Source organism: Heloderma suspectum, chromosome W (assembly GCF_057233095.1).
Source record: "Heloderma suspectum isolate Gila_16-S chromosome W, 16-S_ref, whole genome shotgun sequence".
Classification (NCBI taxonomy): domain Eukaryota; kingdom Metazoa; phylum Chordata; class Lepidosauria; order Squamata; family Helodermatidae; genus Heloderma; species Heloderma suspectum.
Window position 1 is genome coordinate 36,005,165 of NC_139475.1, and position 144,179 is coordinate 36,149,343.

The window sequence follows — 144,179 nt, forward strand, 5'->3', positions numbered from 1 at the left end:
TTTTTATAGCTTGCCCCCAAGCCTCCATTGGCAGCTACTAGTTCATCTGCCATTATTTCAACTACAGCTTGAAGCCTTCTAACATATCTTCTTAGACAAGTAATGATGATACCAGGTAGGAGCTCTGCAATGGGGCATTTGATTAAGGCACCCTTCATCAGAGGGTTCGGAACATTCTCTAGGGTTTTTCCTGCCTGATAAAGATCTCAGCGGTTACTAAGTTTGCCAGGGGGTAATTTCTATAAATCACATCTCAGGAACCAGCCAGGCCACATAACATGTACTCTACTAAGGGAGGGTTTTTATATGCTTTGGTACTGCATACAAAATAATGGCCCTCCAATGCAGTCCAATTACCTGTACTCTGAAATACAATGTCTATGTAATGTCCTGCAAATGGGGGATAGTGGTCCCTGCACAACTTGATTGACTGGTGTATATTAGACTTGGAAAACAGTCTCTCTCAGATAGGTTAAATGTACATTTCTACACCACTTGCCCATCTTCTACATTCCCATACAGCCAGCACTCAAATGCTTGTGACCCTGAGCCAGTGACATTTCTCTTAAAGAGCCAAGTGCAAAACTCTGCACACTTTTTTTTTCTATGGTCATATTGTAACGCTTGGAATCCTGAGAGTCATTGAGATCAAAATCACCTTCTGCCCAGATGGTTCTTTTGCACTTACTGAAGCTCAAGAACAGATTTCTGGGCTTCAGCTTATACCTATCTCCATCAGAAGGGTCTCCCCACAAACTTACTGTATTTGCAGGATTTCCTGGACTTCTATTGGAAACTACACCTTGCAACAAACAAAAGGTAAATTATTAAGAAAGACAAGTCATAAAATCAGAGCTGCAAAGGGATTAAACAGGCTGAAATACTCTGGAAGGTTTAATCTCCTGCTCTGTGGTGGTGAAATACCAAATTTAAAACAGTACCTTTGTTATTAACCAGGCATATATGAACATCAGAATTATCAGCCACTCAATGTCCACACTCTTTGACCTTTTCCATACTTAGGTTTCAACTAATAAAGTAAGAGCACAGTACCAGTACTTACAGCAGCAGTATTGGGGGGTTGTTTGTTTTGCTCTTCAAGGTTTCGTTGCCTAGCACTTCTCTTGGCAGGGCTTCACAGGGGAGAGGTGCTAGCACTATCACCCTGCAGGTCAGGCTTGTTATTATGAAGCCTTTCAATCAGGGATGGATCTGTCTTGGGAAGAGCAGTCTACTTCAGCAGTCGTCTGTCCTGGGCTGGACAATCTGCAGGGCTTTCTCATGGCTCTCGGGGCACGACTGCCCTCTTGCAGGTGAGCAACGTGGATCCAGGTGTGGTTGCCCTTCACCTTAACTGCTGTCGGGGTCACCAGTTGCACCTCATGCGGGCCGGTCCACCTGGGCTGCAGGGCATTCTTCCGCTGGAAGGCCTTGACCTACATCTGGTCTCCTGGTAGCAACGAGTGGTTTGGGGCCGTCAGGAGCAGGATGGCTCAAACCTGCTTTAGCCCATGGAATCAAATGCTGAAAACTTTTGATTAGAGCCTTGCAATACTCTTGCATCTGGTTATCAAGGTGGTCTAGATGGCATGCCACTGGGGGTGACACCCCTGTTCTCATTGGTCTCCCTATCAGAATTTCATGTCGGCTCAGTTCATTTCTTCCTGGGGTGGCCCTCATACTGCTTAAGGCCAAGGGCTGCGCCTCTGGCCAAGGTAACTTATTTTGCTCACAGATTTTTGCTATTTTATTCTTCAAAACGCCATTCTGCCTTTCTCCTGACTGAGAAAGGAGATAAGGGATACATGATGCCCCATCCCTGTCGCCATTGCAAGGATGTCTATGTTGTCACCCAACAACTGTTTTAAGAATGGCCACTGTTAAGATAATTATCACTGTCGGTGCTTTCTGCATTTCCATTCCCTCTGATCCCACCATGTACAATTCCCACCAGTTTCTATACACCGGTAACTCGGGATAACACTTCACATATCTCACAAAGTGGATTGTAATCCACATGGGTGTCCAATGGGATGGAAGAAACCACTTGAATCCTCCAGTGCTATCCCAGAATGCATCATGCCAAGCACCAAGCAGGCAAGACAGAAAGCCACACCCTCTAGACCAGCCATTCACAAACTGTGGCCCAGCCAACGGGATGCATAGGTGCCACAAGAGAACCGTCAGTGCATCAGGAAAAACAAATGAAATAATTACGGGCTCCCTGGGAGCTTAAAATGGTTAATCTCAGAGGAGGCTGCCCATTGTATCTCTGTATGATGTACTGTTCTATCCAGTCTCCATGCATCTCTGCACATGCATTGGAAAGGCATGCATAATCTTGAACCAGGGGTTCTGGCAGCAAGGATCGGTACACTGTAGGGTGACCATGTGTCCTCTTTTACAACATTGCTACATAAATTATAATAGTTATCTCTACATTTGTATTGACACATATAAATTAGCACAAATCCTCTTTTTTCAAGGGGGTGGGGTGTGATGCATTTCTTCTTTTTCGGCAATTTATAAATAGCCACCTTAGCTCAGGACCACTGTAAGAGTTTGCTGGCCTGATCTCAGCTGTGCTGCAGTGCCCCCACGCACAGATGGCCAGAGGATGGTATTGCAGTTTTCAACCCAGCAGGAGATCAGGTGACAGGAGGAGTCGATAGGGCCTATAAAGTCACTGGCTTCTTATTCCAAGCAATGTTGTTGAGGGGTTTAAAGGCCCCATCTCTGTGTGACTGCTTGTAGAATGCCCAGCCATTGGAGTCTGCCTGCTGTTTCTCTGCATGACTCACTGCTCTGATGCCATGTCCTTCTGATACATTTCCGCCGTGGGGCAGTTCTTTCCACTGTCTCTGCGTTGAGCGTGGTTGAATCTTTCCATGGCTTTCGATGCAAAGTGGCAGCAGAATTGTTGTTGTTCAGTTGTTAAGTCGTGTCAGACTCTTTGTGACCCCATGGACCATTACCCACCCATGAAAAAGGACGTTTCCGCACTGTGTTTCCAAGTGAGTCACTCCTCTGGGAAGTCTTCCTTCAAATCAGGAACCTGGACTCACACGGAAGCACAGCAACTCTGTGGGTGGGCAATTCTAACCTAGGCAGGGCTGAAGGTGGATTGGGATTGATTGCTAGACCTCTGGGTGATTTGCATGAGATTGAGAAAGACTTCGAATTTCCAATTGGTTAATGATAGCAAATGCTAAAATGCTCCCCTTCCCCAGATACAAAGCAGGGCATTGAAATGAAATAAGCTTAAAGGGAAAACCAGGAGTGGATTGCTGACTGGGAGTTCAGTTGTGGGGACTGGAAAGAAACTCCAAGGCTGAGCCTGCGCTCAGAGCCACCTCGGTCTTTAATTCTATGTGTATGTCCAGACATGCACCAAGGCACTATTTTTTACCTGCCTCTGAGTGGCAGACCTCAAGGATTCCACGTTTTTAAAAACTAAGAACAAATACTAATTAGAGCCTGCGACCCTGATGTCTGCCCACCCTTGCACTGAAATGAAAAGTTCGGGGCCTGTAAGAGTGAATTATAACTCAAAAAGAATGGATGCTGCAGCTATTGCTGTAGCTCTCTGCTGCAAACTCTCCAACCTGTGGGTTGAATCTAACCTAAATGGGGTCCCAAACCAGCTATCTGGATTTCCCCAGAGAGCACCCCCTTCCCCTGCCCCCCCTGCCCCCCAGCCGTTTGGAGGTTTCTTGTCTTTTGTGTGGTTCCCCCTACCCCATTCCAAAAGGTTGAAATGCCTCTCCTAGGGTGGAGTTACTGGCTGGAAGTGCTTTAAAGTAAATTATGCTTAGTATTTTGACCTCACCCTTCTGCCTTTGGCCCCATCCCTTTTCTTTTGGCTCTACCTGCCACTGGAATGCGCCCCTGAGAGCTTATCTGAAATAGAATTTGGACCTTGGGCTGAAAGGCCAGTCTTTGGGCCAGTCCCAGACTCTCAGCCCGACCCACCTCACAGGGTTGTTGTTGTGAGGATAAAATGGAGAGGAGGAGGATTATGTACGCTGCCTTGGGCTCCTTAAAGAGGGGGGAAGCGTGGGATATAAATGTAATAAATAAATATAAATAAATAAATAAATAATAAAAGAGGTTCAGCGGCCCTGATCCGGCCCACCATCAGCTGGTTTAAGAGGGCCTTTTGCACAGCACCCTTTGTGCCACCCCTCCCACATCAGGGAACTTGTGTGGTGGCTGTGGCAAAAAGCAGCAGCAGAGTCCTCTGATAACACTGCGATTTTAATTCCCCACAATGCCTTGGAGTAATACTACATTGGGGGCATTCTGGGAAGTTTAAATGGTGGCTCCCAGGCCTCACTTGGGGCCACCTCTTAAGTTTCCCACAATGCTGTGAAGCAACACATTGTGGGAAATTTACATGGCAGCTTCTAGGCCCAGCTACCTGAGTGAAAATTTGTTTGAGGGCAGGCATCAGCAAAGGGTCCTGCTGCTGAGGGCCCACAGGGGCCCAGTCAGCTGCCTGTGGGTGCCATATGTGGGCGCCAATCCATGGATTACAATTTGAGTTGACGAGATCTTGCGTGGGCAATTTTGGCATGCCGCATGCCCTCAACAAAGTGGTTGCACCACTGGTCTGTTTCTCTTATTTATTCCATCTGTGAGTCACTGTATTGCTGAAGCTGTCATGGCAACATACCTAATAAAAGTAAGTGATGCATTAAGGGCACAATCCTATGTACATTTAGACAGAAACAAGTCCTACAACTTGCAGCATGCCGTAGCCGGCATGGCTGGCTGGGGCATGCTGAGAGTTGTAGGACTTGTTTCTATCTAAACATGCACAGGACTGCACCCTAAAATAATTTTTTAACATGTTTTCAAAGCAGCAACAATAATTTAAAATAATTTTAAACGGAGAGATCAATATCCAAGCAACTAAAACAAGGGTGTTGAACTTCAGATGTTGTTGACCTTCAATTCCCATCAGCCCTAGTCAGGATAACCAACAGTGAGGGATGATGGGAGCTGCAGTCCAATAACATCTGGAGGGCCACAAGTTGCCCAACCCTGAGCTAAAACATGGGAAAAGATCCACCCAGGACCAGCTCTGCTATGTAGAAGCATGTGTTGGCAGCCTCAGGCATCAAACTTGGATGCGATTAAAGGGTGGCAGATTGATAGCTCTTTCAACTCCATTATAATTAGGGCTGTCAACAAGGGATGAAAGAATGTGGAGCCTGAATCTGAAATTTGGCATGTGTGGTGCAGATTTCCACATTTATTTATTTTTTACCATTTGGGACATTTAAAGAAGAAGTTCCTCATCCCTCCCCCCCCCCCATCTCATGAGATGGAATTCAGACAATGAAGCCAGGTGCACTCTTGTCTGGGGTAGGCATGGTTGGGCATGTGACAAGGTCCCACACCCCAGCAGGGGCCCAATGAAAAGGGCTCCCCGGAGTTGCTCCTCCTCTTCCTCTTCCCCCTGGCAACCTGCTTGTTCCCCTGCCTCTTGCTCTGGCCCAGACAATGGTGGTGGTGAGAAGGAGGAGCAGGAGACACCATGGCCTCCTTGCTTCCTGGCTGTCTGCCTGGCAAGGTGGCAAGTGATAAGAAAGAGGAAGAGAAGCCAGAGCAGCTGGTCAGAAGGTAGACTCACTGAGGGAGGGGGCTTAAAAGCTTATTGAGTGTGGGATGTCATTGAACCGTGGGTTGTTGTTGAAACATGGGTTATTGTGTTCTCTGAACCCAGCCAGGATAACAAACCATGGTTTATTAACCATGAGCAGCCCATGAAGAGAACCCATGGTTTGTTGTTGGGTTGAGAACTGTGGATTGTTCATGGTTAACAAACCATGGTTTGTTATCACGGCTGGGTTCAGACGACACGATAATCCACGTTTCAACAACAAACCACAGTTCAAGAACAAACCACACTCAACCCATATTCAACCCTTGAGTGTGGGTTATCATGTTGTCTCAACCCAGCCACTGACTGGCAGCCACGGCGGCTCTGCAGGGTTTCAGGCAGGGGTCTTTCCTGCTCTACCTGGAGATGCTGGGGATCAAGCCTGGGATCTTCTGCATGCAAAGCGGGGGCTCTACCCATTTGGCCCTTCATGCAGGGCACAGAAGCAACAGCTCTCTCTCATTGCTTGTGCCTCAAGCAACTGATATTCAGAGGTAGACTGGCTCTGAACACAGAGGTTTCACATAGTAAGCATGGTTAATAGCCATTGATGGACTTTTCCTCCACCATGAATTTGTCCAATCCTCTTTTTTATCCCAAAGTGAGAAGCTGCCACGTCTTGTGGTGGCAGGTTCTGTAAGTTGATCATGCGTGGTACCAAGTCAAGGGGAATTCTCACACACACCCATCCACTTCTCCCAACAGGAGGCATCTGCTGGCTGCAGCAAGGCCAGGAGGCCAAGTGAATCTGACCGAACACAGGTAAGAGCCCACTATCAAGCCTACTCTGTGGCGGTGAGGGTGGCAAAGAGGCAGTTCTTTTCCACCAGCATTGCATCTTCTCAGTGTCGTCCAGCGGAGCTTTTCCGAGTGGTTCGCGGCCTGTTACATTCTGGGCCAGGGAGAGAGACGGTGGAACCCTCGGTAGCACACTGTGACAAGTTTGCACGGCACTTTGAGGATAAAGTCGCTCAGATTCGTCATGAATTGGACACCACCATTAATGCAGTTCCGTTGGCAGAGGCGTTCAGAGCACCGTCTGGTCCAGTTTTATTGGATGAGTTTCAGTTACTGAGGCCTGAGGATGCGGACAAGGTGCTTGGCCAAGTCCGATCGACCACTTGTGTGCTTGACCCTTGCCCTTCATGGCTTCTTACATCAAACAAGGAGGGGATGTCTGGCTGGGTCCAGGAGGTTGTAAATTCCTCCTTGAGAGAGGGAGTGGTGCCTGCCGCTTTAAAAGAGGCGGTAGTCAGGCCACTCCTGAAAAAGCCTAACCTGGACCCAGAGGATGTTAGCAATTATAGGCCAGTGGCCAACATCCCCTTCCTGGGCAAGGTGCTTGAGCGGGTGGTTGCGGGACAGCTCCAGGCACTCTTGAATGAAACGGATTATCTAGATCCATTTCAATTGGGCTTCAGGCCTGGCTTTGGAACGGAAACTGCCTTGGTCGCCCTGTGGGATGACCTCTGCCGGGAGAGGGACAGGGGGAGTGCGACCCTGCTGATTCTCCTGGACCTCTCAGCGGCTTTCGATACCATCGACCATGGTATCCTTCTGGATAGGCTGTCTGGGCTGGGAGTTGGAGGCACTGCACTACAGTGGTTCTGCTCCTACTTGGATGGCCGATTCCAGAAGGTGGTGCTGGGGGATTATTGCTCTGTGCCATGGCAATTGTGCCATGGGGTTCCACAGGGCTCTATTTTATCCCCCATGCTGTTTAACATCTACATGAAACTGCTGGGGGAGGTTATCCGGAGGTGTGGGCTGAGGTGCCATCAATATGCAGATGATGCCCAGCTCTACCGCTCTTTCCCATTGAACCCAGGTGAGGCAGTGGCTGTTCTGAATCAGTGCCTGGGCACGGTAATGGACTGGATGAGGGCCAATAAACTGAAACTCAAGCCAGACAAGATGGAGGTACTGTTAGTGGGTGGTTCGTCTGCCCGGCTAGGTGATATTCAACCTGTTCTGGAGGGGGTTGCACCCCCCCTAAAGGATCAGGTTCGTAGTTTGGGGGTGCTGTTGGATCCAGAACTGTCACTTGAGGCACAGGTGAACTCAGTGGCATGGAGCACTTTTTATCAGCTTAGGCTGGTATACCAATTGGCAGAGATATCCTAGCTACAGTTATCCATGCTCCGATAACCTCTCGTCTGGATTACTGCAATGCGTTATACGTGGGGCTGCCTTTGAAAACGGTCCGGAAACTTCAGCTGGTCTGAACTAGGGCGGTGACATTCTTAACAGGGACTGGTTGATACGAATATATTATGCCATGGCTTTCTGCTCTGCTCTGGCTATCGGTCCATGTCTAGGCTTGTTATAGAAATTTGTTATGATACTATTGATGATGGTTTGTGCCTTTAAGTGTGTAGTCCACTGCTGAACCAAGGAGAGGTATGGGATTTAAGAAAAGCCTTTTGAGGGGGGAGAATAGAACTGAAATAGAAATTTCAGTTGTAGTATGTCTGTTATCCCATGATTTTATAAGCTAGGCTATGTCTATTTTACCTCAGTGTGAGACTGCCATGCTAAACAAAGACACAGCGCCTTATCAGGGACTCAGGAATGCCAAGAATGTGTTTACTAGAGTACAAGGCTAGCTCTCTGCGCATGCCTAGATATGTCAAAGGTGCTGCCTGTTTTCTTGTTTTCCTCTCAGCTAGACAAAGATTAGTACAGCGCAAGCATAAGACAGGGTTGCCTTATTCTGCAGAATAAAATCGTGTTGGACCAGATCTCTGCCTCCTCTCGTTTTTGGTAAACAAATTGGAAAGTCTACCAGGGAAAAGAACACAATTTTTGTAACAGGCTCAATTCAAAGTACTGGCATTAACTTCTAAAGCCCTGAACGGTTTGGGGCCAGGTTAACTGAAGGATTGTTTCCTTCCAAATATTCCTGCCCGGATGCTAAAATAACCTTCAGAGGCCCTCCTCTGTCTTCCATCGCTGAGAGAGGCGAGGTTGGTGGCTACTGAGACGAAGGCCTTTTTGGTGGTGGCATCCGGGTTCTGAAAGGCTCACCTAATGTCTGCGTTGTCAACTTCTTGAGGCTAGCTGAAGTCTTCTTTATTCTCCCAGGGTTTTCAGTCCTTTGGGGGGGGGGGTTCACTGTGTTAGGGAGCAATCCTATGCATGTTTTGACAGATAAAGGTCCTACAACAGAATAAAGTCCTACAATTCCCAGCATTGAAGGGATGAGTAGAGAACTCAATATGTGGAATATGTGGGGAGGAGAAGCATGCCGTCACTGCTCCCTTTGCTTTTCTAAGTGTGTTAAATCTTTATATTGTCACACAGAGAGAGAGAGAGAGAGAGAGAGAGTCAGGGCCCAGCTTCAGCACTGCAGTGGGCTTTTTATGTGATAGCCTGGATTTGATGAGAAGTAGCCTGGAAGGGCTTGGGCCTATTCAGCCTCTGGAATGTCAGAATCTGTGTGAGCTTTTCTTTTCTCCGTCAGTGTTCCCAGAGCAGAGCCAGGGGGAGTCACCCGACTCCCTGTCCACCTGCTGGTCTGGCCTTGGCAGGCAGTGAGGCCGGAAGCTGTCCGTGAGAGCCTGACAGAGGTCCGGCTGGGTTTGCAGAAGAGTCACCCAGGTTGAAGCGTCACTGCTGGAGGGCTGAGCGGTGCCACCCTGTTTCGACAGGGGCCTTGCTGAAAGGCTAAAGGCCCTCGTCTGTCAAGGGAGCCGGAGGGGGTGTCTTACAGTCACACCTTCCCTTTTAAGCTGATGCCAAGGCAAGGAGCCTTTGCTAGGAACATCTCGTCTTCATTGCCCGAAGCCTTCTCTGTTTGGATCCATCATCATCTGGGCTTTTGGACGCACTGTGCACACAGACTCTCCTGTAATTGGAACTTTGGATTGCTAAAGATTTGCCATGAAAAGTATTGTGAGGTTTTTCATAGACTTGAACTTTCGTTTGCTGTGGATTGTGTGTCTGTGTTTGTCGTCAGCTCAGCGTACCGGCAGGCTGGGTTCGATCTACAAGTTTTGGACCTTCCTCTGCCTGGACTCATGCAGCATGGAGTTACCATTGCGAAAGCAGTGGCATAGAATTCCTTGCGTGCGTGGGTTTGCCCTTCCCTTGGTCTTGATATGCCTCGCTCATGTAGCCTGGAGTTATCAACAGAAGATTCAAAGTTGGACTAACTCTCTATGGGTGTGGTTTTGTTTAGGCCTTTCAAGAATTTACCCCTTGGTTGCCTGAGGGATCATTCCAGGAATCATTCCCATTCCTTGTCCGGGGTTTGGAACCCCATGTATGGATTGCCTGGGTTAGATACGGCAGGAATCCCAAGTCCCTTCCCTTGTGTTCAGAGCTGTGGAGATGGCAATGGACAAACCACGTTGATGAGGATCTCAGTCACGGTAGTAGTGTTTAGCTTTGGACTGTTCTGGAATTACAGAAAGCATATAGTGACTGACCCTGACCATCAGCTTATATGATCTCTGAAGAGTGTAACCATGAAGCTTTTGCCATGGGATTTCCTGCAATAAAGAAATCTCACTGATCTAGGTGTCTGGTGTCAGATTGCTTGAGCATGTGCGCTGGGGCGATCAGGAAACCTGACAGACAGGCAGGCCGATAGAGATCAAGAAGCATAAGAACGTACAGCAGGAGCCTTGAAGTTCCCTATCCACAGGTAATAGCACCTGGACAGGTAACTAAGCAGGCACACAGCTCACCTGGTCACAGTCTTTTCCATTAGGGCGAGAGGTATTTTATTTCCATTTAGATTGCAGTCATTGTTTCTACATTTTCATGTAGGGATGTTGGACAAATCCACAATGGATTCAAATTAATTCGGATTCTGCAAACATGTGGAACAGTTTTTTTGGGGGGGGTTGCACAAATCCACACTTGCACTAATTCACATTAATGCAAGTGCGCATTAACGCTGTTGTGCACTTATGCTAATGCGCACCTGCAGAAGCAAAACAAGAGTTTTGTACATCCATTACAAAAAATCCTATTCCATCAATGAGCGGACGACAAAATGAAAGACACCTGACAATCTGCGAAACATAAGGAATGGATTTAACAAAATCCATACATCCCTGTTTGCATCTATGCCTAAAAATTAGCATATGCCAATTTATGTAAATCTGTGTCATCTTTTCACTTCTTTTTTTGGGCAATGCATTCCCCCCTTTTGGGGTGCGGGGGGACAGTGCACTATTATACAGGCAAGAGTACAATTTCCCTACTGTATGACATTTTCTCTCTTCTTTCTGGTACATTCCAGGCTTCTTCTTTTAGTGTCAAGCAGGTTTTCCCCCATTCCAGGAGTTTGTTCAGAGCTGTGTTGTGCTCGTCTTATATTCCAGTTCAAACTAAGAGTATTTCTTAATTCAGAATGCTGTAGCATCAGTGGTTTAGTGGAGCCAGGCCTTGCAGGGACACAGAGCTGGCATTTTTTTATTAGCAGGGACACTGATGTCATTTATTTATTTCTTACATTTAGATCCTGCCTTTCCTCTGAGGACCCCAAGGCAGCATATGTAATCGTCCTTCTCTCCATTTTATCTTCCCAACAACCCTGTGAGGTGGGCTGGGCTGAGAGTCTGTGACTGGCCCAAAGTCACCCAGTGAGCTTCCATGGCCGAGTGGGGACTAGAACCTGGATCTCCTGAGTCCCAGTCCAACACTCTTGCCACTACACCACACTGGCTCCCAATAATTCTCTATTCCCTCTGAGCTTAGCTGCAATCCTCACAGTAGCAGGGAAGAAATGAATTTTCCCAGCAACAATATATTGTTTCCTGTTATAATGCAAATTACAGTCAGGGCCAGAATATTGGAGCAAGGATAACTGTTTTGGCAGTTGGCCTCTGTGCACCACCACATTGAAGGTGAAAGGAAACACACCCGGATGGGAGCGAAGTCAGGACTTCCAGCTGTAATTCAAGGGGCGTGACAAAAGTGGGGCACTGACCATTCAGGAAGGACAGCCAGCGGCATGCACACACCCCCCCCATCGTTGGGGGCTCCTAAGTAATGGAACGAATGGCTGGCAAGCAGCTGCATGGCCAGGTGTAGCCTGTTTCCTGGCTGCCCCATGACCCACCAAGCAGAGAAAAGGCCTGGAGGCGGTTCTGAGTGTCACATTTGCATTTGGCGGCTGTTCCCTGGAACTCCCAACATGAGGTCCAAAGAGGTGCCCATGCGAGTGAAGGAGGCCATCCTGAGGCTGAGGAAACAACATAAACCCATCAGAGAGATAGCAAAAACAGCGGGGGTGGCCAACACAACAGTTTGGGACATCCTGAAAAAGACAGAATTAACTGGCAAGCTCAGCAATGGCAAAAGGCCTGGAAGGCCACGGGAGACAACTAAAGTGGATGACCGCAGAATTCTGCTCATGGCGAAGAGGAGCCCTTTCACAGCATCTAGCCAGGCCAAGAACGCTCTTGCGGAGGTAGGCATGTCATTGTCAGCATCTACAGTTGAGAGATGGCTTTATGAATGTGAATACAGAGGCTTCACAACAAGGCGCAAACCACTGGTAATGCTCAAGAACTGAAAGGCCAGATTAGCCTTTGCCAGCAAACACCTAAAAAGGCCTGCCCAGTTCTAGAATATGATTCTTTGGACTGATGAAACCAAGATTAACTTGTACCAGAATGATGGGAAGAGAAAAGTATGGAGAAGGAAAGGAACAGCGCATACCACATCTCCGGTCAAACATGGTGGAGGCAGTGTCATGGCCTGGGCATGTATGGCTGCCAATGGAACCGGGTCACTGGTGTTTATTGATGACCTGACTGCTGATAAAAGCAGCAGGACGAATTCTGAAGTGTATGGGGCTATACTTTCTGCTCAGATGCAGCCAAATGCTGCCAAACTGATAGGATGCCGCTTCATATTGCAGATGGATAATGACCCAAAGCATACAGCAAAAGCTACCCAAGAGTTTCTTGAGGCAAAGAAGTGGGATGTTCTTCAATGGCCCAGTCAGTCACCTGGTCTCCACCCAATAGAGCATGCTTTTCACCTACTGAAGACAAGACTGAAGGCAGAAGGACCCACAAACAAGCAGCAGCTGAAGGCAGCTGCAGTGAAGGCCTGGCAAAGCGTCTCGAGGGAGGAAACACGGCATTGGGTCATGTCCATGGGTTCCAGACTTCAGGCAGTCATTGACTGCAAAGGATTTCCATCCAGGTGTTAAAGGCGATCCTTAAGTTTGAAACGATGTTGGTTTGTTCCATTACTAATGAGCCCCCAACGATGGGGGGGGGGGTGTATGCCACTGGCTGTCCTTCCTGAATGGTCAGTGCCCCACTTTTGTCCAACCCCTTGAATTACAGCTGGAAGTCCTGACTTCGCTCCCATCTGGGTGTGTTTCCTTTCACCTTCAATGTGGTGGTGCACAGAGGCCAACTGCCAGAACAGTTATCCTTGCTCCAGTATTTCTGGCCCTGACTGTGTCTTGGTGTCGCTTAGTCTGGAATGGGCAATTAAGAGCTATTAGCTTTGAAAAAAACTGCTCCTTTTGGAAATGAAAGCTGCTAGAGCTGGATTGTTGATATGGATCAACTGAATTTGGCTCTGAACTGATATGGATCAACTGCCTGAATTTTTGGACTCTCCTTGGAGACCTGACGATGGGGACTGAAGCCTGAACTTCAAAATTCACCACTACACCCACTGTGTAGCTGCATCCTGCATTGCAGAGCCTGCATTAAACAGGGGGTTAGACTAGGTGATCTCCATGGTCCCTTCCAACTGTATGATTCTAAAATTAGGTCTGGAATTGGAGGGGGGCATTGTTTGCTTGGTTTCCAGAGAATTTTGTACTCATTTGTGCTTCCCAGACTAATACACAGATCGGAACACAGCTGTCCTTGGGCTGGTCTGCTTCTTTTGCAAAGCAGTTGTAGGCTCAAAAAGTACATGCAAAAATAATGCCTAGAGGAGGGAAAGATGTGTACAAAACACATATGTTAAGGGATGGTTGCGTAGGAAAATACATGCAAATTTTTGAGTATAAAAAAAGAAAAATCTGCAGGCTGAGGTGGAAATTGGAGAGGACGGACTTACGACTGAATATCTGTAAAACTGAACCAAACTGGGAACAGACTAATTTGTCTGTCCCTGATGTGCTTGGGTGCATTGATAAAACATGGCCTGCAGCCCCCCAAAAGGTACATCATTTTGTGATTGCAGCAATACTTTTATCAAGATTTTCTTTCTTTCCTTCCTTCTTTTTTTGGAGCATGGGTTTTATACCATATCAAACACAGGGGAACATTTTCAAACACTGTTGCACAAATTGCTAGTGTCGCCCCCTGGAGGCTAGTCCAATTTGCCCCGAAGAGGAGAGTCCACTTCAGGCTGGGTCCAACTCGATTTTACTGTTTGCAAACAGTTCGACAGAGGAGCTCACGCTCAAAGCAGAGTTGACCCTGGGCAGCTCCCGCGCCACAGTTTTATCACTTAGCTTGCATTCCTCAGCCAGCGTGTCACTTTGATTGGTTGCCAGCGGTTTGCCTGGCTGCCTTATCGAGGGTTACTGCTCACTCATTCCAGGCATGCGCGGCTCTCACAATGCTACGCCTGCTTAAGGCACATGCAATGGCGTTGAGGTTGCATTTTTACTACAATTCCCCCCCTCAAAAGGCTTTTCTCAAATTTACACTCTCTTTGGTCCAGCGGTGGACTACGCACTTAAAGGCGCAAACTATTATTGCTGTGGCATTGATGGTTTTCTCTAAACAGCAAGTGAGGCCTGGGACGCCTTTGTTCTAGCTACTAGAATGTTGACAACAAAAAACACATTTTGGGTGTAAGTCTGGAATTTGAACCTTTGGAACTCAGTTTTGTTCAGTTCATCAGGAACCCTTGAAACGAGTGTGCCCTCTTTCTGTAGAGCTACCTGTGGTTTTCTAATTAAGGCGGGCAACAAAGTAAAGTTTCTGACAGTTGATGGGTGTTGGTAATAGAGAGCAAAATTATCTCTATTCTGCTTAAACATAAGCTCAACATGCCTCTTAAACTAATGTTTGTTGTTGTTTTTTACTTGAGTGGGGAGTGTTGAGGCAACTAAACTAGAAGGAGAGAATAATGCGCATGAGTAAGCGTTAGGGGAAAGTTCTGTCTTGAACAAATACTTGAGTCCCTCTAGGGGTTCATTATTCCAACTGCTGCCTTCAGGTGGGTCAGCTTCCGGTGTGACCCTCTCTGGTGCAGGTGATGCCTTTATTCAGTGTGATGAATCCATTTCTTTTCTTTGGCGACTTTTATAGCAGTGGGAGTGGTAAGCAGGATCTGAAACGGACTCTTCTGCTTCTTGGTAGGTGGTTCACCTTTCTAGGACTGGATTAGCACCCAATCACCGGGATTGAGATTATGCACTGGCAATCATTCTCCCGGCAATCTTAATTCCAACCTGTGATCCATCCAACCCAGCGTTTCTCATGATGTACTCTGCATATAAGTTAAATAAGCAGGGCGACAATATACAGCCTTGTCGTACTCCTTTCCCAATTTGGAACCAATCGGTTGTTCCATGTCCGGTTCTTACTGTTGCTTCTTGACCCTCGTACAGGTTTCTCAGGAGACAGGTAAGGTGGCCTGGTACTCCCATCTCTTTAAGAATTTGCCACAGTTTGTGATCCATACAATCAAAGGCTTTAGCGTAGTCAATGAAGCAGAAATAGACGTTTTTCTGGAATTCTCCTGAATCACCTTGCTGGCATGTGAAATGAGCGCAACTGTGCGGTAGAATCATAGAATCATAGAATAGTAGGGTTGGAAGGGGCCTACAAGGCCATCGAGTCCAACCCCCTGCTCAATGCAGGAATCCAAGTCAGAGCATCCCGGACAAATGGCTGTCCAGCCTCGTCTTGAAGGCCTCCAGTGTAGGAGAGCCCACCACCTCCCCAGGTAATTCGTTCCATTGTCGTATTGCTCTGACAGTCAGGAAGTTTTTCCTGATGTTCAGCCGGAATCTGGCTTCCTGTAACTTGAGCCCATTATTCCGTGTCCTGCACTCTGGGATGATCGAGAAGAGATCCTGGCCTTCTTCTCTGTGACAACCTTTCAAGTACTTGAAGAGTGCTATCATATTTCCCCTCAGTCTTCTCTTCTCAAGGCTAAACATGCCCAGTTCTTTCAGTCTCTCTTCATAGGGCTTTGTTTCCAGTCCCCTGATCATCTTTGTTGCCCTCCTCTGAACCCTCTCCAGTTTGTCTGCATCCTTCTTCAAGTGTGGTGCCCAGAACTGGACACAGTACTCCATATGAGGCCTAACCAGTGCTGAGTAGAGGGGAACTAGTATTTCCCGGGATTTGGAAGCGATGCTTCTATGAATGCAGCCCAAAAGAGCATTTGCCTTTTTTGCAGCCACATCACATTGTTGGCTCATATTCAGCTTGTGATCGACAACAATTCCAAGATCCTTCTCGCTCGTAGTGTGGTTGAGCCATGTATCCCCCATCTTGTAACTGTGCATTTGGTTTCTTTTTCCTAGGTGCAGAACTTGGCATTTGTCCCTATTAAATGCCATTCTGTTGTTTTCTGCCCAGCGCTCCAGTCTATCCAGATCACTTTGAATTTTGTTTCTGTCTGCCAAAGTATTAGCCACCCCGCCCAATTTGGTGTCATCTGCAAATTTGATCAGCATTCCCTGCACCTCCTCCTCCAAGTCATTAATAAAAATGTTGAAGAGCACTGGGCCCAGGACTGAGCCCTGCGGTACCCCACTCGTTACCTCTCCCCAGCTTGAGAAGGTCCCATTGATAAGCACACTTTGAGTCCGATTCTGTAGCCAACTGTGGATCCACCGGATCGTTGTTTCATCTAGCCCACTTCGAGCTAGTTTGCTCATCAGGATATCATGGGGCACTTTGTCCAAAGCTTTGCTGAAGTCGAGGTATGTGATGTCCACAGCATTCCCACGGTCCACAAGGGAGGTGACTTGATCAAAAAATGAGATCAGATTTGTCTGGCAGGACTTGTTTTTGACAAATCCATGTTGGCTTCGAGTAATCACGGCGTTGTTGTCAAGGTGCTTCCAGATGGATTGCTTTATGATCTGCTCCAGAATTTTCCCAGGGATTGATGTCAGACTGACTGGTCTGTAGTTCCCAGGTTCCTCCTTTTTACCCTTTTTGAAGATAGGGACAACGTTAGCCCTCCTCCAGTCATCTGGCACTTCCCCGGTCCTCCATGATTTCTCAAAGAGAATAGACAGCGGTTCTGAGAGTTCTTCTGCCAGTTCCTTTATGACTCTAGGATGCAGTTCATCTGGCCCTGGAGATTTGAACTCATTCAAAGTAATGAGGTGTTCCTTGACCATATGCCTGTCGATCTCTGCAATCCTGCAGAGCTGCAATCCTGCCCCTTCAACCTGTACTTCGCCTTTGCCAGGGGGGGAGTTTGAACACTCTTTGGCGTTGCCCTTCTTTGGAACTGGAATGTAAACTGACCTTTTCCAGTCTTGTGGCCACTGTTGAGTGTTCCAAATTTGTTGGCATATTGAGTGCAGCACTTTAACAGCATCATCTTTTAGGATCTTAAATAGCTCAGCTGGAATACTGTCATCTCCGCTAGCTTTGTTGTTAGTAATGCTTCCTAAGGCCCACTTGACTTCACTCTCAAGGATGTCCAGCTCAAGTTCAGTGAGCGCACTATCATGGCTATCAGGGACATTAAGCTCTTTCCTGTATAGTTCTTCTGTGTATTCTTTCCACCTCTTCTTAATCTCATCTGCTTCTGTTAGGTCCCTGCCTTCTTTGTCCTTTATCATGCCCGTCTTTGCACAAAACGTTCCCTTGAGATCTCCAATTTTCTTGAAGAGATCTCTAGTCTTTCCCATTCTGTTGTTTTCCTCGATTTCTTTGCGTTGTTCATTTAAGAAGGCCTTCTTGTCTCTCCTTGCTATTCTCTGGAACTCTGCATTCAGTTGGATATATCTTTCCCTTTCTCCCTTGCTTTTCGCTTCCCTTCTTTCCTCAGCTACTTGTAAAGCCTCATCAGACAGCCACTTGGCTTTCTTGCATTTCTTTTTCTTTGGGATAGATTTCGTTGCTGCCTCCTGAACAGTGTTACGGACCTCCGTCCATAGTTCCTCAGGCACTCTGTCTATCAGGTCTAATGCCTGAAATCTATTCCTCACCTCCACTGTATATTCATAAGGGATATGATTTAGGTAATACCAGAATGGTTTAGTGGTTTTCCCTCCGTTCTTCAATTTAAGCTGAAATTTTGCAACAAGAAGCTCATGATCTGAGCCACAGTCAGCTCCAGGTCTTATTTTCACTGACTGTATAGAGCTTCTCCATCTTTGGCTGCAAAGTATATAATCAATCTGATTTCGATATTGACCATCTGGTGATGTCCATGTGTAGAGTCGCCTCTTGTGCTGTTGGAGAAGAGTGTTTGCTATGATCAGCGTGTTCTCTTGGCAGAACTCGATTAGCCTTTGTCCTGCTTCATTTTGTACACCTAGGCCATGCTTGCCTGATGTCAGGGTGGACACTGAGCCCATAGAATCCCAGAGTAGTTCTGATTCGGAGGAAGAGCAGTCGCTCCTGGGAGAGGAGCGCGCCCCTTTTTCCCAGGGCCCGCAGCTGACAGAGATTCCTCCCACCCACATTCCTAGATTAGAAAGCAGTCCAGGGAGTGACCCAGCACCGATAGCAGACTGGTTGGATGCGCGGCGCAGACGCAGAGAGCGGCGCCAAATGGAGAGCGCGGAAAGGAGGCGTAGCGCCCAGTTGGAGCTCCAAGAACGGTTGCGCCCAGAGGATCCAAGGGAAAAGGGGAGGGATTCTCCCTAGTCCTTATATACAGGGGTCTGCCAGTAATTGCCTTTCAAACGGGGACCAACTGTTCCAACTTAGGGCATAGGGATGCTGCTGCTCAGATCAAGTTGCTACCTGTAGAGTTGTAAGTTGTAAAAGAAGAATAAAGCTTTGAAAAGAATCCCTTTGTCTGCGTCTGGACTTGGCTACTGGATTAGACTGAGAGAGCCCTCCAAGGAGCCCTTGACACCTGTTATCCCGGTGATTTCTTGACTTCCTCCTTTAGCATTCCAATCCCCTATGATGAAGAAGACGTCTTTTTTTGGTTTTAGTTCTAGAAGGTGTTGTAGGTCTTCATAGAACCGATCAACCTCAGCTTCTTCGGCCTTAGTGGTTGGGGCATAGACTTGAATTACTGTGATGTTGAATGGTTTGCCTTGGATTCGTAATGAGATCATTCTATCGTTTTTGAGATTGTGCCCCAGTACGGCTTTTCCCACCCTTTTGTTGACTATGAGTGCTGCTCCATTTCTTCTAAGGGATTCTTGCCCACAGTAGTAGATATGATGGTCACCTGAATTAAATTTGCCCATGCTTGTCCATTTTCGTTTGCTGATTCCCAAGATGTCGATGTTCAATCTTGCCATCTCATGTTTGACCACCTCCAGCTTACCTTGATTCATTGATCTGACATTCCAGGTTCCTAAACAATATTGTTCTTTACAGTATCGGACTTTCTTTTCACCACCAGACACATCCACAGCTGAGTGTCCTTTTGGCTTTGGCCCAGCTGCTTCACTCTTTCTGGCGCTACTTGGAAATTCCCTCTGCTCTTCCCCAGGAGTATATTGGACACCTTCCGACCTGAGGGGCTCATCTTCTGGCGTCATCTTTTAGCCTTGTGATACGTTCCATGGGGTTTTCTTGGCAGGAAAACTGGAGTGGGTTGCCATTTCCTTCTCCAGTGGACCACATTTTGTCAGAACACTCCGCCATGACCTGTCCGTCTTGGGTGGCCCTGCACGGCATAGCTTATGGCTTCACTGAGTTACGCAAGCCCCTTCGCCACAACAAGGCAGTGATCCATGAAGGGGGATCCCTTTATTAGCTAACCATAATTTTTTGAGCAGCTTCAAGACTGCATGGGTGGCTTTCTTCAGAGGATACTGCCTCACGCACACAGGGCTCCCGTTTTAAAGAAGATTTTAATGTATGGCTGTGAGAGCTGGACTATAAGGAAGGCTGAACGCCGAAGAATTGATGCTTTCGAACTGTGGTGCTGGAGAAGATTCTTACGAGTCCCCTGGACTGCAAGGAGGTCAAATCAGTCCATCCTAAAGGAAATCAGCCCTGACTGCTCATTGGAAGGACAGAGACTGAAGCTGAAGCTCAAATATTTTGGCCACCTAATGCGAAGAGAAAAGTCCCTGGAAAAGACCCTGAAGCTGGGAAAGACTGAAGGCAAAAGGAGAAGGGGACGGCAGAGGATGAGATGGCTAGACAGCATCACCAATGCAATGAATATGGACTTGAGCACGCTCCGGGAGACAGCGCAGGACAGGAAGGCCTGGCGTGCTGTGGTCCACGGGGTCACGAAGAGTCGGACACGACTGAACGACTGAACAACAACAATGCATTTGCTCGGGCAGGGGTTCTGTCTGCCCACACATTCATGGATCAATAAAGCCCTGCTTTATTGGCAGCTGTACTACAATCTGATTATCACGGAAGAAGATTTTAGCTTACAGTTTTGTTAACAAGTCCCGCCCCAAGAGGGCAACCGGGCATACAGATGAAACTACAAAGGCATGTTCCAGTATGTTATTTCCAATCTTTGTGAGGAGGGGCTTACACACGGGCAATTTAGTTTTTTTCCCTTCAATTCCTTCTACAGCTACATGCTTTCCACTTTCTCTCGCCGGGGGGCTTCACAGGGATCATAGAAAATGTGGCTCCAGTATCTACTAGGGCCTCACAGTCCCTGCCAACAACCCTTACTTTTACCTTGGGATTCTCCCGAGCGTTTGTTCGTAGGGTGGTGGCCCTTCAGTTAGACTCCCCGCCCCTCCCCCCGGAGGACCCTGCCCACGTTTGGCAGCCTTCAGGGTGAGTCTCTTTTCTCTCCTCTTTCAACTCTTGACAATCTTTCTTCCAATGTCTCTTCTCTTGGCAATACGCACATTTATTGAGCCCTGGTTGGCCCTTTCCTTTTCCACCCGCCCCCGTGGTCGCTTCTGTGCTCTCAAGCCACAGTTTATATTTCCGCCCATGGTGGCTGCCAGCATTGCCTTTTCCTTTTTTCAGGAATGGCACTCTTTTCACATGCTCTCACGTGCACCATAGCTACTTCTTTTGGCTTCATCAAAGCATCTAAAAATGTCATGATCTGGGGTCTGATAAGGCTGAAGCAGGCGGTGATATTAAGGCTTGCTTCAATTTAAGAAAAGCCTTTTTAAATTTTCATTGTCCACTTCTGGTGGGTAATATTTTTGTCAAAGCTTCATACGGGGGCTTCGCCCCTTTTTATGGCTACTATACCCCCCTCTTGTAACAGGCACACTTATCTTTTGGCTTGCCTGTTCTGCAGATCATGTTTCAAACTCTCTGTACCATGCACCGGCTTAACTCTTCTCTGCAAGTTAGGCGGTTTGCCATTGCTTCGACAGAGACTCACTCGCTTAGACCTTCTTACTAATCTGAACAACACACATTTGGGATAAGCTCTCTTTCTTTTTTTAGCCTTTTTGTCTGCTGCTTTCTTCTGCCTTCTTTTATACCTTTTTCATATCATTAAAATCTAACACCATGACTGGAAAACATTTGTTTTGTATAGTAGGGCATGGTGGAGCAGGTCTAACAATTGTACTGCTCCTCTGACTGCATGGTCAGGGCCCATCAAGATCAAGGGAAGGGCATTCTCCTACATGCAAAGAGTTCCAAGCCACCATTTTTGCATCGGCAACTCCACGCTGCATGAGTTTTGGCAGAGTGTCAGGTTTGCCTCTGAGCAAATGGAATGTCAGAACAGTTCAGATTTTGAGAAAGAGCTGGAGCACGTGGGGCAGGAACTTTCTCAGGCTTCAGAAGCACAGCTGGGCTTAGAGGTATCACGGGAGGGGGGGACTTTCCCTCTCACCTCTTAAGTTAAGAGGATTTGCTGCCCCTTTTTCTTCTAAACGGAAACTCATGTTGCAGTTTCTCTTTGAACTTCTTGAAGGCTGTTTCCTTTGTAGTCTGTGAATCTCTAGCAATTTGCATCTTTATGCTTCATTAGGGTAAATGAAACCAAAGCCTTGGAAATCATAGAATCATAGAATAGTAGGGTTGGAAGGGGCCTACAAGGCCATCAAGCTCAATGTGTTATAGAAATTTCAGTTGTAGTATGTCTGTTATCCCATGATTTTATAAGCTAGGCTATGTCTATTTTACCTCAGTGTGAGACTGCCATGCTAAACAAAGACACAGCGCCTTATCAGGGACTCAGGAATGCCAAGAATGTGTTTACTAGAGTACAAGGCTAGCTCTCTGCGCATGCCTAGATATGTCAAAGGTGCTGCCTGTCTTCTGTTTCCCTCTCAGCTAGACAAAGAGATTAGTACAGCGCAAGCGTAAGACAGCCCCAAAGGTCTTGCCTATATAAACTTTTGAATCACATCACTTGATTGTAACCTTTGTTGGAGCGTTAGCCCCAAGGGTTGCCTTATTCTGCAGAATAAAATCGTGTTGGACCAGATCTTTGCCTCCTCTCATTCTTGGTAAACTAACTGGAAAGTCTACCAGGGAAAAGAACACAATTTTTGTAACAAATTTGGCGACTCCTTCGGGACGCCCTGTGTGACCTGCGAGTTAGGCAAACGCTGGATCAACCCAAGCGGAGGGCGCCCTGGACCTTGTTTGGTTCACCGTGAGGTTTGAGGCAGCTGTTGCCTGGCAACCCAGCTAGCAAAGGACTCCTGAAGAGACGAGGCGAGTGGCGGTCTTTGGAGGACAGGACGAAACGCTATCTGACTCTGGGGTCGTTTGGAGGCTGAGCTACGAGGTAAGTTGGATCACACTGTCTGGGCCGTCTGGGGAGTGCAAATCTCCCATTCTTGTCTAACTGAGCCTTGCTTAAGCAGCAGTTGGGAAAGAAAAAATAAAAAAAAATTGGCCGACAGGATAGGATCGAAACTTTCGTAGGAGAAAATAGCCAAGACCCACTGGGATGCATGCTTAAGAATTTTAAGTTGTTTAAGTTAGATTATGGTGTCAAGATGACAAAAGATGAGCTCATAAAGTTTTGTAATGGGGAATGGGTGATATTTAGTGTTGGCTGGCCAACTGGGGGAAGCTGAAAAAATGTTGGGTACAAGGTATATAATAAAGTGATTGTTGATAACCATGGGGATCAGCTGCCTTATATTGATGCTTGGCAAATGTGGATATTGAAAAATCCTGATTGAATAAGAAAATATAAAGGTCAATATTGTAAAGTCATGATGGTATGCTCTGAGATGAAGCCCAAAGCCCCTGTTCTCCCTGACTCAAGACCCACGGAAAGAGCTTGGAGATTAAGAGATCCTGCCCAAGGCTCCCTGGGTTTCCCCTGTCCGATTCGGCCTGTTAGGTTGGGAGGAGACGTTGTTGGGGGGAAGAGGGAGAGAAGCCCCCCCCCCACGGAGAACCCATCTGTTACATCCCCAAGTCTCGCTCGGTCTAGCTCCTTCTAAGTTGAAACATCTTCCAGTGTAGAAGCAAGAACAGCTACAACAATAACAACAAAAGTTGTAAACTCTGAAGAAAGAGATTTGTTTGAAGTCTTAAAGACTGTGGCAAAATTAAAGGAACAAAGACAGAGCAATGTCTGGGTCTGTGTAAGCTTATCTCTGCCAGTCTATTGAGAGCAGAGCTAAGGGGGGGTTGCCCGGCCCCACCAGAAGATGTCTGTAAGGACCTAATAGAAACAGTAAGATTTGCAAAAGAATTGCCCAAGTTAAAGCATCACAGCTGGAAAGCTGAGCAGACCTTGCTCTTATCTGTCGAAAAATCTAAAAGAGGTGTAAGGTTACACCTTCCACTCTTAAACTAAGGAAAAGACAGACAGCCTTTGCTAACATCCCATTTTTATTGCCCAAAGCTTTTTGTTTGGATCCATTATTGTTTGGATTTTTGAGAGGCACTCTGCACATGGATTAGAACTTTAGACTGTTAGAGACTTGCCATGAACAGTACTGTGAGGCTTGTCATAGCCTTAAACTCCCGTTGTTGTAGATTGTGTGTTTGTTTGTGATCAGCTCAGTGCACAGTTTGATTTGTAACTTCAACACTCAGATAAAAAGCTGTATTTCCAAGGCTTTGAGAGATTCACAGACTACAAAGGAAACAGCCTTCAAAAAGTTCAAAGAGAAACTACGAAAGTTAGTTTCCGTTTAGAAAAAAAGGGGGCCAATAAATTGTATTAAAAAGTGAGAGAGGAAAATTCCCCCTCCCCTTCTCCTGTGGCATCTCTAAGCCCAGCTGTGCTTCTAAAGCCTGAGAAAGTTCCTGCCCCACGTGTTCCAGCTCTTTCTCAAAATCTGAACGGTCTGGACACTCTATATGCTCAGAGGCAAGCCTGACACTCTGTCAAAATTCATAAAGTGTGGAGTTGCCGATGCAAAAATGGTGGCTTAAAACTTTTTGCATATATAAAAATGCCCTTCCCTTGATCTTAATGGGCCCTGGCTGTGCAGCCAGAAGAACAGTATGATTGCCAGATCTGCTCCACCATGCCCTGCAATGAAAAAAATGTTTTCCAGTCATGCTGTTAGATTTCAATGCTGTTAGATTTCAATGCCGTAAAGCAGAAAAGGCAGGAAAAAAAAAAGAGAAAGGACATTGGCAAAAAGACTGCCCAAAGCGAAAGGGGAAGAAGAGGGGGGTGATGGTGGCCATAAAAGGGAAAGAGGACCAGCCGTGGGTGTCCTTGCTTCAATATTCAAATGACCTTCTTCTGGCCACCCAGACAGAGGTTGTTGTTGTTCAGTCGTTCAGTCGTGTCCGACTCTTCGTGACCCCATGGACCATAGCATGCCAGGCCTTCCTGTCCTGCGCTCTCTCCCGGAGCGTGCTCAAGTTCATATTCATTGCATCCGTGATGCTATCTAGCCATCTCATCCTCTGCCGTCCCCTTCTCCTTTTGCCTTCAGTCTTTCCCAGCATCAGGGTCTACTATCTCCCTCTTGCAAGAATTAAACTTGAAAGGCTATAAAGTGTCAAGAGAAAAGGCTCAGATTTGCCAGACCCATGTCACCTTCTTGGGCTACCTGATTCGAAAGGGAACCAGAGACCTGAGCGCTGCTCCATTGGACGTCATACAGAAGACACAGAGGCCTAAAGACCCTCAAGAGTTGCGAGCTTTCCTTGGGCTCACCGGGTTTTGTAGAATGTGGATACCTGATTATGGAGGGAAAGCGAAGCCCCTGTATGAAGCTTTGACAAAGGAAAATATCATCCACTGGAAATGGACAAATAAAATGGAAAAGGCTTTTCTTGAGCTGAAGCAAGCCTTGGTGTCGCCACCCGCTCTGGCCTTACCAGATCCCAACAAACCGTACCGGCTCTATGTACATGAAAATAAAGGAGTGGCATCAGGGGTTTTGACCCAAAGGACAGGTCCTTCCTGGAGACCTGTAGGATACTACTCGAAAACTCTGGATCCAACAGCAAAGACATGGCCTGCTTGCTTAAGGGCCGTGGCAGCAACTGCGCTTTTATCCGTCACGCCAGTCACGCTATGAGATTTCCCTGCTTTCGAGCCCAGGCCTCATCCTGCCACCTTGCTCCCTGAGCCAGATCTAAATTGTCATGAGTGTTTAAAAATTTTGAGTCAGGTGACTCTGATCAGGCCTGACCTCACTGATTCCTTGTTACCAAAGCCAAACCTTAAGGTGTTTGTAGATACACAAGATGTGCAGTAGTTACTCTCGAAAAAGCGCATGGAAAGAGTGCCAATCCTGAAAAAAATAAGAGGCAATGCTTTGGCAGATAAAGCTGCAAAAGAAGCCGCACAAATGAGAAGTGAGGAGGTGCATTATGAAAGAGCCCTAATCCCATATTTGAGTACAGATTTGGTTCCAATCTACTCTCCAGCTGAGCATGAGAGAACTCTTAAACACAAGGCAAAGCACACTAAAATTTGCTCAGAGACTAAATTAAAATGGCCACAGGCCTTGCCAATCGCCTTAACTCGAATACAGTGCACCCCCAGGGGAAGTATTAAATTGACACCGTTTAAAATGTTGTATGGGCGCCCACCTCAGATGTTACCTATGGCTGATAGCTTAAATATAAACTTAAAAGTAAGGGCTTTAAAGATCCATGAATATGTTACTGCCTTGCAGTCTGTTTTGTCTTGTCTTCACAGGTTCACAGCACCATACCAATCCTTGCCTTTAGATGCTGCAGTGCATAATTTCAGTCCTGGTAATTAGGTGCTGATCCAGTCCTGGAAAGATGAACCACTTACTGAGAAATGAAAGGATCCATTCCAGGTTCTACTCACCACTCACACGGCTATAAAAGTCGCTAGAAAAAAAAAGTGGCTCCATCACACCCGCATAAAAGCATCACCTGCACCAGAGAGGGTCACACCGGAAGCTGACCCACCTGAAGGCCACCGTTAAAGTAGCAAACCACTAGAAAAATAGGGCAACTTATAAAACAAATGAGTAAAAACTGTGATGACACTGTAATAATTGGAAAACAACTGTCAGATTCAGAACCAAACAAGGTAGGGGGTGAACTAGTTACAGGATTGCTTACCCTGGGTTTATACCCAGAAATTATTGCAGAAAAAGTATCCTAGGCCTCACTTGCCGTTTAGAAGAGACCATCAGTGCCACAGCCATAATGGTAAGGGCCATGCAATCTGAAATTGAAGATCTCAGCCAGCTAGTGGCCCAGTATCAGTTTGTTTTAGATTATCTCTTAGCACGCCAAGGTGGCTTCTGCACCCTAGTGAAGCAAGGGTGTAGAGTAAAGTTCCATGATTTAAACAAAACCATAGAAAATGAAATCGCCAAACTACAAGATATGATTGGACAGAATTATTCAGGAGCAAGTCATCCTTGGTTATAGTTGACTTCCTGGCTCCCTGATTTTGCATGGTTAAAACAACTTGTAATCAATGCAGTCTTGTTTGTTATGATACTGTTGCACAAAATGCTAGTTTCGCCCCCTGGAGGCTAGTCCAATTTGCCCCAAAGAGGAGAGTCAACTTCAGGCTGGGTCCAACTCGATTTTATTGTTTGCAAACAGTTCGACAAAGGAGCTCACGCTCAAAGCAGAGTCGACCCTGGGCGACCTCCGCGCTACAGTTTTATGACTTAGCTTGCATTCCTCAGCCAGCGTGTTACTTTTGATTGGTTGCCAGCGGTTTGCTTAGCAACCTTATCTGAGGGTTACTGCCTGCTCATTCCAGGCATGCGCAGCTCTTACAATACTATGTGCTGCTTAAGACACATACAATGGCTTTTAGGTTACATTTTTACTACAATACTATTGATGCTGGTTTGTGCCTTTAAGTGTGTAGTCCACTGCTGGACCAAAGAGAGGTATGAGATTTAAGAAAAGCCTTTTGAGGGGGGAGTGTTATAGAAATTTCAGTTGTAGTATGTCTGTTATCCCATGATTTTATAAGCTAGGCTATGTCTGTTTTACCTCAGTGTGAGACTGCCATGCTAAACAAAGACACAGCGCCTTATCAGAGACTCAGGAATGCCAAGGATGTGTTTACTGGAGTACAAGGCTAGCTCTCTGCGCATGCCTAGATATGTCAAAGGTGCTGCCTGTCTTCTGTTTCCCTCTCAGCTAGACAAAGAGATTAGTACAGCGCAAGCGTAAGACAGCCCCAAAGGACTTGCCTATATAAACTTTTGAATCACATCACTTGATTGTAACCTTTGTTGGAGCGTTAGCCCCAAGGGTTGCCTTATTCTGCAGAATAAAATTGTGTTGGACCAGATCTCTGCCTCCTCTCATTCTTGGTAAACTAATTGGAAAGTCTACCAGGGAAAAGAACACAATTTTTGTAACAAATGCAGGAATCCAAGTCAGAGCATCCCTGACAGATGGCTGTCCAGCCTCGTCTTGAATGCCTCCAGCGTGGGAGAGCCCACCACCTCCCCAGGTAATGGGCTCCGTTGTTGTATTGCTCTGACAGTCAGGAAGCTTTTCCTGATGTTCAGCAGGAATCCGGCTTCTTGAGCCCATCATTCCGTGTCCTGCACTCGGGGATGATGGAGAAGAGATCCTGGCCTTCCTCTCTGGGACAACCTTTCAAGTACTTGAAGAGCGCGATCCTATCTCCTCTCAGTCTTCTCTTCTCAAGGCTAAATATGCCCAGTTCTTTCAGTCAAATGCAGCCTCTTATCTGAGTGCTGAAATCACAAATCAAACTGTACACTGAGCCGATCACAAGCAAACACACAATCTACAACAACGGGAGCTCAAGGCTATGACAAGCCTCACAGTACTTTTCACGGCAAGTCTTTAACTGTCCAAAGTTCCAGTCCATGTGCAGAGTGCCTCTCAAAAGTCTGAACAATGATAGATCTAAACAAAGAAGGCTTTGGGCCATAAAGAAGGGATGTTTTTAACAAAAGCTCTGTGTCTCTTCATCAGTTCGAATGGGGAAGGTGTAACCTTACACCTCTTCTAGATTCCTCCACAGATAAGAACAGAGCAGTGCTGCTCAGCTTTCCAGCTGTGATGCTTTTCTTGTTTTTTGCAAACCTCACTCTTTTGTCAGGACCTCACAGACACCTTCCAGCCTCTCTGCTTGCTAAGGCTAAACCAGCGGCGGCGAGGGGGTTAGGTAGCTCCTCCTTGGCTCTGCTTTGAGCAGGCTGACAGAGATAAGCTTACACAGACCCCGATATTTTAAGAACGTGCTCTGTCTTTGTTTCTTGATTTTGCCACAGTCTTTAAGACTTCAAACAAATCTCTTTCTTCAGCAGTTGCAACTTTTTCAACTGCTTTTGCTTCTTCTAACAAACTTGGATACGGTGGCAGACAAACTGTCTCTGGAGGGCCCCCTCTCTCCCCCAACAACCTCTCCTCCCAACCTAACAGACCGAATAAAATGGGGGGGGGGAGAGAGCTCAGGGCACCTTGGGCAGGGTCTCCCAAACTTCAAGCTCCTTCTGTGGGGCTTGAATCGGGGAGAACAGGGGCTTTGGGCTTCACGTCGGAGCGTACCATCATGACTTCACAATACTGAACTTTCTATTCAACCTTTCCTCGCCTTCAGTGGATTTTGGTCGGCACTTATCCAAATGCCGATAACCTCACTTTCCCTGAGGCAAATCTATCTCACTACTTGATTCAGACACCACCCGGGGTCTCTTGCCCCTGCGGTCCTTTGCCAGTACACATTTACACTTCCGTAACTAAGGGGGATTCTTTCCTCACCAATTCAACCAACAATCAATATAGGGGAATTGATCCCATTGCCCATTATTCACCACATTTTTATATACAGCATTTACAAGATTTACATCGAAGGATCCTATGTCTGGCCAACTTATTCCAAATGCTGGCCAGTCCAGTTGGCAAAAGAAGGTCAATTTACCCTTGGCCATCTTAATTCTAAAATCTCCTTTGAACTTCCTAAAGTTCCTGAGCATGCATCCCAGTGGGGTTGCGGAGTTTTCTTAACAGGAGCTACCCGACCCCATTGTGCCTGCCTCTGTTCAAAATCATACACGGAGCCTGACAGACCTCAGACGCTCTGAAGGCAACTCAAACAGAAAGGCACAAGGGAAATCAAATACTTACTCCGCCCAGCACCCTGGCGCCGACCCTTCGGACCCGTTCAGTCTGGTTGACTCAATCAATGGAGTCCACGCCTTTAACCTCCTGGGTGTCCCGACCCCCATTCTCCGGTGCCGGGGCAGACCTCAAAGGCGGTCCGGCGCGCCCACGGGCACCTTTGCTGGTCTTGTCGTTCGACCCTGAGGTGGTCCAAGGGGACTCCTGACCGCTCCCCAGATTGTTGCACAAAATGCTAGTGTCGCCCCCTGGAGGCTAGTCCAATTTGCCCCGAAAAGGAGAGTCCACTTCAGGCTGGGTCCAGCTCGATTTTATTGTTTGCAAACAGTTGGACAGAGGAGCTCACGCTCAAAGCAGAGTCGACCCTGGGCAGCTCCCGCGCCACAGTTTTATCACCTCAGCTTGCGTTCCTCAGCCAGCCTGTCACTTTGATTGGTTGCCAGCGGTTTGCTTGGCTGCCTTATCAAGGGTTACTGCTCACTCATTCCAGGCATGCGCGGCTCTCACAATGCTACGCCTGCTTAAGGCACATGCAATGGTGTTGAGGTTGCATTTTTACTACAACACTGGAACAACAGCAACAACAAATAATCCAGACACAATTGCATGTACAATCGTATGTTGTTCTGTATTGTTGTTGTTTTTCAATATGTGTGCAGCTAGGTAACTTTAGACACTGGACTAAATAATCTCATGGGGACCCCCTTTAGATGGCTATATATTTTACTTCAGTCATGAAGCACTCAATTAACATTTCTCTTTTCCCCACCCCCTGCCAACCCATGCCTTACATCTGCTTCTAAATTCCTGATCTGTTAGAACAAACAGCTACAACGATGACAAAACTGCTTGCCAACCCTGATTTTAAAAAAGAAAAGAAAAAAAACCCTACTCTGCACATGTGCAGTTTTGCATTTTGGATTTACTGAAATCATAGCACCAGGGTTGGCCCAAGTCATTTAGCTGTCTGAGGCGAAGGACAAAATGGCACCCTCCTCTCCCACTTCACTTAAAGAATCTGACTGGACTGCCCAATCTTACTTCAATACTGCCAGTGGGATAGCAGCCTCCTCCACGCCTGAGGGCAACAGGCCAGATCAGGGGGTGAGGACAAGCCGTGTGGCACACAAGGATAGGCCAGGCACCAGCCAAGGGCCCACACCCCAGTAGACAAGAGCCCCCTGGAGTTGCTCCTCCTCATCACCTGCTTGTTCACCTGCTTCTTTCTTGCTTTGCCCCAGACAATGGTGGTGGTGAATAGGAGGACCAGGAGATACCACAGCCTGCTTGCTCCCTGGCTCTCCGCCTGCCAAGCTGGTGACCATGGCAGTGAGAAGGGAGACTCACTGAGGGAGGGGGCCCACTGAGGGTGCCTTGCCCCAGGCCCTCCAAAACCTGCCACTGGCACTGGGGTCAAGCACAGCTCTGTCCTCCAAAAGAGGGGTTCAGGAGGAACAGCCAAGGACTGCTGTCCCCCATCCCAGCATCTGCTGCCTGGGGCATTTGCTTCACCCTGCTAAATGGTAGGGCTGGTCCTGAGCGGGATCTGCAGCTTTGGAGAGAACTGATGAGAAGTTTCCATCCTGGAACATTCAGCTGCGATTATACAGATAGAAAATGTTTTAGCAGATCTTCCCTTCCTCTGTCCAAGGAGGGCATCTCACTCTTTCACACCCCCCACGATCTCTCTTTTTCTTTGCCAAGACTCCGTCCTCTTTCCGTACACAGAGCCTTCATTACAATTACTTTGGGGGTTTGTTTTTTGCCCTCTTAGGGTTTGTTTCATATACTGTATATGTACAGTGCTTTTTTTCTGGAGAAAAAGGTACTGGAACTCTTGGATTACACTTCCTTGGGAGTAGACGGTGAATTCCACCAGAAAAAAAACACTGAAAATGTATATATATTTACTTCTGCAATCCACGGAATTCCCCCAAGCATTCTGAGAAATCCTTCTTGTTTGTCCATGGGCCCATTTCAGCTGCTATCCTGTTGGCACTCATGGCCCAAATTTGCCATTAGAAGAGATTAGGAGAGATGTTTACAACAGGCAAAAGCAAGGTGGTGGAGGAAAGACACATTCTCTTTGAGGAAAGGCTGAATAAAGCATTCAGGGCATTTTAATTTGCGGGGGGAAATATGACAAAAGGCAGAGGTAGTGTGAAGAAAATGGAAAGCTATTTTTCCCCCCTCCCTGTCCTATGGAACTTGGAGTCACTCAATGAAATGGGTTGGTGGTCAGCTCAGGATTGAGAAAAATGTATTTCTTCACACAGTGTGTGTTTTAACTTGTAGAACTCACTGCTACAAGATGTGCCGATAGCACCTGGCTTAGATGGCTTCATTCATTTATTTGTTGAATTTAATCCTCTGCTTTTTAACTATGAGTGGCTCCCAAAGCCATCTTAGAGCTGAAATCCACACAAAAGCACTCTATAAACAGAGATTTGGTGTGGGTGGGATTTCTCTTCTGTCCCTTGGCAGTAAATGTCATTGTCCCTCTGGAGCAGAAGTGTGGAACCTTCACTCCCACCCCCTTTCCCTTGACCACTGATGGTTTGGTTGTTTCCCAAATTTTGTGTAGCCCCTCCCCCTGGTTGAGATGCCTCTCATAATGCTCAGTTACTGGCAGGAAGAGCTTGAAGCTAAAATAGACTGGCATTTTGACCTAGCTTTGACTTTTGCTTTCAGCCCCACCCACCACTGGAACGCAGCCCCCAAGAGCTTCTCCAAAATGGAATTTGGCCTTCAAGTGGAAAGAGGTTCAACCCCCCTGCTCCAGAGGAAGGCAGTGGAAGGAGTTAAGAACGCAAGAAGAGCCCTGTTGCTGGTTCAAACCAAGGGTCCATCCAGTCCACCCTTCTGTTCACACAGGGGCCAACCAGCTGCCTGTGGGAAGCCCACAAGTTTGAAGTATATGCAATTGTTACAAATGGAAAAGGGCAACTAAAATGATCACAGGGCTGGAGCAACTACCCTATGAGGAGAGGTTACAACAGACAGGATTGTTTAGCTTGGAGAAAAGGAGGGTCAGGGGAGACGTGATAGAGGTGTACAAAATTATGCCTGGGGTGAAGAACATGGTGAGGGAGACATTTTCCTCCCTCTTTCACAATACCAGAACCCAGTGGGGTCCTCCCATGAAGCTGATTGGTGGGAGATTCAAGAGAGATAAAAGGAAGAACTTTTTCACACAGCACAGAGTTAAACTATGGAACTCACAACCACAGGATGTAGTGATGATGGCTGCCAATTTGGATGGCTTTAAAAGGGGGTTGGACACATTCCTGGAGGAGGAGGCCATTGGTGGCTACTAGTCCTGATGGCCATGTGCTACCTCCAGTACCAGAGGCAGCGAGCCCATGTACACCAGTTGCTGGGGGACATGGGCAGGAGGGTGCTGTTGCACTCATGCCCTGCTTGTGGGTTCCTGGTCGACAGCTGGTTGGCCACTGTGTGAACAGAATGCAGGACAAGTTGGACCCTTGGCCTGATCCAGCAGGGCTCTTCTGATGTTCTTATGGATACTGGATCCAATGACCTGCTTTACCAAAAGGTGTTACACAGATTTGTGGACATTCTGCCTCTCACCAGCTGATGGGTTCCATAGAACCTTCATGTTCAGTGTTGGACTGGGGCTCAGGAGACCCAGATTTTAGTCCCACTTGGCTGTGAAGCTCACTGGGTGACTTTGGGCAAGTCACTGACTCTCGGCTTGACCTACCTCACAGGGTTGTGGTGAGGATAAAATGGAGAGGAGGACAACCATGTAAGCTGCCTTGGGTTCCTTGCAAGAGGACAAAAAGGTGGGTAAACAAATACAAATAAATCACGGAGGTAGATGGCCACCACTTTGTTTGCATCCACCAATTATTATTCTGGCCACTGCCAAAAACACAGCACTGTACAGGCCCTGGGTTTGCTGTGCTGCTGGTAAACCACATGTAAAACATCCTTTTTATTTTTCATCAAACGATCAGGCCACCTGCGCATGTTCATCACAGACCAGCATTCTCCTAGACAACCGGAGAGGTCCACACGTCTGCTTCACTTCAGGGAAATTAATTCCACGCACCTCGCCCACCCCCCTCTGAACCCCACCAGACAGTTTTTGCCCCAGGGTGACCCATCCACACAACGCACCCCTCTGTCTCTTTCCCCCCTTTCCCTTAGACCAAAGGGCTTCTCTCTCTCTCTCTTTAATTTTCCAGACAGATCCTCTCCTGACTTGTTGCCTGTTCTTGTTTTCATGTCATGGAACAGGGAGCCCTATTGTTATGTGAGAAAGACTTTTCTGTGGAATCTCTTTCAAAACGTGTCCCTCTGTCACACACATACACTGCCTCCCACTTCCTTCCTGCAAATCCCATTTTTGCCTGTTGCATGCTTGCTTGTGCAGGCACATCGTGGAAATTCTTGTAACTTTGCTCTTCCCCCCCCCTTCTCCTTCTATGTTTGTTTGTTGTTTCCATTGAGGTTTCCTGTTCCATCATCCTTTGGATGGAGAAGGGCAAGTCTACACACACAGAATGCAGCGGAAATGCTGGCCAGCGTGATGCAGATGTGTTGGACTTCAAGTCCCATCTACCCCAGCCAGCAAAAGAGAAATGATGGCTCCAGGTTGATGGAGGCTACTGGCTGGGGATAATTGCACTTGCAGTCTGGAAGGCACTAAGTTGGGAGGCTGGTGCAATTGTTAAAGAGAGCAACACGGGTTCAAACACTCCTTAGCCAAGAAGATCACTGTGCAATCTTCAGCCGGTTGCCTGACTCTCCACCCAACCTCCCTTACATGGGAGCATAGGAAAGCTACCTGAAACCTAGGGTGGCCTGTTAGGAATTGGCAAAAAAGAGGAAATGCATCCCCCCCCCCCCAAATAAAGAGGATGCCAATTTGAATAACATTATAATGTCTTATGTATATGTATAGATCCAAATTTAGAAATAATAATATGGAATCATAGAATAGTAGGGCTGGAAGGGGCCTACAAGACCATCAAGTCCAACCCTCTGCTCAATGCAAGAATCCAGGTCAGAGCATCCGTGGCAGATGGCTGTTCAGCCTCGTCTTGAATGCCTCCAGTGTGGGAGAGCCCACCACCTCCCTAGGTAATTGGTTCCATTGTCGTATTGCTCTAACAGTCAGGACGTTTTTCCTGATGTTCAGCCGGAATCCGGCTTCCTGTCACTTGAGCCCATGATTCTGTGTCCTGCACTCTGGGATGTTCGCGAAGAGGTCTTGGCCTTCCTCTCTGGGACAACCTTTCAGGTACTTGAAGAGCGCTATCATGTCTCCCCTCAGTCTTCTCTTCTCAAGGCTAAACATGCCCAGTTCTTTCAGTCTCTCTTCATAGGGCTTTGTTTCCAGTCCCCTGATCACCTTTGTTGTCCTTCTCTGAACCCTCTCCAGTTTGTCTGTATCCTTCTTAAAGTGCGGTGCCCGGAACTGGACACAGTACTCCAGATGAGGCCTAACCAGTGCTGAGTAGAGGGGACTAGTACTCCCCAGGACTTGGAAGCTATGCTTCTATTAATGCAGCCCAAAATAGCATTGGCCTTTTTTGCAGCCACATCACATGGTTGGCTCATATTCAGCTTGTGATCGACAACAATTCCAAGATCCTTCTCACTTGTAGTGTTGTTGAGCCAAGTATTGCCCATCTTGTAACTGTACATTTGGTTTCTTTTTCCTAGGTGCAGAACTTGGCATTTATCTCTATTAAATGTCATTCTGTTGTTTTCTGCCCAGCCCTCTAGCCTATCAAGATCACTTTGAATTTTGTTTCTGTCTTCCATGGTATTAGCTATCCTGCCCAATTCTGTGTTATCTGCAAATTTGATCAGCATTCCCTGCACCTCCTCATCCAAGTCATTAATAAAATGTTGAAGAGCACTGGGCCCAGGACTGAGCCCTGCGGTACCCTGCTCGTTCCCTCTCCCCAGTTTGAGAAGATCCCAACTGTGGATCCACCTGATCATTGTTTCCTCTAGCCCACTTTGAGCTAGTTTGCTCATCAGGATATCATGGGGCACTTCGTTGAAAGCTTTGCTGAAGTCGAGATATATTATGTCCACAGCATTCCCACAGTCCACAAGGGAGATTACCTGATCAAACAATGAGATCAGACTCGTCTGGCAGGATTCGTTCTTGACAAATCCATGTTGGCTTGGAGTGATCACTGCATTGTTTTCAAGGTGTTTGCAGATGGATTGCTTTATCATCTGCTCCAGCATTTTCCCAGGGATGGATGGCAGACTGACTGGTCTGTAGCTCCCAGGTTCCTCCTTTTAGCCCTTTTTGAAGATAGGGACAACATTAGCCCTCCTCCAGTCCTCTGGCACTTCACCCGTCCTCAATGATTTCTCAAAGATAGTAGACAGTGGTTCTGAGAGCTCTTCTGCCAGTTCCTGTATTACTCTAGGGTGCAGTTCATCTGGCCCTGGAGATTTGAACTCATCCAAAGTAATGAGGTGTTCCTTGACCACATGCCTATCGATCTCAAGCTGCAATCCTGCCCCTTCAGCCTGTACTTCGCCTTTGCCAGGGGGGTCATAGACCCTCTTTTTGGAGAAGACTGAGCCAAAGTAGGAATTGAGCACCTCTGCCTTTTCTTTGTCATCTGTTATCATTTTGCCATCCTTATTTAGTAGTTGAACCACCATTTCTTTTCTCTGTCTTTTACTACGCACATATCTGAACAAAGCCTTTTTGATGCTTTTAGCATCCCTCGCTAACCTCAGCTCGTTCTCAGCTTTAGCCTTGTATGCCCCAGCCGTGGGCTGCCAAGATTTAGAGGTGCCGAGAAAGTGATAAGCCAGATCCAGATTTGCTTACAAGGAGACTTTACTGAGTACTTACAGCACACAGGCGTACCCAATGGTTGGATCAGACAGCTCCTGTGAACCAAGAGCTGTAGTGCACGATGGATTTTATACCATACATGTTATCCAGGCATAGCAGTGAGGCAATATGACAGGACCAAGAGTTAATTAGGGTTCATCTACAACTTTCCCAGCATAGCCTGACATTGCTTAGTAACGTATGTGGCAGAAGCAAGACTATCATAATATTCCCAGCACAGCCACCTGTAGCTTTAAGATAAACAGAGCTTCACTTCTCAGGCACATCTGAGACTCTGATAAGATAAACTGTACCAGAGCTCATTAGCATGGAATGTGCTGAGGCAGTCATATCGACCTTTGACTCATCTTACAAGCCAAGAGGTCCACTAGCAAGGGAAATGCAACTAATAATGAACCAAAGCAGAGAGCATTATGGATCTCTAAGCCTCTCTGAACTACTATTAGCTTGCTTACAGGCCTCTGGCCTTACAACCCTTCCTGACGCCATCCCTGCAATTCTGTGCTACCTGCCTTTGTCGCTTGGCCTTCCTTCCACTTCCTATATGTGTCCTTTTTTGTTTTCAGGTCATCTCTAAGCTTTTTGTGAAGCCGCATTGGCTTCTTCTGTTGTCTTCCACCTTTTCTTCTTGTTGGATTTGTTTGTAATTGTGGCTTGAGAATCTCCTCTTCTAAAAACTCCCACCCATCTTGGACTCCTTTTCTCATTAGAGTCGCTTGCCATGGGACCTTACTGAACATTGTTCTGAGTTTATTAAAACAGGCTTTCCTAAAATCCAGGGGATGCGTCTGGCTACACTCGGCCTTTGCTTCCCTTAGAACCAAGAACTCAAGTATACGTACCATGGTCGCTTTCCCCCAGAGTTCCTGCAACTGCTCCTTTACCCACTAAGTCATCTCTGTTGGTTAGGATCAAGTCAAGGATAGCCGATCCTCTAGTTCCTTCCTCCACTTTCTGTAGGAGAAAGTTATCTGCAACACAAGTCAGGAATCTCTTAGAGGGGCCATGTTTTGCAGAATTTGTCTCCCAACAAATACCGGGGAACTTGAAGTCCCCCATTACGACTACATCATGCTTCCTTGGAACATTGGCTATTTGCTTTTCAAAAGTTTCATCCTTGACTTCTCCTTGACTGGGTGTCCGGGAGTAGACTCCGACCACCAGGTTCCTGTTATTCTTTGCTGCATTTATTTTGATCCAGATGCTCTCGATGGGGCTACCAAGCTCATTCTCCTGTATTTCTGTGCAGAGATATGTATTTTTCACATACAGTGCAGCCCCACCTCCCTTTCTGTTCCTCCTGTTCTGTTTGAACAAGTTATATCCTTCAATTGGTGTATTCCAGTCATGGGAGTCATCCCACCAAGTCTCAGTTCCACCTATCAAGTCGTAACTTCCGTCCTGTATTAAGAGTTCAAGTTCGTTCTGCTCGTTTCCCACACTCTGGGCATTAGTATAGAGACATCAAAGACCGTGTGCTTCATGGTCTGGCTTTCTTCCCACATGTCTGTGAAGACTATTATTGGGCACTATCGGAGCTGTTCTCTCCGTTGTGGTGCATGAGCCTTTGTCCACTGTTACCCCCAACTTTACGTCTCCCTCCCCCGTAGGATTCAGTTTAAAGCCCTCCTGATGAAGTTCTTCATGCTGTGGCCAAACACATTCTTCCCATCCTTTGTGAGGTGCAACCCGTCCCTTGCCAGCAGTCCATCTTCCAGGAAGTATAGCCCATGGTCCCAGAATCCACATCTCTCACATCGGCACCACCTTCGTAGCCAGTCATTCACCTGGAGTATTTTTCTTTCCTTTTCTATCCCTCTTCTAACTATAATTCAGAGAGCAATCCTATGGCCCCTAGAGAGCGTCGGGGGGGGGGGGGGATAGGATAGTTTGGATTCCTGGATCCAAGTTTCCAACCTCAGACCAGGAGTCCAAGATCGCCTCCCCCTCCCAGCTGGCACAAAGAGAACCATGTCAGCTCCCTCTCTGAGGTGGCAAAGGCAACCTCAGAGAGGAGGGCAAACGAGCAGTTCTGTGGATGAGGAGGGGAGGCCAGCTTACAAAGAATCCTTTGGCCTCCCCAGCCTCCTTCCCTCCCACTCTGCAGAGCCCCCGCTAGATGCGCGAATACACCCATGTTCCAAAAATGCAGAGCGGGAGGAGCGTGGACGCAATGATTGCATCTGTGCTCCTCCCACTCTGCATAGGGTGCCTGTCAGCCTCCGGGTTCGGAGGCTGATGGGCATCCTGATAGGATTGTGCTCTTAAAGAGAAATGCAGTACATTTCACCATAGTGCAGAAATCTGTGACCGGTGTGCCCACCTGTTCAGTGTCAGTCTGCTGACCAGGTAAGAACTGTGGATGGGTGACAGCTCTGATGGTTCTTTATCCTTAGCCAGAATTCAACAGGGCATCCTTCAAAGAAAGGATGCCTTGAAATAGAGGACTGCCCTCTGTGAAAGAGGACACCTGCCCCCCCCCCCAAGTTGGGCCATTGATCCATCAAGCCCAGTATTGTCGACACAGACTGGCTGCAATGGCTCTCCAGGGGTTCAGGGAGGGTTTTTTCCAGCCCTACCTGGAGAAGCGGGGGGTCGAAACCTGGAAAGTTCTTTATGCAAAGCCAGTTCTTGACCACTGAGTTACAGCCCTTCCTGCAAAGCCTCACAGGGTTGTGGTGAAGATAGGAGCCCTGCAAACCAACCTTGGATCAGGTCGCCTCTTATGTATTGCACCCAAAAGAGGTAATGCATCAGTCCCGCAAAAGAGGGTGCACAGGTGCACATTTAGAAATAACTATAATTGAAATCAGGGGTGGGGAATTTGTGGCCCTCCAGATATTTTGGCCTACAACTCCCAGCAGCCCTAGCCAGCATAGCCAGTGGTGAGGGATGATGGGAGTTGTTGGCCAAAACATCTGGATTTAAATCACCCCTGATTTAAACAGAAACACAGTATATCTCAACATAGCATTGGTGGATTCCAAGCTGTGGAACTCTCTGCCATACTAAAATATCCAGCTGGTTCCCCTCTCTTTGTGCTTTTTGGGTTGAAATGCACATTTACCGTGGGGTAAGTCTCACCTAACAGAATGAATAGACACATGTAGGATTGCACTGTTGGTATCAGTTAGAAAGAACATTGCTTAGATGGGCTTTTCAGTGGGCAAACTCTTGGATAATTAAATATAATGGAAGAGAATGCTATCAGTGGCTACTGGTCCTGATGGCTCTATGCTACCTCCAGTACCAGAGGCAGTATGTCTAGGTGCACCAGTTGGGGAATGTGGGCTGTTGCACTTGTGCCCTGTGTGTGGGTTTCCCGTGGGCAGCTGGTTGGCCACTGTGTGAATAGAATGCTGCACTAGATGGATCCTTGGTCTGAACCAGCAGGGCTCTCCTTATGTTCTTATGTTATATTCTTATCTTTGTGTATGGTTCTTTGTTGCACAGGCTGATGTTGATGAATGGACCGTTCGTTTGTACAAGGGTGGCCAGCTGTTCTAATTATTAGGTTAGAAAGACAAGGATTTATTTATGTATTTATGTATTTTAGTCATTTCATTTCTATGCCATCTAATAGCCAAAGCTCTCTGGGCAGTTCACAAAAATTAAAACCAAAAATGTGCACAGTAAAACAATACAAAAACGTAAAAGCATTAAAACCACAATATAACAATACAACCAGAATTAAACCAGAATAAAACCTAGAAGCAATGCAGAGATTTAAAATACAGCTTTAAAACATCAAAGCTAAAAGACTAGGATGCTAAAATGCTTGGGAGAATAAAAAGGTCTTCACCTGGCGCCAGGAGGAGTACAACGTAGGCTCCAGGCAAACCTCTCTAGGGAGCTCATTCAACAGCCAGGGTGCCACAGCAGAAAAGGCCCTCCTCCTGGTAGCCAGCCACCTCACTCCCTTTGGCAGGGGCTCACGGAGAAGGGCTGCTGAGGATGATCTTAAGGTCCGGGCAGGCACGTATGGGAGGAGGCGATCCTTCAGATAACCTGGCCCAAAGCTGTTCAGGGCTTTGAATGTTAATACCAGCACTTTGAATCGGGCCCGGAAATAGGCTGGCAGCCAGTGCAGCTGGAAAAGTACTGGCATGATATGAGCTCGCTGGTCAGTCCCTGTAAACAATCTTGCTGCCCTAGTTTGGACCAGCAGAAGTTTCCGGACTGTTTTCAAAGGCCGTCCCACGTATAACGCATTGCAGTAATCCAGACAAGAGGTTATCAGAGCACGGATAACTGTAGCTGGGCTCTCTCTGTCCAGAGAATGGCGCAGTTGGCATACCAGCCTAAGCTGATAAGAGGTGCTCCGTGCCACTGAGTCCACCTGTGCGCTGTGCCTCAAGTGACAGTTCTGGGTCCAAGAGCACCCCCAAACTACGAACGTGATCCTTTAGGGGGAGTGCAACCCCCTCCAGAACAGGTTGAATATCGCCTAGCCGGGCAGACAAACCACCTGCTAACAGCACCTCTGTCTTGTATGGATTGAGTTTCAGTTTATCGGCCCTCATCCAGTCCCTTACTGTGCCCAGGCCCTGATTCAGAACAGCCACTGCCTCACCTGGGTTCGATGAGAAAGAGAGGTAGAGCTGGGTGTCATCCGCATATTGATGGCACCTCAGCCCACACCTCCGGATAACCTCCCCCAGAGGTTTCATGTAGATGTTGAACAGCATGGGGGATAAAATAGAGCCCTGTGGAACCCCATGACACAATTGCCATGGCACAGAGCAGTAATCCCCCAGCACCACCTTCTGGAATCGGCCATCCCAGTAGGAGCGGAACCACTCCCGTGCAGTGCCTCCAACTCCCAACCCAGACAACCTATCCAGAAGGATACCATGGCTGATGGTATCAGAGCCGCTGAGAGGTCCAGGAGAATCAACAGGGTCGCACTCCCCCTGTCCCTCTCCCGGCAGAGGTCATCCCACAGGGCGACCAAGGCAGTTTCCGTTCCAAAACCAGGCCTGAAAGCTGATAGAAATGGATCTAGATAATCCGTTTCATTCAAGAGTGCCTGGAGCTGTCCCGCAAACACCCGCTCAAGCACCTTGCCCAGGAAGGGGATGTTGGCCACTGGCCTATAATTGCTAACGTCCTCCGGGTCCAGGTCAGGCTTTTTCAGGATTTAAATATTTTAATGAATAAAAACTATAATAATAAAAAAGGATGTGTGTGTGTGTCTGTCTGTCCATCTGTCTGTCAGTGCAATACCACCAACACCGTGAAACCTAGACACTTGGAACTTGGCATGCATACTAAGGGGACCCTAGGGCTGTGCGTGTTTGTGTTATTTTTTTTCTCTAAAATGCATTAGTTAATTTTAATGAATTTAAATGTGTCAATGTGGTTGAAGCCTGCAGTAATGTCTTCAGTCACTAAGTGACAGACTTCCTTAAACAGCACATAGCTTTGCAGTCCATACAGTTTGAAGCCAGGGAGATTAGTAGGCCAAAGGTCAGAGTTATAAGCCTGCCCCCTCCCCCTTGCTGTGGGGAAGCCCCCCCCCCGGAATAGACTAGACAGACCCCACCCTCAGGTGCTTATAGGGGTACACCATGGCAGGGGCTGTGCCAAGGAGTTCTAGTGGACATGCCTCTACTCAGACTGGGCAAGCACAATGTGTCCAAGTCTGACAGCTGTGTAAGTTTGCTTGAAAGCTTTGTGAAGGAAAGCAGGTTCACTACTTAAATAAACAAATAAACAAAATAACAAACTGAGTGCTGTGGGTCCTGAGATCCACCTCAGCTTGCACTCCTGGCCCCAGGTACAACCTTTTCCTTTCTCCCTTTTCCCCAGAGACCTGCGACGGGGTGGACTGTGGGCCAGGCAAAGTCTGCAAAATGAAATATGGACGCCCACACTGCACATGTGCCCCTGATTGCTCCAATCTGCCCCAGAAGCTCCAAGTGTGTGGCTCGGACGGCTTCACCTACCAAGATGAATGCAACCTCCTGATGGCCAAGTGCAGAGGCCGTCCTGACTTGGAAGTGATGTACCAAGGACGATGCAAAAGTAAGCTACCTTCCATTGCCTCAGACATTTTCCACCTAAGGTGGCCCCTTGGCTCCACCTATGGTGACCCTGCCTTCCACCCCATCAGATCCACTGGGCACCAGCCACCACTGCATTTTGCAGTCCCTAACCAGGGATACGCTTGCAATCCTAGGATTCACATAGCATGGTTCTGTACCCTCAGTCCTGGCTCCAGCTTTTGGAGGGCCCTTGGGCAAGACACCCTCCAGGGTCCCCCTCCCTCAGTGAGTCACCTTCTTGCTGCCATTGTCACCAGCTGCTCTTGCTCCTCATCCTCTTCCTCATCATGGCTACCACTGGCTTGCTTGACAGGAAGAGAGAGAATTTATCTAACCCCCATTTAAAACTGTCTAAGCTAGTGTAAGTAGATTCCATAGATCAGCGGTGTTGAACCTCTTTCAACCTGTAGGCCAAATTCCATTTTGGAGAAGCTCTCAGAGGCTGCATTCCAGTGGTGGGCGGGGACAAAGGCAAAGGGGCGGGGCCAAAAATACCCCCATATTTTAGCTTAAAGCTCTTCCTGCCAGTCACTGAGCCTTAGGAGAGGCATTTCAACATTTTAGAATGGGGGGAAAATACCGCACAAAAGCTGGGAAACCACCAAACAATAGGCAGTCTGGGAAAAAGGAGTGGAGCCATCTGGTGAACCCTAGAGAGCCAGATTGTGAGCCCAGGTGGGTCAGATGGTTCAATACCCCAGCCAGAAATGAACAATTCCTCCTCAATTAATTTATCTAAGCTCCCTTTTAAAGACCTTCCAGAAGGGGACGCCATGTTAGTCTGCAGCATCAAAAAGAACAAGGAGTCTTGTGGCATGTTAAAGACTAATACATTTATTCTGGCACAAGCTTTTGTGGACACTGTCTACTTCATTAGACACATGAAGTGTTAACCTCAAATTGGCAGATTTGTATACAAATTCCCTCAGCATGGGCTGAGTAGATGTAAACTGTGTTGTTAGAGGGAACTGAAATGCAGAAAGTACAGACAGGGATAATTTGTGGTTACCACTTACAAAACACTGTTGGGTGAAAACACAGACATCATTGCATTGAAGAGCCAATTAACATAGGTAGTATTTTTTTTTAAAAAAAACCCTTTGTCTTTATTCAAACCGCAGGACACAGAGTTGAATCTTTTGACAAATCCTTCAGCAATTTTGCACTGATATCTGTCTTTGAAATGCCTTTGTTCAAGAATAGCCAACTTAAGGCCATGGATTTGAGTGTCTTGGGAGGTTGAACTATTCCCCCACTGGTTTCTGAACATTGCAGTTCCTGATGTTCAATTTGTGTCAATTTATTCTTTGGCATACATACTAGCCTGTTTGTTCTATATAGGATGCTGCTGTTCTCCCTTTTAAAGACATTTAGGGCGCAATCCTATCCAGATAGGTAGCCACCTCCAAACTTGGAGGCAACCACCTATCCAAAGCAGGGCAGGAGAAGCACAGAGGGGATCATTCCCTCTGTGCTTCTCCTGCTCTGCTTTTTTGGCTAGATAGCTGGTTATAGCTGTCTAGCCATGGGAGGGCAGAGCGGGGGAGGCGGCGGCTGTACAACACATTGGATGTGTCGTACAGGCATTTCCACCCTCCCTGCCCTGGAATGCCCCCAGACATGCCCCTTTTCGGCAGCTCTGAGCTCCTCTTACAAGCGCAGAGGACGGGGCTGTTCAGCACTGCCTCCAAGGCAGCGCGGAAGTGGTGGGAGGTCAGTTCTCCAGAAACCAACCCCGGAGCACAGGCTCTGAGGTCAGTTCCCAGAAAACAGAATATCCTATGGCCATCTAGCCACTGTCTAGCGGCCATAGGATTGCTCCCTTAGGGCGCAATCCTATGGCCACTAGTCAGCGGGTAGCCAGCCATAGGATAGGTCGGTTCCTGGGAACTGACCTCGGAGCCCATGCTCCAAGATTGGTTTGCTGAGAACCAACTTTCACCCGCTCCTGCGCTGCCTAGTAGGCTGCGTGGAATGGCCTCATACTCAGAAGAGGAGCACGAGTGGCGAAAACGGGGCGTTCCTGGGGGTGTGCCAGGGTGGGGAAGTTGGAAATCTGGTATGACACATCCAACGTGTCATCTGGCAGCTGCTTCCCCCGCTCCGCCTTCCTGCAGTTAGACAGCTGAAAACGGCTGTCTAGCTGCAAATGCAGGGTGGCTGAAGCGTGGCAGGGACAATCCCCTCCGCGCTTCTCCTGCCCTGCATTGGATAGGCAGTTGCCTCTGAGTTCAGAGGCAGCCATCTATCCTGGTAGGATTGCTCCCTTAATCCAGTGGCTGCCATCCCATCTTGTGTGGCAGCGGCTTCCCCGCACAAATGAACTCTGTGTTGTCGTTGTGTGAAGAAGCAATTTCCTTTTGCCCTGTCCTAAGAGCAGTCAGTGTTGCCCAATCCCTTTTTAAAAGCCACATGCGTGAAAATGGCCATCCCACCAGCACCTTGTGTTAATTAATCCCGCAGGCTAATAATCCAGAGCTGCAGGCTTTCATCTGTTTAATGGATTAATCAACAAATGTTTGCAGTTGATTAACTGGTGAAAGAGCAGAGGTCAATTTTAAATGGTCAAGCTTGTTCAGTGAATGCAAGTTTGTTTTCTCTGATAGTCTGGTTTTTTTACTCTGGTGGGTTAGTGTAACAGGCTGTGAAAAATATGTTATTAATGTCTTATGGTTATCACTTATTATTAATTGTAATAATACAATAAAATAATAAAAATAATAGTAATAAAATTTCATAGACACCTTTCTAAAAAATGATTCAAGGTGACTTACAATAAATTAAAACATAGAAAATTAAACAATGTGTTTAACAATTAGTAGAATCTTTATTAATTCAATATCAACAGGGAAAATGTACGTATTTTATGACATTTTAGTACCCCGAGCCGAATTCCGATGTTTCTCACAGAAGTAAAATATCCTAAAACTAGCTCAGATGTGGTGTCAGAAGAAAAGCACTTAGCTGTACTTCCATGGCTCTCTGAGCAATGTTGGAAAACATTTATCCCAACATTTTACATTGCTGGGACACAGGGCATCTCTACACCAGCCTAAAATCCTGCATTCAAACCGGGGCTTTCTGCCTCCGTTTTAAATGCAGGATCTCAATGACTCCCTTTTTCATGTGCTTCCTTTTCCCCCTCCCCTTCCCCCTCCTTCTCCCCGTATCTGAGCCTTCCATTATCTTTCATTGGTCTCGCTCCTCTTCTTGCCGCTTTTACCCTTTTCACGGAGGAAACTGAAGCGGAACACAACGGGGTAATCTGGTAGCTCATGATCTGCCATCTGTTCAAAAACGGAACAAAGGGCATGTAGTGCAGGAGACGACTTGAATGATCATGGCGTCATGTAAGGAGCCCGCAAACTTCCATGAAGGAGCAATCTCAATCATGGAATAAAAGCTCTGTCTGAAGGAGCCCACAGGCACACAAAAGGCACCCAATGGCAAAAATCAATAGATTTCTTGGGATATTTAACAGCCCAGGTCTTTGTCTGGTTACAGAAACAAAACTCTAAATGTTAAGTGGCTGAAATTTGGGGGCATCTTTTACTATTGTGCAGGTGGCCATGTCCTAGAAAGACTAAGTTGTAGGTCTCCTTCTATATAAATTCTGCCATGAAAAGTAGACAGGGGGGCAGGCGGGGGGTTGGGGGGTTGGCTGCAAATGTATTTAATTGCGATGAGATTATTATTATTAACATTTCTATACCGCCCTATAGCCAAAGCTCTCTGGGTGGTTTAAAAACATTAAAAATGCAGTATACAGGGATTAAAAGCCATTTACATAAAAAGCACACAGACAATATACACAAGAGAGCATATATCAAAAACAACTTCAAACAAGCACTCACAAGCAAATAACCATAACCATAAGACAATCCAGGATCGATTAAAACTTATCATATGCTGCCAAATGCCTAGGAGAAAGGTCTTAACCTGGTGCTGAAAACATAACAATGTTTGTTTGTTTGTTTGTTTATTGATTGATTGATTGCATTTATACCCTGCCTTTTTCCTCTTGCAAGGAACCCAAGGCGGCTTACATTATCCTCCTCCTCTCCATTTTATCCTCACAACAACAACCCTGTGAGGTGGGTTGGGCTGAGAGTTTGTGACTGGCCCAAAGTCACCCAGTGAGCTTCCATGGCCGAGTGGGGACTAGAACCCGGATCTCCCAAGTCCCAGTCCAACACTCTTGCCACTACACCACACTGGCTCTGGTTCAATGTTGGCACCAGGCGGGCCTTGTCGGGGAGATCATTCCATAATTTGGGGGCCACCACCAGGAAGGCCCTCTCCCTTGTTGCTGTCCTCAGTTTATTGGCCCTCACCCAGCCCATTGTCGCAGCCAGGCACCGATTCAGCACATCCACAGCCTCACCTGAAGAAGCTGAAAAGGAGAAATAGAGCTGCGTGTCGTCAGCGTACCGATGACAACGTGCCCCCAAACTCCAGATGACCGCGCTCAACGGTTTCGTGTAGATGTTGAACAGCATGGGGGACAATACCGACCCCTGCGGAACCCCATACTGGAGCGTCCACGGGGCCGAGCAGTGATCCCCGAGCACCGCCTTCTGGAGCCGACCCTCCAAGTAGGAGCGAAACCAGCGCAGTGCGGTGCCTCCCACTCCCAGCTCAGAGAGCTGCCCCGGAGAAAGGACACCACGGTCGATGGTATCGAAAGCTGCGGAGAGATCAAGGAGAAGCAACAGGGTCGCACTCCCTCTGTCCCTCTCCCGAGGTAGGTCATCATACAGGGCGACCAGGGCTGTTTCCGTGCCAAAACCAGGCCTGAACCCCGACCGAAGTGGATCCAGATAATCGGTCTCATCCGAGAGTGCCTGGAGCTGGTTGGCAACCACTCGCTCAAGGACCTTGCCCAGGAAAGGAACATTTGCCACTGGCCTAAAATTACTAAGATCTTCCGGGTCCAGGGAGGGTTTCTTTAGGAGTGGTCTCACTACCCTCTCTTTGAGGCGGCCCGGGACTCCCTCTTGCAAGGAGGCATTAATCACCTCCCTGTCCCAGCCAGCTGTTCCTTCCCTGCCAGATTTTATAAGCCAAGGGGGCCAGGATCCAGTACGGACGTGGCTGCACGAACCTGTCCAAGCACCTTGTTCACGTCCTCGAGCTGCACCAACTGAAACTCATCTAGGAGAACAGGACCAGGCTGCGCTCTGGACACCTCACCAGATTCACCTGCTATAACACTGGAGTCTAAGTCCCAGCGGATGCAAGAGATCTTATTCTGGAAATGCCTAGCAAATGCATTACAGCGGGCCTCAGAGGGGTCTACAGTGTCCTTGGGGCTGGCCTGTAATAGCCCCCGGATGACTCTTACTAATCTAATTGACTCAAAATTCTTCAGTTGGTTAACAACTCTGTTCATTGCACCCCCTGTGTGGAATTATCTGATTGGCTGTGTCTACTGACAGTGCAATCTTACATGTGTTTACTCAGAAGTAAACTCACCTGTGTTCAGCAGGGCTTACTCCTTTGTAAGTGTGTTTTGGATTGCAGCCTGAGCCAGATGACTTTAAAAGGGGAGTAAGCTACTTGTCTGAAAGAGAATTGTGTAAAAACATGGGTACAGTGGTATAATACTCTAATGAGGATTGCGAAGATCCACCAAAGTTATTTTGACTTGTGTTGGAAATGTAACGGAGAGAGTTCTAAATAATTTTTCTCGGGTTATTGAAGCTAGTCAGGGAGAGGAGGTCTTGTGCTACATTTGAGCAACCATGGTGGTTTCAGCCATTCTGGAACAGCCAACACGAATTACTGGTAAGCCATTTTTGTTGGTATAAAGAGGGGGAAATGTTGCCATTAAGCTAGCTGTTTTGTTAGTTGTTGTCGATCTTTTTTTCCTTTGGAAAATGTAATTTGGAAAATTTTTAAAAATGTGTTTTTTAAAAAGGGATTAGACAACAACAAGGAGGAGCAGTTTCCCAATGGTTATTTGCCATTGAAATGTCCATGTTCAGTACAGCCTACCTTTGAATACCCGATAATGGGGACAAGCTTCAGGGGAGAGATGTCCTGTTTGTGGGCTTCCCAGCTGCATCGAATTGGGTATGGTTTTGTTAGAAAAAGACTGTCCTCTTATTCTTTGACTGTCAGCTCTTTGCTGGACCTTTGAGCTATTAGCCATAACTATTGAGCCCACCGGACACACATGTCCAGTGGCAGTGTACATCTGCTAAAAAGGGAAGTCGTAAAACATGGTTAAGACAGTCACATAAGCATAATCACAAAAATAAACATGCCGACGTTATCTCATTGTACATCTGCAGGTCACGCTTCTGCTGTGTCAGCTAGTAGCTTAGTCGGTTAAAATGTCTTATCACTAGCAAGAATGTATAGGGGGCGGAGGTATAAAAAGACTTATGCATGCTTAGCTCGGGGTCCAGACTGCTCTGTACCCGTTTTGCAAAACGACTAATAAAATAGTGTTGGATCTACCGCTGCCTGCCTGGTATCCTTTCTTTCAACCGAAAGCAAAAACTTTTTATCTAACAGTTTTAAGCAGGATGCTGGACTTTTTAAGCTATGAATGGCCAACACTAGGGGTGTACAAACCCCGTGACTTCTCATCGGGGGGGGGGGGGGTCCTCAGCAGGGAAATCTAGGCCGCTTGGGGCCCTGCAGATTTCCCTGGATCCTTACCATATTTGTTGTATTTTGTGGGGTGGCTCTCCTCCATGGGGGCTGGCCCTTCTTCCCTGCGCTGGCCGTTAACAAAGCCCTTGACAGCCGGCACAGGGAAGAAGGGCCTCGGCAGCACGCCAGTGCTCTCACCCGAGCACCATTTAGAATGGAGGAGAGCCAACCCTCAGGAAATCTGATGGACCTGGAGTGGAGTCGGTCTGCTACGGACTTTGCAGGTCGGATTCTGGAGAATCCAGCCTGATTTGAATCCGCAGTGGGTTTCTCCGCCATTTAAAAAAATTATTATTATTTAAAACATTTCTTGGCCTCCTTTGAGGGCAGAAGCCCTCCTAAGGTGGCTTACAGCAATAAAATACATAAAAACAATTAAAATATTAAAAGTGATAAAAACAATAAAAACAATAAAAGCCAACAATAAACCCAGCAACATATGTTAACAGCAGTAACAGCAACAATCACAGCCACCCCTAGCTGACACCTTCATCTCCCACTGGTGGGCTTCTTAGGACTGACCAGAGCTCTGGGGTTCACCCTCTTGCACCTCTGCTTCTCCAGACTCCTTCATATATGACAAAAAATCCTACATGGATGTCGCTTCTGTGTAGGAAACTGAACGTACTCCTTGAGTACACCAGTGCATGTGACAGAGGTGTCTCTTTTTCATGGAGCAAGAAGCATTATCCGCCAACAGCGTACGCCATTGTGCATTTGTGAACTATATGCACCTTGTGGTTTTGGAAATGATGTTTGCATGAAGCAGGGCCTGCAGAACCTCAAGTCTCTGCACCAAATCTGGCCTACCTGGAGTCCCAATCCAGACCTCCAGGCTTCCCCGGAATGTCACACCCCCTTTCCCCCCAATCACCATTTTGTGGTTTCATGGCTTTTTTGCAGTTTTCCCCATTGTAAAAGGTCAAAATGCCTCTCCAAAGGCTGAATTGCTGGCAGCAAGAGCTTTAAGCTAAAAGAGGCTGATATTTTGACCCTGCCCCTTTTGCTTTCGGCCCCACCCACCACTGTAATGCAGCCCCCCCTTCTCCAAAATGGAATTCAGCCCTCTGGCTGAAAGAGGTTCGACACCCCTGCATTAAAGCATCGTATGGTGCGACCAGACTGGGAATGCTGTGTCCAGTTCTGGTCAGCACACCTCAGAAAGGATATTGCAGAGCTGAGGAAGGGGCAGAAAAGGGCAAGTCAAATGATCAAGGGGCTGGAGCAACTCCTCTATGAGGAGAGGTCACAACAGCTGGGGGTGGTTAGCTTGGAGAAAAGGTGAGTGAGGGGAGACGTGATGGAGGCGTGCAAAATTATGCATGGGGTGGAGCACGTGGAGAGGGAGACATTTTCCTCCCTCTGGCATAGAGGATTCATCATTTTTCTCCATTGCATTTGTATCTGTTTTGATGGGATGTAAGCTCCGCTCCTGCTTCTCCCCCAGCTGATCTCAGTTTCCTCCCCACAGAAACTTGCTCCAGCATCGTGTGCCCTGGAACCCACACATGCGTTGTGGACCAGACAGGGAGTGCCCACTGCGTGATGTGCTGGGCTGCCCCCTGCCTAGACCCTACAAGCCTTGACCACACCATCTGTGGGAACAACAATATCACGTACCCCTCCACATGCCACCTGCGGCGAGCCACATGCTTCTTGGGCCGATCCATCGGAGTCCATCATTACGGAAGCTGCGCAGGTATGTTTTGCTTGCATGTGAGAAGTACTGTAACTCAGTGGTACACCTATTTGCATGCAGAAGGTTCCAGGTTTTGCATAGTTTTCCTCCTCCCCCTATTCTTAAAGGTTGAAATTCCTTTTCAAATGCTTATTTACTGACAGAAACAGCTTTAAGCAAAAATAAATTGGTATTTTTGACCCCACCCCCTTTTGCCTTTGGCCCCACCCTCTTTGCCTCTGGCCCCGTCCACCACTGGAATGCAGCCCCCGAAAGCTTCTCCAAAATAGAATTTGGTGCTTGGGCCGAAAGTGATTCAATACCTCTGATCTAAACAGGGGGTGATCCCCATAGAACCATTAAGTCCAAAGTCAAAAATTACCTAACTGCACCAGAGCCTTGAAGACACAGCTCACACCATGTACTGTTGAATAAAAATGAATAAAAGTGCTGCCTTTTTTTCTTTTTTTTCCTGTAGCCTTAAGCAAGTACCCCGTGGATACAGGCAACACTGAAGAAAACTACATCTAAACCGACGTTTGAGATTTGTCCAACTTCTAACACGCAGGGGCATTATCTGTAATAATGTACAGACCATATATACCTGATATTTATTACAACCAAAAGAAAAAAATACCCTTATTTATATAAATAGATATAGAAGTCAGCTGATGTAACCTACACATATCCATCCCAATTTTCCCAGTTCTGGTCTCCCCCCCGCCCCGCACCCCAAACTGTAGAATTTATTTCCAGGAGTGAGTAAAGAGATCAATTCCATGGGATGTGGGAAAATTGATGATTACAGTTCTAGAGGTCGAGTGGGTTCAATCGATAACATTCAGCCCTTAACTCCCAACCAGGTCAACCTCCTTGTCCTTGGCTCACTGGAGGTCACTTAGCCTTCAAAACACCTTCACCTTCCATACCTGCCTATAACATACATTTCTTGTTCCTGGGCCTGGTGTGAGGTGTTTCCTTCCTGCCACCTTTCTCATCATTGGGCCCGGTGTGAGGTGTTCCCTCCCTAGCACATTTCTTGTTCTTAAACCTTGCTTTTTGGTCCATTGTCTCCCCTCTTCCAGTTCTTTTAGCCACCATGCATGTTACCTCTCTCCCCCTTATTCCTCTTACCTCCTGGGGCATTGGCCCTCAGCCTCTCCCTACCTACCCGGCACCCTAGCCTCCACCTACTTGTCCTTCCAAAACCACACTGCCCCTGGGCCTGTATGAGGGTTTTCTCCTGATCAAACCAAACGTTCATCCCCCTCACCAAAGTTGCACTGTTTCTTAACATTCTATGGCGGACACTTTCAAACTTGCAGGTCAGAATACTCACAAACATTCTGCAACACCATAAAAGTTCAGAAAACAGACAGGGATTGTGGTGGCATGGAGATTTGCTGTGTCTGACAGGCAATAGGCAGTTTTCTGCCTATTTTATATACATATATAATTTAGGTTCACCACCTATGCCACTGAGTACATTGTGAGCTGTGTTGCCCTTTCTCCGACAATGTGGCGGCTATCTACACTTACTCTTTACTTAGTTTCCAAAGAGTTTCTGCTGCCCTCAGTTCACATGATGCTTCTCCTGTGTTGTTTTGGTGCCGGTATTATCAGTGATTTTTAACTGGTTTCATCACCCAAACAAAGCGTAACATAATCCCAGATTCCCAGTGATGTGTTCCACCTTCCTGCTTTGGTGACTGTATATGGCCCATGGGTTACTCATATCCATGTCCTTATAACCAGCTCTCAACACGTGAGAGATTGCTGTCGAGGACTCTCCCACTAGGGATATTGTTAAATCCCTTCCTTCTGTCCTCCGTAGGGGTATTAGGATTGTATTTAATCCCATCTGGGTTTTTTCAGGTTTGCCCTTCCATTGGCAAATCCCTGGGGTCGGGTTTGCCTGTGCCTGCCTCTTTTCAAGGAGGGAGGGAGATCCCATTGAAAGCAAATTGCCTTTAAGGTTTCTTTCTGATTTGGAGGCAATGGAGAACGCCTTCCCCACCCAAGCATGAGTGCCTTATCTAAAGCGACTCCTTAAAAAAACTTTTAAAAATGACCCTGCCAAGCTCTGCATGATGAATGTATTCAGGGAGGGGGGAAAGGCATTTTAACTGACCCCCCGTCAAACTGGTGAGCAAAAGGGAGAAGAAGCAGGCAAGGGTTAAGAATGACAATCCTCCTCTCATAGATAAAAACTCCACTGGAGTCAATGGGAGGGGGAGGTTCCAAGTAACGCACTGAAGGGTGTAAAGGAAGGCCGGATCTCTGGGCCCAATCAGCCCCCCCTTGATCCACAGCGCCCCCCCCCCAGTCCCTCACAGCCAGCTCAGCTTGGCCTGTGAGCACTCCCTTCCCAGAGGAGGACATGGTAGCCACTGAATTTAGCACTGGCCCAGAAAAGAAATAGCAGCAAGGATTTTGAGGTAGATGCTTATCTACTAATAAGGCGTAAGGGAATGAGAAGAGAGGCAAGACAGAGTACAGTTTAGCTTTCCCCAAACATCAACTCCCCGTTTGGAAACCCAGCACAGACTAAAACAAGAAAAGCCTACATAACCCTAGTCTACGCACACCTCTGAGCAGGATCCTTAGTTAATGCCAGCGCTCCAACACCTTCCACCCGGACCCGACGGAAACCAAAGGACCAAGAAGAACGGCTGCGGCTCTCTTTTTATCCCATTCCAAACCCAGTCCCTCACTCTGTCATCCCCCCTCCCTTCCCACAGGGAGGATGAGCTGTTTTTTTTCACACTGCCCCAGCTGTGCTGGCCTCTTGGCAGGCCAAGTTGTTTTACGACCTTGGGCCCCTGATAAGGCCTCCGTCCTGGCGCCTTCGGTCCAGGCATGCCCACATCTCTTCCTCCCTCCAGGTGGCCTGGCTTGTAAATCTTCTTGCTGGATCCCACTCTCCCCTACCCTAAAACACTAAAACACCACTAAAACTATGCAAGGTAAAATTAACTCTTTCCCACCACAGCTTTGGCCCCATAAGGCCTTCTCCTTGACAAAGGGGATGCAGGATCTTAAGACTGCTACTCCAAGCAGACGTACAGTGCACTCCTGTGCAAGCCTACTCAGAAGCAAGCCCCAGTGAATCCAGTGGCACTTAGTCCCAGGAATGTAAATGGGTCAGGTGTATTTATGAAGCCGCACATTTCACATCTACAAGTCAGTTCAGCCAAACTCCCTCTGCTAATGTTGATTGGCGTCCTGTTGCAGTTAGAACTGAGATGGGATCCTAAACACTTTGAGGACTGGAGCAGTAAAGCACAAGGTTTGTTGAGAAATCAAGACCTCCCTGTGCCCTTATCAAACAATAAAAAGTAGCCTTACAGCCAGTGTGTTTACTCAGAAGTGAGCACTGCTGTGTTCAGTGGGATCTCAGAGAAGCATTGGGGGTGGTTAACTAATTTACAGCTCAAGTCTGTGCACATTTACTCAAAAGTCAGTCCTGCTGATTTCAATGACAGTTACTCTCAGGTAAGATTGAAGGCAAGAATGCTATCAATGGACACTTTCCCTCCATGCAGGAAACCTTTCCCTACAGGCAGCCTCTCTGGAAACTCTCTGCAATACCCACAAGAGGAACTGGAGTTCTTTTATGGAAGTCCAGGAAGTTTACCAACACAGAAGTTATTACAGCAGACTAGGAGTTAAATTGAAAAAAGAACACCCATACCGCTCACTATGTGACTGGTAAACATAATACTGCATGCACACACACCCATATTAACTTTATAGGGAAGTCGCTGCTTCCGTAAATAACATTTTAAAAGCCGAGGAAATCACAGACAAATCCAGATTTGTTAGAGTCCATTTCGGATTTCTCCAACATCCCTAGTATTTCGTTGCTCTTAGAATCATAGAGTAGTAGGGTTGGAAGGGGCCCACAAGGCCATCGAGTCCAACCCCCTGCTCACTGCAGGAGTCCAAGTCAGAGCATCCCTGGCAGGTGGCTGCCCAGCCTCGTCTTGAACACCTCCAGTGTAGGAGAGCCCACCGCCTCCCCAGGGAATTGGTTCCACTGTCGTATTGCTCTGACAGTCAGGAAGTTTCTCCTGATGTTCAGCCGGAATCTGGCTTCCTGTCACTGGAGCCCATTATTCCGTGTCCTGCACTCCGGGATGATCGAGAAGAGACCCTGGCCTTCCTCTCTGGGACCCCCTTTCAAGTGCTTGAAGAGTGCTATCCTAGCTCCCCTCAGTATTCTCAAGGCTAAACATGCCCAGTTCTTCCTTGAGCCGCCCTCTTTTACCACATTAAACATTCCCCTATTGAAAGTGTGGGGTGAGTTAAAGCTTTCCAGGAAGTATGAGAATGTGGAAATTGAGTGGGTGTGAATTAGGACGTTATAATCTGATTGTTTTGAAAGCAATCTTCTGCTGCCTTCATTGTGCTTACATGCAAGGTGTAGATTGTCCGTGGTCTTCTGAAAGTGTTGCTCCTTTATATGTTTAAAAGAGCCTATTTTCTATTTTTTGATGCTTGTGTCCTGATCTTTTTTACATGTTTCTTCTATTGACTGGTGGCAGTTAGATACAGGGTTCCCCAGCCTTTCTGGGCCCATTTGGAATTCTGAGGCAGTGTTGTGGGTGCTCTCACAAAATGGCCACCATGGGAGGGCTTCCCATTAACAAAATGGCTGCCATGGTGGGCATGGCCAACCACAAAACACCCATTTCCCATAAGGCAAACTGGTGAGGCTAAAAGAAAACTAACCACAGACACTGCTGAGCACCTGGGGAGATGTCCATTGGCATATTGGTGCCCACAGACCATGTTAGGGACCCCAGAGCTAAAATTTATCTTGAAGGCCGAGGTCCCATTATGCCTAATCTGAATACATCAAGTACACTTTGTATAAACTTTACTTATTTTTATAATCCCTGTAACACCTTAAGTAGGGCAGAATTTTCCAAAGGGAGTCAAAACAGGAGGCAGAACAGTTGGGGGAGGGCACAGCTGGCACCCAAGGGTGGCTGGGTCAGGCATTTGTGAGGGGTCTTTGCACAGGGTGCCTAAGAAGATGAAATCCAAAGAGAATGCTCAGTTTGCATGTTCCATCCCTTCCAGGTTAAGCCTGCCTGAGGGCCCCAGAAATCCTGGTCTGGAGCTTTGGCCTTGTTGCACAAAATGCTAGTTTCGCCCCCTGGAGGCGAGTCCAATTTGCCCCAAAGAGGAGAGTCAACTTCAGGCCGGGTCCAACTCGATTTTATTGTTTGCAAACAGTTCGACAGAGGAGCTCACGCTCAAAGCAGAGTCGACCCTGGGCAACCTCCGCGCTACAGTTTTATCACTTAGCTTGCATTCCTCAGCCAGCCTGTCACTTTGATTGGTTGCTAGCAGTTTGCTTGGCAACCTTATCTTAGGGTTACTGTCTGCTCATTCCAGGCATGCGCAGCTCTTACAATACTACGTGCTGCTTAAGACACATACAATGGCTTTTAGGTTGCATTTTTACTACAGCCTGGCTTAATATTTTGAGGAGAAAGACAGTTCTGGAATATATGAACACAAGAGGGAACCTTCAACAAAACGTTGCGATTTATGGCCAGCTCCTTACTGAGGCACTCCTGGTTAATGCTAAAGCTGCCTAGGCTGGTTAGCCCAGGTAGAAGATTAGGGTCAAAAGAGGCAGCAAAGTTGCCTTTCCTCTTCCACATTTTCAGAGGTGCAGGGAGAAACTCTGTGGCTCTTCCCAGCTCCTTTAGCCTGGCAGCCACCATTCCCCCACCCCCAACCCAGATGACATCATCTTGATGTCCCAGATCATTCTGGGGGAAAGAAATTGGCGGCCCGGTGGCTGTGAAACGCCAGGAACGCACACCAATGAGCTTGCGCCCCCTCCCCACAAAAAGCTCACTCCTCCTCTCTGAAAATCACAAAAATGTGAAATTTGGCCTCTAGCCAGCCTGGGAGAGGCACCTTAACAGTGCTGCTTACATCATGCCCCCCTCTGGAGGGCTCCTTTTTGGAGGCTAACCTAGAGCCCCCTCCCCATGCCAAAAATCACCTGTGTTGGGGGAACTTGGGGGAACTTGGGGGAGACAGCCATAGACCCTTCCCCTCATGACAGAGTTAGCCCCCCCCCCCCTTCCCGGACTTCAAAGTAGAAGCCCAGCAGCCATCTAGCCCCAGGGAGTGCAGGTACCTAAAGCATCTAACCCCAACCTGGTGCCCTCCAGATGTGTTGGGACTACAACTCCCAGCATCCCCCAACGAGCATAGCTGGCCTCAAGGAGCAGACTTGGCCAGCTGCCAGACACAGAAGCGCCAGCCTGTGGCATAAGGACTCCTCATCAGTAAAGGTATACCCATGATCAAGGCTCTGCTCATGAGTAGACAATTTATCCAGTGGTGCTAATGGCCTGCAACTGTCAAGTCCAGGGTGTGGGTGGCAGGCATCCTGGGCAAGAACACTGCAACTACAAGGGATGGAAGTGGGTGAGGGTTAGACCCAAACAAGGCGTGGCTGGGACAGAGGCAAAAGCAGAGTCCAAACAGGCAGGGGTCAGTTACCAGCAGGTTGACAGCAGGGCCAGAGAGAAGAAAGCAGAGTCCAAACAGGCAGGGGCAAGAACTGGGAGAGGGCCTTCTCTGCTGTGGCACCCTGGTTGTGGAATGCCCTCCCCTTGGAGGCCCGATTGGCACAGACATTGGTCTTGTTTTGGCACCAAGTAAAAACATGGCTTTTTTTCCCAAAGCCTTTGAGGGCGAAATGCATTCCCTAGCACATTGTTTTAACTGTTTTATTGTCTTAGATTTTGACTGGTTTTAACTTATTTAACAGTTTAATATGTTTTTAGGTGTTTATATTATTTATCGCTTTATGCTGTTTAAATTGATTTTATCTGTATGCTGCCCTGAGATCTTAGTGATATAGGGCGAGATAGAAATGTTTTAATAAATAAACAAAAAAATAAATAATAGTAGGACAGTTTGGGGCTCCCAGGTGCAGGAGTAGTTTCCAGACGGTGGGAAAAGGACAAGCTGTTGACGGGCAAATCAATCCAGCAGAAGGTGCCAAGTCTTCAGGGAGCAGGGCTGGTGCAGCGAGAGAAGAGGCATTTTTGCACATTTTGCCCTTATTTTGCACACTGTTGGCAGGGAAGCAATGTGGTTAAGCTAAAACCCATGCAAGGCTGGAGCACTGATATACACAGGGTATTGCAGCTGCAGTTCTTTTTAAGTTAAGTGTACAAGCTAAGATGGCTCCTTCTGAAGAATTTTACATGGCATTTATTTAGTTTTCTGAGAAAAAGCAACATATGTTCCTTCTGCCACAGCCAGCTTGCCACATCATCTGGCGCGCCATGATTTATTGCGGCTTTAATTGGTTCCTGAAGCAACTGTCAAATTACCCACATGCTTCTGATCTTCAGAAGGATAGGTGTGTGGGTGTGGACAGGAAAATAGGTTGGTTTTAATTTTTGTGAACCGCCCAGAGAGCTTTGGCTATTGGGCGGTATAGAAATTAAATAATTAAATAATTAAATAAAAAATAGGATACATTTAGCCAGGAGGGGGAAAGAAAGGGGGGGATTGTCACTGCCTAGGGAGATCACATGCCTTGCTACAGGGGGCAGCTGTGCACAGAGCTGTGGATTTGTGGTTCTATCCCCAGCCCCTCCTGAAATGTATGAAGAGGGAAATTGTGCCCATCACCGGTCTGGCAAATAAGACCAGAAAAGCTACAAGCCCCCACCCCAATTTTTCACTAGCCTGTCTGCCCATGTTTCTTATCCATTTTTGCCATATTAACAATCCTCAAAGGGGGTGGGGGGGATCCAGAACCAACATTCTGGTTTCTTTTTTGCCTGGTTGCCCAGAGACATTTCCTGCTCACCCCAGGCAACTGGGTGAGTGGCTATATCCTCACTAATAATTAATGATTGGAGCCTTCATTAAATGTGCTACCATTTGGCCTCTGGTAGAACAACTGGTGTGGTGTAGTTGTTAAAGTGTTAGATTAGGGCTGCCTTTACACTAAAGAAAACCCCTGCAGTCCTCCTGTTCTGGAGCCTTTCTGCATTTACAGCGGGCTCCCAGACGGCGACCACGTGAATGCTGGGAGAGGAAGCTTTTAATTTTTGAGGTTCCATAGAACTCAATGAAGCACCGCCATCTAGTGGCTGTTTTAATAGCGTAACAATCTGAGTTTTTTAATACCTCATTTTCTCCAGATCTGTTTAACATGGAATAACTGGGAAATACCTCTGGATGTGCCCTGGAGGTTGATGATGTCATGAAAAGGACCTGCAAACTTCCATGAGTGAGCAATCTCAATAGCAGGGTAAAAGCTCCATGTGAAGAAGCCCTCTGTTTCTTTTTTTAAAAAATAGTAATTATTTTAACATGGTGTTTTTATTATTTTATCCTATCTGCTGGTCACCCCTCTGAGATCTTTGGATGTGGAGTGGTATACAAATATTGTAAATAAATAAACATACCAAGACCTCAATGTTAAAAGCCTGGAGTTTTCCAACTTTTGGTGATTACCCTACAAACTGCCATCAGCACAAACACAATTCCTTCCTTCCATGTCACTTTTGTGTTTTGTTCTTCCCAAGTTGCGTCATTCCTAATTCAAGTGAACTGAGCATGGAGAACCGAACCTACCACAGCCTTCATGGCTATCAGAACAAGGGTGCCAGAAGCATGGTGCTATCTTTGTCTCATGAAATGTTGGAGGAGATGCTGAACACTGACTGACAATGCTGGCTGGGGATTATGGGAACTGCAGTCTAGTGCATCAGGGGCGCACCAGGCTGGGGAAGGCTTACACACAACAACCTTGCCATGTAGTCTGGTGTTACTATGCTGTCATTGTGGGCTGGTGTGTGTGAGGGGGATGTCAGGCTGATGAGTTGGGCTGAGCTGGGGGTGGGGAGGGGGCCGAAAAGGGCCCTGGCAGGATTGTGACCTCTGCAGGAGAGGCCAAGCAGTCTCCTTAAATTGCTCTCAGTTCAAATTCAGAGTAAGCCATTTAACATCACAGTGATCCAAATATATGCCCCAACCACAGATGCTGAAGAAGCAGAAGTAGATCAGTTCTATGAGGATCTGCAGCACCTACTGGACAATACGCCAAAAAGAGATGTTATTTTCATTACAGGAGACTGGAATGCTAAGGTGGGTAGTCAAACGACACCCGGAACTACAGGCAAGCATGGTCTGGGAGAACAAAATGAAGCGGGGCATAGGCTGATAGAATTTTGCCAAGACAACTCACTGTGCATAACAAACACTCTCTTCCAACAACCTAAGAGACGACTTTATACTTGGACTTCACCAGATGGCCGACACCAAAATCAGATTGACTACATCCTTTGTAGCCAAAGGTGGCAGACACCTTTGGTCAGATCAGTCTGATATGAGCTCACTAATATTCCTCATGAATATGCAGTGGAGGTGAAGAATAGATTTCAGGGGCTAGATTTAGTAGATAGGGTCCCGGAAGAACTATGGACAGAAGTTTGCGACATTGTTCAGGAGGCGGCAACAAAAAACGTCCCAAAGAAAAAGAAAACCAAGAAGGCAAGATGGCTGTCTGCTGAGACACTGGAAGCAGCCCAAGAAAGAAGGAAAGCAAAAGGCAACAGTGATGGGGGGAGATATGCCCAATTAAATGCAAAATTCCAGAGGTTAGCCAGAAGAGATGAGGAATTATTTTTAAACAAGCAATGCGCGGAAGCGGAAGAAGATAATAGAATAGGAAGGACAAGAGACCTCTTCCAGAAAGTTAGAAACATTGGAGGGAAATTCCAGGCAAAAATGGGTATGATCGAAAACAAAGATGGCAGGGACCTAACAGAAGCAGAAGAGATCAAGAAAAGGTGGCAAGAATATACGGAAGACCTGTACAAGAAAGATTATAATATCGGGGATAGATTTGATGGTGTTGTCAGTGAGTTAGAGACAGACATCCTGAAAATTGAGGTTGAATGGGCCTTAAGAAGCATTGCTAATAACAAGGCAGCAGGAGACGACGGTATCCCAGCTGAACTGTTTAAAATCTTGCAAGATGATGCTGGCAAGGTGATGCATGCCATATGCCAGCAAATTTGGAAAACACAAGAATGGCCAACGGACTGGAAGAAATCAATGTATATCCCCATACCAAAAAAGGGAAGCACCAAAGAATGTTCAAACTATCGAACAGTGGCACTTATCTCACATGCCAGTAAGGTAATGCTCAAGATCTTGCAAGGGAGACTCCAGCAATTCATGGAACGAGAATTGCCAGATGTACAAGCTGGGTTTAGAAGAGGCAGAGGAACTAGAGACCAAATTGCCAATATCCGCTGGATAATGGAGAAAGCCAGGGAGTTTCAGGAAAACATCTATTTCTGTTTTATTGACTATTCTAAAGCCTTTGACTGTGTGGATCATCACAAATTGTGGCAAGTTCTTGGTGGTATGGGGATACCTAGTCATCTTGTCTGCCTCCTGAGGAATCTGTATAACGACCAAGTAGCAAGGGTAAGACCCCTTCATGGATCACTGCCTTGTTGTGGCGAAGGGGCTTGCGTAACTCAGTGAAGCCATAAGCTATGCCGTGCAGGGCCACCCAAGACGGACAGGTCATGGCAGAGAGTTCTGACAAAATGTGGTCCACTGGAGAAGGAAATGGCAACCCACTCCAGGATTCCTGCTAAGCAAACCCCATGGAACGTATCACAAGGCTAAAAGATATGACGCTGGAAGATGAGACCCTCAGGTCGGAAGGTGTCCAATATACTACTGGGGAAGAGCAGAGGGTATTTCCAAGTAGCGCCAGAAAGAGTGAAGCGGCTCGGCCAAAAGGACACTCAACTGTGGATGTGTCTGATGGTGAAAAGAAAATCCGATGCTGTAAAGAACAATATTGTTTAGGATCCTGGAATGTCAGATCAATGAATCAAGGTAAGCTGCAGGTGGTCAAACATGAGATGGCAAGACTGAACATTGACATCTTGTGAATCAGCGAACGAAAATGGACAGGCATGGGCGAATTTAATTCAGGTGACCATCATATCTACTACTGTGGGCAAGAATCCCTTAGAAGAAATGGAGTAGCACTCATAGTCAACAAAAGGGTGGGAAAAGCAGTACTGGGGTACAATCTCAAAAACGATAGAATGATCTCAGTACGAATCCAAGGCAAACCATTCAACGTCACAATAATTCAGGTCTATGCCCCAACCACTGAGGCCGAAGAAGCTGAGGTTGATCGGTTCTATGAAGACCTACAACACCTTCTAGAACTAACACCAAAGAAAGATGTCCTCTTCATCATAGGGGATTGGAATGCTAAAGGAGGAAGTCAAGAAATTGCCGGGATAACAGGCAAGCATGGCCTTGGTGTACAAAATGAAGCAGGACAAAGGCTAATAGAGTTTCGCCAAGAGAACACGCTGATCATAGCAAACACTCTTTTCCAACAGCACAAGAGGCGACTCTACACATGGACATCACCAGATGGTCAATATCGAAATCAGATTGATTATGTCCTTTGCAGCCAAAGATGGAGAAGCTCTATACAGTCAGTCAAAACAAGACCTGGAGCTGACTGTGGCTCAGATCATGAGCTTCTTGTTGCAAAATTTCAGCTTAAATTGAAGAACGTAGGGAAAACCACTACACCATTCATGTATGACCTAAATCATATTCCTTATGAATATACAATGGAGGTGAGGAATAGATTTCAGGGATTAGACCTGATAGACAGAGCGCCTGAGGAACTATGGACGGAGGTCCGTAACACTGTTCAGGAGGCAGCAAGTCAATCCATCCCCAAGAAAAAGAAATGCAAGGAAGCCAAGTGGCTGTCTGATGAGGCTTTACAAGTAGCTGAGGAAATAAGGGAAGCGAAAAGCAAGGGAGAAAGGGGAAGATATATGCAACTGAATGCAGAGTTCCAGAGAATAGCAAGGAGAGACAAGAAGGCCTTCTTAAATGAACAATGCAAAGATATCGAGGAAAACAACAGAATGGGAAAGACTAGAGATCTCTTCAAGAAAATTGGAGATCTCAAGGGAACGTTTTGTGCAAAGACGGGCATGATAAAGGACAAAGAAGGCAGGGACCTAACAGAAGAAGATGAGATTAAGAAGAGGTGGCAAGAATACACAGAAGAACTATCCAGGAAAGACCTTAATGTCCCTGATAGCCATGATAGTGCGTTCACTGAACTTCAGCCGGACATCCTCGAGAGTGAAGTCAAATGGGCCTTAGGAAGCATTACTAACCACAAAGCTAGCGGAGATGACAATATTCCAGCTGAGCTATTTAAAATCCTAAAAGATTATGCTGTTAAAGTGCTGCATTCAATATGCCAACAAATCTGGAACACTCAACAGTGGCCACAAGACTGGAAAAGGTCAGTTTACATTCCAATTCCAAAGAAGGGCAACGCCAAAGAGTGCTCAAACTACCGCACAATTGCGCTCATTTCACATGCCAGCAAGGTAGGTGATGCTCAAAATCCTACAAGCTAGGCTTCAGCAGTATGCGAACCAAGAACTACCAGAAGTACAAGCTGGGTTTCGAAGAGGCAGAGGAACTAGAGATCAAATCGCCAACGTTCGCTGGATCATGGAGAAAGCAAGAGAATTCCAGAAAAACGTCTATTTCTGCTTCATTGACTACGCTAAAGCCTTTGATTGTGTGGATCACAACAAACTGTGGCAAATTCTTAAAGTGATGGGAGTACCAGACCACCTTACCTGTCTCCTGAGAAACCTGTACGAGGGTCAAGAAGCAACAGTAAGAACCAGACATGAAACAACCGAGTGGTTCCAAATTGGGAAAGGAGTACAACAAGGCTGCATATTGTCACCCTGCTTATTTAACTTATATGCAGAGTACATCATGAGTAACGCCGGGTTGGATGAATCACAGGTCGGAATTAAGATTGCCGGGAGAATGATCAACAACCTCCGATATGCAGACGATACCACCCTAATGGCAGAAAGCGAAGAGGATCTAAACAGCCTCTTGTTGCGGGTGAAAGAGGAGAGTGCAAAAGCTGGTTTGAAACTCGACATAAAAAAACTAAGATCATGGCATCTGGCCCCATCACTTCCTGGCATATGGAAGGGGAAGAAATGGAAGCAGTGACAGATTTTACTTTCTTGGGCTCCAATCACCGCAGACGGTGACTGTAGCCATGAAATTAAAAGACGCTTGCTCCTTGGGAGGAGAGCTATGGCAAACCTAGACAGCATAGCAAGAAGCAGAGACATCACCTTGCCGACAAAGGTCCGTCTAATCAAAGCTATGGTTTTCCCAGTAGTAATGTATGGCTGTGAGAGCTGGACTATAAGGAAGGCTGAGCGCCGAAGAATTGATGTTTTTGAACTGTGGTGCTGGAGAAGACTCTTACGAGTCCCCTGGACTGCAAGGAGGTCAAATCAGTCCATCCTAAAAGAAATCAACCCTGAGTGCTCATTGGAAGGACAGATACTGAAGCTGAAATATTTTGGCCACCTAATGCGAAGAGAAAACTCTCTGGAAAAGTCCCTGATGCTGGGAAAGACTGAAGGCAAAAGGAGAAGGGGACGACAGAGGATGAGATGGCTAGATAGCATCACCGATGCAATGAATATGGACTTGAGCATGCTCCGGGGGAGAGCGCAGGACAGGAAGGCCTGGCGTGCTATGGCCCATGGGGTCACGAAGAGTCGGGCACGACTGAACGACTGAACAACAAGCAAGGGTAAGAACAGACCACGGAACAAGGGACTGGTTCAAGATTTGGAAAGGAGCATGGGAGGGTTGTGTACTCTCACCCTCCCTATTCAGCCTGTACACAGAACACATCATGCGACGTGCTGGGCTCGATGAAGCCAAGGCTGGAGTTAAAATCGCTGGGAGAAACATTAACAATCTCAGCTATGCAGATGATACCACTTTGATGGCTGAAAGTGAGGAGGAGCTGAGGAACCTCATGACGAAGGTGAAAGAAGAAAGTGCAAAAGCTGGGTTGCAGTTAAACCTCAAAAAAACCAAGATTATGGCAACCAGCTTGATTGATAACTGGCAAATAGAGGGAGAAAACGTGGAGGCAGTGACAGACTTTGTCTTTCTAGGTGCAAGGATTACTGCAGACGCTGACTGCAGCCAGGAAATCAGAAGACGTTTACTTCTTGGGAGGACAGCAAGGACAAATCTTGATAAAATAGTGAAGAGCAGAGACATCACGCTGACAACAAAGGTCCGCATAGTGAAAGCAATGGTATTCCCCGTAGTAACCTGCGGCTGCGAGAGCTGGACCGTAAGGAAGGCTGAGTGAAGGAAGATAGATGCGTTTGAACTGTGGTGCTGGAGGAAAATTCTGAGAGTGCCTTGGACTGCAAGGAGATCAAACCAGCCCATCCTCCAGGAAAGAAAGCCAGACTGCTCACTTGAGGGAAGGATATTAAAGGCAAAACTGAAGTTCTTTGGTCATGTAATGAGAAGACAGGACACCCTGGAGACGATGCTGATGCTGGGGAAAGTGGAAGGCAAAAGGAGGAGGGGGCCGACCAAGGGCAAGATGGACGGATGATATCCTGGAGGTGACGGACTCGACCTCAGGGGAGCTGGGGGTGGCGATGGCCGACAGGAAGCTCTGGCGGGGGCGGGTCCAGGAAGTCACGAGGAGTCGGAAGCGACTGCGCGAATAAAGAACAAAACTCCCTCCCAGCTGAGCTGCACGCAGAAGTCCACGGAGTTGCATGACTGCAAATGCACTACACTTTGAAATGTCAAAACTCCCACATGCACAGCCACTACTACCTCAAAAACTAACCAACCAATAATAATAATTGAATTTTCCACACAAAGTAAGGCCTGAGTGTGGGAGAAGAGAGACACCTGTCTTTGCTGGGTGACGGGAATTGTACCCTACATTTCCCCATTGATTTCTATGGGCAGCTCTCCCTCCCCTTCCCTTCCGCCCCTGGGGGTTCATTTCTTTTTAAAAAAAAACTCCTCCCAAGCGAACCCGGAGACTCGCCATCAAAAAACAGACTACGTCCCTCTTCCCTTTTATCTTCTATGGTCTTAAGAACCGTATGGTGCTTTCTGAGGCGAGCCTTGTGCGTGATGACGTACGGCAAGGAGATGGAGAAGCGTTTTCGCCGTCGACGTCATGGTGACCTGAGCGACATCTATGATGCCACCTGGCAGTGGGCGGGGCTTAGACCGCGCGGGGTGTGTGTTAATAAGCGGAAGTGGGCCCTGTTTCCATTTCCGGCCGAGGCTCGCTCTCTTTCCGTTCGGCAAGTGTCCATTCCTGATATGATGATATAGATAGGGAGAGATATGTGTGAGTCTGGAAAGTTCTGTCTTCCTTTCTATAGAAAGTTATCTCGCATAATGTATAGATTGTAATATAGGTGTAACATATAGTATGTGTATCTCTGTGTGTAGATAGATAGAGATAAGTCTGGAAAGTTCCGCCTTTCTGCATAAAATCATCTTAGAGGTGTGTGTGTGTGTGTATCGATACTGTGTGTACAAGATAATTTTATATGTATATATATCTTGTTTCAGTATGTGAATATGTATATGTACTGGGAGAGAGATATCTCAGTAAATATATATAGAGGGAGGGGGGGGAGGGAGGTATAAATATAACATAGAAATATAGTGTGTGTGTGTCTGGAAAGTTCTGTCTTTATATAAAATTATCTCATAGATGTATAGATGAAACGTATGTATAGTGTGTGCATGTAGGTACTGTATATATAGGGAGGGGAGACAAAGTCTGGAGAGTTCTGCCTTTTTTGTCTTTTTTTTGTATAATGTATGTATTTGTACAGGGGGAGAGAGATCTCAATAGATATATAGAGAGAGTGAGAGAGGTATAAATATGAAGTACAACTATAGTGTGTGTGTATCTGTGTGTGTAGAGAGAGAGAGAGAGAAATATATAGTAAGCCTGGAAGGTTCTGCCTTCCTATATAGAGTGATCTTGCATATATAGATATATAGTCTCTCGATAGAGTCCGTGTATGTGTGTGTGTGTATACATATATATTGCAAGATCATTTTATATAGAGACACAGAACATTCCAGACTTAGAGGTGACCCCTTGAAATCAATGGGACACGTCAAGTATGACTAAGTCTAGATTTAGCATATGGTGTGTGTATGTGTATACATACACACAGAGAGAAAATTTTATAGTGATAAATTATAGTTTATTATAGTTTGTATAGAGAGAACTATAACCTTGTAGGTATATTTATTGTGTGTGTGTTTCTATAGAGGGAGGGGGAATTATGTTATATCAAGAGATATAACTATATGTAGTGTGTGTGTGGCATTGCTCCCTTATACTTCTTACTCTCTCTCCATACAGATATCTATCTATAGGGAGAAGGGAGATCCAAAATTGTGCGGGGAGGGGATAGTTGGGGATGAGAGAAATGATAATATATTTTACATATATATAATGTAATGTATATACATACTGATAATACTTTAGGCAGGATCCAGCCAAAGGCTATCACTTCTAGGTTCCATTGGTCTCTGGGAAAGCTTAGCATGGGTTTAAATCTCACTGGAGTGATGGGACTAACAGCACAAATTCTGTGCATGTTTACTCAGAAGTAAGTCCCATTGTGTTCTGTGGGGGTACTCCCAGGTAAGCATGGATAGAACTGCAGCCTTTAGGATACAATTCTATGCATATTTAGACAGAAAAAAAGTCCTACAACTCCCAGCATTCCCCAGCCAGGACTCTTTTTCTGTCTAAACGTGCATGCATAGAGCTTAGGCTATTGGGTAGTATAGAAATGAAATAAATACATGCATAGAATTGCACCCTAAAAGTGTTTTAACTTTGGCTGGATCATACCCCATATGATTATTATATTATAATTACAATGATGATTATTTTGCAAACACTGATGGTAGTGGCTGTTGTTACTCTGTGGTAATATATGAAGCATAATAGCTGGTGGTTGCAGTAGGATGATACGACAATTCCAAGATCCTTCTCGCTTGTACTTAATATTGATCTTGGGATTTCTTCCTAAGTATATGCAATGCAATGCAATGTGCATGTTTGCTTAACCCAGGAGAGGACAATTTGTGGCCCTCCAGATGTTTTGGCGTACACCTGCCATGAACCTTCACCATTGTGTTGACTAGGGCTGATGGGAGTTGTAGGCCAAAGCCTCTGGAGGGCCACAGATTGCCCACCTGTAGCTTAATCAGTGAGAAATGGTTTAGCGTTGCAAAGTTGAGCCCTGCAATCAACCTCTGCCATGAACTCTCTCAGCCTCAGTTTTCCCCATCTCTAAAATGGAGGTAATAATACTGATGGGTTTAACCATTGCTCCTCCTGTGTCTCCTTTCCCCACCCTCCAGGTGACACTCAGCTGCCACAATGCAGACCTTCGTGAAAACCCTGACAGGCAAAACCATCACCCATGAGGTGGAGCCCAGTGACACTATCGAGCATGTTAAGGCAAAAATCCAGAATAAAGAAGGTACCCAGTCGACCCTGAACTTCAGTGCCACCCGGCCAAGAAACGTGTGTGCATCAAGTAGGAAAGAAGCAGGCAGCTTGTGTTGGGGACTTGCCAAAGTTCTGGTTCTACCACCGAGAAGGCCCTGCTCTTGGTGGGAGTTAAAACTGGCTTCCTTGTACATTGACATTCGAAGCAGAACTTCACTAGCTGAGCTTAAGCTCGGGGGAGGTTGATATGGGTGGGGGGAGCTGCTGAGGGCCCAGCTGCATGGGGCTTTCTAAACTAGATCCAACAACTGGATTTGGCATCACAGTGTTCAACATCCTCCATCAGTAGGGTCCTGACTAAAAGGAGAAGTTGCCCTTGGACACAACGCTTTAAAGGGAGGAAAGCCTACCATATATTGCTAGAGGGGAGTGACTGTTACTTGATCACACTTGTGCTGGATACAATGCTGTACTGGTGACTGATGGACATTATTGATTCCAACAGTCAATATAGCAAGTTGAGTCATTGGCCTTCTCTGATCCGGTGCCCTCCAGATACTTTAGTCTACAACTCCCACCTGTATTGACCCATTGCCTGTGCTGGCTGGGACTGATGGGAATTGAAGGCCAAAAACATTCTTCACACAGTACATAGTTTAACACGATGTAGTGATGGCCACCAATTTGGATGGCTTTAAAAGGGGATTGGACACATTCCTGGAGGAGAAGGCTATCGATGGCTACTAGTCTTGATGGCTCTGTGCTAACTCCAGTACCAGAGGCGGTGAGCCCATGTACACCAGTTGCTGGGAAACATGGGTGGGAGGGTGCTGTTGCAGTCATGCCGTGCTTGTGGGTTCCTGGTTGACAGCTGGTTGGCCGCTGTGTGAGCAGAGTGCTGGACTGGATGGACCCTTGGTCTGATCCAGCAGGGCTCTTCTGATGTTCCTATGAAGGCTGCTATAGATTTACTAGTGTTATGCCATCTTTAGATGGCTGGCTGCAGATTGCTGGGATTTGTAATATAACATACCTGGATGGCATCACATTGGGAAAGGCTGACAGGAGAATATTTTAACATCAGTTACTGTTGATACACATATAAGCCTCCATATCTGCCTTGGGCACAGAAGATGCCCGCTGACCTCCCTGTGAAACTTTGGCTTTGCAGGTATCTCTCCTGACCAGCAGTGTCTGATCTTTGTGGGGAAGCAGCTGGAAGATGGGCTCACGCTTTTGGACTACAACATCCAGAAAGGTATGGTTCTGAGACAGAGAGCCACCTTGTCATAGTGGCGGAAGCTATGTTGTCTGTTGGTCACACTTGGTTTCCTGTGCTGTGTTTCACCTTCGCTTGTAGCATGTGTACAGACTGGAAGTACGGCATGAGAGGAAACCAGTGACTTTTGTTCCCTTTTGCAACTAGCAGAGAGAGTATGGATTTGGATCACATAAAGGTAGATTCCCAGTGGCCTGGTGTGGAGTGAGGCCCTAAAAGGTATGGTGGCTGGAGTGTTGGACTGGGACTCGGGAGATCCGGGTTCTAGTCCCCACTTGGCCATGAAGCTCACTGGGTGACTTGGGGCTGGTCACTGACCCTCAGCCCTAACCTACCTCACAGGGTGGTTGAGGATAAAATGGAGAGGAAGAGGATTATGTACGCCACCTTGGGTTCCTTAAGGAGGAAAAAAGGTGGGATGTAAATGTAATAAACAAATTAAATAAATAAAGCTGCCTGATGCAGCAACAGCTACAAGTCCAAGCATAGTGCTGAAAAGTGAGGGTGCCATACTCGGCGGTAGAGCGCATTCTTTGCATGCAGAAGGTCCCAGGTTCAATCCCTGGCATCTCCAGGAAGGACAAGAAAAACTCCTGCCTGAAACTCGGGAGAGCCACTGCTGGTCAGAGTTGACATTACTGGTCTAGATGGACCAGGATCATAGAATCGTGGAATAGTAGGGTTGGGAGGGGCCTACGAGGCCATCGGGTCCAACCCCCCACTCAATGCAGGAATCCAAGTCAGAGCATCCCTGGCAGGTGGCTGTCCAACCTCGTCTTGAATGCCGCCAGTGTGGGAGAGCCCGCCGCCTCCCCAGGTCATGGGTTCTGTTGTCGTATTGCTCTAACGGTCGGGATTTTTCCTGACGTTCAGCCGGAATCTGGCTTCCTGTAGCTTGAGCCCATTATTCCGTGTCCTGCACACCGGGATGATCGAGAAGAGATCCTGGCCTTCCTCTCTGGGACAACCTTTCAAATACTTGAAGAGCTCTACCCTATCTCCCCTCAGTCTTCTCTTCTCAAGGCTAAACATGCCCAGTCCTTTCAGTCTCTCCTCATAGGGCTTTGTTTCCAGTCCCCTGATCATCTTCATTGCCCTTCTCTGAACCCTCTCCAGTTTGTCTGCATCCTTCTTAAAATGTGGTGCCCAGAACTGGACACAGTACTCCAGATGAGGCCTAACCAGTAGAGGGGAACTAGTACTTCAGGGGATTTGGGAGCTATGCTTCTATGAATGCAGCCTGAAATAGCATTGGCCTTTTTTGCAGCCACATCACATTGTTGGCTGATATTCAGCTTGTGATCGACAACAATTCCAAGATCTTTCTCGCTTGTAGTGTTGTTGAGCCACGTATCCCCCATCTTGTAACTGTGCATTTGGTTTCTTTTTCCTAGGTGCAGAACGTGGCATTTATCCCTATTAAATGTCATTCTGTTGTTTTCTGCCCTGCGCTCCAGCCTATCCAGATCACTTTGACTTCTGTTTCTGTCTTCCAGGGTATTAGTTATCCCACCCAATTTGGTATCATCTGCAAATTTGATCAGCATTCCCTGCACCTCCTCCCAGACATTAATAAAACCGTTGAAGAGCACTGGGCCCCAGACTGAGCCCTGCGGTCCCCCACTCGTTACCACTCCCCAGTTTTAGAAGTCCCCATTGATAAGCACTCTTTGAGTCCCATTCTGTAGCCAACTGTGGATCCACTGGATCGCTGTTTCATCTAGCCCGCTTTGAGCTCGTTTGCTCATCAGGATATCATGGGGCACTTGGTTGAAAGCTTTGCTGAAGTCGAGGTACTATATATTATGTCCACAGCATTTCCACAGTCCACAAGGGAGGTTACATGATGAAAACATGAGATCAGATTCGTCTGGCAGCATTTGTTCTTGACAAATCCATGTTGGCTTCGAGGAATCACTGCATTGTTTTCAGTGTGCTTCCAGATGGATTGCTTTATGATCTGCTCCAGAATTTTCCCAGGGATTGATGTCACACTGACTGGTCTGTAGTTCCCAGGTTCCCCCTTTTTGCCCCTTTTGAAGATAGGGACAACATTAGTCCTCCTCCAGTCATCTGGCACTTCCCCCGTCCTCCATGATTTCTCAAAGAGAATAGACAGAAGTTCTGAGAGTTCTTCTGCCAGTTCCTTTATTACTCTAGGATGCAGTTCATCTGGCCCTGGAGATTTGAACTCATTCAAAGTAGTTAGGTGTTCCTTGAACTAACTATCGATCTCAAGCTGCAATCCTGCCCCTTCAGCCTGTACTTTGCCGGGGGGTCATAGACCTTCTTTTGGGAGAAGACTGAGCCAAAGAAGGACTTGAGCACCTCTGCCTTTTCCTTGTCATCTGTTATCATTTTGGCATCCTTATTTAATAGCTGACCTACCATGTCTTTTCTCTGTCTTTTACTACGCCCGTAGCTGAAGAAAGCCTTTTTGTTGCTTTCAGCCTCCCACGCTAACCTCAGCTTGTTCTCAGCTTTAGCCTTCCTGACACCATCCCTGCAATTCTGTGCTACCTGCCTGGACTCTTCCCTTGTTGCTTGGCCTTCCTTCCACTTCCTGTATGTGTCCTTTTTTGTTTTCAGGTCATCTCTAAGCTTTTTGTGAAGCTACATTGGCTTCTTCTGTTGTCTTCCACCTTTTCTTCTTGTTGGAATTGTTTGTAATTGTGCCTTGAGAATTTCCTTTTTTAAAAGCTCCCACCCATCTTGGACTCCTTTTCTCGTTAGCGTCGCTGGCCATGGGACCTTACTGATCATTGTTCTGAGTTTATTAAAATCGGCTTTCCTAAAATCCAGGGGACGCGTTTGACTACACTCAGCTTTTGCTTCCCTTAGAACCAAGAACTCAAGTATAACATGGCCACTTTCCCCCAAATACTGAGGACTCCCACTCAGTATTAAGGCAGCTTCCTGTGTTCCTGTGAGCAGAGGTGGCCCCTGTAAATTCGGTCCTGTTTAACCTCAGAACCTGCACGAAATGGGTCCGAAGAGCACCCCCGTGGGTAACCAAGCTAATCCTAACAGACAAACATAGAATCATAGAATAGTAGGGTTGGAAGGGGCCCACAAGGCCATCAAGTCCAACCCCCTGCTCAATGCAGGAATCCAAGTCAGAGCATCCCTGACAGATGGCTGTCCAGCCTCGTCTTGAACGCCTCCAGTGTGGGAGAGCCCACCACCTCCCTAGGTAATTGGTTCCATTGCCGTATTACTCTGACAGTCAGGAAGTTTCTCCTGATGTTCAGCCGGAATCTGGCTTCCTGTCACTTGAGCCCATTACTCTGTGTCCAGCACTCTGGGAGGATCGAGAAGAGATCCTGGCCTTCCTCTCTGTGACAACCTTCCAAGTACTTGAAGAGCTCTACCCTATCTCCCCTCAGTCTTCTCTTCTCAAGGCCAAACATGCCCAGTTCTTTCAGTCTCTCCTCACAGGGCTTTGTTTCCAGTCCCCTGATCATCTTCATTGCCCTCCTCTGAACCCTCTCCAGTTTGTCTGTATTCTTTTTGAAATGTGGTGCCCAGAACTGGACATAGTACGCCAGATGAGGACTAAACAGTGCTGAGTAGAGGGGAACTAGCACTTCACGGGATTTGGAAGCTATGCATCTATGAATGCAGCCCAAAAGAGCATTTGCCTTTTTTGCAGCCACATCACATTGTTGGCTCATATTCAGCTTGTGATCTACCACAATTCCAAGATCCTTCTCGCTTGTAGTGTGGTTGAGCCACGTATCCCCCATCTTGTAACTGTGCATTTGGTTTCTTTTTCCTAGTTGCAGAACTTGGCATTCACGCCACTAATGTCCATCTTGTCTGCACTGGGCACACTGGTTCTTTCTTAAGAATCTTTTGCCTCTGCCGGGTCTTCTTCTTTTCCTCGCCCACGTCTTCTTGGGCCTCTGGGTCTAGGGGGGTATACTGGCGATAGGCATTTAAAAGACGCTCCAAGTACGCTCTGGGGGCTTCGGTGGCACCTTGCAGCACTTCAGACACTTCAGTCATATTAACTGACTTTTTTATACTTGCTCTCATGGCTTCTAACAGCAGGGTTTGATACTGGGTGAGGCGCTTTAGCCTCGCTTGTGTGTTGGGAGAGAGAAATCTCTCCCTCCCTCTCTTGCTTTTTCTCTCTTTTGCTGATCTGCCTGTATTGCAGATCATGTTTCAAACGTTTTATATAAAACTTTTCGCTCTATGCACCAGCCTTGTCTTTTTGCAAGTTAAACTCACTTACTTAAAGTTTTATGCCTTACACTAGTCCCAATGACGCACATTTGGGATAGGCTGTTCTTCTCTTTCTAGTTACATTTTTTTTTTAACCTTCAAGAACTATTACATTACTGTGGCTACTTTATCCCAGGTAATAAGCTTCAGGCACAATCAGCTGCTTTTAATTCACCCTGGGGCAACTATGGCCACTCTTTTTCTACAAATGTTCTTTCTCTCTCTTCTTGTCAACCATTGGGAACCACACCCAGTATCATTTGGAGTTGCAACTAACAGTAAAAACATCTGCAAATATCACATATATTTTATGATATCTAAGAAATCATAAAATACACACAACAAACTTTTTTTCAATTTAGCACAATGAATGGAAAACACTTCTTGCATGGTAAGGCATGATGGAGCAGATCCAGCTGTACACTGAGCTGACTACAAACACAGACATACGGTCTACAGCAATGAGAGTTCAAGTTTATGAAAAGCTTCACAGCACTGTCCATGGCAAGTCTCTGACAATTCAAAATTTTAGTCCATGTGCAGAGTGTCTCTAAAAAGCCCAGACGATGATGGAGGCAAACAGAGAAGCCTCTGGGCAATGAAGATGAGATGTTTCCAGCAAAGGCTCCCCACTTTTGCATCAGTTTAAAAAGGGAAAGTGTGGCCCTACACCCCTTCTGACAGACAAGGGCCTTTAACTTTTTAGCAAGGCCTCTGTCTAAACAGAGCGGCACAGCTCAGCTCTCTAGCCGTGACGCTTTAACCTGGGCAACTCCTCTGTAAATTTTATTCTACTTCTGTCAGGTTCTCAGACATTTTAAAAACCTTTTTTTTCTCTCTCTTCTAACCTGGTACACGAAAGCAAAGTGCCAAAACTCAGGATGCTGGGGGGTGATGGGCATCGCTTTATACTTGCATTTTTTTCAGGCAGCCATTAATCTTCTTCGGGGAGGCGGTGGGGTGATTTGCAGGACTTCAAAGGCAAGCTTCCCAGTTTGTTTGTATTTGTAAATCTCAAGATTAAAACAGGACACGATGAGGTACAGGGCAGACAAATTCTTTGCTTTGGCACGGGCAACAAATAACTCAGGTTAGCTTTCTTCGCTGGGGTCTCAAACAGGAAAACAGTCTTAATTTAAAGTTGTAACATCACTGACAGCGTCAGCCAGCCAGCTACACAGATTTCACTGTTTTTCAAGACAGTTACTCCAATATCTTCTTTTCTTCTCAGTCAGGTTGGGTCTCCCAGCTTACACAGTTTATTGCAGCTTCCAGGAGCATGGTAGTAGCGTAATTTTGGCTTGGCCAGGAACATGCTGTCTGGTTTCTCGGTCTCTTCAGCGCACACACTCAGGCAGTGTAACACTGGACACTCAAATCAGTGAGATTTCTTCATTGCAGGGAATCCCACGGCAAAAGCTTAACGGTTACGCTCTTCAGAAATCATATAGCTGATGGTCTACAGGCTCTATGAAATTCTAGGACAGTTCAAAGCTAAACACGGCTACCTTGACAGAGATCTTCATCATGGTCTCTCCGCTTCATTCTGCCTTGGGACCGTCCTATGGGCATGGCACACTTTCCACTCGAAGAGGGGTCTAGCCTGTGCCCTGGGGGCTGATTCTTCACCTTTATTTCATTTTGTGCCTTCATCTTCTGGGTCTTCATTTTCAGTTTCCATTTCTTAGGGATTTCATCTCAATTAGGTGAGGTGATGATGTGGCACAACTCAGAACGTTGTGGGCAATTCTCCTGCTGCCCTCCTGGCGCACTAGGCTAATGGTTACTTCTTCAGCCTCACACTCCCACGCTTCGTCAAAAGTCAGGCTGTCTTGCAACATTTCTCGGATTAACAGCCTCAGATCTTGTTCTTGTTTTTTTCTCTCAGCTCGGCCTTGAGCTTTTTGCTATTTCCTCTCTCTATTCTGAATCCTTTAAAAAAAATCTTTTTCCTTTTTTTTTTTTAAACATCTCAAGGGGGTGCAAGTCTTGCTTCCCCCACCTCCCATAGCCTCTCTCCTAAGATAAAGACAGACACAAGGAGGGAAAGGGGATTGGTCAGTGAGTAAGGGGTCTCACTGGCCGACACAAAAGGAATTTCACACCACGCACTTTGCTACTGGCCTGGGCACCCGGACGGTCAACGGTATGCATCAGAAACCGCAGTAGCCACGCACACCATCATCAATCTCTCCACTGCATCCATATGTCCCTGCCACCCACTTTTCCCACTTTTCACCAGAGCGGAAAGCGGCTTCCCCAGCTTCCTGCTGAGTACTGGCGTGCTGGGTACTGGCGCCCGCTCGGGGGTGTGATCAGGCCCCCCTTCTACTCGCAAGGAGTAGGTTCTTTTCGTATACGTATACTAACACTGACCTTCTTCATAAGGCGGGGCCCTCTTTTTTTCTGCCCAGTGGCCTTTCTCCCTAAAGGCGGGGCCCACTTTTACTCCATACTTGCCTTACTCCTGAAGGCTTCCAATGTGGGTTTCAACTCAATTGCAGCTGCGATACAGGCAGGGCTCAAGTTCCTTCCTCCGCTTCCCAAGGTTCTCTTGCTGCTCACTGCCGTTTGGGCGATCCCGGTGCAGGCTTTCTCCCGTTTACCCGACAAAAAGGTCGGTGGCGCCAAGAAAGGGAGGCGTGTGCCGAGCTCTCCCTCCTGGTGTGGCGATTAAGAGCAGGCAACTGCCACCTCTCTGGCTCAGAGCCTGCCACATCCGAGTCACAGCATCATTTATGTTGCAGAACTCAGAGTCAGAGAGACCACGGAGTGAAGGGAAAAGGGTTTCTTTATTTAATGCGTGGGCTTAAGGCTGGAATCATTTCCAAAGAGCCAGAAGCCCCGATTTACATCAGCACATTGTTTTTATAGACATTGTGACACATATGAAACGGCTCCTCCTCCTCCTCCCGTGTGGGGTTGCAGTCCTCAACATTTCCTCTCTTAGCACCATTGTTTATATCCCAGGAACTGGGTTATAGGCCATGATAAACAAAGAACATAATATGCAAGAACATGATATCCACTATTCTGACCTTAGCCTTGCTAACTAGATAAGACATTCTTGCGTCTTGTCAGCTTACAAACATATATTTTAGAGAGCAAGAGCTCAGCAAGAACATGAAGCATGAGACTGCATGAGGCTACTTAGTCTGACCCCTGGTATGGCGGCTACAGTTAGTGCCCCACTTTTGTCACGCCCCTTGAATTACAGCTGGAAGTCCTGACTTCGCTCCCACCTGGGTGTGTTTCCTTTCAACTTCACTGTGGTGGTGCACAGAGGCCAACTGCCAAAACAGTTATCCTTGCTCCAATATTTCTGGCCCTGACTGTATATACTGCCATGAGTTCCTTGGAAGAAAGGTGGGAGAAAGATGTAAAAAAATAAAAAGGGGCACTGTAGTTCAATGGTAGAGCATGTACTTTGAATGCAGAAGGTCCCTGGTTCAGTCCCCTGGCCTCTCCAGTTGAAAACAGAACAGATATTGGGGGAAGACCCTTCTCTGCCTGCCTCTGGCCCTGCAGAGCTGCTGCTGATTACAAATGAATAGGTGGACCAATAGCCTGGCCTGTATAAGGCAGCTTCTGATGTTGTGAACACTTTGTTTTACCTGTGTCTTGGCACGTTGGGCAGTCTGAGCAGGTGCCCTTTTGCACTCCATGTCCTTGGATAGTCTGATGTACGCTTCCCGGTTCCCAGAGGCTCGGAGCTCCGGAGTTGGGTTTTTAGGGTGACTCCTCCTCCCCTCCGCTTCTCAAAACACCAAAGCAGGCGGCTAATCTAGCTTCCACTTTCCTCCTTGCCAGAGTCCACCATTCACATGGTGCTGTGTCTCTGTGGACCGATCATCAAGCCTTCCCTTCCACCCAGAAGTACAGTTGTGACAAGATGATCTGCTGCAAGTACCTGTCACTGCAGCCGTGGGTTTGCTAGTGAGGACAGGACATGGAGAAAGGAGAATCGCTGCCCTGTAACCCTGGGTGGGCAGGGGCTTGGGTTTGTGTTGAAATCAGACAGTGGGGGCCATTCATGGCAAAGGCATCATAAGGGCAAGAAGCCTTTTAAAATTGAAGTGTGCCTGGGCAGCAGCTGGAGCCCATGTTTAAGGGCATGGGGGGAGGTTTATAAGCCAAATCTGACACTTTCAGGGTCCCAGTCCAGCCTTCCAGCATTTCCCAGACAGCCCTGTCCTCTTTTCCCCAGACTGCCAACCATGTGCTGATTTCCAGGCTTTTGTGCAGTTTCTCCTCCATTCTAAATAGGTTGAAATGCCTCTCTGGAGGCTTCGTTACTGGCCTCCGGAGTAAGAGCTTGAAGCTAAAATCTGCTGGTATTTTTGGTGGTTTTGGCTCCACCCACCAGTAGAATGTGGCCCCTGAGAGCTTCTCCCAAATGGAATTTGGCCCTTGGGCTGAAAAAGATTTGGCACTCCTGTTTTAGGGAGAGAACATCTCCAGCTAAAAGTTGCCTTAGGGCGCAATCCTATGGCCACTAGTCAGTGGCTAGATGGCCATAGGGTATGACACTTTCCGGGAACTGACCTCGGAGATTGCGCTCTGAGGTCAGTTCCCTGAGAACTGACCTCCCGCCTCTTCCATGCTCCCTCACAGGCAGTGTGGAACAGCTCCGTGCACGGAAGTGGATCAGCAAAAATGGGGTGTTCCGGGGAGAGGAAGGCATAAACGCCGGTACCACATCCAATCTGTTGTCCAGCAGCCGCTTCCCCCACTCCACCTTCCCATGGTTAGACAGTCAGAATCGCCCCCCCCCCCCCCCACTCCCTACCACCAAAGCTAAGATGTGTGCTCCAGAGTCCTTTGCAGCACATAGGGCTTCTGTGCTGGAAAATGTGACTCCTCCACAAAGCAGGGCAGTTCCCCCAAGGGAAGAAAGTTTGGGGAACCCTTGGCCTCATGCCTGTGTGTTTTCCCATCTAGGTGCTGCACCCACGTGCTGTCAACTGCTGCAAGAAGAAATGCAGCCACACCAACAACGTGCGTCCAAAAAAGAAGGTTAAGAAAAGAGTACAGCAGAATTGCTCTCTTTTCCATCCCCCGTCTTGTCTTGGCGCTGTTGCAGTGAAGTTCCATGGCATCGCTGGTTCTCCTGGGGAATTTTTCCCTGCCTGTTGAAATAAAACTTTCAGTGCACAAAGTAAGGGTGTTTTTGGCTCTTGATTTTCATAGAATCATAGAATTTTTGTCTGTGCTGTGGTTGTGTACTATGTAAGGGAGGCCGAAATCTTCATGGTGTTACTCCCAAGAGTTGTGGGTCTTCAGTCCTCTTTTATTGCCTAAAGCAGCTTTTCCCCAACATGCTGGCTGGGGCATGCTGGTGTAGCAGCCATGTCGGGGGTCAGACTAAGTGGTCTCATGTTCTTGCTGAGCTAGCATAGTTTGGCAGGAACAGCAATGTAGAGACTTCCCCTGTCAGCAAGCCGAATTGCACAACACAGTCATGATTTTGCCTTTTTGCTTACTGCAAGACTGTATCCTTGTTCTCAAGATAGAATGTCCTATGGCCCATTTCCTGTACTATAAACAACTATACCAACTGTAAAACCACAGGAGAGGGAGTGGGAGAAAGGGTCGCTTGTGTGTCATCATCTCTATAAAAGTAATGTGTGGCTATGCCTCGGGGCTTTTGGCTCTTTGGAAAAGATTCCAGCCTTAAGCCCGCGCGTTAAATAAAGAATACTCATTTTTCTTTACTCCGTGGTCTCTCTGACTCTGATTTCTGCTACATAAATGGTGCCGTGACTCGGATGTGGCAGGCTCTGAGACAGAGAGGTGGCAGTTGCCTGCTCTTTATCGCCGCACCAGGAGGGAGAGCTCGGCGCACACCTCCCTTTCTTGGCGCCACCGACCTTTTTGTCGGGTAAATGGGAGGGAGCCTGCGCCGGGATCGCCCAAACGGCAGTGAGCAGCAAGAGAACCTTGGGAAGCGGAGAAAGGAACTTGAGCCCTGCCTGTATCGCAGCTGCAATTGAGTTGAAACCCACATTGGAAGCCTTCAGGAGTAAGGCAAGTATGGAGTAAAAGTGGGCCCCGCCTTTAGGGAGAAAGGCCACTGGGCAGAAAAAAAGAGGGCCCCGCCTTATGAAGAAGGTCAGTGTTAGTATACGTATACGAAAAGAACCTACTCCTTGCGAGTAGAAGGGGGGCCTGATCACACCCCCGAGCGGGCGCCAGTACCCAGCACGCCAGTACTCAGCAGGAAGCTGGGGAAGCCGCTTTCCGCTCTGGTGAAAAGTGGGAAAAGTGGGTGGCAGGGACATATGGATGCAGTGGAGAGATTGATGATGGTGTGCGTGGCTACTGCGGTTTCTGATGCATACCGTTGACCGTCCGGGTGCCCAGGCCAGTAGCAAAGTGCGTGGTGTGAAATTCCTTTTGTGTCGGCCAGTGAGACCCCTTACTCACTGACCAATCCCCTTTCCCTCCTTGTGTCTGTCTTTATCTTAGGAGAGAGGCTATGGGAGGTGGGGGAAGCAAGACTTGCACCCCCTTGAGATGTTTAAAAAAAAAAAAGGAAAAAGATTTTTTAAAAAGGATTCAAAATAGAGAGAGGAAATAGCAAAAAAGCTCAAGGCCGAGCTGAGAGAAAAAAACAAGAACAAGATCTGAGGCTGTTAATCAGAGAAATGTTGCAAGACAGCCTGACTTTTGACGAAGCGTGGGAGTGTGAGGCTGAAGAAGTAACCATTAGCCTAGTGCGCCAGGAGGGCAGCAGGAGAATTGCCCACAACGTTCTGAGTTGTGCCACATCATCACCTCACCTAATTGAGATGAAATCCCTAAGAAATGGAAACTGAAAATGAAGACCCAGAAGATGAAGGCACAAAATGAAATAAAGGTGAAGAATCAGCCCCCAGGGCACAGGCTAGACCCCTCTTCGAGTGGAAAGTGTGCCATGCCCATAGGACGGTCCCAAGGCAGAATGAAGCGGAGAGACCATGATGAAGATCTCTGTCAAGGTAGCCGTGTTTAGCTTTGAACTGTCCTAGAATTTCATAGAGCCTGTAGACCATCAGCTATATGATTTCTGAAGAGCGTAACCGTTAAGCTTTTGCCGTGGGATTCCCTGCAATGAAGAAATCTCACTGATTTGAGTGTCCAGTGTTACACTGCCTGAGTGTGTGTGCTGAAGAGACCGAGAAACCAGACAGCATGTTCCTGGCCAAGCCAAAATTACGCTACTACCATGCTCCTGGAAGCTGCAATAAACTGTGTAAGCTGGGAGACCCAACCTGACTGAGAAGAAAAGAAGATATTGGAGTAACTGTCTTGAAAAACAGTGAAATCTGTGTAGCTGGCTGGCTGACGCTGTCAGTGATGTTACAACTTTAAATTAAGACTGTTTTCCTGTTTGAGACCCCAGCGAAGAAAGCTAACCTGAGTTATTTGTTGCCCGTGCCAAAGCAAAGAATTTGTCTGCCCTGTACCTCATCGTGTCCTGTTTTAATCTTGAGATTTACAAATACAAACAAACTGGGAAGCTTGCCTTTGAAGTCCTGCAAATCACCCCACCGCCTCCCCGAAGAAGATTAATGGCTGCCTGAAAAAAATGCAAGTATAAAGCGATGCCCATCACCCCCCAGCATCCTGAGTTTTGGCACTTTGCTTTCGTGTACCAGGTTAGAAGAGAGAGAAAAAAAAGGTTTTTAAAATGTCTGAGAACCTGACAGAAGTAGAATAAAATTTACAGAGGAGTTGCCCAGGTTAAAGCGTCACGGCTAGAGAGCTGAGCTGTGCCGCTCTGTTTAGACAGAGGCCTTGCTAAAAAGTTAAAGGCCCTTGTCTGTCAGAAGGGGTGTAGGGCCACACTTTCCCTTTTTAAACTGATGCAAAAGTGGGGAGCCTTTGCTGGAAACATCTCATCTTCATTGCCCAGAGGCTTCTCTGTTTGCCTCCATCATCGTCTGGGCTTTTTAGAGACACTCTGCACATGGACTAAAATTTTGAATTGTCAGAGACTTGCCATGGACAGTGCTGTGAAGCTTTTCATAAACTTGAACTCTCATTGCTGTAGACCGTATGTCTGTGTTTGTAGTCAGCTCAGTGTACAGCTGGATCTGCTCCATCATGCCTTACCATGCAAGAAGTGTTTTCCATTCATTGTGCTAAATTGAAAAAAAGTTTGTTGTGTGTATTTTATGATTTCTTAGATATCATAAAATATATGTGATATTTGCAGATGTTTTTACTGTTAGTTGCAACTCCAAATGATACTGGGTGTGGTTCCCAATGGTTGACAAGAAGAGAGAGAAAGAACATTTGTAGAAAAAGAGTGGCCATAGTTGCCCCAGGGTGAATTAAAAGCAGCTGATTGTGCCTGAAGCTTATTACCTGGGATAAAGTAGCCACAGTAATGTAATAGTTCTTGAAGGTTAAAAAAAAAATGTAACTAGAAAGAGAAGAACAGCCTATCCCAAATGTGTGTCATTGAGACTAGTGTAAGGCATAAAACTTTAAGTAAGTGAGTTTAACTTGCAAAAAGACAAGGCTGGTGCATAGAGCGAAAAGTTTTATATAAAACGTTTGAAACATCTGCAATACAGGCAGATCAGCAAAAGAGAGAAAAAGCAAGAGAGGGAGAGACGTTTCTCTCTCCCAACACACAAGCGGGGCTAAAGCGCCTCACCCAGTATCAAACCCTGCTGTTAGAAGCCATGACAGCAAGTATGAAAAAGTCAGTTAATATAACCTAAGTGTCTGAAGTGCTGCAAGGTGCCACCGAAGCCCCCAGAGCGTACTTGGAGCGTCTTTTAAATGCCTATTGCCAGTATGCCCCGTCGACCCAGAGGCCCAAGAAAACGTAGACGAAGAAATGAAAAAGACCCGGCAGAGGCAGAAGATTCTTAAGGAAAAAAACAGTGTGCCCAGTGCGGACAAGATGGACATTGGTGGCGTAAATGCCCAAATGAAATAAATCAAATACGTGAAAGAGAAAACCAAAGGGGCCAGAACGGGCGAGGGAGGAGACAGCTTAGTTAGCAACCAAACTGGAAAGCAGGGGTCTATAAAAATGTATAAAGAAGCCCCCTTCATTAAAGTGGCTAAAGCCAAAAGTCTTAAATAAGACAGACCGGGCCCCCTTAATCTCAGCCCTGGGAAGCCCCTAGTCACTGCCACTGTGAGGGGCCATGACATTGACTTCATAATTGACACTGGAGCAGCATCAAGAGCAAGCAAACGTTAGCCTTAAACAAGAAGTCCAAACACTGGGCAAAGTTCTTCAAGCCCAGCGTCGCTTTGTCTTAGAAAATAAGCCCCAATTCCCATTACAGAGATTCATCCTTTCCAACCAGGAGATAAAGTATGAGTTAAAGAGGGAAAAATGACCCTTTGACTCCCAGATGGAGAGGACCAAAAACTGTTATACTTTCCACCCCCACAGCTATGAACTCGTGTACATTAAACACGAGTCAAGAGAGCGAAAGGAGGGGAATGGACTGTAAACAGACATCCTAAAAATCCTTTAAAAATCATTCTGAAAAAGCAGTAAGAAGACTCAGGCTAGACCGTACTGTGGACACACCCTGCGTACGGTCAGACCTGCAACTGGAGAATTGAAGAAGGGGACTAGACCCTACTGCAGCTTGCCAGGTGAATAGCTGCCCGGCGTACAGTCAGATCCCAAAGAAGATCAAACATGAGTGTTGTAGTGTTAGTAGTGTTGCATTGTGTTTCCTTAATAAGGTGCAAAAAGGGGGGCCTGCCCCTGGAGAAGGTAGTTTGTCCCAGCAATTTGCTGATAATTACTGGCTTCACTTAGCTAACATCACTGGGATAAAGTATTTTTGTTTACCAAAAGATATACCTGCAAACAGGCTTATTAGCTCTTGCCTAATACCTGTCTGTAGACATCCTGGGAAAATTCAAAAAGATACCATGTTAAGAGTTTATGGTGTAAGTTTAACTTATTCCCAAAATGCTAATTGGGGCGTGGTTGCAAAGATCCTACCCCCTACAGAGTTCACTCTACGCACCCCCATCGTTGCTGAAACAAATACTACGTGTGCACGAATGCTTAATTGTCAAAAATTTTCCAGAAAATATAAAGCTATCCCTGGCCCCCTTCCACTGTAATAAAATTCAAAACATATCTTTTAATGATGCCCACATACTTTTGCCTCATGGATGGTTTTAGACATGTAGTTCCCGCACTTGGTCATTCATTCCTGCCAACTTGTCTAATAACCACCCATGTTGCCTCAGCCGCCTGGTGCCAATTCTTCCCCTGTGGCCTGAGAAAATCCGTCGACGGCAGCCTCGAGCACTCCAACTAACTAAAAATTGTAATAGTCATGTGCAGTTATATTCTGACTCAGAAAAATTGGCCTTAGCAATGTCACTGGTTGGGGTTCCAGGTTTAGCCTTGGCTGATGGTCTGGAGATCAACCGGTTAGCTTGCAGCTTAGCCAAAAGCATAAATGCCACCTCACGAGCATTGTCATTGTTAAATAAAGAGTTGCGTGATCTAAGAGGTGCGGTTCTAGAAAATAGAGCTAGTATAGATTACCTCTTCCTTCTTCATCATTTGGGTTGTGAGACACACCAAAAGCTCTGTTGCTTTAACTTAACTGATAATGGCAATGCTGTAGATGAACAGATCAACAAACTGCACCAAATAGTCGCTGACATCAAAATAGAGCAACATAATTGGCTCGACTGGTTGACCTCCTGGCTTCCAGATCTCAGCTGGCTCAAAGCATTATTTGTTCTGATTTTACCAGTAGCAGTGGTAGGGGTACTGTTATGCCTCTGCATCCCCGGGTTTATGCGTTGCTTAAACAATCTGTTTATTGCCTCAGCCACAAAAACAGCCGCCCGCTATGCTTTAATAGCTCAACAAGATGATTTTGCCTTTTTGCTTACTGCAAGACTGTATCCTTGTTCTCAAGATAGAATGTCCTATGGCCCATTTCCTGTACTATAAACAACTATACCAACTGTAAAACCACAGGAGAGGGAGTGGGAGAAAGGGTCGCTTGTGTGTCATCATCTCTATAAAAGCAATGTGTGGCTATGCCTCGGGGCTTTTGGCTCTTTGGAAAAGATTCCAGCCTTAAGCCCGCGCGTTAAATAAAGAATACTCATTTTTCTTTACTCCGTGACTCTGATTTCTGCTACACTGGGAGATGTAGTCCAACATGTCTGGAGAGCACCAGGTTGGGGAAAAGGTGGTCTAAAACATCCAAGTGGGACACTGTTCACCAGCCTTAATAAAAGAAAGTATTGATTTTATTCTCTACCCTACACAGTAAGGTTGCAATCAGATGCACTTTTACTGTGGGATCAAGCTGCATTGAACACAGTAGGACTTCCATCTGAGTAAAAATGGATAAGATGGTGCTGTAAGTAGCTCTAGATACTTAACAAATTCTTTGTGACAGCTTCCAAAGGTCATCTTTTGGGATGGCTGATCCCTTATTAGTGTACTTGCAGGGGGCAAGAAGAGATTCAGAATCCCTGATTTTATACTATTTATTTATTTGAAGAACATTTACCCCACTCTTCAGGTTCTGGTTCTTGCTGACAAAGCCCGAAACAACTCAGGACTGGGATACGTAAAAGACCACTGGACCTGCCTGCTCAGTTGCTGTGTTCATCAGGAATATACCCTCCTGGTGGTGTCCTAAGATTTCAGAGGTCCAATCCAGAATGGCTTGGATTAGGGCCTTTAGTATTGTAGTGTTTTAATATAAGCAAATTCATAAATATTGTTGAATAAATTAACAAGACTCCCTGAGCAGCTTACAAAGATGAGAAATAAGTTCTCTGTCCTCTCAGGCTTACAATCTAAAAGACAGGACACAAAGGGGCAGGGGGGAAGGATTGGGGAGGGGGGGAGGGAGGAGGCAAAACAGCAAACTGGCACTTTCTGGCAAGATGACACTATGGATCTTCTACTGTGGGATGCTCACAGTTTAAAGGGGGAGGGGGGTTCTCCAAGAAAAAGAGCCTTGCATGTCAACCTTCTTAGAAGTGGCTGTAATGCAGCTGGAATTTGTTTGCCTCCTGGGGTGGGGTCTCCTAGTTGTTTGCAGCTACTTCTTCCTATCAGTTTTTCTACACGTGCCTAGCACCTACTGGCTATTGTCCAAACCTTGTTTCAGTTTGGGGGTTCGTCTTCTGCATGGCTAGGGTGTTGAAGGTGAGCGGAATAGAGGTCATGTGGGAATTATGTAGTCATATTTAAGAGTAGACCTGTTGAAACCAATGGAACATTAGCATGTCATGACTAAGTCCCATTGCTTTCACGGAGTCTCCTGCGTGAAGTATGACTTTTAAGTCTGGACCAATCCGCTGTGTATACAAATACACACATCTGAGTTACTATATACATAGGAATTCTAACAAAACTCTCAGAAGTGGCCAATTGAGCTGAGCTGCAGCAACAACACCTAGTTAAAGGGAACCACTATATACCCATTTTGCAGGTAGGACCACCAAAGTGAAGAAGTGATTAGTTTTTACTCAGTTTTGCTTGCTATTGTTAAAGCATTGGGAGTCAAAAAGCATTGGTGATTACTGCAAATCCCCCAGAGATCTACCAGTAGAAGCCAATATTATCATCTGCTCACCCATGAAATAGAGAAGACCAATAAGACTAGTTGAGGGATTCTGGGAGTTGTAGTCCAACACATCTGGAGGGAGCCAAATTGGGGAAAACTGCTCTAGTGTCTTTTTTAGAAAAGTTATGCTTTTTGCCCTCCAGATGCTTTGGACTACAGCTGTCATAACCTCTGACCGTTGGCTATGCTGGCTGGAGCTGATGGGAGTTACAGTCCAAAACATCTGGAGGATACCAAGTTGCCTCCCCCTGACCTGCACAAGTAAAGAGGCACCCTACTGGATACAGTCTTACTTCTGTGTAAGCATGCATGGGCTAGCACTGTGCAGGTGGCATCCTAGGCCCACTTCAAGGTAAACCCAATTGAATTCAGGCAGGCAGTTTGTCAAGTACCCAGTGAGGCCATCACAATATAGACAGTAAACAAAATTAGGGGGGAATTTTTCATGAAAAGACACAAAATGATCAGCATAAAACCTTCCTAATTTTCTTGGTCTTGAAAAGATGTTCAACCCATGCAATAATAGTTTTGGGCTGCAATCATATATTTACCTGGGAGTAAACTATTGAACTCAATGGGACTTCTGAGTAGGCACGTGTGGGATTGTGCTGTAAAGCTGCAATCCCATATACACTTATCTAGGTGTAAGACCCACTGAGCTCAATGGGACTTACTGCTGAGTACGTTATTGGATGGCACTGCTAGATTTTCTTTTTAATTGGTGGAATATAACTGAGCAAACATGCATATCAGGTTGTGCTTGAATTGAAGGAATGCAAAAACAGGCAAGAAGTTAAATGCAGCAGGCTGGAGAATTTCAAAAGGTGCTTAAAGCACTGATTCCACACATACGTAGCTGGAAGTATGCCCCATTGAAGCTTATAGGACTTTCTTCTGAGTACACATATTACAGCTGGGGTAGACAGACTAGGTTTATGGGATCTACTTTTATCTAGCCCATTCTTCCCCCAACCTGGTGCTCTCCAGATGTGTTGGACTGCAACTCCCATCATTCTCAGCCAGGATGGCCAATGGGAGTTGTAGTCCAACATATCTGGAAGGCACCAGGTTGGGGAAGGCTGATTTAACCTGACTGAGAGTTCTGGAGAACTCAACACCTTGCACACTCCTTTGGGACATTTTGGTTGGTCCTAATAAGGGTATTGTCCAACTGTGGATTTTGGAATGTATTTTTTCTCATGAACCAGCATGGCTAGTGTGTTAGGGATCTATTTTGTTTTTCATGAAAACCGCCAAGGTTCACCAACCAGAGCCAGATGCAAAATCGTGGCTCAAGAAGGCGGACATAGACTTGCAGAACAATGGTTGTTGTTGTTGTTCAGTCGTTAGTCGTGTCTGACTCTTCGTCACCCCACGGACCATAGCACGCCAGGACTTCCTGTCCTGCGCTCTCTCCCGGAGCGTGCTCAAGTCCATATTCATTGCATCAGTGATGCTATCTAGCCATCTCATCCTCTGCCGTCCCCTTCTCCTTTTGCCTTCAGTCTTTCCCAGCATCAGGGTCTTTTCCAGAGACTTTTCTCTTCGCATTAGGTGGCCAAAATATTTCAGCTTCAGCTTCAGTATCTGTCCTTCCAGTGAGCACTCAGGGTTGGTTTCCTTTAGGATTGACTGATTTGACCTCCTTGCAGTCCAGGGGACTCGTAAGTCTTCTCCAGCACCACAGTTCAAAAGCGTCCATTCTTCGGCGCTCAGCCTTCCTTATAGTCCAGCTCTCACAGCCATACGTTGCTCCTGGGAAAACCACAGCTTTGATTATACGGACCTTTGTCGGCAAGGTGATGTCTCTGCTTCTTACTATGCTGTCTAGGTGTGCCATAGCTTTCCTCCCAAGGAGCAAGCGTCTTTTAATTTCATAGCTCCAGTCACCGTCTGCTTCCATTTCTTCCCCTTCTATATGCCAGGAAGTGATGGGGCCAGATGCAATGATCTTCGTTTTTTTAACATTGAGTTTCAAACCAGCTTTTGCACTCTCCACTTTCACCCTCAATAAGAGGCTCTTTAGATCCTCTTTGCTTTCTGCCATTAAGGTGGAATCATCTGCGTATCTGAGGTTGTTGATAATTCTCCCGGCAATCTTAATTCCGACCTGTGATTCATCCAACCCGGTGTTTCTCATGATGTACTCCGCATATAAGTTAAATAAGCAGGGCGACAATATGCAGCCTTGTCGTACTCCTTTCCCAATTTGGAACCAATCGGTTCTTCCATGTCTGGTTCTTACTGTTGTTTCTTGGCCCACATACAGGTTTCTCAGGAGACAGGTAAGGTGGTCTGGTACTCCCATATCTTTAAGAATTTGCCACAGTTTGTTGTGATCCACACAGTCAAAGGCTTTCGCATAGTCAATGAAGCAGAAATAGACGTTTTTCTGGAATTCTCTTGCTTTCTCCATGATCCAGCGAATGTTGGCGATTTGATCTCTAGTTCCTCTGCCTCTTCGGAACCCAGCTTGTACTTCCGGTAGTTCTTGGTTCACATACTGCTGAAGCCTAGCTTGTAGGATTTTGAGCATCACCTTGCTGGCATGTGAAATGAGCGCAATTGTGCGGTAGTTTGAACACTCTTTGGCGTTGCCCTTCTTTGGAATTGGAATGTAAACTGACCTTTTCCAGTCTTGTGGCCACTGTTGAGAGCTCCAAATTCGTTGGCATATTGAGTGCAGCACTTTAACAGCATCATCATTTAGGATCTTAAATAGCTCAGCTGGAATACTGTCATCTCCACTAGCTTTGTGGTTAGAGTGGCTGGGTGACCAGCCAGATGGGCGATTAATAAATGTAATAAATAAAATAAAATAATGCTTCCTAAGGCCCACTTGACTTCACTCTCTAGGATGTCCGGCTCAAGTTCAGTGACCACACTATCATGGCTATCAGGGACATTCAGATCTTTCCTGTACAGTTCTTCTGTGTATTCTTTCCACCTCTTCTTCATCTCATCTGCTTCTGTTAAGTCCCTGCCTTCTTTGTCCTTTTTCGTGCCCACCTTTGCACAAAACGTTCCCTTGAGATCTCCGATTTTCTTGAAGAGATCTCTAGTCTTTCCCATTCTGTTGTTTTCCTCGATTTCTTTGCGTTGTTCATTTAAGAAGGCCTTCTTGTCTCTCCTTGCTATTCTCTGGAACTCTGCATTCAGTTGGATATATCTTCCCCTTTCTCCCTTGCTTTTCGCTTCCCTTCTTTCCTCAGCTACTTGTAAAGCCTCATCAGACAGCCACTTTGCTTTCTTGCATTTCTTTTTCTTTAGGATGGATTGACTTGCTGCCTCCTGAACAGTGTTACGGACCTCCGTCCATAGTTCCTCAGGCACTCTGTCTATCAGGTATAATCCCTTAAATCTATCCCTCACCTCCACTGTGTATTCATAAGGGATATGATTGAGGTCATACCTGAATGGTTTATTGGTTTTCCCTACGTTCTTCAATTTCAGCCGAAATTTTGCAACAAGAAGCTCATGATCTGAGCCACAGTCAGCTCCAGGTCTTGTTTTGACTGACTGTATGGAGCTTCTCCATCTTTGGCTGCAAAGGACATAATCAATCTGATTTCGATATTGACCATCTGGTGATGTCCATGTGTGGAGTCGCCTCTTGTGCTGTTGGAAAAGAGTGTTTGCTATGATCAGCATGTTCTCTTGGCAAAACTCCATTAGCCTTTGTCCTGCTTCATTTTGTACACCAAGGCCATGCTTGCCTGTTATCCCAGTCATTTCTTGACTTCCTACTTTAGCATTCCAATGCCCTATGATGAAGAGGACATCTTTTTTTGGTGTTAGTTCTAGAATGTGTTGTAGGTCTTCATAGAACTGATCAACCTCAGCTTCTTTGGCCTCAGTGGTTGGGGCATCGACTTGAATTACTGTGATGTTGAATGGTTTGCCCTGGATTCGTACTGAGATCATTCTATCGTTTTTGAGATTGTACCCCAGTACTGCTTTTCCCACCCTTTTGTTGACTATGAGTGCTACTCCATTTTTTCCAAGGGATTCTTGCCCACAGTAGTAGATATGATGGTCACCTGAATTAAATTTGCCCATGCTTGTCCATTTTCGTTCGCTGATTCCCAAGATGTCGATGTTCAATCTTGCCATCTCATGTTTGACCGCCTCCAGCTTACCTTGATAAATTGATCTGACATTCCAGGTTCCTAAACAATATTGTTCTTTACAGCATCGGACTTTCTTTTCACCACCAGACACATCCACAGCTGAGTGTCCTTTCGGCTTTGGCCCAGCCACTTCACTCTTTCTGGAGCTACTTGGAAATTCCCTCTGCTCTTCCCCAGTAGTATACTGGACACCTTCCGACCTGAGGGGCTCATCTTCCGGCGTCATCCCTTTTAGCCTTGGGATACGTTCCATGGGGTTTTCTTGGCAGGAATACTGGGGTGGGTTGCCATTTCCTTCTCCAGTAGACCACATTTTGTCAGAACTCTCCGCCATGACCTGTCCGTCTTGGGTGGCCCTGCACGGCATAGCTTATGGCTTCACTGAGTCACGCAAGCCCCTTTGCCACAACAAGGCAGTGACCTCTGAGCATATGCTCTGCCCAGGGATTGATTAATTAATTAAGCTTCTAAACCACCCAATAACCCAAGTTTTCTGGGTGGAGTACAAAAATATGTTAAAAACATAAGTTACAAACCATGAAACAAAGATTAAAAACCAGCACATCATCAAACCAAGATAAGTAGCAAAGAGTACAAACACTGCAGGGCATAAAAACAAAGTGAAACCAGCAGCAAGAAAAATGCAGTGAACTAAAACAACTAAAAACAGTTCTTAAATTAGGTTTCCAGTATCAGATCTGGGGCTCACAGATGCATCTAGCTGTATTCCCCCACCCCTCCAAGCTTTCTTGATTTAAGCAGTCTAATTTAGGAGTGATGGTGAAAAGGGCCTTTTTGTTGTCACCATTGTTGAGCACTGGGAGTTGTGACAAGCCATATGTCTGCACCATCAACCCGATGAGGTAGGACAAGGGTAAGACACCTGCATGATGCCTGGGCATGTTTTGTTCAGTGACAGATCCTAGTAGGCAGTGGGGAGAGACATTGGGATTTGCCACAACATCCTTTTGGTAATCTATTTCAAAGATCTACCATCAAACCTTAACCTATTTTCTGCTCTCCTAGTTAAAGAGATGCAAAGGGGTTGCTATGAGCCCATCAGGCCTGCAAAGGGCTGCAGAGGGTGCTACTGCAGAGGCTGCCCTTGGCTGGCATGAAGCACAAGATGGAGAACACAGATGTTAAAAGTTAACTTGGCTGGTTAACACTGTCAAGTCAGCTGCATCGCCAAAGTGATTTGGTTCTTTATTTTACCCAACATAAGGCAGATCAGGGCAGGCAGCTGTCCTAAGGCTTTATTGGCCAACATTGTTGTTTATTTGGTCAGTCGCTTCCGACTCTTCGTGACTTCATGGACCAGCCCCTGCCAGAGCTTCCTGTCGGCCGTCGCCACCCCCAGCTCCCCCAAGGTCGAGTCCGTCACCTCCAGAATATCATCCGTCCATCTTGCCAACATTGGCCAACATAAATATTACAAAATAGACCCACTGGGTTCTATCCATGGCATATGTGAACACCAGCAATTCACTCAACTGGTCCCAAATTATGGTGTGTGCCCCGGGCAAAGGCATGATACCTTCTTTCCCTTGGCAGACTGGGTCTCTTTCCAGCTTGTAGTCACAGCACCTCTCCAGCTTCAGTGGTCTGGAATCCCAGAGGCAAGAAGGGGAGAGGCAGCAGTGAGGTGGACTCTCATGCCAGGCCTTCGCTGACCACCTCCCATCCTGTTTCTCCAGCTGTCTTTTATGGTCCACTAGCAGGGCCTTGCAGCAGTCTGTCCTGTAGGCTTAGTCCATCCCACCTTGCTTAAAGGGATATTCCCATGGCTGCTCATAGCAAGCAGCCTTATAGCTTGGCAGCTTCTTGGAGCTGCTGTGTCCAAGCTTTTTCCTCGGGAGTAAAGGCATGAAGGGAAGCTGTGACAGGTCACACCAGGATTTTAGCATAACAGCTGTGTACACCCAAAAAGCAAAGGGGGAAAAAACAGCATTAAAGAGAGGGTTTCTTGCTCTTTCTAACTCAGATCTTATTTTGTATGAAACAATGAATAACAGCACTGGCTGACACTGCAGGGTTGCTGTAAGCTATTTTCTCCATTTCAACTTGGGCGCCAACCTGCAATAAGGGGTGTATAATTTATATATTCTTGTTGAGTTCGGGAACTTTCAAAGCTCTACCCATCTGCATGCAATTGAAGGCTACAAATGAAGGAGACTGACTTTTGCTGCAGTCTGTGGAGTGTTTTGAAACTCAGAGGGATTTGGAGGCTAGGAACCCAAACCAGCATCAAGTCCAGCCTCTTGACCTGCAATATTTTACCGTAGCCTACACTGCAGGGTTGGTGTAAGCTTGTCTCACAGTCACTGCTTCAATTCAAACTAAAACTAAGGGTGCAATCCTATGCAAGGTTAGACAGAAAAAATCCTACAACTCCCAGCATTCCCCTGCCAACCATGCTCATTGTGGAATGCTGGGAATTGTAGGACTTTCTTCTGTCTAACCTTGCATAGGATTGCACCCTAAATGGCTGTTTAGGCTGAACCAGGAAATATCGTATCTAGCCAATGGGATGGGTCACTCTACACCTTTTGTACCTCTGGGGTGGAGAGTCTGGGAATTGCAAAGTTAGATCTGTGTGCTGCAATGGTGAGCCAAGAGCAAAGAGGGTGGGGTGGGGCGGATAATGGGTCTGGGGATGCTCTGCTCAGCCTTTCCTTGCACAGGGAGCTGCAAAGGTGGACTGTGCAAAAAGATGAAGTGTGTGTAAAAGAACAAAAAGAGGAGAAAAAACACTCCAATTTAAGAGACCTGTTGCAACAGCAAAACAAAAAACTAAAAACCTGTCTCTAGCTAAATATTGCACAGCGCTTGGCAATACCAGCAGTGACCACGAGTGGGCGCGTGAGCACAGAAGGAGGCAAAGTCCAGCCCAAGGAAAGATGGACAGTGCAACCCTATTCATGTCCACCTAGAAGTAAGCCCTGCTGAGCCCAGGGAAAGTTACTCCCCGGTAAATGGGTTAGTTGCAGCCTGATAGCAAAGTCCTGTGTGTGTGTCTACTCAGAAGTAAGCCCACTGAGTCCAAGTGAGCTTACTCTTGGGGAAATGGGTTACAGACTTGCAGCCCTGATGGTGCAGTTCTGTACATGTGTACTTGGAAGTAAGTGTGTGGGGGAGCTCATTCCCAGCTAAGTGAGTACAGGATTGCTATGCTGCTGCTGCTGTAATATTTCAGTATATTTGTAGAATTTTTGAGTGGAGGTTTATCTCCTTCATGGCCTGCCAGAGGCAGCTGCACCTTGATGGCTTTTTAGCAAATAAGGCAGTATATTAATGATGATGAAATGTGAAGATGATGATGCAATAATAATAATAATAATAATCTGACTGGCCATTGTTGGAGCCAGGATTCTAGACTTGGATACTGTTTCAGCAGGGATTGTCTTATAGCCTTATTAAAAAGGATTTTAAGAAAAAGATGAATTCACTGACAGGTCTATCAAGACCTCTTAGGTGAGATAGAGGAACAACACTTCCATGTTTAGGAGTAATCTACCATGATCTGACCCAGCTCATGATCTGACCCAGCTCTTTCCCGTGGGTCCTTGGGATGCGACCACTGTTTGCGCACCAAACAAGTGCTACGCCTCCTTTCCGCACCCTCCATCTGTCGTTGCTCCCTGCGTCTGCGCTGAGCATCCAGCAAGCCCCCCTCCAGCGCTCTCTCACTGCCAGGGTCACTATCTATCCCAGGAATGCCGGCAGGAGGAATCTCTGCCAGCTGCTGTGCCTGTGAGGGATGAGCGCACTCCTGTCCCACGGATTGCTGTTCCTCCTCAGAATCAGAACTGCTCTGGGGCTCTCTGGGCTCAGTTTCCACCCTGACAGATTAGATGGCCCTTTGGTCTGATTCAGCAGGGCTCGTCTTATGAAGGTCTGTTATGATAGCAACATGGAACCTCCACACACAGATGCAGTCTACCCTAGATTACTAAATGCTGGAGCCGAGGAACATGGGCAGGCTGTTGCCTTGCTTGTTGGAGACACATGGCTGACCACTCTCAGAAACAGGTAATGGGTTAGATTAACCTTAGCTCTGGTTCAGCACAGTCCTTCTGTGATGAGAAAGGATTGCTGATCAGAAATTGAGATGGATGCTGTGAAAGAGACATTTGTGAGACTAGAGATGCAGGTAGTCATGGATTTGATATTGTCCGTAAACAAGCTTGCAGCTAAACTCAGCCGGGGGGAGGGGGGAGGAACCAATTTATAATAATATATGAGCATTTCGCACTTCTATGGCACCATTTCAGGTAGTCAAAAGTGCTTCACCTCCGTGGTCTTGTTGTCATCTTTGCAACGACCCTATAAAGTCGGCCAGTATTACTATGCCCATATTGCAGATGGGAAAACTGAGGCTGAGAGCGAGGGAGAGAGGTTGTGCAGCTTGACTAGATAGACCTAGATGGAGCAGAGTGAGAGGTGGACTGAGATGAACGATGTGGTGAATGGTTCCTTCTCACCAAGAAAAAGGCACTCAGGGCTCATAGTTAATTTATATCTTGCCTGTGGCCAAAGTGACATACCTGCTTCCCCCACCTCCCCATTTCTATCGTCACAACAACCCTCCAAGGTACGATGGTCTGAGGCAGCGACTGGGCCCAGTTCCATCTGGGTGGAATTTGCACTCGGGTCTCACTGCTGTTAGTCCAACACGCTCTAACCCAGGAATGGGGAATGAGATATTGCTGGATTGCAATGCCCATCAGCCCCAGCCAAGGGTCAGGGATACTGGGAGATGTAGTCTAGCAAAATCTGGAAGGCTTCCCCCCACCCCTCACCAATACACCACACTGGCTTGATGGGTGCTCTTTGTTTTTAAAACCACAAAGAACTCTGCTTATGACCCTGGTGTGCTGGAGACCAGGAGGAGGATGGATTGGGACTGTGTAAGAGGGGGTATATACATTCAGTATAACTGTAGCAGCCATATCGGGGCTCAGACTAAGTAGCCTCATGCAGTCTCATGCTTCATGTTCTTGCTGAGCTCTTGCTCTCTGAAATATATGTTTGTAAGCTGACGAGATAGAGGAATCTCTTATCTTGTCACCAAGGCTAAGGTCATGGTGATATGTATATCATGTTCTCTGCTGTTCTCTGCTTATCATGGCTCTCCTATAACCCATTTCTTGTATTATAAACAATGGTGCTAGGAAAGGAAATGCTGAATACTGCAAACCCACACAGAAAGGGGTGGGGGAGATTTTGCATATGTGTCATAATGTCTATAAAAACAATGTGCTGATGTAAATCGTGGCTTTTGGCTCTTTGGAAGTGATTCCAGCCTTAAGCCCGCACGATAAATAAAGAAGAACTCTTTTTCCTTCACTCCGTGGTCTCTCTGACTCTGAGTTCTGCAACATAATGACCTCATTAGCTATGCAGGGTGGGCCACATAATATTCATGAACTTCATTAAGCATGTGTAGTTGACATTTCTCCACAGCTGACCTGTCCTTGCAAGCTGGGCAGGAAGCAATCTAGCTGCAGGAGTGGCAGCTACTGGGGGGGGGGGGGGCTCCTCTGGCTGTACCTAATATGAAACAGACGGTTGCTGTTGGTGTCAACAACGCAGTTGATAAGACTATCTTCCTCTGGGACTTTTCACTGTAGGATGCTGCCTCAGATGGCTGCCAGTACTTTAAGATGGTGCCTCTTTGGTTCTATCATTTGTGCTGAGAAGACCAAGGATGTTGCTGTGGGGAAACACAACTGGGGGCAGCAGAAAAGGCATGCGGGGGGAGAAAAAAAATCACTAGTGTGCATTTAAACAACCTTTTAAAAACCACAAATGACCACCAAAGAGGGAAGAGTAAATAGTTCTTCCTTTCTCTCCCATGGAGGTCACTTAGCATCCATTTCTGTCCCCCGACGGATGATGCATTTCTGGCTGGTTCGTCAGGCTGTCACACCAGACATGTTTTCTGGGATAAAATTGGCAGCTGGAGGAGAGAGAAAATGTGGGAACCATACAGTGCCACTCTCTATTGCTACAGAGTCAGACACGTACCTCGTTTTATGCTGAGTTCCCCCTCCGTTGATGAAACAAATGGCCGTTTCTTTTCAAAGGAGGTTGTTACAAAGCGGAGCAGTCTTGTCCTAGGAAGGGTTGTTATTCAGTGTCTCCAGAAAAAGGCACTCTGCATATGCACAATGGAGCTCCTTGTTTATTTCTTCGTGGGTCTCCCACTCGCTTTGCTTTGCTTTGCTTGTCTTCCCCCCATGGACTGAATTTAGATTGTAAGCTCCTTGCAGCAGGGGCCTGTTCTTTTTTGGGCTTCCCATACTTCAGCCGGCATAAACAGCGGTGGTCTTTGCAAGGGGCGGTGGGAAAAATCAGTGAGGGTTCTCTGAAGCTGTGTGCTGTTACCAAGGGCGTTGCTAGGTTCTTAAAAGATCCAGGGTACAGGCCCATAACACAAATTTGCACGCGCATGCACACACATACATATATATATATATATACACATACATACACACACACACACACACACACACGAGTCTAAGCACACGTCTAGTGTGTGTGTGTGTGTGTGTGGTGTGCGCGTGCAGTGTGCTTGCGTGTGTGTATAGATTACATACATACATAAGAAGTGTGCACTGACCCCCACCCCACTTCAACTCAGCCCCCATTTCAGCATATTGGAAAACATCCCATTTCTGCTCTGGCCAATTTGTAGTCGGACCACTTCAGCTCAGCACCAGACCTGAGTCAAGGGTTGGAAAAATGAGTCTTTATGCTTCCTGTTGACTACCATGGGAAATTAGAAAAAAACTGTAACTTTTTTTCTCTTGGTCAGAACTGGATGATAATTTCAGGCATAGTAGCCCCCTAGATGAACCGAGAACTACCGGAAGTACAAGCTGGGTTTAGAAGAGGCAGAGGAACTAGAGATCAAATCGCCAACATTCGCTGCATCATGGAGAAAGCAAGAGAATTCCAGAAAAACGTCTATTTCTGCTTCATTGACTACACTAAAGCCTTTGATTGTGTGGATCACAACAAACTGTGGCAAATTCTTAAAGTGATGGGAGTACCAGACCACCTTACCTGTCTCCTGAGAAACCTGTACGAGGGTCAAGAAGCAACAGGAAGAACCAGACATGGAACAACCGATTGGTTCAAAATTGGGAAAGGAGTACGACAAGGCTGCATATTGTCGCCCTGCTTATTTAACTTATATGCAGAGTACATCATGAGAAATGCCGGGTTGGATGAATCAGAGGTCGGAATTAAGATTGCCGGGAGAATTATCAACAACCTCCGATACGCAGACGATACCACCCTAATGGCAGAAAGTGAGGAGGATCTCAAGAGCCTCTTGTTGAGGGTGAAAGAGGAGAGTGCAAAAGCTGGTTTGAAACTCAACATTAAAAAAACTAAGATCATGGCATCCGGCCCCATCACTTCCTGGCATATAGAAGGGGAAGAAATGGAAGCAGTGACAGATTTTACTTTCTTGGGCTCCAAGATCACCGCAGACGGTGACTGCAGCCATGAAATTAAAAGACGCTTGCTCCTTGGGAGGAAAGCTATGGCCAACCTAGACAGCATAGTAAGAAGCAGAGACATCACCTTGCCGACAAAGGTCCGTCTAATCAAAGCTATGGTTTTCCCAGTAGTAATGTATGGCTGTGAGAGCTGGACTATAAGGAAGGCTGAGCACCGAAGAATTGATGCTTTCGAACTGTGGTGCTGGAGAAGACTCTTACGAGTCCCCTGGACTGCAAGGAGGTCAAATCAGTCCATCCTAAAGGAAATCAACCCTGACCGCTCATTGGAAGGACAGATCCTGAAACTGAAGCTCCAATATTTTGGCCACCTAATGTGAAGAGAAAGCTCCCTGGAAAAGACCCTGATGCTGGGAAAGACTGAAGGCAAAAGGAGAAGGGGACGGCAGAGGATGAGATGGCTAGATAGTATCACGGATGCAATGAATATGAACTTGAGCACGCTCCGGGAGGGAGCGCAGGACAGGAAGGCCTGGCGTGCTCTGGTCCATGGGGTCACGAAGAGTCGGACACGACTGAACGACTGAACAACAACAAGCCCCCTAGAAGGGGATTACACCTGCCCAATGTCAGAAAAATAGGTGCGGGGTTATATTTTGATTTTCTTTTAAAGGGAACTGCCAATAACATTTTTATTCCTTGGAAGAATTGGATAAAAATGTCAGGATTCATAGCCCCATCAGAGGAGATCATGTCTGCCAAATTTCAGAATGCTGGCCACAGGGGTTTTTGTGCAAGGGTGGCCTTGACATTTTGAGGTCTCCAAAAGAGGACATACTTATCTCCCTATTTTCCTTGTGGACCATGGTTCTGAAAATTGCAGACAACCTAGAGTTGTCCCTAAGTAAAAAGCCAGCAAAGTTTCAGGAGGATAGGTGCAGCAGTTCGTGTGGAAGGGGAGTTCTCCAATTTGGGGGAGGGAGTGATTTGCTTTCCCTTCCCTTCACCCACTCCCCCAATAGTTTTTGGGTAAATTTGTATGAAAGGCACAGGTTATTAGAGCTGTCCCCCAGGCAAGAAACCTGCATAGTTCCTGAAGGATATACATGCATGCACATTTAGAATTACTAGAATTTATTTACATTTCACCAATGTTAGCAGCAGGGCAACATGGGTGGGAAGGTGCTGTTGCGCTCATATCCTGCTTGTGGGTTTCCCGTGGGCATCTGGTTGGCCACTGTGTGAACAGAATGCTGGACTAGATGGACCTTGGTCTGATGCAGCACAGCTCTTCTTATGTTCTTAAATAGAGAGTGCCTCTGAACATATGCAGAATGCTTTTCTTTCACCGCCGAGCTCTTACATTCTCCGCCTACCAATTCTATTCCCCTCCATGCAACCGTCCCTCCTCATCCTACCATCCTCCAGCAACTCTTCACAAAAACAGATGTCTTGTTTTGTGCAACTCCTTGTTATGCACAAGCTCTCCTTGTATCTTCCTCCCCATAACTTCATTTGTGCAAGACTTCACCAGGATTCAGCCAATGAGTCTGTTTTCAAAACTAGGGCTAAGTTATGGAGAAACTCAGAGCATGTACTAAGTGCCTTTCCCTCACCACCGAAGCTAGAGTTCATGCAAAAAAACCCCAAAGCCACAAATGACAAAACATGCATAGGACTGAGCTGAAAGGGTGGTCAATTCATTAGACAGAATTGGGTAGGCCCTGTATTAAGCCTGCAGTACCATGCTCACAACTCAGGACTTATTGCTGAGTAAACATGCAGAACATCAGGGTGCAACCCTCCCTGCAAAAGTAACTCGTGCGGGAATCCTATGCACACTTTCCTGAGGGTAAGCCTCATTAAACATAACAGGGCTTTTGAGTAGGCATACATAGCCTTGTATAAATGAGCAGTATTAATCTCCCCTCCACTTAAAAAACAACCCCCAAACTCCTATTTTTGTTAAAGCTTTCTCTTCATAGGAACACAGGAAGCTGCCTTGTACCGAGTCAGGCCCTTGGTCCATCTAGCCCAGTATTGTTGACACGGACTGGCGGCAGCGGCTCTCCAGGGTTTCAGGCAGGAGTCTTTCCTGGCCCTGCCTGGAGCTGCGGGGGGTTGAACCTGGGGCCTTCTGCATGCCAAGCATGTGCTCTGCCGCTGAGCTACAGCCCTTCCATTGCTGGATAATGGCAACGGACAAACAAAACAGCCCCAGATGTGTTTCTCTGCAACCATGTCAACCCACTCTTCTCAAAGGCTTGAGTGAGGAGGAGGAAAAAACAAACTCTCTTGTCTGTGTGTATAAAGTCAAATACAGTTCAGAATTTCTCTTGCCCACCAAAGAGAATTCTCTTTAAGAATTCCTCAAGATATGCTCTGGGTGGAATAAAGAAGAGAAAGAAAGAACAAGATAGCGGAGGGAAGAAGTAAAGAAGAATGGTGATTGGAAATGCAGGGGTGCGGGGGTAGAGAGAATACTCTAAGCCAAGTGGCTCCTTTCAGAGAGGTAGTACTTCAGAGGAATTTAGGAGGCTGTGCAGGGTTTGCAAGGATTGCACGTACTTAAATGAACTTTATGAGGTGAGGTGGCTGAGGGCTTTTTCTAGCTTTTTTAAAAAAACAACTGTAGAACCTATTTAAAAGCCCCAGCAGTTTCTCAGTCATGACACCACATAGTCCTAACCCTCCCTTTGGAATTATGTGAATCCTACAGCTATTTAGGAGAAATTAAAGTGGATGGGAAGAAAGAAGTTTGTGGAGGCTGACAGGATCCTTTGCTGTACTGAAGCTACTAAACTTCTGCAGAAGCCAAAGGTTCCAGTTCGGGGCAGTAAAATCAGATGCTGTGTGAAATACCAGCATTTCACATGGACCTCTTTCTTCCCTTCCTTCTCCCTCTTCAAAATTTCATTGCAGGCAAGCTCCCAACAGTGGGCATGTAAGAGCAGAAAAGAAAAGTAGGGGAAGAGAGGTTTTTTGCACCTCAAAAAAACAAAACCCTACACCAGGGATTAGGGATAGTGACCTCCTAATGGTCACCTTAAACACCTTCTGATTAGGATCTCTAATCCCCTGGTGATTAACTTGACAGTTTTTACTTTTTGTTTTAGACTTTGAGAAAGGAAACTTTACACATGGCTAGTGCAAAAGCCACTGGACCTAACTGTCTGAACTTTGCCAGGCTCAGTCATCTCCATAGGGCCTGCCATGTCCCCAAATTCCATGCACGTATGTGGAAGCACACAGAAAAAATATAGCTTTTTGCTTTGACACATTTTCTTGAAAGTAGCAAATTTTACCTTTGACTAGCACAAAAGCCACTGGACCTAACTGCCTGAAATTGGGCATATGCAATCAGCTCCATGAAGGAAACCAAGTTGCCAAATTTCATGAATTTATCTTACAAACTCAAAACGTTATGGCTGTTTATGTTTTCCAATGCAAGTCAATGGGAAAATGTAAAAAAATGGCAATTAGGACAGCTCAAAAGATCGGGGGCACAGCTCAAAAAAGATCCAGGGCCCGTGCTCAGGTAGGCCCCTTCCTAATAATGCCCCTGCCCGTTGCAGAGATTTCTCCAATAGCAAAGTCCATATGGTGTGGTAGCTCCCCAGCCTGGCGCCCTCTGGATGTGTTGGACTACAACTCCCATAATCCCCAGCCAGCACAGTTGTAGTCCAACACATCCAGAGGGCACCAGGCTGGGGAAATCTGCTGTAAATAATTGCCTTTTCTGGTCTGTATTCTGTATTTTAAGCCTTTTATTTTTACTGCATGATCCTGTGATAGATGCTGGCTTAGTTGCTTCTTCTTTTTAAGGGATTTGACAGATTCATATAGGAATGCAGTAATACCTAAACGGAGCATCCATGTTCAGGGGCAATATTCCACTAAACACCAGATGTGTGATACTGTTCGCGGGAAGAGCTGTTGCTCAATATTAAAGCATATGCTCTGCTTGTAGAAGGCCCCAGTTCCAAACTCCAGCATACCCAGTAAGAACTGGGAAGGACTCCTGTCTCAAACCCTGGAGAGCCATTTCCAGTCAGTGTACACAGATAGTCTGACTCTGTATAAGGCCACTTTCTTAATTAAATCAGCCCTCTGTTCTTCACCTTGAGGACTGGAACCTTGTTTTATTTTTTTTAAGGGAAGAGCCATAGCTCAGCAAAAGAGCACTTGCCAAAAGGCCCTAAGTTCAGTTCCTAGGTGCAGCTGGGAAAGACCCCTGTCTAAGAGGGGAAAGACCCCTGAAAAGCCCTTATGAGTAGCATAGACAATACTGAGCTGGTGGAATGTTGTGCAGAGCATAAAAAAGGCATAAAAATGGATTGGCCCATGTTATTCTGTAACACAGCACAGTCAAATCTGCTATGTAACCCCAGCTGGAATGGCACAGGATACCAACTGAAAGCTGCAATCTTAAACACGCTTACTAAAGAGTAAGTTCAACAGAACACAGGGGGACTCCTTTCTGAGTAGACTGGTATAGGATTGCACTGTAGGGTGCCTTGAGCCGCTGGATCTCATAGATCCACCAGCATTGGCAGCCTACGCCTGTGTAGAATGAGGTTTGGAGCAGGACCATCTTAAATAGATCCAGATCTGGTGTGTCTCTGGTTAGGAGACTCATGTGTCACAATGGATTCCAAGGTGGTAGAAAGATAATAAAATAACGGGTAGAATCCAACTAAGGTCCTACTTGGAGTAGACCTATTGAAATGAATGGGACTTAAGGTAGTCATGACTAACTTAAGCCCCATTCATTTCAATAGGTCTACTCTAAGTAGGACCTTAGTTGGATTCTACCCAATGATATTAATCATTGTCACTCATCTGTGCCTTTAACAAGATGGTGGGGGGGTAAATGCAGTGCCGACTTTGCAGCAAGAGCATGGCAGGCATTCTTTGTTCCAGTTTTGCCAAGAGGGTAGGGACGTTGGATACATCTGCAATGGAATCAAATGAGTTCAGATTTCTATGAATCCAACCTGCAGATTCCGCAGTGGACCAGCTTTTCCCTAGTTGCACGAATTCCACGGAGTTGCAGACTGTTGTTTTTTTTAAAAAAAATCTTCCAGAATTTTAGGCAAATTGAGTCATAGAAAAATACATAAAATTAAAAAACCACCAGTCGAAAATGCGCATTTCCCCCATAGGCTAAAGCATGAAAACACACATTTGGGGAGATTTGCATATGTTGGGGTGGATTTCACTTCCACGGGATGTAGTGATGGCCACCAACTTGGATGGCTTTGAAAGGGGATTAGAAAAGTTTATGGAGGAGAAGGCTATCAGTGGCTACTAGTCCTAATGGCTATATGCTACCTCCAGTGCCAGGGGCAGCGAGCCTGTGTACACCAGTTGCTGGGGAACATGGGCGGGAGGGTGCTGTTGTGCTCATGCCCTGCTTGTGGGGTCCCGGTTGACAGCTGGTTGGCCACTGTGTGGACAGAATGCTGGACTAGATGGACCCTGGGCCTGATCCAGCAGGGCTGTTCTGATGTTCTCAGGCTCCTGTCCTGGCCTATCCAGTCTCCTCTTGTATCCGCCCACCAGAACATCTGCTTTTCCACCTCTCTGCAGTCGCTTTTCTGACTGTGGACGGCAGTCAGCGCGGTTCTTTCCATGCCAGCTGGGAGGGGGCTGGGAGGGGGTTCGGATCTCCAACTCCCCCTTCCAAGGTCAGAGCACTATCTCTGACCTCAGAGGGGAGAATCCCCTGTATCCTATGGCCCCTCAGACAATGGGCCGATCTACATTGCGCCCGCCATCGCAATGAATTCGGTGTCCCGTCGGGTTAAACGCTCTCGCGTTAAAACGTGATTATTCACACTCACCCATTTTCCCCGTTGCAGTGCTTCATCGAATGCGCGAGCTCGGTTCACACTCGAGCGCTGTGCTGTTTTCCTGCGCGTGCTTGTCTGATCTCGGATGCTAAGCGGGGTCATCCCCGGTCAGTAGTTGGATGGGTGACTGCCTGGGAATCAGGCTTCCTGCACTGAGCAGGGCAATGTTCTGTCCCTTCAAATGAGACTAAGTTTTACCCCCTCCTATCGCCCGCTCAGGGTGTTTTTTTTTTTTAAATTAAGGCGTTATCCTGGCAGAATCAGGGCTTCTCCGTGATGGGTTTTGTTTTGTTTTTTCTAATTCAGGCATGATCTTGGAAGCTGAATACCGGGGATAGTAGGGTATTGAAAGCAGGAGCATGGAAGTCGGAAATCCTGGTTCCAATTAGAGGCGGGTACTGCGTAGTGTGAAAGGCAGGCGGCAAAACCTCATTGGAAGCAAAAAAAGGTGGTAAGTGTAGATCCAGCCAAGGTCTAGGGGCCATAGGACTGCTCCTTCACTTGGGGAGGAAGTCCCAGTTAAAATTGGTGGGACTTACCTTTGAGTAAACATGCATAGGATTGTAACGTAGGCATGGATGCTTCTCCACACAATGAATGCAGTTTATATTTATTTATTTATTTATTTATTTATTTATTTAAGAAATAAATAGCTGGTGATTGTGCCCTAGTCATTGCATAGTGTTTTGAGTTTGCCATCACTACCACCCAGGTCTAAAAACTGAATGCAATTCATCTGGGCACATAAATCCACTTGCCAGCAAAGATTGGCTTTCATTTTAAGCAGGACAAGCTGCTAGACCTTATGGTATGAAGGCTGGAGTAGAAGATGATCTCCAGGTAGCCATCAGCCCTAGGAAGGGTGGCACTCAGTGATTTTGTGATCAGGGCTGTGTGCATGTTCTAATCTTTCAGCTGTGTTCTGCAATCTTGGCATTTGGACATGGAATTCAGCATTCTGCAATCACCGTTTATAATTTGTTGTCTCTAGCCCTCAAGGCTGAAGCGGTAGGCTAGAAAGTGTGTGGGCACTGCTTGCTTGAAATCTTAGAAGCCAGAGGGAGGACAGAATACAGTGTCATGTACAGAATGTTGCTTTGGAATACATCATGCAAATTTTCTTGGTTTGGATAATAGATGCCCCTCTTTCATAAATTTCAGCTTTCCTGGCTAGAGAATTGGCACCCAAATCTGATTGTTTTATTCAGCTTGGGGCATAGAAGACTGCTGACCCTGAAGGCAACTTAAGGGCCCCTCACAAGACAGACAGAGAGCTGCAAAAGTTGCAGAAAAGGGTAGCCAGTGTGGTGCACTGGATTAGACCAGGGAGACGCAGGTTCAAATTCCCACTCAGTTATGAAGCTCACAGGGTGAACTTGGGACAATTTCTGTTTCTCATTCTAGCCTACCTCATATAAACTTATTATTATTGATAATAATAATCTTAGTGATGTTGTTATAGTTATTAATATTATGGTAGTTTTGTTTTGTTTTGTTTTTATAAAATGTACTACCTGCTTTTCATTATTAATAATCCCAAAGTGGGGTACATAACCAAAGCACAGTAAACTCATACAAACACTGGCCGATAAACAATAAAACGAGGAGAACAGAAACTCAGATAAGTAACGGTTTACATGACACAGCAACATGGATTCAAACAAAACCCTGGGTGAACAAATAGGTCTTATTTGGTGCTGAAAGCTTGTAAGACCCAGCGCTAACCATATATGACCCAATCATCATCATCAATAATGCAACTGTGTTATTATAAATCTTAATTGATGAAGGATCTTCCTGAGAGTAAAGGCATGGGGGGAGGGGGGCAGCAAGAACCAAAAACTAAGAACATGATAGAGGGGTTTTTTCCCCCTTAAGATGCACAAGAAAAGTGGATAGAGGAAAGTTTCCCCCCACCTCTCTCATAATACCAGAACTTGGGTTCACCCCATGAAATTTATCATCCGGAGATCCAGGACAGCTAACTAGAAAGTACTTCATGAACATAACTGGTAGAATTCACTGCCGCAGGATGTGTTGACAGCTGGCTTTAAAAGGGGATTAGATGCAATTCTAGTGGACAGATCTATTGACAGCTATTAGCCATGATGGCTAAATTGAACCTCCATGGTCAGAGACAATCTACCTCTGAATACCAGTTCCAGTTGCAGAAGTTGGGCAGGGGGGAACCAACAAGGGGAAGACGCTGTCATCATCATGGCATACTTGTATGTACTAGAAGTTTAGAATCGTAGAATTTCAGAGTTGGAAGGTGTCCTAGGGGTGTCCAACCCCCTGCAGGAATCTTGCAACTACAGCAAACCTGAAAGATGTCCATCCAGCCCCTGTTTCAATACTTCCAGCGAAGGAGACCCCACCACCTCCCAGCCTGCTCCACACCAAACAGCTCTTACTGTTAGGAAGTTTCTCTTAATATTTCGCCAAAATCTACTTCCCTGGAATTTCCCCATTGGTTCTAGTCCCACCCTGTGGAGCAACAGAGAACAAACCTGCTTTATCTTTTCCACGGGAGACCTTCAGATATCTGAAGACTGCTTCTCATGTCTCCCCTTCATCTTCTCTTCCCCTAGGCCAAATATATTACGTCAGGGGTGTTGAACCTCTTTCAGCCCAAGGGCTGAATTCCATTTTGGAGACGCTATTGGGGGATCCATTCCAGCAGTGGTGTGGCCAAAGGCAAAAGAGGCGTGGCCAGGGGAACCAGCATTTTGTAGCTTAAAGCTCTGACAGCCAGTAACTCAGCCTTTGGAGAGGTATGTTAAGCTTTTCACATGGGGGGAAACTGCTAAGAGCAGGGAAACCATGACAAGATTAGTGGTTGGAGGAAAGGGGGCTCAGCCAAGGGAAGGAGCATGGTCATCTGGGCTGGACTGGGGCCCCTAATGGGGCTGAGGCAGGGGGGCTAGGAATCTAAAATAGAATTCTCAGCAGCAGCATCAAACAACAATTCCCAGGATTTGGGGTGGGGCGGTGGGGACAGTGAAAGCAGTATAAAACTAAACTATGCTTGGTGCCTTGAAGTCCTAGTAAAGGTGACATGCAACACAATTCTATGCACGTTTATGCTGACGTAATTCCCACTGTGTTCCATGAGGCTGAAGAAGGGTTCCTGTGTTTGCTTGTTGTCCTCTTCCCTCCCCATTCCTTTTTCCTTTTGTGTCATGTCTGTTAGATTTTGTATGCTTCTTTTCTTGTTGGTTTCATTCCGTGCTGGCAAGGGCTGTGGTGCTTTTACAGTGCTTAATAAGCAATAACCCAACTCATTCTCTGTCTCCAAGAGCATTCAATCTAAGGGCTTCAGCACACAGAGCTTTTATCCTGCGATCGAGATGGCTCCCTCACAGAAGTTTGCGGGCTCTTTACATGACACCATGACCCTCCTTCACTAAATGCCCTTTGTTCCATTTTTTAATAGATCACAGATAATGAGCTATCAAATTTCTCTGTTGTGTTCCTTTGTCGTGTTGCTCTAACAGTCAGGAGGTTTCTCCTGATGTTCAGCCGGAATCTGGCTTCCTGTCACTTGAGCCCGTTATTCCGTGTCCTGCACTCTGGGATGATCACGAAGAGATCCTGGCCTTCCCCTCTGTGACAACCTTTCAAGTCCTTGAAGAGCGCTATCATATCTCCCCTCAGTCTTCTCTTCTCAAGGCTAAACAGGCCCAGTTCTTTCAGTCTCTCCTCATAGGGCTTTGTTTCCAGTCCCCTGATCATCTTCGTTGCCCTCCTCTGAGCCCTCTGCGGTGCTCACTGCTGTGGAAACTACAGAATGCTCTGATCACAGCTCATGTTGCAGAGATACTCAGCATAATGACCTGCCACCAGTGACCCAGGTTCAGGCTGAGATGCAGCGGGCAAACTCCTTTCTACATTGGCTCCTTTAATTATTTCTTATTTATTTATTTGTTACATTTCTATCCCGCCTTTCCTCCAAAGAGCCCAAGGCAGCTTCCCCCCCCCCCTCACAACAACGCTGTGGGGTAGGTTAGGCTGAGAGTCAGGGACTGGGCCCAAAGTCACCCAGGGAGCTTCATGGCTGAATGGGGCCTCGAACCTGGGTCTCCCCAGTCCAACATTCTAACCAAGACTGCACACCAACTGTTGAATTTATTTCTCATGCCCCGACCTAGGGTTTTGAGCCTGAATGTCATTCCTTGAAATACCAATACAGATCCTTATCCATGCATCCATGCACCTCCACACACACACTCTCTCTCCTCCTCCTCCTCTCCCTTTTCTTGGCTCCAAGCATCGTCTGGGGATTGATTGAGGACTACGTTCCCTGGCAGGTCCTCTCATCTCCTCCAGGCGACTGCAGCCAGCCCAATTTCTATGCGAGCCAGGGGCTGGTGGAACAATGAAGCACAGGGGGGGTTGGGGGAAGGAGAGAGGGGGGAAAAAGAATCGTCAGAAGGGGGTCTGGTTGAAAGAGTGAATAGGGGCAGGGCAAAGGAGGGGGGGTCCAGGGCTTCATCTATTGGCTCAGCTCAGCAGCTAGAACAGCTGTGAAAAAGGCTCAGCTGATTTTCCCACGCCCTCTCGAATGGCTGCGGTGAAGGAACTCTCCAGCAAGGTCATCCCCCAAGTGCTAATATATACACAGCCCATGTCCTCAACTCCTAGGGCATTTGTTCAGTGCGCACAGATGGGCTGAGGCTAATTTCAACATCAATTTGCTTAAACCTCGCATGACCCCCTCCCAGCCACCTTTTGTCAACTCAGGGAGCAAGGACAAAACAATAAAACAGAACAAAATTTTAAAAACAACAACAACAGATCAGCTGCAGGGAGGCAAAGCCCTCTTTCTCCTCTTCCTCCTCCTCCCAAAATGTTCCCGATGGACTGCAAAACACCCACCATGTCTGGCCAGGTTATCGACAAGGTCAAGACGAAGCTTGCAGTGAAAAGTGCTGGAGTGTGCTTAGGGAAAAGCTGTCACTCAGTGGTAGGTCCCCAGTTCAGCAGTGGCAGACACTCCTCTGTTTGAAGGTGTCCTCTATTTCAGGGGTGGGCAGAAGGTAGATCTCTAGATGTTTTAGACTTCCAACTCCTGGAAGCCGCTGCCAGCATGAGCACTGGTGAGGAATGCTGGGAGTTGAAGTCCAAAATGTCTGGAGATCTAACTTCCGCCCACCCCATGCTCTCTTGGAATGGCTGTCCTGTCCAATTCTGGTTCAAAGATCAAGACAACCATCAGATAGGTTGCACATCCACAGTTCACACCTGAACAGCAGACTGAACAGGCAGGCACACAGCTCACCTGGTTACAGTCTTCCTCACTGTGATGGGATGCAATGGATTTCCATTTAAATTCTAGTCGTTATTTCTAAATTTGCATCTATATGTGGGGCTGCCCTTGAATCATAGATTCATAGAATAGTAGGGTTGGAAGGGGCCTACAAGGCCATCGAGTCCAACCCCCTGCTCAATGCAGGAATCCAAGTCAGAGCATCCCTGGCAGATGGCTGTCCAGCCTCGTCTTGAAGGCCTCCAGTGTGGGAGAGCCCACCGCCTCCCTAGGGAATTGGTGCCATTGTCATATTGCTCTAGCAGTCAGGACGTTTCTCCTGATGTTCAGCCGGAATCTGGCTTCCTGTAACTTGAGCCCATGATTCCATGTCCTGCACTCTGGGATGATCAAGAAGAGATCCTGGCCTTCCTCTCTGGGACAGCCTTTCAAGGACTTGAAGAGTGCTATTCTATCTCCCCTCAGTCTTCTCTTCTCAAGGCTAAACATGCCCAGTTCTTTCCGTCTCTCTTCATAGGGCTTTGTTTCCAGTCCCCTGATCATCTTTGTTGCCCTCCACTGAACCCTTTCCAGTTTGTCTGCATCCTTCTTCAAGTGTGGTGCCCAGAACTGGACACAGTACTCCAGATGAGGCCTAACCAGTGCTGAGTAGAGGGGAACTAGGACTCCCCAGGATTTGGAAGCTATGCTTCTATGAATGCAGCCCAAAAGAGCATTGGCCTTTTTTGCAGCCACATCCCATTGTTGGCTCTTATTCAGTTTGTGATCGACAACAATTCCAAGATCCTTCTCGCTTGTAGTGTGGTTGAGCCACGTATCCCCCATCTTGTAACTGTGCATTTGGTTTCTTTTTCCTAGGTGCAGAACTTGGCATTTATCCCTATTAAATGTCATTCTGTTGTTTTCTGCCCAGCGCTCCAGTCTATCCAGATCACTTTGAATTTTGTTTCTGTCTTCCAAAGTATTAGCTATCCCTCCCAATTTGGTGTCATCTGCAAATTTGATCAGCATTCCCTGCACCTCCTCCTCCAAGTCATTAATAAAAATGTGGAAGAGCACTGGGCCTAGGACTGAGCCCTGCGGTACCCCACTCGTTACCTCTCCCCAGTTTGAGAAGGTCCCATTGATAAGCACTCTTTGAGTCCGATTCTGTAGCCAACTGTGGATCCACCGGATCATTGTTTCATCTAGCCCACTTTGAGCTCGTTTGCTCATCAGGAGATCATGGGGCACTTTGTCGAAAGCTTTGCTGAAGTCGAGGTATATGATGTCTACAGCATTCCCATGGTCAACAAGGGAGGTGACTTGATCAAAAAATGAGATCAGATTCGTCTGGCAGGACTTGTTTTTGACAAATCCATGTTGGCTTTGAGTAATCACGGCATTGTTGTCAAGGTGCTTCCAGATGGATTGCTTTATCATCTGCTCCAGAATTTTCCCAGGGATTGATGTCACACTGACTGGTCTGTAGTTCCCAGGTTCCTTTTTTACCCTTTTTGAAGATAGGGTCAACGTTAGCCCTCCTCCAGTCATCTGGCACTTCCCCCGTCCTCCATGATTTCTCAAAGAGAATAGTTCTGAGAGTTCTTCTGCCATTTCTTTTATTACTCTAGGGTGCAGTTATCTGGCCCTGGAGATTTGAACTCATTCAAAGTCATTAGGTGTTCCTTGACCATATGCCTATCAATCTCAAGCTGCAATCCTGCCCCTTCAGCCTGCACTTCGCCTTTGCCAGGGGGGTCATAGACCCTCTTTTGGGAGAAGACTGAGCCAAAGTAGGAATTGAGCACCTCTGCCTTTTCTTTGTCCTCTGTTATCGTTTTGCCATCCTTATTTAATAGCTGAACCACCATTTCTTTCCTCTGCCTTTTCCTACGCACGTAGCTGAAGAAAGCCTTTTTGTTGTTTTTAGCATCCCTCGCTAGTCTCAGCTCATTCTCTGCTTTACCCTTCCTGACGCCATCCCTGCAATTCTGTGCTACCTGCCTGGACTCTTCCTTTGTCTCCTGGCCTTCTTTCCACTTCCTGTATGTGTCCTTTTTTGTTTTCAGGTCATCGCTAAGCTTTTTGTGAAGCCACATTGGCTTCTTCTGTTGTCTTCCACCTTTTCTTCTTGTTGGAATTGTTTGTAATTGTGCCTTGAGAATTTCCTTTTTTAAAAGCTCCCACCCATCTTGGACTCCTTTTCTCGTTAGCGTCGCTTGCCATGGGACCTGACTGATCATTGTTCTGAGTGAATTAAAATCGGCTTTCCTAAAATCCAGGGGACGCGTTTGACTACACTCGGCTTTTGCTTCCCTTAGAACCAAGAACTCAAGTACAACATGGTCGCTTTCCCACAGAGTTCCTGTAACTGCTACTTGATCCACTAAGTCATCTCTGTTGGTTAGGATCAAGTCAAGGATAGCTGATCCTCTAGTTCCTTCCTCTACTTTCTGTAGGAGGAAGTTATCCGCCACACAAGTCAGGAATTTCCTGGAGGGGCCATGTTTTGCAGAATTTGTCTCCGAACAAGTATCAGGGAAATTGAAGTCCCCCATTACCACTACATCATGCTTCCTTAAAACCTTGGCTATTTGCTTTTCAAAAGTTTCATCCTCGTCTTCTCCTCGATTGGGTGGCCGGTAGTAGTCTCCGACCACCAGGCTCCTTTTATTGTTTGCTCCATTTATTTTGATCCAGATGCTCTTGATGGGGCTTCCAAGCTTCTCCTCCTGTATTTCTGTGCAGAGATATGTATTTTTCACATACAGTGCCACCCCACCTCCCTTTCTGCTCCTCCTGTTCTTTTGAACAGGTTATATCCTTCAGCTGCTGTATTCCAGTCATGGGAGTCATCCCACCGAGTCTCAGTTCCACCTATCAAGTCATGATTTCCCTCTTGTATTAAGAGTTCAAGTTCGCTCTGTTTGTTTCCCACACTCTGGGCATTAGTGTATAACAGCTGAAGAACTGTTCACAAGCTGCAGCTTGTGCAAAACATGCCAGCCAGTTTAATAACTGAGACCAGAAGGTCTGAGCATGGAACACCAACTCTGGCCCGCTTGCACTGGCTGCCTGTATGTTTCCGAGCCCGTCAAGGTGCTGGTTTTAACCTATAAAGCCTTATACGGCTCAGGACTTCAATACCTGATGGAGCACCTCTACGGGTGTACGAAAGTGACTTACCTTTCGCGGATTATGTTGATGGTGGGGGGGAGGCGTTCCATCCCTCCCCCCGGAATCCTGGCCAGGGGGGGAGGCGCTCTGTTCCTCCCCCCCGGAATCCTCAAACAGCCAGCTGTACTCCGCGGCAGCTCCGCGGAGCAGCCGGCCAGGCCCGAGCCGTCTGCAGCCGGATTTCCGGCCGCAGAGGGCTCTGGGTAAAAAAAAAAAAAAGCGTACGCAAATGGCGGCAGCTACGGCCGCTGCCATTTGTGTTCCTTCTTTTTACCGTCTTAATCTACGTAAATATTTACATAGACTATGACGGCAAAAATCAAGGGGAACGCAAATAGCGTAGCGGGCACCATTTGTGTCCCCTTTTGATTCCCCGTTTTAGCCTACATAAAGATTTACATAGGCTAAAATGGTGAATGAAAAAGGGACGCAAATAGCGCCTGCTACGCTATTTACGTTCTCCTTGATTTTCGCTGTCATAGTCTACATAAATATTTACGTAGATTAAGGCAGCCAAAAAGAAGGAACGCAAATGGCGGCGGCCGTAGCCGCCGCCATTTGTGTACGTGTTTGTTTGTTTTTTTAAACTCACCCCCAACCATGATAGGCTACGTAAAGATTTACGTAGCCTATCATGTCTTTTTTTCCCTTTTTTTTTAAACCTAGCCATGATAGGCTACATAAATCTTTACGTAGCCTATCACATCTTCTTTTTTTTTTTCCCCCACAAGCCTGGAAATGGCGGCGGCGACCGGTCAGAAGACCGGCTGCTGCTGCTGCCGGAGCCAGAGCTGCCGCCGGAGCCGCCCGCTGGAGCCACTGCTGCCCGGAAGATCCGCCCCAGGTAAGTCTCGTCCTGGGGGGGATCCGCGGGGGGGGGCAGGGGGGGCAGGCCATTCCGCCACAGATTTCGGGGGGCTGAATGCCCTGCATTCAGCCTCACCGAGATCCGTGGCGGAATTCTCTGACATCCCTAAGCACCTCTCCTGACCTGAACCTACCCGGACACTACACTCAACATCTGAGGCCTACCTCTGAGTGCCACCTCCAAGGGGGGCTTGGAAGGTGGCAACAATGGAGAGGGCCTTTTCAGTGGTGGCCCCCCAATATTGTATTGAAATTGTTTTTAGCTTTTAAATTGTTTTTGAATTTTGTATATTTAAATTTTTATGCTGTATTTATCTTGTGAATTGTTGTGAACTGCCCAGAGAGCTTTGGTTATTGGGCAGTATAGAGATGATGATGATGATGATGATATGAATTAGCACATGCCAGCTTTATATAAATCCCTGCCCTCTTTTTTTAGTGACCCATTTCCTCTCTTTTTTGGTGACTCCTAAATGGCCACCCTAGATATAAGGCCATTTCTTATGTTCCCGTTGTCATGGTCAGTGGCTTAGCTGGACTTTCAAGTATCACACTAACACGGTCTGCACTCTCAAAAAGCTTTATTCAGGATGGAGTATTGAATGACCATGATGGTTCATCTCAGACATTTGAGTGACACAGAACAGAATTTCCTACCCTCTGATATAGGTGATAAACAACGTACGCCAAACCGCTGTCAAGGGCTCCTTGGAGGGCTCTCAGTCTAACCCAGTAGCCCAGTCCAGACACAGACAAAGGGATTCCTTTCAAAGCTTTATTCTTCTTTTACAACTTAATAACTCTACAGGTAGCAACTAGATCTGAGCAGCAGCATCCCTATGCCCTAAGTTGGAACAGTTGGTCCCCGTTTGAAGGGCAATTACTGGCAGACCCCTGAATATAAGGACTAGGGAGAATCCCTCCCCTTTTCCCTTGGATCCTCTGGGCGCAACCGTTCTTTGAGCGCCAACCGGACGCTACGCCTCCTTTCCGCACTCTCCATTTGGCGCCGCTCTCTGCGTCTGCGCCGCGCATCCAACCAGTCTGCTCTCGGTGCTGGGTCACTCCCTGGACTGCTCTCTAATCTAGGAATGTGGGTGGGAGGAATCTCTGTCAGCTGCGGGCCCTGGGAAAAAGGGGCGCGCTCCTCTCCCAGGAGCGACTGCTCTTCCTCCGAATCAGAACTACTCTGGGATTTTATGGGCTCAGTGTCCACCCTGACAACCACGTTCCTCCATGCTCCCCCCTCCTGTATTTGCTATTCATCATTGCGGTTTCTCATATAAAGCAATAATGTGTTACACTTTTCTACTTAACCGCAAGCTCTATAGGAAGCCACAGAAACCCACAAACTACATCCTGTTATCCTTCAGCTCCTGCATTAAGCAAAATCCTTTCATAAGTGCCCTTCCCTTGCATTCTTGCACTAATCTTATTATGGCTGCTAACTTAAAATGGAGTCTCTTTGGCCAAAGCTGAATGTCCATTACAGCCATGACAGTTCCCCCGTTTGGGTCCACTCCTTGACTCACAACATACCTGGATTTCTATTAGCTTCTGGATTTCATCTTTCTATTCTTGTTCAGTCTGTAACTCCCTCATGACCATGATTTTCATCTCCTTTTGCAGAAATTTTTCTTTCTGCCCCCTTTGTTCTTTTCACGACTACAACACACATGCTATACACAACTGGGACCAAACAAACAGGAGTAGCAACAACAGGGACCCAACCAGGGCCCATTTAGAAGAGGCTGGAGCCAGCTCAGCCAGTCGAGGAACCAACTGGTCAGCCAGCCAAGCCATTCTTCTGCTTGACCAGCTATCTCCTGTCTTTTTGCAGCATGCTCTAGGGCATCACTGTCTTGGGCATTTGCCACTCCTAAGGAGCTGTTCACAAACACACAACATTCATCTCCAGTCACAAAGGGTATTGCCTCCATAGCAGAGCAACTAATTGAATTCATCTTCCTCATAGGGTTGGTAACATTTTCTCACATTTTGCAGGCTTCACCAAGGTCTTGTTTATTTTGGTGTCAACCAGACAGAAGGGACCAGGGACCAGACCATTCTCATGCCAGGGACTTGCCATGCAACATAACAAGTTCCCCACCACCCGGTAGGGAGCTTCTTATATGCCCGGGTATATACATTTTTGTATATACAAAATATTTTGTATTTTATATACAAAACACTGACCTTCATCTGCAAGCCAGTTTGCACTTGGTCAATGAAGGAACTCATAATTTCCTGTAAAGGGCACTCCATAACCCATTGTATTGGGGCTTGTGACCCTTGTTCCACTTGGGAAACAGTTTCCTCAGGTAAGATTGTGTGAATGCTCCTACACTGTCTGGCTGCTGTTTCCCGTGTAATTATGTATGTATGGCCAACATTGCATTCCTGTGGCGTCATTTGTGAGATTTTCAGGGTCTAAAAAGGTTCTGAACCTATATACACACTTGGTGTCATTTAGGAGTATTTTTCTTTGTTTGTCTCCCCCCTCCCCCCCCCCAGAAAATGGTCCATTGACCATTTCACTCTTTCTTACAAACGTATTGTTCCTTTTTTCTCACTTCCCAGCACCAAACCCCCGTTTGGGCGGCAACAGCCAGATATTCGCCTGTGTGATTGTACCCAGCCTGGGCCCATGTGCCATTTGCAGTGGTCGTGGTGTGATCAGTTGGCTAGGGATGTCAGAGAATTCCGCCACGGATCTCAGTGAGGCTGAATGTCAGTGCATTCAGCCCCCTGAAATCCGTGGCAGAACGAAGCCCTCCCCCCCACGAAAGGCGCACGAAATGGAGCACTTACCTGCTGCCATCCGCGCTGACTTGTGAATGGTGGCCGCATCTGCGGCCACCATTCGCTTCCTCATTATAGCTGTGACAGGCTACGTAAATAATTACGTAGCCTATCACGGCTAATGCAGGGACGCCTTTTGCGTCCCTGCGGAGGCCGTGATAGGCTATGTAAGTATTTACGTAGCCTATCACAGCTTCACTAAGGGAACACAAATGGCGGCGGCTACGGTGGCCGCCATTTGCGTTCCCTTTTTTTTTTGCCATTTTAGCCTACATAAATATTTACGTAGGTTATTACGGCAAAAAAACAAAGGGGAATGCAAATGGCAGCCACTACGCCATTTGCGTTCCCCATTTTTTTTCCCTAATAGCCTACGTAAATATTTACGTAGGCTAAAACGGCAAAAAAAAGGGAATGCAAATGGTGGCCACAGAATGCAAAGTGTGGCCACATTGTTGTTCTGTCAAATTGGCCACACTTTGCATCCTTTGGATGGCCAGGTTCCTATCATAGGAAAGAGTGGGGGCCCATAGGAACATGAACACCGCTCTTACTATGAGCCGAACCATTATTCTACTTGGGCTTGCTTGTTTTGTTCTTTGTGAAGCCACCTCAGTACTAGGACCAATAAGCAAGGTATGGCATAATCATCTAACCCTGAAGCTGGTTTTCTAGGGGTACTCGTACATGGGTTTTTTTTCCTTAATAGTCACAAACTTTATAAGTGTCAGCAAAAGAAATAAATGCACAGCAACAGCGATTATACAGCAGTATTTTTTTCTTGGCTCTCTTCGAGATTTTGTTCTCTCTCTCTTCACTCAAACAATTTGAAAACCACACGAGCACTCTGACTATCCCGCTTCAGAGGAAAAACAAATGACACGTGCAAGCGCCAGCTGCTCTTGTTGCTGAGGGCTCATCGGTCTTGGGACAGCTGTCCGCTTCCAGCAGTCATCTATTTCCGGGCCTGGTCTGGCTACTGGGCCTGCTCATCAAGGGACCAGTGGTTTGGGCTCGCCACGTCTGTCCTGGATTGGACAATCTGCAGGGCTTTCTCATGGCTCTTGGGGCACGACTGCCCTCTTGCAGGTGAGCAACGTGGATCCAGGTGTGGTTGCCCTTCACCTTAACTGCTGTCGGGGTCACCAGTTGCACCTCATGCGGGCCGGTCCACCTGGGCTGCAAGGCATTCTTCCGCTGGAAGGCCTTGACCTACATCTGGTCTCCTGGTAGCAACGAGTGGTTTGGGGCCGTCAGGAGCAGGATGGCTCAAACCTGCTTTAGCCCATGGAATCAAATGCTGAAAACTTTTGATTAGAGCCTTGCAATACTCTTGCATCTGGTTATCAAGGTGGTCTAGATGGCATGCCACTGGGGGTGACACCCCTGTTCTCATTGGTCTCCCTATCAGAATTTCATGTCGGCTCAGTTCATTTCTTCCTGGGGTGGCCCTCATACTGCTTAAGGCCATTCCTGGTGATGGCACGGAAATCCTCCTGCTTTGTCCTGACCCCATCTCCTCAGTAAACAGAGACTAATACAACACCTCCCTCACTGACACACTGGCCATCGTTCCAGCTCACTGCCTGGGTTGGCTAGTGGCTTTCACAGGGCATCTTCACTGGTGTCAAAAACCCAAAAGACAGATGAAACAACACAAACCCGTGCCTTTCCCTGGGCTCCCCCTTTCCTGCTGGCCACTTCACTGAGTAATTGGAAGCCTGTAAAGAAGCAGCTATTAATATAGCTACTCCCCCGCTTGGTCTACCACTTTAGAGGAGCAAAATGTGGAGATCGAATAAGCCACATATCCAGACAACCACATTTCCTGAATTAACCAGGTTTCTTGGAACAACAAAATTTGGAAATTCATTATGTAGTTTAAGAAATCATTATCCTCTAACTTATTCTTCCAACTGGCCAAGTTCCAAGATAAATAACGAATTCTGGCTTCCCTTTGTATTGGTTGTCATTGTTGCATTGTTGTTGTTCAGTAGTTAAGTCGTGTCCGACTCTTCATGACCCCATGGACCATAGCACGCCAGGCCTTCCTATTGTTGCATTACAGCCTCCATTTTAATGGCCTTCTCTGCAGTTACTACTGACCCATTCTCTGAGAGATGAAGATTATGTTGTGGCTGATGTATTTCTGCGAGAGTAACAAGTTACTTATTAGCCTTTTCTTCTCCTAATTCATTGGGCTCTAGCCTTCTCATCTGCAACCAATTGTCCGTTGCTTGAGGTAATCTATTAAAAACAGCATTTCTTTCACTGGAGGAGACCTCAAAAGAAATCAAATCATCCTGGAGCATAGTATTAGCATTCCTATCTGATTTGCATTGGGTAGTCAATGGTACCGCAGGGTCTAGGTCCAACTCGGCCCGGCTCTGCAAGATTGTTTCTCTTAAACTGCCCAATCTATGTATGATAGCTTTTTGCTCTATCTGGGGCAATAGGTTAAACGAGCCCATTAATTGGTCTTCTTCAGTGACCCTGGAATTATTATGTGAACTTTGAGAACAATCCTCCAAAATAATCATTGATACAGGATGTAACTGAGTACCCTGATGTTCATTATTGAAGGAAATCAAGGGCATTTCCTTCAGAGTCCACTCCTTAGTCAGGAGGGATGGCCCAAGATAATATCCTCCCAACCCCTGAGAGTTATTTAAAGTCAAGAGTGGTTTCCTCACTGTATCCAGAAACACCTGAGTAGGTAGCACACCCAACATGGCCAGAAATTCTTTCCTCCTAAATAGCAGAGATGGAATTCTACCTGATCTAAATACTACAATACATTTTTGTATTTGAGGAGGAGCGTACAAAGCTGTAATAAATGAAAGATCAATGCCCTTCACTGGTAAAATAATAAAGCACTAAGATGTTTCAAAACCCTTCGTGGATCACTGCCTTGTTGTGGCGAAAGGGCTTGCGTAACTCAGTGAAGCCGTAAGCTATGCCGTGCAGGGCCACCCAAGACTGTCGGTGGCGGAACTCATGGCGGAGAGTTCTGACAAAATGTGGTCCACTGGAGAAGGAAATGGCAACCCATCATATCTACTACTGTGGGCAAGAATCCCTTGGAAGAAATGGAGTAGCACTCATAGTCAACAAAAGGGTGGGAAAAGCAGTACTGGGGTACAATCTCAAAAACGATAGAATGATCTCAGTACGACTCCAAGGCAAACCATTCAACATCACAGTAATTTAAGTCTATGCCCCAACCACTGATGCCGAAGAAGCTGAGGTTCATCGGTTCTATGAAGACCTACAACACCTTCTAGAACTAACACCAAAAAAAGATGTCCTCTTCATCATAGGGAATTGGAATGCTAAAGTAGGAAGTCAAGAAATAACCGGGATAACAGGCAAGCATGGCCTTGGTGTACAAAATGAAGCAGGACAGAGGCTAATAGAGTTCTTCCAAGAGAACACGCTGATCATAGCAAACACTCTTTTCCAACAGCACAAGAGGCGACTCTACACATGGACATCACCAGATGGTCAATATCGAAATCAGATTGATTATGTCCTTTGCAGCCAAAGATGGAGAAGCTCTATACAGCCAGTGAAAACAAGACCTGGAGCTGACTGTGGCTCAGAGCTGCTTGTTGCAAAATTTTGGCTTAAATTGAAGAATGTAGGGAAAACCAATAAACCATTCAGGTATGACCTAAATCATATCCCTTATGAATACACAGTGGAGGTGACGAATAGATTTAAGGGAATAGAACTGATAGACAGAGTGCCTGAGGAACTATGGACGGAGGTCCGTAACATTGTTCAGGAGGCAGCAACTCAATCCATCCCAAAGAGAAAGAAATGCAAGAAAGCAAAGTGGCTGTCTGATGAGGCTTTACAAGTAGCTGAGGAAAGAAGGGAAGCGAAAAGCAAGGGAGAAGGGGGAAGATATATCCAACTGAATGCAGAGTTCCAGAGAATAGCAAGGAGAGACAAGAAGGCCTTCTTAAATGAACAATGCAAAGAAATCGAGGAAAACAATAGAATGGGAAAGACTAGAGATATTTTCAAGAAAATCGGAGATTATCAAGGGAACGTTTCGTGCAAAGACAGGCATGATAAAGGACAAAGAAGGCAGGGAGCTAACAGAAGCAGATGAGATTAAGAAGAGGTGGAAAGAATACACAGAAGAACTATACAGGAAAGAGCTTAATGTCCCTGATAGCCATGATAGTGCGCTCACTGAACTTGAGCCAGACATCCTAGAGAGTGAAGTCAAGTGGGCCTTAGGAAGCATTACTAACAACAAAGCTGGCGGAGATGACAGTCTTCCAGCTGAGCTGTTTAAAATCCTAAAAGATTATGCTGTTAAAGTGCTGCACTCAATATGCCAACAAATTTGGAACACTCAACAGTGGCCACAAGACTGGAAAAGGTCAGTTTACATTCCAATTCCAAAGAAGGGCCAAAGAGTGTTCAAACTACCGCACAATTGCGCTCATTTCACATGCCAGCAAGGTAGGTGATGCTCAAAATCCTACAAGCTCGGCTTCAGCAGTATGTGAACCGAGAACTACCGGAAGTACAAGCTGGGTTTCGAAGAGGCAGAGGAACTAGAGATCAAATCGCCAGCTTTCGCTGGATCATGGAGAAAGCAAAAGAATTCCAGAAAAACGTCTATTTCTGCTTCATTGACTACGCTAAAGCCTTTGATTGTGTGGATCACAACAAACTGTGGCAAATTCTTAAAGTGATGGGAGTACCAGACCACCTTCCCTGTCTCCTGAGAAACCTGTACGAGGGCCAAGAAGTAACAGTAAGAACCGGACATGGAACAACCGATTGGTTCCAAATTGGGAAAGGAGTACGACAAGGCTGCATATTGTCGCCCTGCTTATTTAACTTATATGCAGAGTACATCATGAGAAATGCCGAGTTGGATGAATCACAGGTCGGAATTAAGGTTGCTGGGAGAATTTTCAACAAGCTCAGATACGCGGACGATACCACCCTAATGGCAGAAAGCGAAGAGGATCTAAAGATCCTCTTGCTGATGGTGAAAGAGGAGAGCGCAAAAGGGGGTTTGAAACTCGACATTAAAAAAACTAATACCATGGCATCTGGCCCCCTCACTTCCTGGCATATAGAAGGGGAAGAAATGGAAGCAGTGACAGATTTTATTTTCTTGGGCTCCAATCACTGCAGACTGAACAACAACAAAGATGTTTCAAAACATGAGTTGTGGTATTCCTGAAAGAGTAGATTTGAATCCATAGAAGGATTGTTTTTTAACTATAGTAGGTTGAAAAAATTGGTTAACTTCATCCTTGTTTGATACTTTAATATCATCCCGTTTCTCAGTAATAGTCTTAGAGAGGGAAGCAAAGTTTTCCCTTTTTATAACAGATATAAAACTATATTATCTGAATTTTTCTAGGTGTTTTTAAATATCTTGAACTGTTTGGGTCACCAAATTACATTGCTCTGCTAGAATCACGCTATCACTAGGAAGAGAGTAGACTTATTAATTCTCATGTCTGCTCCTGCTTATATTGTTAGTAGTAGTAGTAGTAGTAGTATTTTCTGTATGTGGTTGCTGAGGCTCTGAGCTTTCAGTTTCTTGAACATTGAATCTGTTGAAGGTAGGAATTGCAAATTTACTATCATCTTGTATGGGCAAATCAGGTCTAAAAGAAACTCATCAATGTTAAGCTGTTTAGTATGAGGGGGAGAAAATGAATTAGAATTATTTCAGAAATGCTTTCTAGGATCCATTTCAATTAGCATTCATGTTAATAATTAAAATACACACACTTGTAAATAGATATATAAGTACACGTAGCCAAAAACGAAACCCCCAAGAATTAAACTTAATAAAATAGTAATCCAAATGCTTTATGCTAGGATATATTATTTCTTCTAGAACCTGCCCACCACCGATAAAATGATAAAAACAATAGGAGCAAAAGAGACAGAGGTACAAGCCCCCACCATATAAGAAAGAATATTATTGTATAAATGAGGCAGGCCAGTTCAGGCTTATATTCCAAATACCACAGGCCTATCTAACATTTGCCTCAGAAAAACTTCTTAGGGAGCAATCCTATGGCCACTAGTCAGCCGCTAGACGGCTATAGGATATGTGAGTTTCTGGGAACCAACCTCGGAGTTTGTGCTCCAAGGTCGGTTCCTGGAGAACTGACTTCCCCCCCTCCCACGCTGCCTCGCAGGCAGCTCGGAACGGCCCTGCGCTCGGAAGAGGAGCGCGGAACAGTGAGAATGGGGCGTTCTGGGGCAGGGAAGGTGGAAATGCCGGTACAGCACATCCTATGTGTCATCCGGCAGCTGCCTCCCCTGCTCTGCCTCCTCACTGCTAGACAGCCAAAATCAGCTGCCTAGCTGCAAATGCAGGGCGGCTGAAGCACGGAGGGGATAATCCCCTCCGTGCTTCGCCTGCCCTGCATTGGATAGGCAGTCACCTCCAAGTTTGGAGGCGGCCCCCTATCCCCATAGGATTGCACCCTTAATAATTCAAAGGTCCCAAAGAAAGCTGGAGCCGAGGCTCAAAACCAGAATAAACAAATGTTCTCTTTAAATCTCTCCACACTCCTCAGGGTCTCTTCAAGATCACTTCCTGCATTCTACACCACAAACTCAGCTTCATGAAAGATTATCAGAGCTTTCTAATGACCCTCACTTGTTGTGCCTGCCATAAATCAGTTAGCCATGCCCTCTTCTTGATCAAGGTGTAAACTCACTCTTCAGGGCAGCAACCCACACTCATTGAATCTTCCAAGGCTTCACCCAGGAGACCTGTTTCCAGGGAATGATGAATAGCTCTAGGAGATCCTTCGAATTCTGGAGGCTGAAGGTCCCTGTCTCCACAAGAAAGACCTAATAAAGGGGTTCAATCCCAGAAGACACACTCCTCTTGGGCTAGTTAACAAATCAAGACACCAGTGTGAAATTCCAGGCCTCCCTTCTCCGTCTCTACTACAAGTCCCAGAAAAAAGATTTATCAGTGGTTGTAATCAAAAAACTGGGAGGAGGGGGTGAAAATTACACAGCTTGAAGTGTAAGTGAGCCAGGAGGCGGCAACAGTTCTTTCTCTGGGTCTTTTTAAATTCCTTGGCCTCTCCATTGCTCATTTTTTGTTAAAAACAGTTTGTCTCTTAATGTGGTTAGCAGGAACCAGGAAAGTTGTAGAAAATAAAATAAAATAATGAAGACAGCAAAATCCAAGTAGCTCAGCAGCTTAGAAATAAAACAAGACCAGCCAGGAGGATCCAAAATGCTGAGGTAAAAGTGACTCATAAAAAAGAGCCATTAAAACAATAAAAACTAAAATAAGCTGCGGGACTCAAGACAAAACAAACTCTTACATGGCCATCTTGGATCCATCTTGGATTCTGAATGGTAACAAACCAACACAGAGCAGAGTGAGGGGGAGAGGAAGAGAACAGCTGTCTCTTCCTGCTGCAGAAATGTTCCCCCTGTTCTTTGCCCCCTCAATGTCTGCTATTTGGTGGTAGATTGCACCTGACCATGGAGGCTCCATTTAGGTATCATTGGAATTGTCTTGGCTGCTGGCTCAGATCAAAGGCCCATCTAGTCCAGCATCCTGCTTCCAATAGTGGCTAGCAAGGTGTTCTAATGCAGGGGTGGCGAACCTGTTCTCTGGCAAGGACCTCATTCCTTCGAGGCTAATCGGTCTGGGGTTGCATGACAACAGGGGACGCAGCCAGTCAGCAGTGAGCAGAACCAGAGCCAAAAGTAGTCAGGGCTGTGCCCTTTTCTCTTTCTCTATCTTCCACCCCCTTTCTCTTTCTTCCACCCAATTTCCAATTGTAAGAAGGAGAGAGACAGACAAACAAACAGACACTCTCTCTCTTTCTGCCACCCCTTCTCTCTCTCCCCCGCTCTCTCTGTGCCACCTTTCTTTCTTTCTCTCTCTCTCTCTCCCTCTCCCCCAACTGGGCTGGAGTAAGCCCAGGGACTTTCCATTCTGAGTCGTTGTGTGCTCACCATGCACTCCTGAGAGCTGGGACTGAAAGGGGCATGGCCTGAGGACTCCCAGCAGCTGTATGGGTGGGGAGTTTCAGTCTGTTTCCTGTCTCCGGGCTGAGCAGAGCAGAGGAAGCTGCCCCAGTTGGTCCAGGGGCTATACAAGCAAGCAAGCTCCCAGAGAGCAAGCAGACAGGGAGAGCAAACAGGAATTCAGCAGGGGAGGTAAAGGGGGAGGCCCCTAACAATTTTTTAAAATTTCTTTGTCTTGCAACACACACTTCCATACCGGTGGGACTCCGTTGTTAACCTCCAGTGAACAGAGGACACAGCACAGGCTGTCCCAGTACCATCAGAAAGCTAGACACAAAAAGGGGAACAGAGGCCACGGAAGGACAAGACTCTGCGGTGGTGGTGACCTGTAAGGCCTGTGCCGTGTTTGTTTCCGTGCCCGAGGCCAGCATGGCACACACGCGCAACAGGTGCAGTTGATCACGCTGCTGGAAGAGAAAGGAAGGGGACCGGAGCGGCGACTGCCGACCCTGCGGGGAATAAGGGAAGACGAAGAGCTCTTGGACAGAGCAGTGGACCTGCAGCAGCAAAGCGAAGAGCAGAAGCCAGAAGAGCAACAGCAAGCTGAGGCACAAGAGGAAGGCGCTGAGGCGAGGAAAAATGCCGCGAGGATACTCCTTGGGAAAGGGGGACCGTTAGGAGCAGAAGAGCTAGACGCCGCTCGGCGGCAGTGGAGGCAGTGGAGCTGTGGAGCCGGTCCCAGGTACTTGGGGGTGAGACTGGGGGGCAGCCTGCGGAGGAAGAAGTGCGGGGGACCCCGCAGGAGCGCGAGCAAGAGGCTGAAGGTCAGCCAAGCAGAGGCCCTGAAACCCAGGCCTACGACAACAGGAAGAGAAGAGGGGGAGGAGGGGGAGACTCCTTGCCGCGTGGGATCGAGACCCAAGTATGTCGCGACGACCCGTGGACTCGCCAGGCACTCTGCCTCCCGGGAGGACGGATTAGAGACGCGACTGAAGGGCTGCCTGCGCTCATAAAGCCCACTGACAGGTGTCCCTTTCTTCTCGTCCATGCGGGAACAAATGATACCGCCAAGCGGAGCGAGGAAGAAACCACGCCAGACTCTGAAGCTCAGGAACTTTGGGGCCCAGAGAGTTTTCGCATCCATCCTCCCGGTAGTTAGAAGAGGGACAGAGAGGGAAAGGAAATACTCCGGGTGAATGACTGGCTACGAAGGTGGTGCCGGCGCGAGAGATTTGGATTCTGGGACCACGGGCTACACTTCCTGGAAGATGGGCTGTTGGCTAGGGACGGGTTGCGCCTCACAAGCGCTGGGAAGAATGTGCTTGGCCACAGCACGAAGAACGTCATCAGGAGGGCTTTAAACTGAATCCCCGGAGATGTAAAGAATCCCTGGAGACCTAGAACATCTTTGTCTGGGGCATTGTTTCCCCCCACCAATTTCAGCTGTTTGTGTAGGTGTAAAAGGGGCCGCGGTGGCTTAGTGGTTAAGACGCTGAACTGCAGACTGGAAGGTCGGCAGGACAGCAGTTCGAGACCCGAGTGCCGCGTGACGGAGTGAGCTCCCGTCTTCAGTCCCAGCTCCTGCCAACCTAGCAGTTCGAAAGCAAGAAATTGCAAGTAGATAAATAGGCACCGCTTCGGTGGGAAAGGTGACAGCGTTCCGTGCACCTCGGTGTTCAGTCATGCCGGCCACATGACCACGGAAGCGTCTTTGGACAGCGCTGGCTCTTCGGCTTAGAAACGGGGATGAGCACCACACCATAGAGTTGGACACGACTGGTTGGGGACGCCTTTACCTTTTTTTTTTATATGTCTGCCCATTTATAATCAACCCCCATCCCTATACTAGGAATGGGTGAAACTGTCAATTTTGGTTGCTCTCTGTTTCTCATTTTTCCTTAACTTCTGTCCCATTTCTGCATCTGTTTGCAGAGTTTTATGTGTGTTTTTAAGTCCACTTGAAAATTGGTAGCATTTTTGTTTGTATTTCTCCTAATATGTGCATTTTTGTTCACAATCTTGCCTAACACACACATTTTTGAGTTTTTTGTAAGCGCTCTTTCCCAAATAGAATGTATTTTTGTATGTTATTTTTACCAATGTACACATTTTAGTGTGCACTTTTCCCTATTATAACACTTTTGGATACTTTATGTGTTTGTTTGCTTATTTATTTATTGCATGTCTATCCTGCCTTTCTGGAAACCAACCAAGGCAGTTTACAAAAAATTCAGGAAACAAAAATCAGAAACAAACAAGCAAACAAAACATTAAAAACTACCCCTAAAAACGTTTCTTGGGAACAGAAGACTGCATTGAAAATTCAAAGATGTGCTGATACCAAAAGAGATCTGCCTTTTGGTTCTAAACTAGTTTGGGAAGTGCAAATTAGGTTGGTTTGCATTAAACTGTGAACTCAACAGGTTTCTCCCTCACCCTTACCCCCACGAACACACACTTTCTCCTCCTTGACCTCGATTATGTTTGCTTTGGGCCCTGTTTCTTGAGGGCCACCTGCTGTTTTTACGGACTCCCCACATTCGAACTGAGTGCATTTATTGTTCCTTGACTGTTTTCAGATGCCATCTCAAGAAATTGCCTTCCATTAGCACTACTGTTGTGCTCTGTTGAAGAATACTTGGGGATGCTTCCTCACCTGAATTTCTCTCTGGGTTTTGAATGAATTCCCTGTTTATTTGTTTATTTATTACATTTCTATAGTGTCCAATAGCCAAAACTCCTCTGGGCAGTTCACAACAATTAAAACCATAAAATACAAGATGATGAAATACAATATAAAAAGTTTAAAGTTTAACACTACAGTATAAAAAATAATAACCAACTAGAACCTAGCAGTAGTGCAAAGATTTTAAAATACAGTACCAGATTTTAAACAGAAACTGGAAAACTAAAATGCCTGGGAAAATAAAAAGGTGCTAAAAAGAGCACAACGTGGGCACCAGGTGAGCCTCTCTGGGAAGCTCATTCCGCAACCAAGGTGCCATAGCAGAAAAGGCCCTCTTCTTGGTAGCCCACCCACCTCACTTTCTTTGGCAGTGGGTCCCGGAGAAGGACCAATGAAAATGATTTTAGGGTCTGAGCAAATCTAAATGGGAGGAATACACCTGCTCTTGTTCTTGTTTCCAAAATGGAACTGATGTATTAGAAATGCTCCATTGTTCGGTGTCGTGTATTTTTTAATTTCCAGATCTTGTGTGGAGCATTGTGCTTGTGCAGCTCACCACACTTGGAGTTCCTTTGATTCCTTTGTGTCTTTTTGTTTGTGAGTGGAAGGTAGACCTGGATTTACTGGTATTTCAGGGCAGCAGATGCCACTATTTGCTTCTGTGGCAGAAAAAATAAAGCACCTAGTCCCTGCTGAAACCCTCAGTGCCATAGAATTCATCATACCAACGGGACACAAGGAAGCTGCCTTAGACTGTATCAGACAGTTGGTCCAACTAGCCCAGTATTACCTGCTGTGACCAGAGGCCTCTCTCCAGGGTCTCAGGCAGAGAAGGGGCTTTCAAATAATGGAAAATGCCAGGAATTGAACCTGGGACCTTTTGTATATGAAGCAGGCACTCTTATCTCTGAGCTACGATCAGCTCCATCTAGTTCATTATGGTTCCCTCTGACTGGCAGCAGGCTCTCCAAAGTCTAGGGCAGTGGGAAGGGTTTTTCCCATCACTTGTTCCCTAATATTTTTAACTGGAGATGTCGAGGTTTAAACCTGTGACCTTTAAAGCAGCTATGGACAGGGGTCCTACTTTGATCAGAGCAGTGGCACTGTATGAGGAGGGTGTTTACCGCTTTCCCCTGATGGTTTTGGTGGTCTAAATATCTCCCCCACCCCCTGCTTCTCTTAGCCCTTCTAGGGAGAAATACAGGCACGCTACAGGTATTTTTAAATCCTCCCTCCAGCAGAATTAAGCTGTGCAGGGGGGATCACAGCCCCATGCTGTGCCACCATTGCTTTTTGTTTTTGTTTTTTGTAAACCATGCAAGAGATTTGATCATAGATCTTCTATGTCATGTCCGTATCTCCTCTTAGTAATTAAGACCAGCCATTGGAGCACAGTGTCCTGGGTAGGGACATGAGAACCAGCAAAACCCGAGCTCAGAAATGTTCTCTGAATTCCACCTCAAAGCTCATTCTGAATCTGTAAAGGCTGGTGGCTCCGATTTCAGTGGGGCTGTGATTCCATTCTGGCCACCAGCCTCCACTGTTCTGAATCATGTCCAATCAGATTGTGAGGTTTGGGGTGTGTTCCTTTTCATTTGAAAATGTGTGTGTTTTTGTGCACATATTCCCAAATCCATGCATCACTTGTGCACATTTTTTAAATGTGCGTATTTTCTCACATTCATTAAAGCATGTTTGTGCACAGTTTTTCAGAAATATGTATTTTTCAGATGCATTTTTTGTTGTTGCTGTTCTACAAATCACATCACAAGCTGGGAAATCTACAGACTTCAACCACAGATTGCATTCAAGTCTGTGTTTGGTTCTGGTGGTGAATCCTAATAAAAAAACCCCAAACAAATAGGAATGAATTTGTCATGCATCCCTTGTCCTGTGCAAGCAGCTGGAGCAAAGAGCTCAGTAACAGCTGTTAACTCAGCAAAAGTCTAGAGAAAGGCTGAGGGCTTATATACTTGCCCTCCTTGATTCACCAGCAGCACCTTGGCTGCTTCCTTAGTCATTACAGCTGGGTCTCCATCCTCCCAAGTAGACCCTTGCTCCTGAGGAGCCCCCTTCCTCCTGACTAAACTATGGACAAAAGGGTCTTCTGGTGGCCAGGCAGGTGTTCCAATAACAATTCTGAGCATCCCACCTGGTCCTTTGTCACCAATAATCTGGTGAGACAAGGGCACAGCAACAGCACTTTTTTATCAGCGGGTATGCTGACGTCATCTGCCACCCCTCCCAGAATTCCCTGTACCCCCTGAGTGTAGCTGCAATCCTCACAGTAGCTGGGGGGAAATGACTTTTCCCCATGACATTATATTGTCTTCTGCTACAAAGTATTTTGGGGTGGCCTGGTCTTGAATGGGCAATTCAAACCCATGATCTTGATGAAAGATCTGCTCCTAGTGGGGATGATGGATCCATGGCTGTGAATCTATTCTGGGTTTTGGTCAGAACCAGCCAGAGCTCTAAAGGAGCTATCCAAGGTGCTGAACCCTATCCCCAAACTGAAATCAGAGCCACCAGCCTCCACTGTGGATTGACACAGCTGCCTGAAGTTTTGGACATTCCTTGGGGGCGTGGCTATGGGGACTGTCATGATGAGTGCCTGCACATCAAAATGTGCCACTACACCACTGGGCATGGGACAAGGGAGGAGAGTCAAGAACCACAGGGCTGAGGATGGGGTCAAAGGGGTCCTCTGGGACCTCAGGTGAGGCATTCCTGCAACAGGACCCCTTGGGTTCCCTCATGTCTTCTGTGGGACTAGGTTTGCTGGGGGATCCTGATCCTCCTCTTCCAAAGAGGTCTCCTCTGGACATGGGTCAGCTGGGGTCCTGATCCACAGCTTTCCAGTAGCTCAGTCAGCCATGTGCGTATGTGCAACTCCATTCCTCATCAGCCAGCCATGTGTGTATGCGTGCATGTGTGTGTTCCTCATCCAGCCTCATAGCCAGTAGTTGGATCCCAAGAAGGGCATCTATCAACTATTTTTTAAACAAATGCATAACGCATTGCTGCCTGCTAAATAAATACCTACAACAGGCCTGAACTTCACCTCAGAGGAAACCCTTTCAGAGAGGAGCATATGCATGGGCATGCATGTGTGTGTGTATTGATGAGGAGCAGAGACTTGCACAGTGCATGCAATGCATTTTGAATTATACCCCCCCCTGACGCTAATGTATTTCTTGGGGGGAGGGAAGAGGGACCTATTGGATAGACATCCATGTGAAAAGTTAACAGTATGGGGTCACACAGCACTATGCAATCTAGTGTCCTCCATATGTTGTTGGACTACAACTCCCATAATCACTGACCACTGGCCATGCTGGCTGGGGCTGCTGGCAGTTGTAGTCCAAAACATCTGGAGGGAACTGGGTTGCCTTTCCCTGCACTATGTACGTATATAGCAGAAATGCACAAGCAACCACCAATCATTGGGTGGTCTCCTGGCTTTTGTACATTTTTTGCCCCATTCTCAAAGGTTGAAATGCCTCTACTGAAGGCTCAGTTACTGGCAGGAAGAGCTTTAAGCTGAAATAGGCTGGCATTTTTGGCTCTGCCCCTTTCACCTTTGGCCCCACCCACCACTAGAATCTGGCCCCCGAGAGCTTCTCTGAAATGGAATTGGGCCCTCGGGCTGAAAGAAACACCCCTGTTTTTTAATGTAACATCCTGCTAGAAGCTACATTAGCTCCACATTATCTCTATCATAAAGTGAGGGAGAAAGTTGATCCAACATCCTGCTAATTGTGTACAGTGAATCATACATAGTTTGCACTGTTTTTGTTACCCGATGGAACTGTTCTGTCAATACACCCCCATTCTCCAAGGTAGAACCTTTGTGATCAATATTATTCATAGCACTGATCAAAGAGGCTTCAGGATGGGTGTTTTCGACTTCTGAATCCTGCAATGCATATGCTTCCATGTTTAAATGTCCCTATCCGCTAGTTACAGAAACTGCCAACTCCTTAGATTTTAAAGGCAAATGGCTGATACTAAAAGGCATCGTCCATTTTAAATTGCTTTGTATCAGATTATAAAAATTGATTGGAGCTATTTCTTGCACACTTCCTTCAACCCAATGTTAAGTGTGAGGGCCTCAATATTCAATTCAGGGCCAAAACAGACATTAATTTAAATGTGCATCTAGCCACTACCTCTCTTTTCCCCCCATTTTTACTCTAGAGTAAACTAGTAAACTAGAGTAAACTGACCATAGCATGGAGGGGAGTGGGGGGCTTTTAAGATCCAGATCAGTTCCCCTGCACCTATTCTAGAGTAATTATTTTTTTAGAAAAGGGAAGGAAGGGGGTGACAAGGGAAAGGATCCCAATATTTTCTCTTCAAGTTCCAAGTTTCTTTAGCTCACTGTATCAGTCTGGGTCTAACTGTGACTCAAAAAGATTCACTGACTTGTTGCCTCAAGCCAAGTGCCAAAGGCCAAGCACACTTTAGCTCTTGCCCTTCAGCTTGCAGCTCTAGCGAGCTGTGAAACTTAAAGGTCTGTGAGGAAGGAGGGAGCATGAACATTCAGAAGCAGGACCAGTTGGCAGGACAAGTTGACAACACTGCCTAATCTTCCTGCCTTTCCCTCCCTTATGCTTCAAACCCTCTCCCAGAGTTCTTCTGCTCCTTTAAATGATTCTGCCCTTTCTCTCTTGCTTTCACTTATGCCTCAAGCACACTTGCAGAGCTCTGTAGATGTCATGCTTCCTTAAATGGCTGTAGAGATGAAGGTTTTTGTTCATTTGTTTAAAAAGGCTATGTGTGTTTGTTTATTTATTTATTTAATTTATTTATTTCATTTCTATACCGCCCAATAGCCGAAGCTCTACGATGTGTTTGTGTAATAATGTTGGGGCACATCGTTTCATATCGTTGTTGGGTCTTTATTGGGTCTTTATTTGTTAATATTGTTTTTTGTGATTTTATTAGCTTTATATTGTGTAAGCTGCATTGGAAGGAATTGTATCCTGAAAGGTGGCCTATAAATAATAGTAATAAATAAATAAATATAAAACAACAACAACAAACCTTCATCTCTACGATGTCATCTCTTCCCCCCCCCGCTCTCTTATTTCTTAAAAAATTATGTAATAAAATCACAAAAAACAATATTAACAAATAAAGACCCAAGGCTATGTGGGCACACCAGTGTTGGAGCACATACTTTTTTAAGAGACCACCAAGGCATTGCAAAGTTTAAGATTTTTATCTGTTGTTTGTTTAAGGCTGCAATCCTATACAGACTTACCTGGGAGAAGGTCTCGTTGAACTCAGTGAGACTTCTCAGTGGACATAAAAGGCTATCCGTGTGCACCAGTATTGGAGCACTGGAGTACATAGTTTCATATTTTCTTTTTCTTTTTCCACCCAAAAGAGAAAGGAATGGGCAAGTCACTATAGAAATGAAGATATTTTGTCATAGTTTAAAGAGCTATGTGTATGCACCAGCACTGCAGAGCATACTAATATTTCATTTATCTTAAAAAGAAACTGACAAAGTGCTACAAGGGTGAAAATTGCCATGTATATAAGGCAGTTACTTAACATCTCTTAAGCGACAGCTGGGTAACCTGAAAGGCTGAATTCCATTTCAGAGACACTTTTAGGGGCCACATTCCTAATGAGGGGGGGGGCCAAAAATACAAAAAAAAAAACCCAGCTTATTTTAGCTTCAAGCTCTTCCTGCCAGTCACTAAGCCTTTGGAGGGGCATTTCAACTTTTTAGAATGGGGGGAAAAAAATACACAAAAGTCAGGAAACCAGCAAAGGATTGGCAGTTGGGGGAAAGAAGGTGGGGCCAGGGGAAGGGGTGTGGCCATCTGGGGAAAAGGGGAAGGCGGCATGGCTATCTGAGGAACACAGTAGGACAGTGATCCTACTTTCACTAGGGATGGCGGAGAATTTCTCCCCGAATCTTCGGGAGGCCGAGCGCCGACGCATTCGGCCCCCTGAAGTTGGTTGGGAAATTCTCCACAGGCCCCCCTGCCCCCCCCCCCAGGACAGGACTTACCTTCGGTGACTTACCTTCGCCGCGGGTCCCGGTGGCGGTTCAGCGGCATTTCGTCGCAGGCGGGGGTGGCGGCTGGTCTTCCGACCAGCTGCTGCCGCCGCCATTGCAAAAAACCCCCCACTAAAGTAAAAAAAAAAAACCACCCGTGATAGGCTACGTAATGATTTACGTAGCCTATCACGGCTAGATTTCCAAAGTCAGCTGTGCTAGGCTACGTAAATTGTCATGTAGCCTATCACGGGTGACTTTTGAAAAAAAAAAAGCGCGTACGCAAATGGCGGCGCCCATGGGGCGCCGCCATTTGCATTCCTTATTTTGGCACGTCTAGTCTACGTAAAGATTTACGTAGACTACGGCGAAAATAAGGGAGCACTATTTGCGTTGCCCTTATTTTCGCCATAGTCTACGTAAACCTTTACGTAGACTAGACGTCCCAAAATAAGGAACGCAAATGGCGGCGCCCCATGGGTGCCGCCATTTGCATACGCGCTTTTTTTTTTTTTTCCAAAGTCACCCGTGATAGGCTACGTGATGATTTACGTAGCCTATCACGGCTGACTTTGGAAATCTAGCCGTGATAGGCTACGTAAATCGTCACGTAGCCTATCACGGGGTCTTTTTTTTTTTACTTTTTTGTTTCGCAGCCGGGGAGACAGGGCGCTTCTCCCCGGCCTGAATTTCGGCCGGGCGAGGCGGGGCGCCTCCCCCCCCGGCCTGAATTTTGGCCGGGCGTGGCGGGACGCCTCCCCTCCCTCACCTGAACTTCAGGGGGAGAAGCAAAGCACCTCCCCCCCACCGCGAAGCCAAGCTGCGAAAAGGTAAGTGACTTTTGTACATCCCTCCTTTCAGCCCAAGAGACAAAGTCAATTTTGGAGAAGCTCTCGAGGGCACATTCCAGTGGTGGGTGGCGCCAAAGGCAAAAGCGGGGAACTCCAACATTGCCACCTTATTTGAGCTTAAAGCTCTTACTGCCAGAAACAATGACTTTGGAGAGGCACTTTAACCTTTTATAAAGAGGGAAACCTGCACAAAAGCTGGAAAACCTAGTGATTGGAGGAAAGGGGTGCGGTCAGGAGAAGGGGGTGTGGCTAACAAAGGGAACAATGGGGGGCCAGATTTGGCCCTGGGCCTGAGGTTGCCCACCCCTGCCTTAGGGGCAGAGGGGCACATGAGATGGTGAAGTTGCACGCTGTACTATGGGATTGTATTTGAGTCTAGTTGCAGGGCACTATGGATCAGCATCTGAACTAGGCAAAATGGGGAGTTTCTTCTCTGGCCCTAGCTGCAGGGTGTGGAGAGTGGTGGCATTTAAAACAGGAAAGGAATAAATTGTGAATGTTGGCAATTGGGGCAGGGCGGGGGGGGGGGCAGTATTCCTGGATGATGCTTTGTTGTTGTTCAGTTGTTCAGTCGTGTCCTACTCTTCGTGACCCCACGGACCATAGCACGCCAGGCCTTCCTGTCCTGCGCTGTCTCCCGGAGCGTGCTCAAGTCCATATTCATTGCATCGGTGATGCTGTCTAGCCATCTCATCCTCTGCCGCCCCCTTCTCCTTTTGCCTTCAGTCTTTCCCAGCATCAGGGTCTTTTCCAGAGAGTTTTCTCTTCGCATTAGGTGGCCGGACTGGGAGCCGGGAGATCCGGGTTCTAGTCCCCACTTGGCCATGGAAGCTGACTGGGTGACTTTGGGCCAGTCACAGACTCTCAGCCCAACCTACCTCACAGGGTTGTTGTTGTGAGGATACAACGGTGAGGAGGAGGATAATGTAAGCCGCCTTGAGTTCCTTGCGAGAGGGAGAAAGGCGGGGTATAAATGCAATAAATAAATAAATAAATAAAATATTTGAGCTTCAGCTTCAGTATCTGTCCTTCCAATGAGCACTCAGGGCTGATTTCCTTTAGTATGGACTGATTTGACCTCCTTGCAGTCCAGGGGACTCGTAAGAGTCTTCTCCAGCACCACAGTTCGAAGGCAGGATGATGCTTACAGTGCTTTTATAAATGCACATACAATTCTGGTGTCCACCAGTGCCAATTGCCAAACTTGGCTAAGGTGCCTATGGCAAGTGAGTTCATTTAAATCAGGGAGGAGCTACGCATGGCCCTCCAGCCACATGTGGCCCACCAAAAACCACTGCCTCTGTGCTGCAGCATTTCTGCTGGGAAACAAGGTGCATGGGAATGGTTCTGCTGGGATTCTGGCACCGCAGCCACTTCCAGAAGCATTATGGCCACTTCTGCCAGTGATGTGCAGCCCCCGGAGGGTTCTGATGTGCCAGTGCAGCCCCCCAAGCCTCTAAAGTTGCCCAGCCTTGACTTAAATAATTGATGTTGGCTCTGAGCCCGGTGCAACCCAGTTCCAGAGGAGTGTGCCTGCTGCAGCTCTGGGTGATTTGCTCCTCTGGCAAACCATTCTTCCAGTCAGCTCCTGTTGGGGAAGGCAGGTAACTGATCGGGTATGATGGATTGCATGATCCATTCCCAATGCAGACATGCAGCAGAATTAGAGGAGGAGAAGGAGGAGGAGAGGAGGGATGTCAGAGAAAGCCACAACGGAGTCAAATGAGTTTGGATTTCTATGAATCTGACCTGCAGATTCTTCAGCGGACCGGCTTTTCCTGAGTCTCATGGATTCTACAGGCTTGCGGACTGTTTTTTTTTTAACTTTCTGGAATTTTATGCAAATTTAGTTGTAGAAAAATACACAAAATAAAAAAGTACTGACTGAAAATGTGCAATTCCCCCATAGGCTAAAGCATGAAAATGAGCATGGGGGGGGGGGATTTTCACATTTGGGGGAGGATTTGTGCATTTTTGCAAGTGCAAATTTGTGTAAATTCAGGAAATTTGAACATATGTGATTCTGAAAATGAGCAGACAACAGAACGAAAGGTACCTGACAATCCACAAAATGCAGATGGGATGGATTTTACAAAATCCATACATCCCTAGAGGAGAGTCACATGACCTCCAACCAATCAGGAATTGGCCTCAATCTGTGAGTGGTGCGGATGAATCTAAATCTTTAAAAAAAAAACCACACAAATTAAGTCATAAAACTGATGAATATTGATGAAGTTTAGGTTGTAAAAAATAGGGCTGTGCACAGACACCCCCCCCCCCCGTTTTGTTTCAGATGCCACTTCGGACCTTCCAAAGCAGCCCTGCTTCACTTTGGACTAATTCAGACCCCATTCGCTTTGCTTCGGATTCGGATCCAAAGAAAGAGTCGGATATCTGAATCATTCGGTTTTGATGTTTTTCCATTGACTTGCATTGGAAAACAGAAAAGGCCATAACTTTTTCAGTTTACATGATAAACACATGGAATTTGGAGACCTATCAGCCCCCATGGAGGGAATCCCACGTGCCATATTTCAGACAGTTTGGCCCAGTAGGTTTTGTGCTAGGTGCAGGTGAAATTTGATTTTTCAACAAAAGCTCTCAAAGCAAAGAGCTATAACTTTTCATTGTTTTGACAAACATGCATGACATTTGGGGACCTGTCAGCCCCCATAGAGAGGATCCCACCTGCCAAATCTCAGACACTTTGGCCCAGTAGTTTTTGTGCTAGGCACAGATAAAATATGCTGTTCTCAGAAACTCAAACCAAAGGGCATAAAGGGATAATCAGAGAAGGTAGGTGCCACAGGGTTCCATCCTCTCCCTGCTGCTGTTTAACATCTATGTGAAGCCGCAGGGGCAATCATCAGGAGGTTTGGAGTGCAGTGTCATCACCATGCAGCTGACACGCAGCTCCACCTCTTGTTCAAATCCTCGCCAGGGCTGGCCGTGGAATCCCTGTCCGAATGTCTGGAGACGGTGAGTGGCTGGATGGGGAGGAACAAGCTGAAGCTGAACCCTGACAAGACCGAGGTGCTTTTGGTGGGAGACAAGGGGAGGTTGGGGGAGGTCGACCTGGGGTTGAGTGGGGTGCGGCTACCCTTGGAAGACCAGGGGGTCATTTTGGACTCCCAGCTGGCCATGGAGGCTCGGGTGTCAGCCGGGAGCCGGACAGCGCCGTACCAACTCCATCTGGTACGGCGCCTGCACCCCTACCTTCCTGACCACCTGCTCCCATCAGTGGTACATGCCCTGGTTTCCTCTCGTCTAGACTACTGTAGCATGCTCTATGTGGTTTGGAAGCTGCAGCTGGTGCAGAACGCGGTGGCTCACCTGAGTAAAGGCAGGCGCCGGCATCACTCCGATGCAGAAGGGGTTGCACTGGCTATCAGTTGTTTTCTGGGCCAAATTCAAGGTGTTGGTTTTGACCTTTAGAACCCTACACCGTTACAGCCCAGCCTAGCTCAAGGAGTGCCTCCAGCAACACCAGACAGGTCACTCAACAAGATCAGCCTCGGATGGCCTTCTCTCTGTCCCATCAGCCAGGACAGCTAGGCTGGTGAGGATGGGAGAGAAGGCCTTCTCTGTGGTGGCCCCCACTCTGTGGAACTCCCTCTCTAGGGAACTCCGCCATGCCCCCTCTTTAATGAGCTTCCCCACACATTGAAAACTTGGATGTTCAAGCAGGCATTTGGGGTGGGCTAGGGTATTTTTAGACTATATTTTAATGTGTGATTTTACTGTTTTAAATTGTATTGTTGTAGATTGCCCGGAGTGGCTGGGTGACCGGCCAGATGGGTGATTAAGAAATTTAAATAAATAAATAAATAAGTAAGTAAGTGTTTAGGAGGAGGTCACTATCCCTAATCTGTGCTGTAGGTTTGATTGATTGATTCATGAAACTGCCCTGTGGTAAAAATTTGCTGGATTTCTAAAGCCCATTCAACTTAATGTGCTTAGCTCCATCTTTTCTAAATCCATATAACTTCCTTCTCACTCTCTCTCAAGTACTCTGTTTGATTGTAACAGTAGGGATGTTGGAGAAATCTGCAACAGATTCAATTGCGTTCTGATTTCTATGGATCTAACCCACAGATTCTGTAGTGGACAGCTTTATCTGAGTCACGCAGACCATTTTCTTCCTTTTCAAGTGTCAAGCTATTTTTCATTTCCTTACGTACATTCAATTTTGCTTTATAATTGCATGCCTTTGGCCAGGTTTCAGTCAATGCCTACTTGTCACACAGGTTTGCTCCTTAGATACTACTGTGGTTCTTTTCATAAGAGGACTTTCATAAGGTGTTATCTGGAGGCCTGATGAACATCCATAGTAGTAGCAGTCTACCAGAGGTATTTATACATTTTAAAGGAAAACTCAGTGTGTCCCAGTCCATCACACTCTCAAATCTCTCCACAACCAGGGATATAATACTGCAATTGTCCTTACCGATAAGCTTTACAAAACAGACATTTACAGAGTCGTCCTAAATACCAATTATGCCTCATATTGGGCTGGCTAGCTTTGTCACACAGTGGAGTATTATTTAAATAATAGATGTAGTGCTTTGCCCATTGTATGTTGAAATGTGAACGTGTGTAGTGCTTTGCTGGACCACAACACAAGCACACATGCACACGCACACACACGAGCAAAAGAAAAGCAAATACAGAACTACCTACAAGCAAAGAAAAGGGGTTTAATTTTTTGTTTTGTTTTAGGGAAAAGAGTTCAAAAATGGGAAGGGAAGGAATGTAGGAATTGAGAGGGTGGGTGGGAGGGGACAGCCAAGAACAAGGAAAGGAAGGAAAGTGTGTGTGGTTTTAAAGGATCTAGCAAGAAAGACAGGGAAAACTACAAAGAAAGAGTTGAATGAGAACGGTGGGTGGGAAAGAGCAAGGCAAGGCAAGGAGAAAAGAGTAAACTACTAAAGTACTAAATGTTTTTGGTTTTTTAATAAATACTTCAGAAAAGAAAGCAAGGGAATAGTTGAATTGAGAAGGGCTGGGTGGGAAAGAGTCCAACACACACACCACAGATCTAGCCAAATAACTTCAGAGCTCTCTCCAGTAACACTACCAGATCTCTCTCTCACAATGAACAACTGCAGGCTTTTTTCTCTGATATATCCAGTATTCCCCACCACCACCACCACTGTCACTGATTGGAGACTGCTGGGTACATTCAACCTTAATTTGGCACCTAGATTTGCCATTCACCAAGGCTCACTCCCTCCTCCTCTCCCCCTCCCTGATCCTTCTCAAATTGATACAGTTTGGAGACAGGCTGTCTGGGCTTCAGAAGGCATCAGGATAGCGCCGAATATCTGAGGCGGACTGAGGTGCTTCGTCAGTGACCCACTTTGCTTTGGAGCGCCTCGGTGCTGGTCTGATTTCCTTTGGATTGCACTGAGACACCCCCAAAGGACCTCAATTTGCTGCAGGATTTGGATTCAGTACCAAAGCAATGCACAGCCCTAGTAAAAATGATGTGTAACCATGATGAGTAACTGGACTAAGGCCAGGGAAATTCCCACTTGCTGGGTGACCTTGGGCCAGGCTAGCCTGCCTTGCAAGGTTGTTGTCAAATTCAAAGTGAGAGAGAGGTTCATTTTGGGGAAAGCTCCAAACAAAGATGCATTCATTGGGAAGACAATCTGATTGGAATCCTCAGGACTGACTCCTGAGTAGATGTCCATAATTTCACACACACACACACACTCCTGAAAGACACCCCCCCCCCCAACATTTGAGAGGTTGTTGTTTGGGTGGAACAATGCCTGTGCAGAAGGCGAAACAAAAGTCCCCAGCCATCTCCTTTTTCTCTGTGTGTGCTTTGAATATTTATAGCTATTTGGGGATAAGTCCAGTGTTAGGGGAAGGGGAGTTGGTGGGGGTATGGATGAAAAAGAGGAGTGGGTTTCTCACCCCTACCCCCACCCCTGCCTCCTCTCCCCATACTACTTTGTCCCCTGGTCCCTTTTTCCAACCGCTCTCACCTAACAAATCAACACACAAAGTTTTCTTTTCTCTGGGACAAAGTCCCTGCCATGGAAAACACATATTAATGTGTCCATTATCTGAAAAAGGGAGGGAGGGGAGAGAAAAGCCATAGGATCATTGGACAATGCCCACCAGTGGTGGGTGAGGGGCTCCCCTATTGTGTCTGGCTGGGAAAGGGCCAAACCCCACACATCTAGGCCCTGGAGAATGAGATCACTTTGTCTGAGCTGTCAGTCTTCTGACTTTGGCCTGTCTCTGTCTCTCTCTCTCCTGTGCCCATTCAGCTTCCCTTCTGTCATTAGTTCAGCTCAAGCCAACAGAACAACACTCCCTCTATATCATGGCTTGTTATTTCATTATGGGATATCTGAAGCTCTCTTCCCCCAAACGACTCAGGACTTTCTCCCTTGTTGGCCCTCAGGCCCAGAGCTGTCTCCCAGGTCATAGATTCGATGTTACTTTCCTTTATGTCCCTCCTCAAACTCCACTTTTCCTGAAACATCTCCTGGAAGCCTCAAGTTGGAAGGGGCCTTGGAGATCAAATGATTGTTGAACCTCATGGGCCAAATCCATTTGGCCCTCTGGGGTTCCCAGATGGCCATGCCACCTACCTTTGGCTTAACAGAAATGTTAGTTGTGTGCTTCACAGCTGAAGTAATACACATGGCCTTCTTCCACCACTCTGGGTTAAGGCTCAGTTAAGGGTATCAGAGCAGGCCCACCCAGGGAGACCAGAGTTCAAATCCTGGCACAGACATGAAGCCCTCTGAGTAACCTCAGCTGGACATTACCTCCCAGCCTAACCTACCTCACAAGGTTGTTGGGAGGGAAGCCATGTATGCTCTCCTGAATACCTTGGAGGAACAGTGGGATAAAAATGAAGGTAGGCAGATAACAACTGGACAGAAGGGCTTTTGGGCAGAGGTCCAAAAGCGGGAGAGTATCCAAAACAGACCCACGAATGGAAGAGACATGTCTCAAGATGCTGGAACAAAGATTTTATTTGTTAAAAAGCCCAATGTGTTTCAGCCTATTTTTATTTTAAGGCTGTCTTCAAGGGGTTATAAAAATGTCTGCAGAGTCGCCAGTGAATTTTAGTAGGAGACATCATATTATTACAGGAATTTCTGCAGATGTTTTTGTAAGTCCACACCATGCACCACTTGCCAGACCTTTGCTGGCCACCCGACCCTGTTCACTGCATGCAGCGAGCTGCTGGGCGGTCCACGAGCACTCAGCAAGTGGTGCGCATCCGCCTCATCACTCACCAAGCCCTCCATTGTGCATAAAAATGGCAGCTCAGCCTTTTTTGTAAATCCCCATATATGCCAATGCTGGCCATAAAGTGGCCATTTACGCAAGATTATCCTTCGTCGAAAGGGTGGTCCCTAGGGATGGCTGAACTCACCACTGTCCATGCCGTGCGCCACTCGCCTGACCCTTGCTGGCTGCCTGACCCTGTTTGCTGCATGCAGCAAGCTGCTGGACAGTCCATGGGTGCTTGGCAAGCAGCACGCAGCTGCCCGATCCCTCGCTGAGCTGCCATTTTGCATAAAAGTGGCAGCTCAGCCTTTTACGTAAATCCCCATTTATGGAAATGGTGACCGTAAAGGGGCCATTTCATCATAACACATTTTCAGGCACAGCTTCAACTCTAGTTTCCTATGAAGGCTGACTTAGATGGCTTTAAAAGGCAGTCAGGCAGGTATTTGGAGAAGTCAGAGAATGGCTGCCGGTTGGTATGCCTCTCAAGACCAGTTGCTGCAGTACAACAGAGGGAGGGCGCTATTGCACTCATGTCCTGCATATCAGTTTCCCACTGGTTGGCTACTGTGCTGGGCAAGAGAGATCTGATGGCTCGATCCAGCAGGCGTCTTAGGTTGGAGGGGCTCAGGAACTAACTGGCAACCAGTGAGCTGTGTTCAAAACTGGCGTAATACAACCTCTCCAACCCACTTCTTGGAGGCACGGCCTAGCATGAAGCAGAGTGACCCTGCTGTGGGGAGGTACTCTTCAATGGATGGTCACCCGCTCCCCCAAAATGGCTGCCTCTCCCTTTCACCCATCCCCAATATGGTACCATAACAATGCGTGTGAGATTCTGTCTGTGAGGGTGTTCCCATGCCATCCTTTTTCCAGTGCAAAAAGGAATCACTTCACTTTGAATATGGAAATAAAGCCACCCAAAGCTGCCCCTGCTTCAAGATGGACTTCCTTTTATGCCCCTCCAGCCTGTCGCATCACCCTCTGCATTCTAATTAATGGTCTTGTCTCAAGAGAAATTAGAGGGGAATTTTCCATTCATCACCAACAATGGCGCTAAACTTGACCAGATCTCCATTTTGTCTCCAAGAGTCTTTTGCCTGATTGTCTGGTGACATACCAAAATTGGCCCCATTTAGAAATTCTCCTTTGATTTTGGAATTCTCCATGTTTCCGATATGCATAATGGAATCCTCCATTGTTCTCGGTTTTGTTTTGTTTTTTAAATCCAAATTCTGTACAGAGCACTAGGCCAGCATGAGTTACTGACTGTTTCCATTTGTGGCTTTTTCCCCTCCTCTCGGTTAACAAATCACACATGCAAATTGATAAAACACAGTCAAGAAAATAAAGAAAAGCAATCTTAATATTGCATGTATAGTTATATTGAGATTCTTTGGGTGTGGTGTTTTACCAAGACACAGGAGCGCAACTGCACGCCAGTAAAAAAGGAATTCAATGCAATCACACATACTTTCACACTCAGATATTGCCGGTATTGCCACATTCAATGCAATCACACATACCATCACACTCAGATATTGCCGCCATTGCCACACTCAGATATTGCCGCTATTGCCACACTCAGGTATTGCCGCTATTGCCACATTCAGATATTGCCGCTATTGCCACATTCAATGCAATCACACATACCATCACACTCAGATATTGCCGCTATTGCCACACTCAGATATTGCCGCTATTGCCACACTCAAATATTGCTGCTATTGCCACACTCAGATATTGCCGCTATTGCCACACTCAGATATTGCTGCTATTGCCACATTCAATGCAATCACACATACCATCACACTCAGATATTGCCGCTATTGCCACACTCAGATATTGCCGCTATTGCCACACTCAGATATTGCCGCTATTGCCACATTCAGATATTGCTGCTATTACCACATTCAATGCAATTGCACATACCATCACACTCAGATATTGCCGCTATTGCCACACTCAGATATTGCCGCTATTGCCACATTCAGATATTGCTGCTATTGCCACATTCAATGCAATCACACACATACCATCACACTCAGATATTGCCACTATTGCCACATCAGAAACATAGAAGTTTAAATGAGGTGCTAGTGAACTGAAGGACCTGAAAGGTGAAGGAAAACATAGAATCTGCCAATTTGAGAATTATTTGGGGAAATTGTCCTAGTTAAACCAGAATTCAGCAGAGCAGGGCAAACCAGAGGAACACTCAAGGCTCAGAAAGGGGTGGGTGGGAATATTTCTTATGTGCTTGGGCACCCCCTGTCACTCCCTCTAATAGCAAATTTAGGTGGTGAGTGCGAACAATAGGGAGGTATCAGCATGCCCAAGTGAACTAAGTGAGCCAAACAAAACAAAACCCCAGTGCAGCTTGTCAGTCAGAACTCCCAAATAGGTTCAGCACCTTGGATAGCTCCTTTAAAGTTCTGGCTGAAACCCAGAGTGGATTCACAGCCCCATTGATATCAGAGCCACCAGCCTCCACTGAGCAGCAGCAAAATCCCAGCTAGGCATGTATGTGGTTAAAGAGGCTCATTTCATTACTTTTACTATTAAAATATATTTCCCTTTCCTACAGCAATGCTTATTCCCAAGTCAATGTGTTTTGCATCAGGGCAGCAGAAGCAGCCTCTGTTTTACTTCTGTAGTCGTGACAGTGCTATGATTTAAGTGAGTTTAAAATGCAAAACTGCACATGCTCAGAGTATTTATTTTCTTTTAAACAGGGTTAACTAACTGGGGCAGGGGGAATGCTCTAACACACCAGGAATGTAGCAGCAGTTGAAAAGCATGGAATGACGATGCAGTGGGCAGGGGGAGAGAGGGAGAAATGTTGTTACTTGTGTGCTCTGCAACTGAAAGAATGCACATGGTTGTCTAAAGTGGGGTACATGGGAGGACTTAAGATCATGAAATCCAGGGTCTTAAACAGGTGTTTTCAGGCCAAATTCCATTTTGGAGAAGCTCTTTCCAGTTGGTGGGTGTGGCCAAAGGCAAAAGGGGCAGGGCTAAAACTATCAGCCTATTTTAGCTGGAAGCTCTTACTGCCAGTAAGGAAGCTTTAGGAGAGGCATTTCAACCTTTTAGAACTGGAGAAAAACTGCACAAAAGCCATCAAATCACCAAACGATTGGTGATTGGCCTTCCCCAACCTGGTGGGCCTCTGGAGGTTTTGGACTACAACTCCCATCAGGCCAAGCAAGCATGATCAATGCTTAGGGAGGATTGGAATTCTAGTCTAAAACATCTGGAAGACACAAGGTTAGAGAAGGCAGGTCTCTAGCCTTCTTAAACATATGGTACCCAGACCTAGACAGAGTGCTCCAGACGAGGTCACACAGGCACGGGGCTTCTTGTGACTTGGAAACCATGGTTCTATGCCAGATAACGTTGTTTGGGGTTTGTTTCTAATCAGAAGTGGTATATAAATATAATGAATGAATGAATGAGGCAGTGCTGTGTGTTCATCAGGAGCATCCACCGCCAGTGGTGTAGCTAGGCAATTTTAGACCCTGGACATGTTTTCCTTTTTCCTCTTCCCTCCTGATCCTTTTTCCTTGTGTGTTGTGCCTTCTTCTACTGTAAGCCTGTTGGCTGGGAGTGTCTTGTTTTATGAAGTATATGTCAGCTGCTTTAGGAGCCTTTTTGGCAGAAGAGCAACATGAAACTACTTTCAATAAGTCAATAAATAAATAATGGGTAATTTTAGACCTTGGACATGCCCCCCCCCCTTAAGATGGGTATGTGTTTTGCCCCAGTTGTGAAACACACAGCAAACATTTCTCTTCCCCTG

The 144,179-nt window shown here is 46.7% G+C and overlaps 2 protein-coding genes across 4 annotated transcripts; both read left to right on the plus strand.

Moving 5' to 3' along the window:
- The first annotated feature begins 2,963 nt into the window (after nt 1-2,963).
- On the plus strand, nt 2,964-50,992 carry LOC146333967 (follistatin-related protein 3-like). The gene is made up of 6 exons (XM_084825333.1): nt 2,964-3,014; nt 6,374-6,430; nt 9,199-9,268; nt 41,885-42,100; nt 50,255-50,482; nt 50,940-50,992. The coding sequence occupies exons 1-6, from the start codon at nt 2,964-2,966 to the stop codon at nt 50,990-50,992; spliced, it is 675 nt and encodes a 224-aa protein (XP_084681459.1).
- A 14,630-nt stretch (nt 50,993-65,622) lies between these two features.
- Nucleotides 65,623-79,134, plus strand: LOC146333968 (ubiquitin-like). 3 transcript variants are annotated; one of them, XM_084825404.1, is made up of 4 exons: nt 65,623-65,721; nt 67,820-67,941; nt 69,082-69,168; nt 78,361-79,134. In XM_084825404.1, exons 2-4 carry the CDS (start codon nt 67,839-67,841, stop codon nt 78,438-78,440), a joined length of 270 nt encoding a protein of 89 aa, XP_084681530.1. In that variant the 5' UTR covers nt 65,623-65,721; nt 67,820-67,838; the 3' UTR covers nt 78,441-79,134. The 3 variants fall into 3 exon arrangements, with proteins under 3 accessions (XP_084681530.1, XP_084681529.1, XP_084681531.1); XM_084825403.1 differs by having other exon boundaries at nt 65,665-65,768; XM_084825405.1 differs by lacking the exon at nt 65,623-65,721 and adding an exon at nt 65,785-65,927.
- The last annotated feature ends 65,045 nt before the right edge of the window (nt 79,135-144,179 follow it).

Bases quoted from the DNA above. Each gene is read 5' to 3' on its own strand.
- LOC146333967 (XM_084825333.1), top strand. From the start codon at position 2,964: ATGGACCATTACCCACCCATGAAAAAGGACGTTTCCGCACTGTGTTTC. The intron at 9,269-41,884 runs GTTGAAGCGTCA...CCTTTTCCCCAG, and splicing joins TTTGCAGAAGAGTCACCCAG to AGACCTGCGACGGGGTGGAC. The intron at 42,101-50,254 runs GTAAGCTACCTT...TCCTCCCCACAG, and splicing joins GTACCAAGGACGATGCAAAA to AAACTTGCTCCAGCATCGTG.
- LOC146333968 (XM_084825404.1), top strand. From the start codon at position 67,839: ATGCAGACCTTCGTGAAAACCCTGACAGGCAAAACCATCACCCATGAG. The intron at 67,942-69,081 runs GTACCCAGTCGA...TTGGCTTTGCAG, and splicing joins AAAAATCCAGAATAAAGAAG to GTATCTCTCCTGACCAGCAG. The intron at 69,169-78,360 runs GTATGGTTCTGA...TTTCCCATCTAG, and splicing joins GGACTACAACATCCAGAAAG to GTGCTGCACCCACGTGCTGT.